We start from the raw sequence: 111,684 nt of genomic DNA, 5'->3' as shown, positions 1-111,684 counted from the left end.
CAACTTTTCAGGGTTTTTTCGGTTGATTTTTGTGATTTCTCCAGTATGTGTCTTTTCATGGTTCCTTGCAACTCTGCAATCGTCATGGTATCCATATCGTGAGACTCTAGTATCGTAGTCACCACATGGTCATACTTCATTGGCATGGTGCGGAGAATTTTTTTCACCACTTTGCTATCAGGCATATCTTCTCCATAGACTCTCATCTTATTGACAAGATTTGTAACACGAGTAAAATATTGCTCAACAGTTTCTGAGCTAAACATTTTGTACCTTTCATATTTTTTTCTAAAAGACTGTAGCTTTGTTTTTTGAGCTTTATCTACGCCTTTGTATGACACTTTCAACGTGTTCCATGCCTTTTTGCACTTTTGACATTTGCTATTTTGCCAAACACAGTATAATCTACACCTTGATGAATTTGAGATAGCGCTAATTGATCTCTCTTTTGTTGGGCAGCATTTGCTCCTTCTTGCAAACCCAGTTCAATAAAATTCCAGCCTTTAAATTGGTAGATATCAAAGTCTTCCAATAACTATAATCAAGTTTTTCATCTAATTTAGGACTGGATCACACAATATTAAAAGTGTTTACAACACTGACTCTATGAACAAACAACTATGTGATAACTCTCCCACACCTCACAAATTCTCAAATACTAGGCGCTGGATTTACCAGCTTTGAAATTAAATGAAAGTAAAATACCTACTTTATATTGACCCTCAGAATCGTTTATTTATATAAATAATGCTATCATATTTTTTATTTCTCAAACTTACTAACACTCAAAACATTAAAAAAAATAATTTTTTGAAAACAAATACTAAACATTTTTTAATTCATATGGAGAGATTAGATACCATCTATTTATAGTTATATTTGGTGATTCAAAATAAAATAATTTGTAACGAAGCTTAATAGTTAAGCTTGGATATAAAGGCGGTAACTTATTGAAAATTGTAGAAGAAACTCAACTTATCACAAGTATTACATGTTGATGCCATCAAATAATTCAGTTGTAAATCTTTGAACATATTTGATTATGATCCTTTGTAACTTTTTTAGTTGCTTTTCATAATCATTGCAATTTTACTTTCTTCTATTTTTGACCAAATTTTGACTAAACTCTTTGTATATAATGGTGATAAATAATTTTTGTAAGTTGATTTAATTATCAACATTTAAATCATGCAATTTTTTTTATAAGCAGTCAAAATATATTACGTAAATGTACTAATCAATATAAAGAATCAAAATAGTAAATTAATTAGTTTTTGTTAGAAATATAGTAGTTAAAATAGAGTTAGAAGTGACTCGATCAAATCAATTTGTCAATTAGTTAAACAATAGTTTGATAAGATGAACTTATAAATTTGCAAGTCAAACTTAAGTCTAAGTATGAATTCATATATTAAATAAATAATTTGTTAGGTAAACAACAGAGATTATATACGATGTGAATAATGGGTTGTATTCTCAACTTACAGAAGGTGAAAAAAATTATCGTCTATCACAAATTATCTTCCCAAAAACTTTACTTTCACCTTTTACACTTTAACCATTCACTTTCTAACTCTTTTACTGTCGCATACTCTCTTCCCAAACCTTCATTATGCCGCCGGCCCTCTCTCACCAACCAACCTCAGTACCGCCGAGCTTCTTCTTCATCAAGTCGTCGGTTTAGAATGAAAATAACCATTTATATATGTTCTGTCGATTTTCAGCAAATCGATGGTGGTTCGATTCTAATGGTCTGGGAGCGAAACCAACTCCTCTATGCGAGTATCAATTTTCTAGAAGTGCATCAAAGCGTCTTTGATTAGACAAGTTTTAACAATAAGAAATAGAATAAATTTGTAAAATTAATAAGTGCATTTTAGAAATTGAAGTTCTTGAAAAATTAACTAAATTATGAAAAAGAAGAATTGCTTAAAACTTAAAAGAAAGCAATAACAATGATTAAAATTCAATTGAAAGGCTAATTAAACAGAATGAAGTGCAGAAAGATTAAATAGACAAAAAATACCAAATATTAGAAAAATAAACTTGATTGAAATGTTAAATTTTATAGAAAAAGAAAAAGAATTGAAAAAGAAAGTGGAAGGAACCCTACAGAAAGTGTAACTCGATCGCAAACTCAGGAAATCGCTGAGATGTGAGAACGCTTAGAATGTTTTTATGAGTGAAAATTCCAACCCTTATTCCTTAATGCTTCACAGTATTTATAGACTATCTTACATAACAGTTAACTTAATTACAATTAATTACAATTAAATGGAAAAATTATAAATTTGAAATGCAATCACTCTTGGTAACCGTTTCCATCGTGTGATTGTAGATATTTCCAATATTTTCCTCGTGTGATAAAAGCCATAAACTTTCCCGCTTCCATCAATATTCGAACGGCTCTTTCGAAAACTCCTCCTAATTTCTTCGAATCGAGGCTCTTACTCGATTTGGCTTTTTCGATCGACATCTCAATCGAAACCTAAAATAGAGTCTATTACCTTCAAACTTCATCTTAAACCTATACCTTCTAAAAAAGACCACAGAAGTTGTTTTCGATTCATCTTATTTATATCGAAAAATATTTTTTATCAACAATATATCTAGTAAAATGAACATCCAACAAATTTCACTGTATCTATTTAAATCCAATCCAAATTAAATAAACATCCACTTTAGAATAAAAATAACCATCTGCATACCTAATAAAATGAACAACAATTCACCTAGTTAAACTAAAGAATAAAAGTCACACCCGGAAAAAGGGAGGAGGAGGAGGAGGAGGAGGAGGAGGAGGAGGAGAACCACGACGACAGAAAGAGGATGGCAATGAGACAGCAGCAGCGCCGCTCAAGAATCGCGAGACAGCAGCAGTGGCACCCGTGGAATGTGAGACAACTGCAGTGGCGCATGAAGAACGCGCGCGATGGCGTCACTCGCGTGGCAGCATCCAGTAGCACCAACTTAGATGACGAGATGAATGGATTGATGGCTCCATCGATGGTTCACTCTCCAGCAAATTTTTACTGGGAATTACAGCGCCTCGGAATGACAAACCGACACGACGCAACAGCAACTCCACGAGAGGGTGACGCGACACCGCAGCAATGCCGTCAGAAAAGAGTGGCGTGAAAACAACAGCAGCGGCATAAGAAAGCAGCAACAGCGCGATATAGCTTCAACAATTGGCGAGAGCGCACTGCCGGGAGGAGGGGGTGTCGAGCTGAACGGTGATGTGAGTGGCAGAAGAGGAAAAGGGTTGAGATTGAATAGAAACGTGGTATGACGGTATGTTGAGAAGAAGTTACGTTGCCAAATCCTAATAATTCAAAGATAAAGCCTTTGGGACTAGCAGTTTTATTAAAATCTGGCCAGCACTTAACCAGTAAAAGGAAAGTAAACAATCCTATACTATTAGATATAAGAGTTAAGTACTATTTTTGTCCCTAAAGTCTGGGTGAAAATCAAATTCGTCCTCGACCTTTTTTGTTATTAAAATCATTTCCAACGTTACAAAACATTATAAAATCATTCTTTTGTCCACAAATAAAATTTTCGGACAATTTTTCCCTTAAACAAAAATAAAAAAATCCTCCCCCATTATCACCACTATTCCCTGCATCATCAGTCATCACTCTACCATCACCACACCATTCTTCATTCATCCATTAACCTTAAACCCATCACAACACCAACAATAACAACAGCAACTCAATTTTAAAGTAAAAAAAGAGAAAAAAAAACTTGGCAGCAACAACTCTATTAAACTAAAAATTAAGCTAAAAAAATTTGACAAAACAATATCATATAATCATTAAGCTAAAAATTAGATCCAAGACAAGTAATTAGATCCAAGACAGTAATGGAAAAATAATAATGTTGATGAACAAACAAACAATAATAATGTTAATGAACACAAAGGGAAAATCAAACAAAACTAACACAGAATCAACAACAACAATATACTCACAACAATATACTCAGATTCAAAAATTCATCAACAATAACAACAATCCTTCAAAATTCAAGACAGAAAATTTCAAATTCCAATCCTTCAAACTCAAGAGAGAGAACGCAGAAAAGAGAGAAGACAGAAGAGAGAAAAAAGAGAGAAGAGGAAAACTCAGAGAAGAGGGGTAGTGTTGCTGCCGTCCGTCGCCGTAGCAGTTGAAGGAAAGAGGAGGAAGAAGCGACGGCACGGAAGCTACTGCCGTCGTCGTCGCCGTCATCGTCGTAGTTGTGGCTGAGGAGATGACAGATCGAGCGAGGAGGAAGAGCAGAGCCCCTCACCACCAAAAGCTCGACGACGGTGATGGAGCCCGACACCGATAGAGCAGCTCTCCACCGTCACCTCCTCCTTCTTCCTTTCTTTTCTTCTCCCTATGTTCCTCTCTTCTCTCGTTCTCTCTCTCATCTCCTCGTTTTGTCTCTTTCTCTAGTTACGACACAATGGCAACAACAACGGCGGCGGCCGCACTCTTCCCTACCGTCACCTTCCTTTTCTTCCTTTCCTTTTCTTTCTTATTCCTCTTTGTTTCTCTCTTCTTTCGTTTGTCTTTTGCTTTCTTTTTTTTTTTTCTGTTTTAGGTAGTGATAAGGGGTGGGGTGGAGGTGGGGTGGGATGGGGTAATTTTTTTAAATATTTTTTATTTTTATTTTTATTTTTATTTGAAGGGTAAAATTATTTAAAAAATTGTTTATGAATAAAAGAATGATTTTATAATGTTTTGTAACGTTAATGATGATTTTAATAACAAAAAAAAGTCGGAGACGAATTTGATTTTCACCCCAGACTTTAGGGACGAAAACAGTACTTAACCCTAGATATAATCTCACATAATTAAAAACACTAATAATAACTAATTAATGGCTACAAATTACAAAACTTGCTAGTCCCTAACACTCCTCTAATTCAAATTCAAGAATTAATTGTTCTAATTAATTGAAAATCTGATTTTACAACTAATTTAAAATTAATTAATTTTTTAGGTGGTTATTTATGTTATTTAGTTTTTCTATTGTCTCTTTGTAATTTCTCTTAAACAAATTGAATTTAAGCTAAAATAAATTTAACTCATCATTAGCTCTTGAATTTATTTGATTATATATTTTTTTAAAATTTATAGTAATAATATATAATTTACAAATATACGTATAATTTTATATATAATTTTAACGAAAGATATAAATTATAATTGATAGAAAAATAAATATATAATTGATAATTTTTTATCTATAAATTGTAATTTATTTATATAAAGTTGTAGATTATTTTAATGTAATCTAAATTGATTCGTGACTTTTTAGTGAACTGAACTTTATCTTTACAAATGGACTCAGAATTTGAATTTATTTTAACTTAACTCGTCTCGACTCATTTTTAACACTAAGTCAAAATTATAATATATTATTAGATAACCGTACAAATATTTTTTAATTATTGAGTCCTAGTAAAATTAAATATTTTAAGTTTAATAATTAATAAGTGTTGAATAATAATTTAAACACAAAAAACGAATAATAACTTCCTTATAAATAAGTCAACGAGCTATAACTTAAATGACATAATATTTTTATTCTCATTTAAAAGTTTCATATTCAAGTCTCACTCCTAAGTCCTCACTTTTAAAAAAGAAAATTCTTTCATAAAAAATAAATATATTCTACCTTAGTTAAAATAAATAAATAAATAAATAAAAGAAAATAAAATTGTTTCCACCCATAAGCGAAACAGAATTGGAAGCATTTTATTACACGACAATGATTTTATAGTTCCTTAGATGAAAATAACTTCTATTAGATTATAATTATAATTTTTACTTTTAGAATTGTCTATAAATAAAAATTTTAGGATTAGAAAAATAGGTTGAAACTATTTGATAAATAATTTTTTTTTTGGGTGACTATTTGATAAATAATTTAAATATTCTAATACTATACTAACAAAAACAGATACACAGAAAAAACTAAATATTCATTCAACTTATATTTTCCTTTTTACTTTGATTTTAATCTCTAATTTCAAAATATAGTTAAATGTATATATTTATATTTCAATTTTTTTTTTCAAACGCTCCTTCTTCTATTTCTTATTCTTGAATTTCTATTGATATATCCATCCACAATATGTGATAGTCAATCATTGTCATGACAAATTAAAAAAAAAAATAGCAAAACACATGGAATTACTTGTCTTGAATTGTTTCTTGTATATACTTCTTATGCTTAAAAATAATTATTTCTTATGTCGATTATGTGATGAATAATAATTTAAATAATAAAATTAATTAAATATATAGTTGCAAAATATTTTATAAATTTATCAAAATTAGACTCAACATTTTTGAGATGGATAATTTTAGAGAGAAACAAATCCTATAAATGGATGCACATTTGCACAGTTTGTTGACCAAAATGGTGAAGAGAAAGAATTTAATGGGTCTTTGATGAAACCCCAACAAATTGGGCTCAATTGTGAATTAAACCCAAAAAGACTTACAAATCCAAGTCCCAAAAAAAGGATGCAAATGAAGCATTTCGCTCCAAAAGAAAATCCAAGGCAAAATTTCTTAAATGTATAGCCATTTCCGCAAAAAAAAAAAAAAAAAAAAAACTGATAAGTACATTAATACCCAAAAAAAAAAAAAACTGATAGTACACAACTAGGATTATAGGCTTGGTTTGTTAAAATTTTTAAAAAAGTGATTTTACTTTTTAAAAGCACAAATAATATAAATTTTTTTGTTAAATGAAAAATATCATGTATTTATGTTTGAAGTTTAAAAAACTTAGAAATGCTTTTGAAAGTATTTAAAAAAGTATTTTTCACTGTAAATATATATTTATAAAATTAAAATATCTAATATAATCTCATTCTCATATATTAACAAATATTTAAATTTATCCTTTTATTTATGTCTATTGTAATCTTTTCAAATTTTAAAAATGATTTTACTAAATACATTTGTTACTGTTTATGTTTATTGAAAGTCATTTTTTATTTGATTTACCAAATATAAGTAGTACTATTTTTAAAAAAAATAACTTATAAATATCAGCTTTGATAAATTATTTTTCGGAAAATAAAAAATTTAACGAACCAACTCTAAATTTATATAAAACCACTTATCAGTTTCAGTATCTCTTTTTAACTATGAGTATCTTATGTTCTAAGGAGTATGCTTTTAGATATCAGTAAAATGTTAGAAATGAACAAAAATATTCAAATATTAGTTTTGTTTATGACTAAATTTATAAATATTTAGATTTTTTTATAGATATAAATAATAACTTATTCATAGTATAAAATTAATTTAACTCATTCAATAAGGAGACTAGGAGCTTGAAAAGCTACCAATCTTGTATGCTAATGTTGCGAGGATAAATCAATTAATATGAATTTTAAATGTGTAATTTTTTAATTTTTTTAATGTGCCAATTCTTGCTGCCAACCACTTTAAAATTTGTTATTTTGACGGATGCAATATACAATATAAGTATATAACTCATTTGGAACTCCTCCTATTAAAATTCTTTGAAACCAAATTAATTTGCCCATCTCCTAATAAAATTACTAACATTTGTAACGAACTAGTATACGGGTGGTTTTCATATTACACAGTAACTCGGTAAGAAAGTACATAGGATATATAATATGTAGAAAAAGAAAAGAAAAAGAGAAAAGAAAGGAAATCCATATATAAAACATGTTTTTATTTTTTTCTTTTGTATCTCTGCATATTTTGAAATTTGAATAAGTAGGAGAGTAATCACCTAGAATAAATGCTTATGGTTTTGGTCTTTTGGATATCTAGAACCTTTAAAGCTGATGGGCGATGGCATGTGGCAACTAGGGGTGTTCGCGGTGCGGTTTGGTTCGGTTTTTGAAGGAAAAGCCATCCGATCCGATCGTTTAATTAAGCTGCGGTTCGATTTGGTTCGGTTTTTTTTCAAGGTCATCCGAACCAAACTAAACTAATTAAAATCGGTTTGGTTTGGTTCGGTTTTTTCAATCAAATAAAAAATTTCTACCATACTATTATGCAATGTCATAAGATTGAAATCAACAAGCCAAAATACACAATAGCTAACAAAGTCTTGATCTAATGAAATATAACGACAATAGAATTCAAATACGACAATTAAAGAAGTTAATAGCTCAACAGTCAATACAACTGAAAATAAAAATAAATTGTCATTAAACTGATAGCAATTAGCAAAGTTATGGTGTCTTCTCCAATAAAATAGCTAAAACTTCATAATGCAAACCAACCTGAAATAAAAAAAAAAACAATTACATAATAAGAACAACAAGAACAACAACAACAATAATTATAATAATAATAATAATATAAGGAGAACAATTCATACCATAAAACTTAACAAGATGTACTTTAATCAGACTCAACACCAGAATCTTCTTCATTGGGATCACGAGTGGGTGCAACTTCTACAAAATATATAAAACAAGAAACAATCATAACAAAATAATATATATTAATAAAAACTAGATTAAAATAAAGAAAATTATAAGTAGAAACTTAACCATACCTAATTCTAACTTCTCCAATTCCTCGATGAGTTCCTCAAGGACAAGTTTTGGAGAGTTTCAAGAGCCAATTTTGGGTACAAATTAACGCTTCAGCTGTCATCGGAGTTAGAGAACTCCTATAATTATTCAACACCCTTCCTCCAGTACTAAATGCCGATTCTGAAGCAACTGTGGAAACTGGCATGGCTAAGACGTCTCTTGCAATCCCCCCAAGAATTGAAAATTTAGTGGAATTCACTTTCTACCAATTTAGAATGTCAAATTGCACGCCACTCTTCTCTAATGCCTCCATAAGATATAACTCCACCTCATTCTTGTTAACACTCTCATTGAATTGCATTTCCTTCTCAAATTCCATAGCAAAAGAAGTTTCATGTGCCTCAAGCTCTTGTGTGCTAATTTCAGGAGGATCTTGCCGAGTAGACCTTTGATAGTTACCACCAAACAGCTTGTAGCTATCAAACACCTTGAAAAGTGTCTCCTTCACCTTTGAAGTTAAAAATTCAGCATCTTCTTTTTCATACAACTTTTCAAAACTCCACTTAATCAATTGAAGCTTATACCTAGGATCAAGAACAACTGCAATGAAAATCATCATGTTTGTGTTCTTTATATTTCCCCAATACTTATCATACTTGGACTTCATTTTCTCAGCCATACTTGAAAGTACTGTATCTAAGCTTCCCATCCAATGCTTAAGTGTAGACAATATTTTACAAAAGTCATTAAAGTGTTGAGAAGATGTCACAAACGTTGAACCAGAAACTTTGTTAGTAACCTCATAAAATATTTTTAAAAACTTGACAAAATGCCTTGCATTCTCCTAATCCTCAGACTTAGGAATCCCACCAGCCATCATAGCAAACTCAGAATCTCTCTCCCCCAAACGTTTAAATGCCTTTTGAAACTTTAAAGCACTTTCAAGCATTAAAAAGGTAGAGTTCCATCTGGTAGGAACATCTAAATGGACAGTGCCTTTTTCCAAAATTCTAGCTTCCTTAATCATAGTTTTAAACCTCTCAGTACGACCAGGTGATGCACGCACATGTCGAACCGCATTTCTAATCTTTAAAATTGACTCATGCATTTCTCTCAACCCATCATTCACAACAAGATTTAAAATATGAACACAACATCTAACATGTAAAAACTCTCCCCTTAATGGATGTGAGTTCCAATCCTCCATTCTATTTTTCAAGTAAGAAAGTGCAACATCATTTGAACTAGCATTATCAACAGTGATAGAAAAAATCCGGGATATCCCCCAGCTCAACAAACATCTCTCAATCTTCCTACCAATTGTTTCTCCCTTGTGATTCTTGATAGCACAAAAATTCAAGATTCTTTTTTGCAAACAAACAATAAACAAATTAAACCATCAATGAACAAATTAAACCAGCAAGGCAGCAATAAACCAGCCCTAAACCAGCTATAAACCAAACAGAATTTGCACTTGATATTACATACGATCTTATAAAGTTGTATGTCACTTTCACTAGAGATTCATTTTGCTTATCTGCTTGTTGAACTGGTAAACTAACCCAACAATTTAATTAATACATATATATAATATACTTATATAGGAAGATTAAATCAATGCAATAATACTTGTTTGTAGTAATATAATAATATGTTAAAACAAATAGAAAAGGTACAAATCTTAGTTTCCATATTACCAAATAAGTAAATAAAACGTAGACACAGAAGGAAAATATATATAGTTAGCGGAATAGTGAAAATTAATTGATGTTTTTTTTTTGGTTTCAATGAAAATGAATTGATTAAGAGGGAATTGAAGGAACGTTATAAAGGGTTCATAGGAAAAATGGAAAGTCAATAAAGTGTAGCTGAATTCAACAAAATTCAGAACCTTCTAAAATGTTCACATCCACGCCCACAAAACCTTCTGTTTATACAATGCATGCTAGCTAACTGCATAATTAAATCATGGCTTCCACAATATTTAACCAAACATGGCCTATTGATGATGGTCTAAGATAATTTTTAATAATTTCAGAATACCAAATTGGCACTTGATAATGTGAACAATAAACAAAAACAAGCTATAAACCAAGCAGAATTGGCACTTGATAATGTGAACAAGCAATGAACAAGCAAGGCAGCAATAAACAGCAAGGATTGGCACTTGATAATGTGAACAAGCAATGAACAAAAAACCAGCCCTGAACCAGCTATAAACCAAACAGAATTGGCACTTGATAATGTGAACAAGCAATGAACAAATTAAACCAGCAAGGCAGCAATAAACACTAAACAGAATTTGCAAATTGAACTTGGCAATGAACAAATTGAACTTGGCAAATTAAACACTAAATAGAACAAGACTTGATAATCTCAAATTAAACCAGCAATGAACCAAACAAGCAATGAACAAGCAATAAACCTTTATACCAACAAATTGAACTTGGCAATAAACAGCAATAAACCAAACAATAAACAAGCAAGGAACCAGAAACTGAAAGTCTCTATTTTAGAAGCCAAATTCAAAACTTTGATCCTACAAATAAATTGAAAAAAAAAAAACAACTCCAATCATTCACCTATATCTGAAGCAAAAGGCAAACTATTTACTATTTTCCCATTGTTTTGCCCGTTTCTGTATTCATGTGAACAAACTGAACATTGAACAAAGTCACAAACTGAACAAACTGAACAAACTGAACATTGAACAATAACCATTAACCAGCAAGCACCAAGCAGCAATACCAACAACAAGGCAAGAATGCATCAGTAAAGTTTACCTGAATAGATGGCTCGGGCTCCATATGCACTTGAATCGGTGGCTGTGTGGGAGGCTTTCTGGGTGGAGGCGGCGAGGTCGGAGGTGGTGAGGTGACCCTACAGAACCCAGAAACGCTGCTGGGTGGAGGCTTTCTGGGTGGAGGCGGTGACGTTCGGAGGTGGTGAGGTCGGAGGTCCTGTGGGTGGGTGGGTGGGTGACTGGGTATTTGTGTTCGCGGTGGGTGGGTGACTACTGCCTTCGACTTCGAGTATCAAGGACAAGGAGTGAAGAAGGTGGGTGACTGCTGGCCGTTTGGGTGCGTGGGTGCGTGGGTGGTGGCTCCGATCTGGGGTTTGGGCGGCGCGGTTAGGTTTCCATAGGGGGAGGGGAGGGACTCGCGCAGCCTGTAAGTGTAACGCGTTTGGGGGGGTGGGGTTGGGGTAGTTTTAATTTTAGGGTTTTCTGAAGAACCGGTTCGGTTCGGTTCGGTTAGGGTTTTGGTGGCAAGAACCGAAAACCAAACCGAACCGCAGAAAAACCGCAAAACATCACTTTTTTCGGTTTTTTTGGTTTTCGGTTAATTCGGTTTTCGGTTTTTTCGGTTCGGTCCATCGGTTTAGTTCGGTCCGGATCGGTTTTGAACACCCCTAGTGGCAACCTATCTAAAGTTTGAAGATACATATGCTTCCAGGTCCATATATGTCTTTTCTCCATTGTCTTTTTCTTGCTTTGGTAATTGGTATTATGCTTTTTCTTTTTATGTTTTGGATTTTTGGTCGTGGTTTCTTTTTTTTTTCTATTTTTGGTTTTTCACATAAAAATCTCCCAATCCGATAAACTAAGGATTAATTCATTGTAGATTGGAGCTGAGCTCTATTTAAAGATTTGCTGCGAAACAATAGATTGTTACATGCATAAAGTAGAATTCAAATTTTTGACATTTTTTTTGTCAGATTCTGACACTTGTTTAAATAGATTAATAAGCTAATTACTAGACCAACTCAACTTTTTTTTTCTTGTTAGTAACAATTATTAATAAAAGAATGTTGGATCTGGGGCTTGATAAGCCCAAATTTTTTCCCGGTTTAACCTAATTGACAAGAATGTTTTGTGCACTTTTTTGTTTTGGACTAAAAATAAGTGGATCATAGCGGGAGATTTTACCTTATAAACAATACTTTTTAGAAACAATATTTTTTTTCTCTCCGTACAACATTGTTGCATCGGTTCGGGAGACGTCCTCCACCGCAATGAGAGGTAGGTATATCCATGGTGGACACTCAAAATCTCATGAACCAAAATAGAAACAAACGATGGAGTTTGAGAGCACAAGAAGACAAAGAAAGAAAATAAGAAGGGTCGGAGAAGAGGAGGAGTTCACTAAAAGTCTGTCTCTAGTATCACAGGAGGAAAACTAGATGATAGAGGAGACAAAGAGACAAGTAGTCTCAGCACCAGCAATCCAAACCTTCAGTGAAGTGGTTAAAGGAGGTTTAAAGCCGGTTAAGGAATTGGAAATGAAAGATGATGAGTTCTCCTCAACTGAAGAAGAAGGGAATAGCTTGGAGGAAGAGGAAGAGGAACCTAAAAAAGGTCACAACCGAAGAACACTGCAGAAGAGCCAACAGCCGGATATTAGGATAGAAAAAGTGGATAGAATTGTTAATTTCATCCTCAATGAAGCTGCTTTGAAGGCATTAAGACACCCCTTATGGGATACTTTAATCGTGAAATTATTAGGGAGGAAAATCTCATTACCAGTCTTCAGTAGAAGATTGGAAACAATGTGAAAAAAGCAAAAAAAAAACATAGGTAATGATTTCATCATTATCAAGTTCTTTTCACAAGAAGATTTAGACTTTGCACTAACAGAAGGCTCCTGTAAAATTTTCGATCACTATCTAGCCATTAGGTCATGGAAACCAAACTTCAACCCAATCGAAGCCACAATAGATACTATTGCAGCATGGATGCGATTACTCGCTCTGGCGATTGAATATAATAATGAAGAGATACTCAAGAAGATTGGAAATGTGATTGATCAGACTATGAAAGTGGATGTAAATACAGCAGATAAATCAAGGAGAAATTTTGCGAGGCTGTGTGTGCAACTGGATCTCACAGCTCCCTTGGTGGCGCAATACTCAACTAATGGAGTGAAGTATGGAGTGGAATATGAAGGATTATAGAACACTTGCTTTGCCTGTGGTATGGTGGGACATGAGCAAAACAACTGTCCAAAAAAAATCACAACTGAAGTAACCCAAAAAGGTCCACAGCAAGCGACCATGGAGGAGGGGACGAGAGTAGAAACGACAGGAAGTGGAAACGATGGACAAGACAAGGACAATACTGGAATTGGCACAAAAGAAAAGGGTAAAAATGTAATAGAAGAAGGAAACAGTGCTTATGGACCCTGAATGATGGTCCAACAAATAACACGTGGTAAGAGAGCAGCAAAACAAAATATTGATGCAGGTAGTGGAGGCAAGGGTAAAACGAGTAGCAAGATCATGAATGGCGAAAATGGTATGAATGGTACGAGGTATCATATTTTAGGGAATATGGAGGGGACCAGCTCTGATGAATACAACCCAGATCATGCTAATCATGTGGGTAAAGAGAATGTCTCCCACAAGAGAAAGAATGATAATGCTGAAAAAACAAAAAGTACTAAGGAGCAAAACTAAGCCAAGTCCCTTAACAAAAAAAAATCCCAAGCCAACAAAAAACAACAAGTCACCATAAAAGCCCAACCCAAAGAACACAAAAATAAAGAAACACCAACCATAGACCCAAAACAGAAAAACTAAAATACTACCCAAAAGACTCCACCTAAAAACTCAACAGAACCCCAACAAAGAAGGACCATCACCCAAGAACAGAATAACCTGATCCTTGTAAGCCTTGATTCGGAAAACACACCAGAAAATCACTCAAGCTACAAAACCTGCGAAACCCACCCAGAGACCACCCATGTGACAACCATGAATATAACACAAGACTCACATTTAGAGGAGGAGATCGTTCCACAAACAATCCAGGGTGATGAAGTAATGGAGGAAGCTATGGAACTAGACCCAAAGCCTCCAGACCTTAACTCCATTGAAACAGAGGTAATGCTGGAAGCCATCAAACAATATGAGGAACAGCAGCAACCGTTCCGCAATATGGTGGAAGATGAACTACAAGATGAAGTGCAAGAGGAAGGCATGCAACTTGCAGATGACGAAGGAGATCAGGAAAGGGAAGTCATGCCCTTGAACGATTAAGCTGGTAAACACTTTTCCTATTATAATCTCCCAATGATTATTATGTCTTGGAACTGCAGAGGGGCGGCAAACAGTGCTTTTTGTCGCACCTTAAAGAAATTTGTTGGTATGCATAAGCCCATTGTAGTAATCTTGCTAGAAACTTGGTGCAGTGGCGAAACAGTAGAGAGAACCATAAGAAAGTGTGGCTTTGATCACTGGCATATTGAGGAAGTAATAGGGTATATATAGTGAAGGAATTTGGGTTATGTGGAAAGATCCTGATCTGGTGATCAATGTCATTGAGTCAAAATTTCAGTACATCCATATGAGAGTCCATAGTGGAGATGAGAAAGAGTGGCTCTTAACTGCAGTATATGCCAACCCACAAGAAAATAAAAGAATGGAGCTGTGGAATGAATTGAAGGGCGTTGGAGGGAGAGTGAAAGAGGACTGGTTCATGGTAGGAAATTTCAATGAAATTTTAGAACCGTCAGAAAAGAAATGGGGAGGAAGTCAGACAATTTAAGAACTGGATAAATGATTGCGCCATGATTGAACTTGGGGTAGCGAAAAATTGTTTTACCTGGAGAGGTCCAAAGTGGGAGAATCTAGACAGAATTTTCAAAAAGTTAGATCGTGCAATTGCAAATGCATATTGGAGGTTAAGGTTCCCGGAGGCGAGAGTCGATGTTCTAACTAGGATGAAATTAGACCACCACCCACTTCTTATAACCACTAATCCAGGGGCTGAAAGAAGGGAAAAAGCCTTTCAGATACGAGGCTATGTGGAGTTGGCACCCAGAATTCCAGGATTTTGTAAAGCAAAACTGAAACTATAATTATCAGGACAACAGATCACTGAAGACATTCTCCAATGAGCTCCTAAGATGGAACAAAGATATTTTTGGGCATGTGGCAAACAAAAAAGAAGAATAATGAACAAAATAGCTGGAATCTAGAAAGCTGTTGATTACGGAAATAACTCTTTTCTGGAAGAGCTGGAGGAGAAACTAAGAAAGGAGTTAGAGGAGCTGTTAGATAGAGATGAAGAAATGTGGAATCAGAAATCGCGGGACCAGTAGATGATAGATGGTGACCAGAACACAAAATATTATCACACCAAAACTATTGTTAGAATAAGAAGGAATAGAATTTTGGCTCTAAAAACAATGATGGGGTTTGGATCACGAACAAGCAGCAACTGAAGCTCAAGGTCGTGAAATTCTTCCAAACTCTATATGAAGATGACAACCCTGAAATAATCAATTCAGAGGAGAATCATCAGTACCCTCTTATAGAGGAAGATCTAAGGACATTGATAGAAGCGATGCCAATAATTAGGGAGATAAAAGATGCCATCTTTAATATCGGAAACTACAAAGCGCCGGGGCCAAATGGCTTCCCTTTAATCTTCTTTAAAGAAAATTGGAAAGTGGTGTATAGGAACATGATAAAGCTTATGCAACAATGCTAGTGTAAACTAGAGCAGGTCAAAGATTTAAATGTGACTTATATAACCCTAATTCTGAAAGTCAAGCAGCCAAAGACTATCAACTAATTTCGGCCCATCTTCCTATGCAATGCGAGTTACAAGTGCATTGCAAAAATTTTAGTGGAAAGACTGAAACCAACAACTAGAGATAGAATTTGACCCTTCCAGTCTAGCTTTGTTCCGGGGAGACAAATACAAGATAATATCCTGATTGCTAAAGAGCTAGCTCACATGATGAAGAAGACTAAAGGCAAGAGGACATTCATGGCCGTCAAGTTCGATTTTGAGAAAGCATACAACAGGCTAAAGTGGAGCTTCTTGAGGAAATGCCTTTCTGATTTTGGTTTGAGTGAAGGGATAATAAACTTAATCATGAACTGTCTAAGTTCAGTGTCTTATAGCATCTTATGGAATGGGGAGAAGACAACCAGCTTTAATCCATCTCGGGGGTTAAGGCAAGGAGATCCTATCTCCCCATATTTATTTGTGATAGCAATGGACAAGTTGTCACAAATGATTGAAAAGGAGGTCACGGAGGAAAGGTGGAGTCCAATGAGGGTGAGCAGAGAAGGGCTGGAGATATCCCATCTTCTATTTGCAGACAACCTGTTGGTTTTTGTGGAAGTGGAGATGGAGCAAATACAAAACATTCAAGACTGTTTCAACCATTTTTGCACTCAATCAAGTTTGAAAATTAGTGTGGAGAAAACATCCATAGTCTTTTCCAACAACACAAGGAGAAAGAAAACAAATCAGATTACTAACATATGCCAATACCAGGAAAAAGCCAATCTAAAAAGGTATTTTGGAGCCATGATCAGTAACTATAAAAAAGGTAAAGACCACTTAAAAAATGTGCTAGAGAAAGTTCAAAGCAAACTCAAAGGATGGAAAGCCAACTGCCTATCTCTTGCGGGGTGGATAACCCTGGCCAAATCAATCCTCAACCCAATAGCAAATTTTGAAATGCAACACTCTTGTCTACCAAAGATTATATGCAATCAGCTTGAGAGGATACAAAGAGGTTTCATATGGGAGAAATCGCAACAGCAAAAACGAATTCATCACATTAGTTGGAACACCTTACGTCTCCCGAAGGCCGAAGGGGGGGGTTGGGCTTAGACATATGAAGAAGATCAATGATGCATTTTTAATGAAACTCCTATGAAAACTGATCACTGACAGAGATGCTTTGGTCGCCAAAGTCTTCTACCAGAGGTACATTCACGACCAGAATACTACAGTGGGTTTGTGCAGTAAATAGGCAGATTCACTCTTGTGGAAAGAACTTGTAAAGCTCTGACCTTTACTAATAGAGAACTGCAGCTGCAACATAGGTGATGGGAGGAGAACCCTGTTCTGGCTTAATAGATGGGTGCAAGATGAAGAATGCTTGATCACAAAGAATCTCCTACATATCGAAGACATTGATATTAAGACAAAAGTGGCAGATTGGACGGATGACAGTGAATAATGGAACTTCCATGAATTGAGAAGGGTGCTCCCGCAAGCAATCTTGGAGAAGATTCAAACTATACCCCACCAAAACAAGGGATGGAAGACACCATCAAGTGGAATCATAACTCGAATGGTGAAGTTACGATTTCGTCAGTGTACAAACTGCTAACAAGAAATAATTATCAGGAAGACCTACCGATGTGAAAATATATTTGGAAGTTGAAAGGAATAGAGAGAATTAAAGTCCTAATGTGGAGGCTAGCCCATGGAAGAATCCTAACGGCTGAAAGAAAAGCAAAAATTATGGAAACAAATCCAAACTGTCATCACTCCCCTAATCAGCCCGAGACCGTGCTTCATGTCTTTCGGGTTTGCCCACAAACAGCGAAAATTTGGAGCCAAATGATACAACCAACTGCAGCAACCGTCTTCTTTGGAACGGATCTAACAAATTAGTTAAAACTAAATATGAAAAATAGTTTTGGAATAACATCTTAACACACTTGGAAAGATGAGTTTTTTGTGACTTATTGGTGGATGTGGAAATAGAAAAATCAAGAAGTGCTTTCTCCCTTTTCAAAAGACTCAAGAATGCAGTCAAAGTAATAAAATCTAATATCAACAACTACAAAGAAGCACTATTAAAGAAAATAGACGAAAGAATTAATAACCCCTCTAATAGGAAGCAAGCAATTTGGTACCCACCTCCCCAAGAGTGGGTGAAACTGAACACAGATGGTGCCTATAGGGAGAAAACTAAAGAAGCAGGGAGTGGTGGCTTACTAAGAACGCAGGAATAATAAGAGTGGATAGGAGATTTCACGGTAAGATTAGGAAATTGTCAAACTATGCAGGCGGAACTGTGGGATGTTATTCATGGACTGAGGATGGCATAGGACCTGGGTATGAGAAAAGTAGTTGTAGAAGTTTATTCAATAGAAGTGTATGAGAAGATAAATCTCAAGTATAATACATAACGTTTTAATCCCTTCTAAAAGAAATTGAGGAGTTTCAAAAAAGATTCTGAAAACTTATCTTTCAACACACCCTAAGAGAAGGAAACATGTGCGTTGATTGGTTTGCAAAAGAAAATTTTAAAAGATATACTAAATTTAACTTTATTAAAAGTATGCAAGAATGGAATCTCTATATGTAAATAATAAAAAAAGAATAATTATTTCACACAGTTAGCTTTTGTTTCTTTTTTTTTTTTGGGCCTTGGCCCTGATGGTTTATTAAAAAAAAAGATAATATCAAATTAAATTATTTATATTTTTTTTTACAAAAAATAATAAATTACATATCTAATAATTCAGTCTAATTACAAATTTATATTATTCTAAAAAAATGTTTATATGAATTACCGCATAAACGAATAGTACGCAAATAATGTCTTATAATATTACTAATAATATTGAAAAATTCAAGTATTATCTTTGGTAAAAACATAAAATAAAATAAAATTCAAAACAACAAATAGCAAACCTTATGCAATGTAATAGGCAGCATAAGAATCATCTTCTGGTCCAAAAATAATTATTTTCACAAAACTAACGACCAAGTATTATGTGTGACTATACTATACTCTAATATTTATTTATTTATTTATTTTAATTTTTACTCTCTATTTTTTTTTTCCAATGCCAAAAGAATAATGGTGGTCAAGTGGGTCAATTATTTTAATTTCTACCCATCACATCCATTTACATAATATCTTGGTTTGGAATTGGCTGCTTTTTGGGTTGGATTTTAGGGATCTCTCTCTTTTGTCTTATTGCATTCTGCTTTATTTACATCTAAGGGTTTAGGGTTAAAGATTCTTGTGCCAAAGAACCACCTCCTCCCCTCCTCCTCCTCCATTTTCTTCCTTTGGGATATTCTATATGCACCAACTTTAATTTCTTATCTCTTATTCTTTATGATTGAAAAAATTCTTCTTTTCTCTTCCAGTAACCACAACACTTTACACCCCTCCACACAAAAAAAAAAAAAAAAAAACTTTTCTTCTCTATATATATCTATAGGCTAGGTCATGCATATCACCACATATCCTAAGTTGGTGTTTCTTTATTGAATTCCTTTTTCGAATCATCTTCCATCTTCAAGGTCTCCCATTATATTATATTATTATTATTATTATATTATTATTATTATTATTATTATTATTATTATTATTATTATTATTATTGAGAGCTAATTATTTGGTTTTCTTTACTTGATATATGGAAAATAATGTGTTGCATTGGATTAATGTTAATTTCATTAGATAAAAGTATATGATTTATTTATTTATTTTTCATTCCCTTGTTGTTCTCAGATGAAACAAAAGTAAGTAATAATTAATTTTTTATTAAGAATGTCAAAACAGAAGATGGAGATAAAGAAGATAGAGAAGAATGCATCAAGGCAAGCCACCTTTAGTAAGAGGAAGAGAGGGATTTTCAAGAAGGCTAAGGAGCTTTCAACTCTTTGTGATGCTGACTTGGCTCTCATTGTCTTTTCTCCTTCTGGCAAGCTCTTCGATTTCGCTTCCTCAAGGTATTTATTTATAATTTTATATATTATATCATTATCATTCATCATTAATATAATGTTTATCATAATAATGTTTACTCTTTGCTTGTGATTATGATACTTTATATACACCATTACTAAGAGCTTCTAATTAACAAGAGTGATACGCTTTTTAAATGTTTCTTGAGTGTGATTTTGATCAGTTCTGTATTTGAAGGAGGTGCGTGTGTTAAAATTTAAAATATGAGTATGAAAACTCATTGTCATACTTTGAATGAAGTGAAATAAGAGGCTTGCTACACATACAAGTCTTTTTGACTTACAAGTTTTACAAGTTGCTACACATTAGAGTCTTTTAATGCGTTATTTAATTTCCAAAGCGCTACACTCACCGTGAATTATGAACGACTCCTCTTTCCTCTTCCTTCCTCTTCTTCAATCACGTGAATTATGAACACTCATCTTATTGTTTTTACTTGCATTTATTACTGGTATTCTTGCTTCTTTTTTTTTCGATTTTCATGATTTCTGAATCAAACTTTGAAATCGTTTTGAAAATAATAGAACTTCAGAAATACACCCAAACGATTATAGAAAATACACCCAACGATTATAGAAAATACAACCAAACGATATTTCTTCGTTATTCTCTTGCCTTTTCATTAGTTGTTTTACTCGTTTATTACTGGTTTCTTACTTCTTTTTTTTTCGATTTTCATGGTTTCTGAAATCAAGCTTTGAAATCGTTTGAAAATAATGAAACTTCAGAAATACACCCAAACACGATTACAGAAAATACCCAAACGATTATAGAAAATACACCCAAAGGACACTTTATGCATAATTCAGAACTTTCTCTTTCTCCTCCTCATATTCTGCTGCTTCTTCTTCTTCAAAAATGATTTCAGAGCTTGATATCAAAATAATGGAAATCAGAATAATGAAAAAGAAAACAAAGAGAAAAGCACGTAAATGAAGAAGGAGAAAGAGAAGGCAAAAAAACGAAAGAAAAGAAGAAGAAGAAGAGGAAGAGGAAGAAGAATGGCAGCAAGAAGAAGAAGACGATGCAGTGAAATTGTGCAGTAACGGTTGAAGAAGGAGAAAGAGAAAGTAAGAAACGAAAGAAAAAAAGAAGAAGAGGAAGAGGAAGAAGAACTGCAGTAACGTTCAAGCGCGTTAATATAATAACTTGTAAAGACTTGTATAAAAAAATGCTTGTATATGGAGAATTTCTCGTGAAATAATCAAATAACAATAATAATAATAAAGTTTAATTTATTAGGATAAAGGATTTTATACAGTCAGCCTAGTTAAATTTATACGTTTAAATGGTCTTTTAAATAATTGGTTTAAAAATTATCTTTTTTAACATGTTGTTAGTATAAAACTCCAAACACATAGATATCCTCTATGTATGGTAATGGAAATATAGATTACACACATTCATTTTAACTTTTTTATTTGCTATTTCATAACTCAATACGTCAATCAGTGCAGTGAACATGCACAAATAATATCAAGTGACAAGCATCGATGATGAACATTGATTTTTCTCGGTTAATAAGTACCTCACATGGTAGTATTTGTTTTCAGGTATTAGAACATACATAAAAAGAATATTATGTTTGTTGGTTCAGAAATTAATATTAAAATTTTAGTTTTTATTTTTAAAATTTGAATATTTTAATATTTTTAAAAAATAGAGACATAAAAAATTAAAAATTTTTAAAAATAAATACTAAAATTTTAGCAATAATTTATATTTTAAATACTTTTATTTTAGTTAATTAATTCAAATTTTATTTTTGTATAAATTAAATTAAAATTTTATTTTTATTGCAGTCTTTATTTTTTATTTTATGCTAAACACAATATTAAAACTGAGTCTATCTCTTAATTTTTAACTCTCAATCTTAATCTCTTAATCTCTCTTCCAAATCCTACCATAAATAATAGACTTGGATTTAATTTACATATGTAAGGCTAGGAGGCTTAGTTAATGAATATATATAATAATCCTTTAATTTAAACGTGAAATTAATTGATATGTATACCCTATATTATGTATTTAATTCCTAACCGCAGTGGGTTGAGAAACAAATTATATAAGGAGTTGCGGAATGAATGCCTTTTGATGAGTTCAGACGAATCTTCAAACGTGAATCTGATACAAATAGTAGTAAGACTATCATATATAAAACGAACCATGGAAGCTCTTGATTATTAATTGATTATATACATGCATGGTTGGTTTAATTTGTGTGTGATAAAATTATTGGTACTAGGTGTCAAAATTAAATAATACGTGTAAATTGTAGAACCATGCTAGTGCTAGTTGTATAATTCAATTGAGGATTGCATGTTCTTTGACAAGTGTCAACTCTCATGCATAATGCATTACTCATTCACTCCCTCTTCTCTCTCGTCATTGGTGGTGGGTAGTAGTGGGTAGGATTGGCAATATATATCTTGTTCGCAGTATCTAATTCGAACCAACTAGTATGAATAAGGTTGTTTATTTAATTCGCTGCGAGTAAAATAGGATACGATGTAAATTTGTTTGCAGATAGAGTAAATAAAGTACGGGTTCAGAGTATACTCTATCTTATCCTATCTGTATTTTTAATATATTATATAACATATATAAAAGTTATGTATGTAGTAAATAAAGTAAGTATTGAATTTTTTTTTATAAAAAATTAAAATAACTACTAAACTAGTTGATAATTATATATATTATTTGTAATTTTATGTAAATTTTTTTAAAGATTTTATTATTTTTAATTTTAATTTGAACTTAGTTTTTTATTTTATTAATATCTATAAAATTTAGAATTATTGAATTTTATATATTTTTTTTAAAATTTTTTATTTTTCTTTGGATAGAATCAGGTAGGATATGGTTTAGAATTGTAAAGTGCGGGTAGGATTAGGGTCGAGAGATTCTCAATCCGCAAGTATGGTAGGATATAATTTTAAAAAAATTTTCAATCCGTAGATAAGACTAAAGTAGAATCCAAACCCTACCCTATTCTGTTTATTGTCAGCCCTAATAATAGGTGGGTCCCAACATTTCCATACATGCATGGTCTAGTTGTATATTATGACAATTTAACTGATATTATAATACTTTTATGAAATTTATTTATTAAAAATTAAAGAGTTTTTTTTTATATTTTCATAATAAGTTTAGTTATACACATATATACTTAATACATGTTGAATTCAGATAGAGATTTTATTTGAATATAAAATATCATATGTTTCAACCAAAGTTTAGGTAAGTACTGCATCTATCATTTTAATTCTTATAAAATTATAAAATTTGGGAAATACTTATATAATTTTAAAATATAATATATTTATTAAATTGTCTTTACAAGTTTGTTTTTATTTAAACTTTAACAATCATTAAATTAGTTAAATATATAATTATTTCATATTGCATCGAGGAGTTAATATATCAAAGAATTTTAGGGGTAAGCATATTTTTTATTAATTTTGACTAGTATTTAATTAGCATAAATATTAAATTATTTTTAATAAATAAATTATATTATGTTGTGTGTAAATTTTGGTGTATATATGTATATGAAAAAGCAAATTAAGCGTATGCTCATTGTAGTGTGCAGGAAGTAACTGAAAGATATCATATGCAAACAAGCATTTACAGATCACAAGACCAACAGTCTCATGAGTTTCAAGTAAGTAGGAGCATTTTTAATAGAATATTTTTAGAGTATTATTTTTTGATATTGTAAGAAATAAATTAATTTAGAATTAATTTATGAAATGATGTTAGTATCATTTTAGAGATATGATATTATTTTGACGAAGAATTAATAAAATTTTACTATTTATATAATTATATTGATAAAATAATATAAAATTTTAACTAAATTAATACTAAATATTAGAGAAGTTAATTTTATTTTTAATTTTAAATTATTATTTATGATATATAATTTTACAAATATTTTTATAAAATTTAAAATAAAATAAAATTAGAACTAGCATTAGAGATGTTTTGAAATTCTCTTTTTATCCACTTTTCTCAAATGAAGAGATGTTCTGAGATTCTCATTTTATCCACTTTTCTCAAATGAAAACAACAGAACAAACTACAAAGGATTGGATTCCTATATGAAATGATAAGGTGGATCAAATGAAAAACGAGATTTAATTATTTTAAATTTAGTAGTATACTTTATACATAATGAAAGTTATAACTTATAACTGTTGTTATGATTATTATTAGTGTTTTATTTGAGAATAAGATAAATTAAGTTTCTAATATTCTAACTCGAAGACAAATAAAATTTTTACTAATAAAAAAATAAAAATGTCATTTATTTATTTTTTAAAATGTAAAATATTTAAGTTTTTCTTAAAGAATTTATTTGTCTTTATGTATTTTAAACAGAAAGACTTAAATGTTTCGTATTTTAAAATATAAAAAATATTTTTGTATTTTTAATTAGTTAAGAATGTATTTATTTTTAAATTAAAAAGTTAGAGATCTATTTATTATTTTCTCGTTTTATTTTCATATGTTATAAATATTTTCATTTTGAAGAAATTAAAACTAAAAAGAACAATTTTTTTCTTATTTTGGTCATGTGTAATTAAATTTAAATCTTTAAGATGTGTAATTTAATTCATTTTGAAAATTTTTTACTCAATTATTTTATATCTTGTTAGAGAATGCATGCCTCACCAAATATTATATGCATATATATTTAGCTTGAGAAGGACACCTACTACCTGAAGTGCAAGGAACTCGCAGATAAGACTATTGGACTCAGGTACAAACACATTGTGGCCACATCATTTATAATAGTTCAATTATTGAATTAATTATTTTTTAGTCAATATTAATTAATTTTTTAAAATTATATTTTTATTTAAATTTTAAATTCTAAGAACTGTGATTAGATAAAAGGAAAGACAATTGGCTATGATTGCATTCTCCAAAATGAGGCCAAAAATGATAAAATACAATGTTGTACAAGACTAATTAATGCCTCGTTTCACCTTAAATTTTTGCACTTTATTATATTTTTCAAATGTACTCCAATTATTATGTGCTCTATTGTAGCTCTTGTACCTTAATCTTTTTTATTTGAGCTTAACACTTCTTTATTGTTTTTTTTTTTGTCAATTATAAATTATTGACAGGCACTTGAATGGAGAGGAGCTGCAAGGATTGAAAATTCATGAACTACAGAAACTAGAGAGAGTGTTAGAAAAGGGTTTAGCTCGTGTTTCAAAAGAAAAGGTTATTTCTCTGATCAATTTTGGTTATGCATTTTTGGTTTAGATTTGGATTATATGCTATATGTTACGTAACATTTAATCTTCATATTTTTTTTTTCCAGGATGAAAGAAATCTTAAAGATATTAATGAGATGAAGAAAAGGGTAAGGGTATATGTGTCTGAGTTTAATTATTGACTTAACTTTTATCGTTAATTAATATCAATCAATATATTTTCAATATTTTTATTTTAAATTTTAAATTATAAATAAAAGATCTTATTATTTTAAATTTTATATCCTAACTCTAAATTCTCTAAAAAATATGATTAAATAAATAATTTTATAATAAAAATTTGGTTAATATTATCCAAATAAAAATTGGTTCTCTATATTTATTCATAAAAAAATATGAGATTTAAAGCAAATGCTTCTATATATAGGTTAATTCTGCATTAGATATTTATATGTATTTGTCTTTACGTGAAGTTAATAATTAAAAATTATTATTAGTTAACAATTTAATTAAACCTATCAAATTATTTAATAATTCTCTGTTATCAACTTACCGTAATTACAATTACATGTGAGTGTTCGGTCCAATTCTACATATAAATTATAGCAAAGCATCACTCACCCTCGTAATTGATTCCATCACCACTCTTATTATGATATCCAAAATTATTGTTCATGCAGGGACTTCAAATGGTGCAAGACAACCATCGACTGAAACAGGTAACTGGTTTAAAAAATGTTGGTATTATTTTGAAAATTTGTAAAATAAAAGGGCGTATGAAACACGTTGAAGAGGATAAAAGTGTTTTAAATGTTTTGAACAGTGTTCTTTGATTTTTCACAACTTTTTTTCTACGAGGATTTTTAGATAAATAAATATTAAGGAATCAATCAGAATGTGTGTTTTCTTTTAGATGAGAAGTCAAGCAAACAGCCAAGGGCAATCATCAAAGTCAAACTCTGTTGAAGAGTCAGATAACCGTGATCATGATGCTCCTAATCTCAACTTGGGGTTAGTTATGTCCAATAATTGGTTTACTTATTTTACAGTAATTTATTAAGGAAAAGTCTAAGGGCTAACAGATTTATTAAAATTTGATCGGTACTTAACCAGCAAAAGGAAAATAAATGATTCTCTATCATTAGATGAAATCTCACACCATTAAATATATTATTGATAGTTAATTGATGGCTACAACTTATAAAATCTACTAGTCTCTAACACTCCTCATTTATTAATTTATTTAGTATTAATTTGGACTGTTTTTTTTTAGTAAAAAAGTACTTTTTTTTTATAAAATATTTTTATTTAATTTAAAATTTATTTCGATATGACTTTAAAAAAAATATTTTTATTAAAAAATCATTAATTTTTTTAAAAGCTAGCAATATCTTATTAAAAAAAATAATAAAATACGTTTCAATATTTAAATTTTTTTAAATATAAAATATTTTTTATCTCTTAAAAAATATTTTTTTTAAAAAATAAAAAAATATTTTTTTTTTAAAAGTCAATTCAAACTGAACCTTAATTCTATCTTTATTTGAAGGTGGAAACTCAGTCGTCTTCATGTGAAGTTGATAACTGAGAGTCGTTAGATGATATGACTGATTTGACTAAATTTTTATATAATAATTCTCAGCTATCAATTTCACGCGAGATCGACTGCACATGAATTTTTACCTTGTTTGAAAAGCAAAAATAACTTCTTATTGTCATTGTTAGTTATTCTGTTGGAGTGTAGCTAAGCACGTGTATTTCACTTCACACTTAGTAAGTAGTTAGTTAGATAACAGTTTAGCACGTATATATTATTGGAAGCATTTCAAGTGTACTGGGAGTACCGGTGTATCAGTTGTTTTAACCGTTGATCTGAATTATAAAAAATATATATAATATATATTAATTAAAATCAACGGTTAAAATAACTAGTACATCGATGTTCTCTGGTGCACTTAAAATGTTTCCTATATTATTATACAGTTAGTTTAATCAATTAGTGATGAATCGTTTTTCTTTTTCATTGTTCACTTCAGTAGTATATAAAATAGATAAGCTTACGGAGACAATAATTTAAAATTATTTTATTTAATTTAATATTTATATAATTTTGTTTATGAAATACTCATAATTATACATTTATTATACCTAATATTAGGTATTTATTTTTGCGAGTTAAAAGAAGCTCATCCATAATTTCAATTATAATTTGTTGCAGGCTTCCAATGTTCGAATGAAATGAAACCGTAAAAAGTTGATTTGGGAGAAGCGCAGTTGTGTTCTCTTTCATTATTATCTCAAATAATATCCTTATTAGTAGTAAGTAGTAGTATCTATAATTGTAAGTATATAATAATGGTGAATGATGATAGATACATATGGTTCTGATGATATTATCGATGATCACCAAAGATACTATTACGTAGCATAACAGGTTAATAATAAATTAATAACCATCTGATATGAGATGTCGACGCCAAAACAATACAATCTAATATTATTTAGATTCCTGTATTTATAAGCTTCTGTAATAATTGATATTTTGCGTAATAAATGGTGCATATAATTATCATGTCACACTTGCATTAACCTTGATTCCTTTGGTGCAATTTCCTCTGTTTTTGCTTCGTAATATATATTCTTAGCACTTGAATATTTTACATAGAATGATATAAGAATTGTAAAGGACATGCAACATGCAAGGTTATAGGCTTATAGCCAAAAGGTAACGATAAACCATTACAAGGTGCGTTATCCACTTCATAATACACCGTAACTAATATTTTTATTGTTCTATAAATTAATTTATTCAACCTTAAATTGTATTTAATGTGTTCTCTCAAGTCTCAACCTACTCTCCCTTAGCCTAAATGATTCTACATGCATTATACACCATTTAAAATAATAACGGTGAATAATGTTATACATCTAAATTTTCTTATTAATTGTGTAAAAGCCAAAAGGTTTAATCTTATTATTAGTTACCAAGATAATTTTAGATTTTTTGATTCGTTGATATTTAAAATAAGAGATATCATGTATTGGAATTGAGTGTTGACTTTTGTTTGATTATGAAATATTTAAACATGGTAGTAAATTAAATATCATGACAAAGATAATCTCATCATGTAGAGCTTTCTTTTCTTTGTGAGTAATTTAAGAGTAGGCTTAAACAGTACAATTCTTCTATTCAAACAGTTCTTTTGTTTTTTTTATTTTTTTATTTATTTATTTAAGTCACCAAAAAAATTCTTCTTATTAATAAAATCTAATCAAGTCGGTCTATAATAACAAAAATTAGTTATAAATAATATTATTTTAAGTCTTATTATTTATTTTGGTTGGATTTAATTTATACAAAGACTTAAAAATATATTATTACTCAATAATGGTCAGTACTAATTACTAGTCCAAAATGTTAGTACTATTTTCTTGTGCTATAGCAAAAAATGGCACACCAGTATTTACAGTGTACATGATCTTGGTTCGAATATTGGGACATATTAGTTTGGACTCGAAGTGGTCTAAGTCTAATCCGAGAAAGGAGAATACTTGGAAGAATACTTAAATAAGACTGGCCCATAGTTTGGGTCACCTAGATCCCGCTCTGTGAGCATGCATTTTTCAAAATTAGGGTATATATTAGTGCCGTAATCTCTGTTCCGTTTTTTTTTGTCGTCTTCTTCTCTTCTCTAATTATTTTGTTTTTTGATTTTTGACAGTATCTTTCAATTCGACAAATTAAGAACTAATTCATTGCGGTAATTCCAAACACTTATTTAAGCAGACTAATGAGTTAACTATTAGACCAATTCAATTTGGTTAGGTTATTAAGTTTTTACCTGTTATAATTGTGGTCCAAATATGTATAAGTTTTATTGGATTTATAGTCGGATTAAGATTTAAAAAATATATCCAGTATATATTTAGGACAAGATTTAGACTAAGACGAACTAAGTTCCACTTGACTCATGTACACCCTTACCAAAATTTTTGAATAAAAATATTATTTATACGTCAAAATTAGTCATATTTATATATGAATATATGTGTTGTTTAATTATTTTTTTTGTATTTTAATATATATTTTATATTAAAAAGTAATAATTATTTTAGTGTACATCTAATATAATTGATAGTTGACAAATAATTAACCATAAGTGACAAAATAGATAATAATTAAATTTTATTAAATTAAAAAGAATTTTCTTTTATTTATAAAAACCAATAACTCATAATTTGACTTGCGAAATTTTAACTATCACTGTCACTATTATCACGGATTTTTATTTTATTTTCCATTTTTTTTAATTTCTTTAGTTTTTACCTAAAATTTGAATTCAACACCATAAGAAAAATGACAGAAAAGAAAATGACTTTTTAAGTTTTAAATAAAAGGAAAAGAAAAGAAAAGAAAAGAAGAAGAAGGAAAGAAGGCTTTCAGGGGAAGGAGAAAAGAAAAAAGGGAAAAGAAAAGAAAAAAAAATGGAAAAATTAAAAAAGACAAATGACTGAAATGAGAAATGCTTCCCCAAATTCAAACACAGCGCAAAACCCTCCTTTAGTTTTGATTTTCTCTCTCCTCGACTCGGTCCCACTCAGTGAACTCGCTCCATGACTCGTCGCACGCGATCATCGTCTTCTTCCGCAGCTTCAAGCAGCAAATTCGATGTGTTCGAGTTCGGCGGAGATGACGAGCACATCGAGAATGCTTCTAGCCGCATCCTCAGAAAGTTCTCGAACCCTAGAGATACTCGTTCTGGCGATCGCACTTCCCCCGTTACCAAATACAATTTCCTCCAAGCCTGTGAGTCTCACTCACTCTTCCTCGTTTCACTGTCCAGTTTTATTCTTAACCTTCTTGTTCTATGATTTCCGGTTCCATGCAGTTGCGCGTGGTTCCGAATTTCCGCCATCCAGAGACGTCGCCGTTGATCCCATTGTGTTGTCTGAATCCGACGATGAAGCCAAATTCTCCACGGAGAAGCCTCTCCTCAAGCCGTTACAGGAGGTTGATGATGATCGACGCACGTGCGCTAATTCGTGTTCAAGCGACGTGGCGCTGCGAGACTCTGCAGATGATGAAGTTATCCCTGGCTTTGCTAGCGTTGTGGATTGCTGCACTGACTCGAAAGTAATCACTTAAATTGTTCGTATCTCTTTTCATGAGAATCGTTTATGTGTGTTTTGTGATCGTTTATTTGATCGTGTTTCAGAATCATTCACTTGGCGTCAATTTAGAGGAGGAGGATGATGACGGCAGTCAAATAAGTTCTTCTTCTTCAAGTGGAAATTCTTCAGAAGATGAGGGTAACTTTTGCTTTCTTAGGGTCACTGGTTGTCGCAATTTTGGTTCTGGTTTGCTCCGTTTTCTGATTATTTGACTTTATTCTTGTGATTTCAGTTTCCTTAGAGGACAAGGTAGTGGGGTATGGTGCTGCCGATTGTGAAATTGTAAGTGTGTTCTTCATTTTTGTGTAATTGATTGCTTCATTAATCAAAATGTCAGGTTCAGAAGGAGAAATAAAGATTAAAATTTGCTCTCATTTCTTCACCTCTCTTCCTTTAGAGGATAAAAATGAAACAATGGGAGTATGTTAGTAACTAGTAGTCTTAAGCCTTAAACAATAGGAGTTGGGAAAACAACACTTTAGTTTTCTAGAAGAATTGAAGGGTAAAAAAAAAAAGGATATGGGATTGATGTTAGGAATGATATCGTTGGTCTTAATATTAATGGAAGTGAATTCTCTCAATTGCAAAATCCTCTGGACCTTGTCAAGTATGGATTATTACCCTTGAAGATAGTATTTCCTGAAATTATATTGAAAGCCAGAATCTCTTGGTTTTTACCCTTTAGGAGCGCTAACACTACAATACCTATGGTTAGCTTACTTATGCTAATTTAGCCAACTCAGTCTTCCTGGCAAAAGAAATGTATCCTGAACTGGAAATATTTTTTATTTAATTGTATCTGCTTCAAAGTGAAATATTATATGCTTAATCTTGTTCTTCATGGTATTTTATGTTGATTTCTTTGTTTTTTTTTTGTTTAGTGTTTGTTAGAATTAGGTATCTCGGGTTAATGGTTGCATTTTATGTGCAGGATGGCATCAAAGAGGTGGTTAATGTCTCTCCTGATTTTATTCTTTATGAAGATTTATACTCCACCGGTTCCCAGATAATATTCTCGAGTAGCTACATAAAACTTAGATGCTCTACAATCAATGGAACTGGGGGAACTTTTAAAATGGAGTGGGCAACAGAAGATATTATGAAAATTGAATCATGTTGGGTTGGAAAGGTAAGTTACATACTTAGATTGATTATTTTTCGCTTAATCTCTGGCAAATTGATCATGTTGTATTCTGTGTAGGTTGAAACAGTCATGATCAAGCTTCTCCTTAAATCGAAAAATTCTAGTGAAGCTGGAAACACAGATCAAAATCCAGGTATCACTATTTTGTAATCAGTTATTTGACTATTATTTGCAATAATGTCAACAAAAAATTGATGAACAGTATTTTCTGTATTCTTTAGTGAATACTGCTTTTTCTTAGGTTAAATCTTTGCTGATCTAACCTTCAAGCAAGTTATTAGATGATTTTTTAGTCTTTGGTTCCAGGTTTTTCAAGGCCATAGTGCACACAGATGTTTCTTGGATACAAGCTTTTAGAGGTTAAATTCCTTGAGGTTGGATGATATTGTCGTCCAAAAATAGTCTACCCAGTTTTTGTTTTAAACTCCATCTTTTAAAAATGGCTGTAGTAGCTTGCTCCTACCAACCATATCATGGGGTGGTTTGAAGCACTTGTCATTTAAAGTAATTTTTACGAGAAGGCGGGAAAACAAATAATGAGGACATGGGAGGGGAAGAAGCCACATGGAAAAAACAAATTGTATAATGTTTCACATTACACATGTACCACAACCCTCAAGAAATCCATGAAGGGAAACAAGAGATAGATCTGTTTTATTTGGTTATGTAAGCCATAAAGCATCCTTATTTGAAAAGAATATTGACTTAATGACTTCAAAACCTTAAGCTGCTAATTGCAATTGCCTTGGTGACTAATGAGCAAAATATATGACCAGTCTCAGTGGATGCTTATTGTATTTGATGTTTTATTTTCTACTAGAACCTTTCATATTCAGGAAAAGAAAATTGACAGAATATTTGCTGATTTTAGGGGGTTTTTTTTGACATAATTATCTTTTTATAATGCAGACAGTCATACCTATATATATTGTTCTTAACGTCCATGATCTTCCCTACAATTCATGCAGGGGTCAAACTGTTGAAATTTGCTGTTTATGATCCATCTTGGGCCATGATAGAACAGTCTATCAAATTACTAGATACAAGATATATGGATTTATGGAGTACTACTTTTGAGTAAGTTTGTTGCGTTACCCTTGAGGAGAAGTTTGCTGTTCATTAGTGCAGTGTTGTTTGCTTTTACAGTCCTATCTATATATTTGTCTGGATAGAAGAAAGTATGCAAATTCTCCTGTTATCTCTAACGAAGGAAATGAAAATAAAATCTGCAAGTGTTGCTACATCATACTTTCTTCCCGTACCAATGTATGATTAAACAGGACAGTCATTTTCAAGTGAGGTGGATTTCATGTGTCTCATACCATGGAGTTTTAATTTTTTGCCATGACAAGATGAATTTAGTTTTAGCTTTAGTTTTTTCTGTGTTTATGCTCTGAACCCCCCCCCCCCCCCCCCCCCCTTCTCTCTTTCTTAACCTCTCCTCAACACACACACACCCACACACAACACATTCTTCTTTGAAAAATATTATTATTTTTGTTTGTTTTGCCTTGATACACAAGTTTGTATTATATTTTGTTTCCATGCAGCAATGATATAGATAACAATGAAAATACTTCATTGGAGCAGGATAGCTTTTTCCCCCAGAAGCATTATTTTCCCAAGTAAGTCAAATAGACATTTGCCCTACATCTTGTGATTTCAGTTGACGTATGCTTGATAGTATTTGAGTCTCTTCATTCACGTCTAAAGAGTTCAATCCTTGTTGCCATGTGCATGACCCCAATTATTTCCTTGAATGGGATTTGAGAGATATAGGCATATGGCTATTATGGAGCATGCATTAATTGTTAATCACTTTTAGGTTGCGTTCTAAGCCTGATTTAGCATATCACTGCATGAAGCATGGTCTGAGATTCAAAATCTTGACTTGCATTTATTTTTGTTTGCTTTTTTCGGCAACGGTGATGATTTTCTAGAGCAATGACTTGACTTTTACTGTAATATCACTGCAGTTTTGAAGAGGCTTTTGATGAAGTTATTTTTCCAAAGGGGGAACCTGATGCTGTTTCTATTAGTAAGAGAGATGTCGAGCTTTTACAGCCAGAGACATTCATTAATGATACTATCATTGACTTTTATATTAAGTAAGCATGATAACAGATATTGTAACTGTTGCTATAATTTTAATGACTATGTACTGCTTGTATTATTCAGAAATTGGTTCTCTCCCTCTCTCTGTCATATGTACATGCATATGTGTTATCTCTGTATCTCATCAGTTACCCAGGGAAGTAAGGAGGCCAAATCTTTGTAAGAGTGAGCAATATGTATGCCCATGTTGTAATTCTTGCACCTTCAATAATAGATTTTCAGACAAGCAAAGTATGGTTTGATAGGTTAAGACATTTGGCCTCTATTTCATGTGAAACTCATGTATAGTGACTCCTCTGTTTTACCACCTTGAATAATGATTTTTACATCTTATTATGAACAGTATTTCATCATAATTACCTGATGAACTGGCATTTGTTTAATATTCTTAGGTATTTGAAAAATAAAATGCCTCCCGATGAACAAGACAGGTTTCACTTTTTCAATAGCTTCTTCTTTCGGAAGCTTGCTGATTTAGACAGAGATCCATCAAGTGCTTGTGATGGTAAAGCAGCATTTCAACGCGTTCGCAAATGGACAAGGAAACTGAACCTTTTTGAGAAGGATTATATCTTTATTCCTGTTAACTATAGGTGAGAGGCTTATAGATGTGCCTTGCTTGCCCTTTTGGAATTTGCTGCATCCTAATAAGAATTACTCGTGTCTTGATGACAGTCTTCACTGGAGTTTGATTGTCATTTGTCATCCTGGTGAAGTGATAAGCTTCAAAGGCAAGATATCTTATCTTTGAGTGTTTGTTCTTTGTTTTCTTTGGATATCATTCATTTTATTTACTTTCTTGCAGATGAAGATATAAAAGAATCTTCCAAAGTACCTTGTATTTTGCACATGGATTCCCTGAAAGGAAGTCATAAGGGTCTGAAGAATGTTTTCCAAAGGTAACATGTTGAGAACGGAATCAATGCATACTTCTGTTTTCTAATTTTTGGCTGCTTTCTGAAGTTGCTTTTAAAATTTTTCAAATTTCTGGTAGAAATCAATATATTGGGGGATGTGGTCAAGGAATGGATGCTCTTTTTTTTGGGATAAATCATGTAATGGACCCTTAAATATCAGTCAAAAATATACTTCTATGGAAATCAGACTGCTCTAGGAATTAGGATAGCTTCAAGGTGAGTTACACCTTGTATAAATCATTTCCAATATATTTACACCAACTGTATGACAAAATTGTGGAAGACCTATAGAGAAATTTCCATTAGTGGAAAGGAAACTAAATCAGTTCCTATTTTATTTTATTTTATTTCACAGAAAGAGAAAAAAATGCATAGGTGGGGTCTGTATCAAACAATCAACAAATAGATTTAGTTGAAAGGAAATCAAGTGAAAATTTGCATAGTAGATATCTCAATCTTCTATTGCATCCTAAATCCCTAACTCTGGCAGTGTTTTATTTGTTGTGCAATGGCAGTTACCTTGGTGAAGAATGGAAAGAAAGGCACCATAATGTGGAGGATGAAGTTTTCTCAAAATTTTTGCAGATGCGATTTGTCTCACTAGAGGTATTCTCTCTTCCTATCACTTATATATGGAGTACAATGCAGCTCCAGTTTGACTTATGTTTTTCTTTTCAATTTAATTTCAGTTGCCTCAGCAGGAAAATTGTTATGATTGTGGTATCTTTCTCCTCCATTATGTGGAATGTTTTCTCTCAGAGGCTCCGGTCAACTTCAACCCATTTAAGACTACAAAGATCTCCAACTTTGTGAGTTACTTCCCATTTATGAGTTGCTAATTTTTAATGGTTTGGACATTCTGACTTGTACTCACTTAAATTCTGCTTTCCATTTTCAGTTGACGAGTAATTGGTTCCCTGCAATGGAGGCATCTCTGAAACGATCTTATATACATAATTTGATTCATGATATTTTTTATGATAATTTGTTGAAATTGCCTCCTGATGATTGCCTTGACAAAGCTCTGCCTGAAGTTCCTGGCATTGCCGACCACAAAGAAGCAGGTTCCCCCCTGGGGAACTGTTTTCTCCCAATTTGGAATGCAAGAAGTCCTTCAGTTTCCCGTCCCGGACATGTGACTGATATTCAGTCCCCAGAACCTGGACTTGGACTTGCTTTCGAGGACTCACGGGGGCCAGTTCTGAATTCAAATTTTCCTAGTTGTCTGCAGATGTCACCTTGTTGTCGGGGAGGCTTCTTGTCACCAATAGAGGTAAAATATTATTTTTTGCTGAGTTGATTACAGCGATTATTTTATAGGCCAAATCTGTGGGCCTGCCTTAAATGCATATCTGGGATCTTGGTCTTGTTTAATATTTCTATATGCTTTCACATCGACAAAGGCAAGTGGATAACTGGAAATCAAACTGCATCCTACAATTATCTCACATTTCTTCTAATCAATCTCGAAAAGTGTCAGGAAACAAAAATTGCATTTTGTGTTACAAAGCTTTTAACTTTAGGAATTGCATTTATATGAAGATTTATATGAAGCTGTAGATGTTCATTAAATACCTTGATCATTTCCATACTGATAAATCCTTGAATTGTGTTATTCGCATAAAGAATTCAACAATACTTTTCAAAACATCCTTCTGTAGAAAGTTACTATTGGATTGGTTAGTCCAACTGCCTAGCATGAAACTGAAGAAAATAAAATACTAAATTAGGTGATAAAGAATTATAGATATAAAATAATCTGCTTGGGGTGGTAAAGTTATGAGGAAATCAATAAGCCACTTAAAGCAACTAGTGATGAGGCTTTCCAGTGTCACGTTTCTGGGCCAAATAAAGAACGTTACATGTCTTTCCTTGATGCAGGAAACTGGAGAATCTGTGGAGGAAACTACTACATTAGACGGAGAAGATTCTGTGGCTGCCATATTGACACCTGATCTCCCATCCACGTCATACATCAGCAAAGATAATAAAGTACCAGGAACAACATTGCAGGGGCTCTCTGTGGATTTGGTGGAAGATGTTGGAGGTCATACATCTCATGCATTCTGCTGTAACACATTGGAGACCGGATCGTATGAAGACCAGCCTCGGAGGAAAACTGAAGGGCATAATGTTCCATACAACACCGATGCAATCGAGTACTTATCGACCTCTAGTGAGGAAATGGAAGATCTTTTTGTCCAGGATTCTCAAGAAGAAAATGAAGGGGATGATGCCGATGAGAGAGTGAAATATAGTACAAAATTACGGGGGAATATGAATTCAGTAATTCGTCAAATTTTACTTCCAGGGAAGAGTACGAGTCTTGCAGATGATACTCTGGGTAGTGAAAAATTGGTGCTTGACGCTGATTCCGATGAACAAGATGCCAAAAGGCAGAAGGTAGTCATGAATGTGCGTGATCAAAGACGAAGGTTCACAAGAAGCATGTCAAAAAAAGCACGTGTGATATCTTGTGAATAGTGATAGTAGCATCAGGATGGTTATGGGCAAGCATTCATATTTGAAAGCAGTAGAGAAATGGGGTAGAGCTTTTGTCGTATATAAATTACATTATGGAAAAGTAAGTTTATTTCCATAAACTCCCCCAGGTCGCCTCATGTTTTCGTGCAGGTTGCTTCTCTATTTTGGGAGGGTTAGCTTTGAGTCTCTGACAGTCCAGCCACTCAGAAGAAACTGTAAATAATAGTAGTATTGTTGTTTTTGGGTGACTAATAATAGTATTCTGTGTAAATATCGATCTCCTTATATAGAACATAAAAATAACTTTGGGAAAGTCTTGATTTAAGGCTAAGTAATTAGAGTTTCAAGTGTTCTGATACATTTTTTTTTTCAACAAGCGAGCTCAACACAATAAAGGGAAACAACAGTCTTAAACAAAGTCTGAAACGCCAATATCCAACGAAATAAAACCTGAAAACAAACCTTAGTGTTATCTCTGGTATTGTTATTAACAACAAAAGAGATTCAAATTATACTATTCTCTATAATTGGTCAAAGATTTATGAAACACTTCTTCCACTCTGGCCTCGTTATTATTAAAGATATGCCTGTTTTTTTCTAGCAAAATATTCCAAATAACTTGCAAAGAAACATATGAATCCGGAATAGACCAGAGCCTCCCAAAGTCGGATAGCCATTTACACCACACCTGTCAAGTAAACTACGACCAAGAAACAAGTGGAAGATATGTTCAATATCTTTTTTACACAATACACGTTATCACCGTGGCTAATAATTCCTAACCTATGCAATCTTTCTTTAGTATTTACTCTTCCTATCAAAACAAACCAGACAAATAACTCCACATTAGGCGGAACCAAACCTTTCCATAATGTTTTGGTGAAACTATAGCTGGTAATATCCTCTGGAAGTATTTCTGACTGCATCACCTGCACAAAAGAGTTAGTTGAAAAAATATCTTTCTTGTCAAACTTTCATATAACTCTATCTTACATATCACATGCTATCTTTACAGGCCTTAAAGTCTCATGCAATTGATCGACTAATTCCAACTCCTAGTGGAATAAATCCTGTCTCTACTGGAAGTTCCAAATCCACTCTAACCCGTCCCAAAATCCACAATCCTCTATGACAGATCCTCTTTGGTTTGAAATAGAGAAGAGCCTTGGAAAACTCATCTTTAGCGAACCACTTTGTAGCCAAATGTCTTCCCAGAACCGGGTCCTCCTTCCATCGCCCACCTCCAGAGACAATCCAGCAATCATTTTATCTTTCACATTATGATCTTTGAACTGTAACTGGCATATATCCTTCCATTGACCACCTCTATTAGGCAATGTCTGAGATGATAGCATCACATTGGGGTTCAAGTTATGACAAGAGCATACAACCTTCTTTCATAATAGATACTCCTCTTTTGAGAAACGCCACCACCTAACTTTTTAGGAGGCTAAACCACTTTCCACTTAACCAACGCCAAACCATTCCTACCTTCTTCCTTGCTCCATAGGAATTTTCTTTGCAATGAAATCAACTTTTCTGCCACTGCCTTCGCCATCTTATACAGGCTCAAATAGTATACCAGCAAGCTATTCAGTATAGATTTAATAAGGACTAACTTACCCGTTTTATTGAGTACTTTTGCCTTCCACAAGCTAAACTTCTCCTCCACTTTATCAATTATCGGTCTCCAAGTGCTGACCCGCTTTAGGTTTGCTCCTAAAGAAATGCCAAGATATCTGACTGGAAGGTTAGCCTCCTTACATCCCAATAAGCTGCACATACTGTAGGTTCACGGCTGTTCACAATTGATTGGGATCAAACTAGACTGATCGAAGTTGATACTTAACCCCGACATCACCTCAAAATGCCTTAGCAACCTGGCATAGTTTCTAATGGTCTCCTCCTCCGGTGGGCAGAACAATATAGTGTCATCTGGAAACTCGAGATGTGATAACTCTATATTATCCTTACCAACCAGCAAAGGTAAAATTCGTCTGTTTCTGACTTCCTCCCCTACCATCCCAAACCACCTCTCTAACCTTCTCCATTGTCGGCATTCTCTCCAATGCTGCAGACTCTTCTTCATCAATCTGATTTACCAATTCATTCCTAAACCCCACAACCGGCACTCTCTTCTGACGATACAAATTCTTATAGAACTCTCTGATAGCAATCTTGACCCAAGCTTATTTCTTATCAACCTACCATTAATTACCAATGCATCAATTCTATTATTCCTCCTTCTTGCCGACGCCAAGTTATGGAAGTATCTAGTGTTTTTATCTATATCTTTCGCATGCCTGGACCGCGACATTTGTTTCCAGTGTATTTCTTTTCTCACATACCACCGCTTGCAACAGCTTACCAGAGCCTTTTTTCTAGTCTCCAGTGTACCATCATAAACTCCATTGCCAGCCATCTCATCTAACTTTTTTATCTCCTCCTCAAAGCATTGGATTTTCTTGTCCATGTCACCAAAATTATCTTTATGCCATCTTCCCAAAGGCAACGTTAAAGCCTTCAGTTTCTTTGTGAGCTGCAACTTGCCAAGATTCCTCCATTCGTCCCTAATCATTCTTAAAAAATCCTCATGTATAAACCAAGAATCTAAACTCCGAAAAAGTCGTGGACCACCTATGAATTTGGAATCCTTAACTATAATCGGGCAGTGATCTGACAAATCTCTCGGTCCACATTTTAATCAAATTTCCGAAAACTCCTCAAGCCACTATACACTCAATAGAACTCTATCAATACGACTGCAAGAACGGCCTCTGAACCATGTAAATTTTCGATCATTCAACGGTAAGTCCACTAACTGCATATCTTGAATCCAATCCTTGAACTCTTTTGCCGACATTGTTAACCTGTCCTAACCTTTCCTCTCTTCAACCTGTATAACCTCATTAAAGTCCCCCATGTAGCATATCGGACTTTGACATAACCCAGCTATAGAGTTCAGTTCTTCCCACACAGTCAGCTTCTTTATCCTAGTATGAGCACCATATACTAAACAGAACACACAATTGAACTCGTTTTTTAAAAGCACTCCTTCAACATATAATCATCTCTCCCCTTTGTAACAATTATTTATTTTAAACAGTATGTCATTCCACATTAACAATAGTCCCCTGGATGTGCCTTTCGACCCTACAAACTCCCACCCTATAGCATCGTTCTCCCAAATACGTATTATATCAAACTTAGTTATAACTTGCATCTTAGTTTCAACCAAACCTAGCATATTCACTTTTTGTTTTTTTAGTTCTTTCACCATACTCAATTTTCCAACACCCTGTAACTCCCTAATATTCCAAGAGTTAAAAATTATTTTAAAACTTTTTTACACACCTTTTTGAAATTTTTGGGTCTGCATCTCCGTGCCTTTTCTTTCTACTTCGCTAATCTCCTCTTTTGAGCTAGTGCTTCATTCTATTCAAGAAGAATTGCCATTATATCATCTTCATCGTTGTATTGCACGACTCCTGATTCAACGGCCAACTCCCACGCCCTCCTATTTTCCAGCATCTGCTCCTCCCGTTCCAAAGCCTTTTCATCACTGTTTTTAGGAATTCCAACACAAAATGTCCACGGCAAACCCAGTTCCGACACTGCCTCTATCAATCACCGCACCATTCAAGGTTAAACAATCTTCAATAGCGTCTTTTCCATCTCTAACCAGACCAACTTGCAAGCTCGCAACATTTTTCCCAGACACTAAACAACTCACCACCGCATCCTTGTCGAACCTACCGTCCATGGAGGAACGCAGCCCCGCCATCGCCGGCCTTGAGCGGTACCCAACGATGACACAGACTCCATAGCAGGGTGTCCCATCGGTTGCAGCTCGTGCCCAGCATCCACCGCTGCAGGCCCGACGGCCCCCTCACCTCCACCAACCCATCTCTATTCGCCGGCTTGTCACACCCGATAACTTCTCCCCATTGGCTTTCTATTATTTTGAATGTCTCTGCTGACCACGTATGCAAAGGAACACCAAATCATTCTAACCATACCCTTCGAATTTTACTATGCACCTCCTCATCCCATCTCCATATGCTATGAAAAAGTTGCAACAGGTTGTTCATTTTGAACGTGTAAGCTTCTTCTGCACTCAAGACACTATCAAAAGTCAGGAGTGTTTTGTACGTTCGTAGTTTTCATACTTGCACAACTTGAGGAAAATTCTTTCCAATCATGGACTTCAAAAAAATAAAGTTAATAGCCTTTGTCGTCCCGCCTATTAGACTCCTCTGTAATCAGTCTAGATTTTCTTTTGTCACCGGAATTTTCATCTTCTTTATCCACCCATTGCCATGTGGATCTTTTTTTTCCATCCTTCCTCATCTCTTTTACATTCTTCTATGGAAACCTTCGGCTTTCCTCATGTTGTGGTTGAATTTTAACAATATTCTGGACATCACCCGCCTCATTAGGTCTCTTCCTATTCTCCACTTCATTCATACGTCGATACCTAACTTCTCCTAATGAAACAACCTTTCCTTGTAATCTCATTCTATTCATCTTCGTAATAGCCTTTATAGCACCACCCTTCATTGTATACCAGATGAATGTAAAAACGTATATATTATCATTTTTTATTTTCGTGAGAGATAGATATCATTTATACGTCCAGTCGAATTGAACAAGTGGTACAACTCCCTCTTTAATATATCTTTAAGAAGATGATCTACAAAAATAGAGAAAAATTCATTTTTCAAACGACATTACTCTTTTCGATTCTAAATTCTCAAATCTCTACTAAACCCTCAGTATTTTCCACCCATCTCGCTTTCTCTCATAGTAACACTCTCAAACTAAAATAACATGATTAAATGTTCTAGATTTTAATTTTTTTTCCGTATTTTTTTTTGTTTCAACAAGCAACCATAGGGGTATTTTTTTGAGATAGAATATCAGTGGCAAGGTGGTGTGTTTTTTTTATGGATGCTATTTTTTTTAGTTAAGAAATCTCACATTTGGATTTGAGAGATTATAAAATTAATAAAGGAATCTAATTCTGAAATTGTGTGAATTTTGTAATTACACCAATTAAACTTTTTATTTTGGGTTGAAATTTAGTAGAATACAATTTTGAGAATCAGATCTACATATTTAAAAAATAAAATAAAAACACCAACTTTCCACATTATTGCGACCATCCACACAAAGAAAAAACACATTAACTCTCCGCATTATTTAAAAATACCATCACAATCTCAATAATAAAAATAAGAAAAAAAGGACAAAAATACATCTGAAAGTTCACATGCTGGACACGATTACACTTCAATCATTTAATGAGTCACGCGTGCACATTATTTATACATTTTGATGGACACATTTACCCTTCTGACCATCGGTATGTGGCAGCATTAAATGATTGAAGTATAATTGTGTCCAACTTGTGAACTTTCAAGTGTATTTTTATCTCTTCTTCCTAAACAAAATAAACACGAAAAATACTATGGTCCACATTGGATAAATAACTTAAATAAGTTCTTGAACTTAAAGCGTAAAGACTTTTATTAATAGCAGTTTATAAATAAGTTATTTTATATTTGGATTTTTAGTAATAAAAGTACTTATTTTAAAGTTGTAGCGTTTGGATAAATAACAAAAAAAAAACAATTTTTTTAACAAGAGAATGAATATTAAAATAACGACGATAACATATACTTTCCAATATTGAATGTTGATTTTACATAACCTAATCACTAATATTGTGTATGATATGGTAGGTGAAAATAAAACATAAATATAAAATATGTGTCAATGTATATTTTGTTGCTGTTTTTTATTTTGTTTACTCCTATTAGAACTCCCTTCTTCTTTATTAAGGTCAAGAACTTGTTATAATTAACTATGAAAATAATAGCAAGCTATATAAAAATAAAATCACATGTAAAAAAATAAAATTAAAACTGAAATTTCATACCACAGTTAAATACAAATTTAATAATAAAAATAGAGTGATAAAATGATAAAAAAAATACCTAGAAGGAATATATGCAGTAGGTTGTTTAGATGGAACATTGTCTGAAAATGGTGGTGGAGGATCAATACTTCTAGCAGATGAATCATTATGTGAAAATGGTGATGGAGGGCCCGTACTTCCAGCAGATGAAATATTGCATGAGAATGATGGTGGAAGGTCAATGTTTCTAGTAGACCTTGCAGAAAAATAGTGGTGAAGGGTCAATATTTGCAGCAAAAACAGAAAATATATTTCACATAGCCAAGGAAAGTATTTTTTTGTTTTGAAGTTAAATTTTTTTTAAGGAAGTGGTAGAATGACTTGTCGAGAAGCAGAGAAGTCATATACTTTTACTTCTTCAAAAAGCTGTGAATTAACTTTTTCGAAAAGTTAAAAGCTTTTTTTAAAATTGTGTCAAATGTTGTGATAAGTATGAAGTGGATATAAGGTGGATTACCATTTCTCTATGTTATTGAGAATATCAAGAGAGATTGTGTAATTAATTGAGTTTGAAAAGGTGACCCCTTATATGTATATAAATAGGGGTTTGCTCTGAAAGAAGATACACACAAAAGTAATAAACAATTCTCTCTCTTTATGTTGCAATACTTCTTCTCTCTCTTTATATTTCTTTATTTTATATTTGTTACCTCTTCTTTATTTATTTAGTTATTTTATAACACGTTATCAGCACGAGACTCTGATCAAATTTTAGGAAGACTCCAGGTAACAAATTTTTATTATGTCGAAACTCTTTCATCTTGAATATAATGCTCTTGATATATTTGAAAATAATTATTTATCATGGATATAGATGTTGAAATCCATCTTGATTCAATGGATCTTGAAGATACCATTGAGGCTGAAAATAATACATCCCAGAAGGATAAAAGTCAAGGCCATAATTTTCCTTCATCGTCATCTTGACGAATGATTGAAAAATGAATATCCCACATTAAAAGATCTTGCAGATCTGTGGAAAGACTTTGAAGAAAGGTACAATCATGTGATACTTCCTCAAACCCGATATGTTAGGAAAAACTTTCTTGACCTTCCATGTCTCGAATGTACTCCTGCAGCAGCAGTATTGAGAAAAAGAATTTAAAAATATTCTGAGTTAATTTCTTGCTTTTTTGTTGCTGAACGCAACAATGAGTTACTTTTGAGAAATCATGAAGCGCGCCCAGCTGGTGCCTCCCCATTTCCTGAAGTAAATGTGGCAAATCATTACCCCAGAAGAGGTAAATGGCAAAGTTTTAGAAACGAGAAAAATTATGGAAGGAAAAGAAATTATGTTCACGAGAAAGAATCTCACTAGAAGTGTGATAAAGAAAGAAATAATGGGCAAAGTATATCAATTGAGAATAAATGCTTCTGTTATGGTGGAAAGGGTCATTGGTCACGTACCTGTCGTACCCTAAGGCACCTAGTTGATCTTTATCAAGTATCCTTGAAAAATGATGACAAAGAAAAGGAAACAAATTTTGTTTTAAATTATGAAAATTCCACCACTCATTATGATGTATCTAATTTCTTTAAGGATCTTGAAGGAAATATTGACTATTTGATCAATGATGGAATAGTTTGATATGTGTATGTGTTTGTTAAGTATTCATGTGAATAATTTTACTGTGCATGTACTTCTATTATTATTATTATTATTATTATTATTATTATTATTATTATCATCATCATCATCATCATTTGTCTTTGAAGAAAAATGGCAAGGACATATTCTGAAGATATTTGTCTTGCGGATAGTGCAAGTTCGCACACTATTCTTAAAAGTGATATATATTTTGCCCATCTTGTGCCAAAAGAAGAATATGTTAATACTATTATTGGCTCACGCAATGTGATTAAAGGCTCTGGAAGAGTTATAATTTTGTTTTCCAGAGGAACAAAATTCATAATAAATAATGCACTATTGTCTACCAAGTCTCGAAGAAACTTGTTGAGCTTTAAAGATATTCGCCGAAATGGATATCATATTGAGACTATGAATGAGGGAAATCATGAGTACTTATGTATCACAACTCATGATTCAAATAAGAAAGTTATATTAGAAAAGTTGCCATCACTTTCATTTGGGTTATATTATACCAAGATTAGTGCAATTGAATCACATGCCATTGTAAACCAGAAGTTTATTACCTCAAATAAATTCATAACTTGGCATGATAGATTGGGTCATCCGAGAATAACCATGATGAGGAGAATTATTGAAAACTCTCATGGATATTCACTAAAGAACCAGAAGATTCTTAAAACTAGTAAATTTTATTTTGTTGCATGTTCTCAGGAAAAGTTAATTTTAAGGCCATCACTAGTAAAGATTGGATTTGAGTCCCCTGAATTCCTAGAAAAGATTCAAGGTGATATATGTGGACCTATTCATCCACCATGTGGATCTTTCAGATATTTTATGGTCCTAATAGACGCATCTTCGAGATGGTCATATGTGTGCTTTTTGTCTTCTCGCAACCAGGCGTTTGCGAGATTACTGGCTCAAATTATTCGATTAAAAGCACAATTTCCAGAAAATCCAATCAAAGTAATTCGCCTTGATAATGCTGGTGAATTTACATTCCAAACTTTTGATGCTTATTGTATGGCTAATGGAATAAGTGTTGAACATCCAGTAGCTTATGTTCACACACAAAATGGGTAGAATCACTTATTAAACGCCTCCAATTGATTGCTAGACCCTTGATTATGAGAACAAATCTCCCAATCTCGGTTTGGGGGCATGCTTTAAGGCCAACGAGTTACCATCAGTTCTCTCCTATGCAATTAGCTTTTGGCCAGCAGCCAAATATCTCACATTTAAGAATATTTGGGTGTGCGATATATGTTCTAATTACATTACCTAATCGCACCAAAATGGGACCCCAAAGAAAATTGGGGATATATGTTGGATATGACTCTCCCTCTATAGTGAGGTATCTTGGGATACAAACGGGAGATGTATTTAGAGCCCGGTTTGTGGATTGTCATTTTGATGAATCAAAATTTTCAACATTAGGGGGAGAGAATAAGCTTCCTGAAAAGGAACTTAATTGGAATGCATCATCGTTGATGCATTTAGATCCTCGATCAGGGTAATATGAACTAGAAATTCAAAAGATTATACATTTATAAAAAATAGCAAATGAATTGTCTGATGCATTTTCCGATACAAAGAGGATAACCAAATCTTATATACCAGCGGAAAATGCCCCAATTCGAATTGATGTCCCAATAAGGACAAGTAGCCACTGAAGCAAATTCATGCCAGAAGTGTGGCAGCGCGGAAAATGCCCCAATTTGAATTGATGTCCCAGTAGGACAAATAGCCACTGAAGCAAATACACGTCAGAAGCGTGGCAAGCCTGTCGGTTCCAAAGATAAAAATCCACGAAAGAGAAAAGAGGTAAATACTATTCCTGTTGAAAAAGACATAGTAAAGATACCTGCAGTTGTCTAAAATTATGATATAATTTTAACACCAGAAGACGTTCAGGTACTTGAAAATTATGAAAATGATGAGATCTCGATAAATTATGTCTTTACAGGAGAGAAATGGGACCGAAATAAGACAATTGTCAATGAAATATTTGCATATAATGTGGCATTAAATATCATGCATGAAAGTAAGGATCTTGAGCCAAGATCAGTCGAAGAATGTCGACAAAGAAATGATTAGAAAAAATGGAAAGAAGTCATGAAGGCTGAGTTAGACTCACTTGCAAAACGTGAAGTCTTTGGACCCGTAGTCCGTACACCAGAAGATGTAAAACATGTTGGATACCGATGGGTATTTGTGAGAAAACAAAATGAGAAAAATGAAGTTGTGCGCTACAAAGCCCGTCTTGTGGCACAAGGTTTTTCACAAAGGTCTGGTATAGATTATGAAGAAACATATTCCCTTGTAGTGGATGCGATAACATTGCGTTATTTACACATTATAAACTGCATTGCATTTAATGGATGTGGTAACAGCCTATTTGTACGGCTCATTAGATCGGGATATCTATATGAAAGTCCCTGAAGGACTAAAGATATCTAAACCATCCAGTGAATTTTCGCAAGGGTTATACTCAGTTAAATTGCAAAGATCTTTATATGGTCTAAAGCAATCTGGACGAATGTGGTATAATCGTCTTACTGAGTATCTGGCCAAAAACGAATTCAATAATGATGATATATGTCCATGCGTTTTCATAAAGAAATCAGCATCTAGATTCATTATAATTGTTGTGTATGTTGATGATTTAAATATCATTGGGACTCTGAAAGAAGAGTTTGAGATGAAAGATCTTGGAAGGACTAAATTTTGTCTCGACCTGCAGATCGAGCATACAAAAAAAGCGATCTTTATTCATCAAGCGACATACACAGAGAAGATCTTGAAAAGATTTATATGGATAAGTCACATCCTTTGAGTACCCCAATGATCGTAAGTTCTTTGGATATGGAAAAGGATCAATTCCGTCCTAAAGGAGAGAATGAAGATATCCTTGGTCTTGAAGTGCCATATCTTAGTGCCATTGGAACGCTAATGTATCTTGCTAATAATATACGACCTGATATATCATTCGCTATGAATTTACTAGCAAGATATAGTTCCTCTCCAACCAGAAGACATTGGAGTGGAATCAAACAGATCTTTTGATATCTTCATGGAACGGTTGATATGGGATTATTTTATCCCTATGGATCCAAGTCACAATTAGTTGGCTATGTAGATGCTGGATATTTGTCTGATCCACATAAAGGGAGATCTCAAACAGGATACCTATTCACATATGGTGGTACAGCTATATCATGGAGGTCCACGAAACAGATAATAGCAACAACCTCCTCTAATCATGCTGAAATACTAGCGATACATGAAGCAAGTCGCGAGTGTTTTTGGCTCAGGAGTGTGATCCAATATATTTAGTCATTATGTGGACTGATTAATCAGAAGATAGCTCTAACTGACCTGTTTGAAGATAATACAGCATGTATTAATCAACTTAAAGGCGGATATATCAAAGGTGATAGAACAAATTATATTTCTCCCAAATTCTTCTTCACTCATGATCTTCAAAATCAAGGGACAATTGATATCCAACAGATCCGCTCAAGTGGTGGCAGATTTATTTACAAAGTCACTCCCAAAATCCTCCTTTGAAAGATTGGTACATGAGATTGGGATGCGCCGATTTCGAGACATCAACTAATGTTGACAAGAGGGGGAGACTTTACTCTTTTTTCCTTGGTCAGGTTTTTTTCCACTGGGTTTTTCTTGACAAGGTTTTTAATGAGGCAGTCCCCATCACTAAAGGATATTGTACTCTTTTTTCTTCACTAAAATTTTTTTTCACTGGGTTTTTCTTTAATAAAATTTTAACGAGGCAATAATACTAAATGGTTATCCAAGGAGGAGTGTTGTGATAAGTATAAAGTGGATATGAGGTGGATGACCATTTTTCTATGTTATTGAGAATATCAAGAGAGATTGTATAATTAATTGAGTTTGAAAATGTGACTCTTTATATATATATAAATAGGAGTTTGCTCTGAAAGAAGATACACACAAAGGTAATAAACAATTCTCTCTCTTTATATTACAATACTTCTTCTCTCTTTTTATATTTTTTATTTTATATTTGTTATGTCTTCTTTATTTATTTAGTTATTTTATAATACCAAACATGCCTATTATGACTTTTTCATGATTAAAAAAAAATAATTTTTGTTACTCTCCAAACGGATTAAAAAAATGTCAAATACGGGTATTGTAACTTTTTCATGATCCAAAAAAACAATAACTTTTGCTACTTTACAAACAGACTCTATATCCACGAGAGCGTATAAAGGATGTACACGCATAACTTTTCAGGTATACTTTTGCCCTCTTCTGCCTAAAAATAAAAAGTTCGTGGTAAACATTTGTAGCTTCCGGTTGGCGGGGGAGAGAGAGAGATGGGGGATGTGGAGAAGGTGAAGGAGGAGGCTGTGCAGATATTGGGAGCGTCAGAGGTTTTACCTAAACTGGTGGTTTTCGATCTCGATTACACTCTCTGGCCTTTCTACTGGTACCTACCTACTCACTGCGCCCACCCTAATTCCCATCATTGATTGATTTTTCATTTTCAGTGAGTGCCGGTCGAAGCGCGAGATGCCTTCTCTGTATCCTCATGCCACTGGCATCTTGCTCGCTCTCAAACAAAAAGGCATCCATCTTGCCATTGCTTCTAGATCCCCCACTCCTCACATCGCTTCTTCTTTCCTTAACAAACTCAACCTTAATTCCATCTTTGTTGCCCAGGTCCCTTCTCTCTCTTTCTCTCTCTTTTCCATTCATTTCATGCGTCCTTCTATTCAATTCTTGTTATCTTCTTTTTTTATTGTTCAGGAGATATTTTCAAGTTGGACACACAAAACAGATCATTTCCAGAAAATTCATTCCACAACTGGGGTTCCCTTCAACTCTATGCTCTTTTTTGATGATGAGAATAGGAACATCCAAGCGGTAATCAAATAAAAACCATGTTATTATTGTTTCTGAAAATTTTCCAGCTGAGTTGTAAGAGTGGTATGATTGGGATCATAGGTATCAAAGATGGGAGTGACAAGCATCTTGGTTGGGAATGGGGTCAACCTTGGAGCACTAAGAGAAGGGCTTACAAGATTCTCTCAAAACTGGAATGCATCTCAGAAGAACAAGCAGAGATGGTTGGACAAGTACTCTAAGAAGCCAGATACTTCCAACAGTTGAAATCTCCCAGAATTCATAAAACCCAAATATGTTGTATCAATCACTCCCAATCTAGGAAGTACTTTTAATGGTGAAATCTAGATTTTAGTATCTGCAAACAGAAATGTCCTATATTGTTGATGAAATAGAATAGTAAACTGAACTTGTGTGGATTGAACCCCTTCTATGAAAAAAGGGTGAAATATTTTCAGCAGTGCAATTAAATTCATGAAAATGCAGGTGATTTGTGTTAGCTAACATTGGATATAATGCAACTTATGCTTAAATTCTCAATAAAAATTGATAATATCTTTAATATAATAAGTACAACAGAAGGTTTTATCCACATGCACAGCTTTCACCACTTAGCTGATATAAAACATCCCTGAACGCTACATCTGGAAAATAATGAAACAGCCGCAAACATGTGAACTAATCAAAAGAAAATCATATGCAGCTCAGAACATGTGTTATAACTTGTGAGCTTCATGCACCATAGCTACTTGACTACACCTATTGCATCTTTCAGCAAAAGAGTTTTGTTTTGCAGATCATTTGACTACATGTGCACTTGAAGCCAATATAGAACTAAACATGCAAAATGTGAAGAGGAAGTTAGTCCTGATCAAGTATACCTTATGGCATGTCTTCAGCAAGAAAACAAGTTACTTTTCTGGTTACACATGCCAACTGTTAACCTCTCTCAGTGGCGATCGTCCATCTAAATTTTCTTCAGCTCTTTTAGTTCTGAGAGGAAAATAAAAACCATTTGCTTTATCAGAATCGTGCAGCTTTTCGCACAGTACCGAGTCCATGCCTGTTTCATTTTCATCTATGGAGGTGTTCAGTATATTTCCCAACTTCTCCATCAAGTGCATATCCTCACTAGACATCTCTCCAATCCTATCACAGACATCTTCAATATATAGCAACATACTGTCCCTTTCTGTTGTTAATTTCATGATTTCTTGGAGCAAATTTTCTCTCTCAAACTTGAGCTTTGTAATTATACCTTCCATGCTGTGCTGTTTATCAGACAATCTTTCAGTTTCCAACTTCATGGCTTCGAGAGACGCTTGAAGCTGCTTTGAATCTTGCTTTAAACATAAGAATGATTGTTCAGTGCGCACAGAGTTCTCGAGCAAATTGGTCATTTCCAACTCTGATTTTACTATTTTCAAGTTCCTCTCTTCAATTTCCTGTTTTGCCAGGGATTCTGCTTCCTTTAAGGCCTCATGAAGCACACTGACCTCAACCGAATTTTCCACCTGTTCCGAGAAAGCCAAGCATGCTGCACTTAACAAATCTTGCTCCATTGCTGAAGCTAGTTCCTGAAAGTGGTTGATAGTTTGATCCTTCTTGGCTATAATGTTCAAAAGTATCTTTTTCTCTTGCTCTAGGGCATTTTCAGCAGCTAGTTGTGCAACAATTGCATCTTCTATTTCTTTTCTCATTGATTCTTGCTTCAAGCAAGCAAAGGCTATATCTTTTTGAAGATTATTTATGCAACAATCTCTCTCTTCTGAAATTTGGACTAGTTCCTTCTTCTCTTGCTTACATCTTTCTGCTTCCTCCGTTATCTCTGCATATTGCTTTTCCAATAAAGCTATCTGTTGCTGAAGATCTTCAGTTTTCCTCTCCTGATCCTTGACAATGCGGATAAGGTTTCCATTTTCATGCTTAAGGAGTTCTTCATTCTCAGCTTGTGAAAGAAGGGAAGGTTCCATCTTTTCACAAGTTGCCTGAATTTCTTTGAAAGAAATGTCAAGGGCTTCGGCAGTTGACTTCCAATTCTGTAATTCACAATCTAATCGGGAGATCTCATCATTTTTATTGGCCACTTCAAGTTTCAGCATTTCTAGAGCCTCAAATGCGACACCCTTTTCATATTTTAGGGTGTTTTCCACCAGCAAGAGTTGCTCTTTCAAAACAAGCTGGCCTTCAGATGATTCGTCTAGCATTTTCTTCAGTCGTTCAAGCTCTTCCTCCAACGCTAAACATTCTCTTGCCATAGCCTTCTGTGAATCATCTTTCAATCTCATATGCTCTGTACTGAGACAAAGCAAATCTTCATTCTCACTGATACAAACTGCTTTATCAGTTTCTGCCAAAAATGATTTGGAGTCAGCCTCTGCAAGTTGTGATTTAAAGATCAAGAGTTCCATATGTTTCTCTTCAATTGCACAAAAACACTTTTCAAGTTCTGTTTGAAGCTCCCTTATTTCTTGTTCTTTGGTGTTCAGTGTAGACTTGAAAGTACTGATATCTGCTTCCATCTTTTCCGCTTGACAACTCCATTCTGATTCCTTAGACTTGAGCATCAAGGAACAGTTTTTATGCACCTCTTCCAACTTTTTGAGCTTGTTGCGGAGCTTAGATACCAAAGAATTTGCACCAGCATTATGGATTTGAGCTTCTCTAAGTTCTTTGAGTAATTCTCCCAGTTCCTTATTATCTTGTTCAAGGCGAACAATTTTATGTTCCATTTCCCTCACCAGCATCTCCTTGTCCCCTAATGAACTTCTGAGCTGCACTATCTCTTCATTTCTCAGTATGTTCAATTGTTGTATCTCTGACTTTTTCTCTTCACACTGGGTAAAAACATTCTCGAAGTGAGACTTGAATTCGGAAATTTCAGCCTCCAGGAGTTTCCTCTTGCTTTCTTCACGAGCTAATGCATGATTGCACATCTCTAAACGGGATTGGAGCCCCTCAGCAATTCTTGTTTGAGAATCCAAACTAATCTGCAAGGAAGATAACTGATCAATCAGTAGAGCTCTCTCCTTCTCCCACTCTTCTCTGCTTGATTGGAACTGAACTCGCAGCTGTTCGTGTGCTTCTTCGAGGTGTTTGAACTGTTCATTCCTCCACTTAATTTTGTCATGTGTGCTTATATTTTCTTCCTCCAATTGCAGAATCACATCATCTCTCCTCCTCAAAATTTTAGCTTCTCTAGCCTTCTCTTCTGCCTCCAAACACTTCTTCTCTGTAGCCGAAAGAAGTGTCTTGAGGCCCGAGATTTCCTTACTGCTGGCACAAGCATTATGTTCCAGAAAAGTGTTTCTAGCATTTACTTCATCTAAATCCAATACCAGCTTTCTGTTATTTTCTTCCAATTGCACCATTCTCTCATTACAATCAGCTTGGATCTTCTTATTCTCTGCACTCAAATACACAATGTGTGTTTCTTTCTCGCGCAAACTAGACTTGAGATCTTCTTGAATCTTGTTCAGTTCAAATATCTCCTCGGAATTAAGAACGAGTCGGCTAGCCTGTTTCTCACCCTGCTGCTTAGCTTCTTGAAGTTTACGAGAAGCTTCAAAGCAATCTTTCTTCAAACTCTCAACCAGCTGTGTTTTGATTCGGCATTCTTCCTTAAGCTTCTCCACCTGTTCTTTTGCTTCCTCTAACTCTCTCTGGACACCATCCATTCTCTTATCTTCCCTGATACAGTTAAACATTTAAACCTGGGAATTTCACAACAGCTTCATAGATAGGATAGGAAGATAGTAATAGATCTACAAGCTACAGAATCACCTGCAGCAGTATTTGTATTACTTCTGAGGTAGTTATTATTATAAGAGTCAGAAACTTTATAGACGACTACGCTACCGTCGCTACGTACACACCAAAATCAGCCACCAAAATCGGCCATCAGTATTTTTACATGTTAGAATATAAATACACATTAAAAATAAATTAAACTACATGTATTTATACACAAATATATTGATAACTAATTTTAGTGGTTGATTTTAGTGTGCAAATAATATTTTTGCTTTACGAAACATGATATTTTTATGAAATTTGAACAACATCATTTGTATACCAACATATGAAACAGACACGGAGAAAACAAAACAAAACGACTAGAATTTTGGTTGGAGAGGTTACCTTAGCTTAGATTTATTATTGAGAAAGAGCGAAGGGATTCTGTGGAGTTAATGGAACTGAAACTCACTGAGTTAAAATGCTGGATCTCAATCTGAAGCTGGTGAATGAAGATCTCTCACTTTGAAGTCACAGAGCGCGCACCAACGCTGCGTTCTTTAATTTTTGAATCTTGCTCTGTATCTACCCATTCCGGGCCAGGCCCACCTAATATAGATAGATTGGGCTGTCCGGCTTTTGGTTTCTTCTGATTTTGGACATTGCGTACAACAGACATCAGCCCAAATAAATGAAAGTTCAAATTGACTGTTACCCACACATTTCAATTGAATTATAAAGAAAAACTACCATTTGTACCCATAAATTTTGTGAACGTTGACAAAAGTACCCATTAAACAAGAAAATTAACGTTGTATCCATGAAAGATGGGTTTCATGTGACAATAGTACCCAAACCGTGATTTTTCGTTGACTTTTTAATAAAATTCTCAAATTACCCCTTTTATCTTCTTTCCCAAATTCTAAATTTCACAACCCTCATCCTTTGTCTTCCTTTGCCACCGCCAGTCACCATTCCCTCAAGACTAAGCACTTGATGTCTTCCTCCAACTTTTATCCTCAACCTCCATCTCTCTTTATTCCAATCCTAATTTGTTCTCCAAATCTAAATCTAAATCAACTTTAACATCATTATCCTTGTTGTTTCTTTCTTCTTCGGATGCAACAACAATACTAAGAAAGCACACCCTTTTCAAACTCTTCAACCTCTTCAACCTGAATATTGTTGTTCTTTTTATTCCAAAGCTATAAATAGCAGAATTCAGCAACCATAACCAACAAGAGGCCAGTGGCCATGGACAGTCCCTTACCAATGGTGACTCCAAACACTGCTCAGCCGTCGATATGTAGAAAAAGGAGCTGCTGTTAGAGTATCTTCATGCTATTTGGTGGACTGATATTCGCATTGCAGCCGCCGTTGCTGCTCAGGCTAGGCTTCTGAGGTCACCGCAGAACCCTCTAGAAGGTTGTGGTGGTAGTAACGTTATTGTTGAAGGGTGAGAGTGGTGAATGTTTGAAATTTGGGGAAGAAGATAAAAGGGGTAATTTATGAATTTTATTAAAAAGTCAACAAAAAATTACGGTTTGGGTACTATTGTCACACAGAACCTATCTTTCATAGATACAACGTTAGTTTTCTTGTTTGATGGGTACTTTTGTCAGCGTTTGCAAAATTCATGGGTACAAATGGTAGTTTTTCCAATTAGAAAAGTGGCGAGACTTTGTACCGATGACCTATTTGTTGGCTTTATATAGTCACATGGCCAGGTTTGATTCGCAGCTGTTGCGGGTGTGATAGAATCTGAATTGTGTGTGTAAGTGTAGTATACGTGAGTGGATAATACTTAAGATTGAGAGTTGTCTAATCCATCGACTAAAAAAAATTATAAAAAAATTATTTATTTTCTGTCACAAAAATATTTTATTCATTAATGTACATAGTAATCTAATATTTTATTAATTAAACATAAAAAATCTTATAATTTTTCTAAACAATTATTAATTTTGAGTTCAAATTTTAAGAAAAAGAAAAGTTCTCATAATAAAAACACATTCTAATTCTTCAACATTATAAAACTATTTAAATTTAAGACTATCTGAATTTCGTTAGAGAGACAATGGAGCATTTCTACAATATTTATAATGGGCTGTTTATTTGACCCAATATAAATTAAAAATAAAAATTAACCCACTTTTTACCCTATTTCAAAAATCCCATTCAGTTTTATTTTAATTATAACCATCTAATTCCTAATTAAAATTTCTTCCCATCCTTTATTTGTGCACCGACAGCAACCCTCCAACCCAACCCTCACGACCATCCGACCACCGTACCTCCATCGCCGCTGACCAGACCCCCACGGCTCACCCTCCAGCGTGCGCCTCTTTGGTCGCCGGTAGCAGCCAGTGCGGTCGCCCCTTGTTTCCATCACGGGTCACGCGTGTGTTTCACTGGAGGGCCTCATCGTCGACGGAGTTGCACATCGCAGGAGGCTGGATCGCAGCTCGCCTCAACGCCAGTACCGAGACCGTTGTATGCACCCCCTGCGTCCTGCAGCCACCGTTCTGCGTCAGTCCCTCGAACCCATGACAGTTGAACGGGTCGAGCTCGTTGCTGTTACAGACCCCAAACACCTAATGTGGTCGACGATCTAGCGGAGGCTACTGGGTTGATTTTTTAATGTGATGATAATTATTTTTCTTGCTACTAGTTTTACATGCAACATAAACTAATAAACAAGTAAACAATACATACAGAATCAAAACATTCCTCAAATGTAATACATTGAATTGGATTTTTTGTTGTGTACTTTCATCACCTGTGCTGCATAAGAAGCCAATGTACTCACTTTTCCCACTTTATCCATCTATGGTTCTCAATTATTGCCTTTGATTCCCACTCTTTTCTTGACTTGTATTCACTTTTTTTTTTTAACTCCACATTTGTATTCTGGAATAAACCTTGTCTTGTTTCTTAAAAATCTCAATTCCCAATTTGTATCCATATTTCCATGTAGCCACTTTACAATGTATTTATTATCAATCATCATTTTTACATCTTCTTCTTTTACACTTACCTCTTCGAGAACAAATTGCAAGGACATTTGCAGCCCAACAGTAATGCATCTCCCATTGACTCGTGACTCACCAAATTGTCCATATAACATTGTATTTCTTCATTTGGTTCCTGTAAATATCCACCAACACAAAATATATTTCTATCTAGTTTATACCAAATACAGTTCCACCATATCCATTTTCTATCTTCTTCAGATTGCACTTCTCTCCTGTATACATGACTTCTCACTTTTTTCACCTCATACCATTGGTTTACTATTGTTTTTACTTTTTCCCACTCACTTTTTCATAAAATAACTTTATTCTCAAAGATTTTACTATTCCTACAATTCCAAACAATCCACAAAATAGCAAAGAATAACATAATCCATTTTTTTTTGACATATTGCACACATCACAATTGATCCAACCCTCAAATCAAGTTCTAACATCATTTACTTCTACCCAACATACACAACCCGCATTCAAGGCCATAGACCACAATTTTGAGCAAAAAGAGCAATGAAGAAAAAGGTGATTTACCGACTCCTGCGCCTTCTCACACAAAACACAAGTCCCTTCACCTTGGCTTATGATTCCCTTCCTTATTAGTTTGTCCTTTGTATTTAGCCCATCTGTTATCACAAACCATATGAGCATCTCAATTCTAGGTGGTACCAATCCTTTCCATAGATCATCAAAGACATGCTTCATAGTTGGCTCCCCATATATTTTTTCTTAGGCTACATTGATGAATGATTTCACATTGTATCTTCCATCCGAGCTAAATCTCCATGAGGCATTATCCCTGTTACCTGCACATACGAACACACTATCTAAAATGTTATTTAATTCTTCTATTTGTACTCTCTCCCTCTCAAAAAAATTCCTTCGCCATTGGAGACTCCACACCCATGATGAACCGATCCACACCCCACACTCATATATAGTGCTATTCTTCTGATTTAAAACCGCAAATAGCCTTGGAAATTTATCTTGTAGTGATACATTCCCAATCCATATATCTTTCCACAATCTTGTTTCTTTACCATTTCTAATACATTTTCTCTATGCCTCCTTGCAAATTTCTCTGTACAACTCATTATTCTTTGCAATGTTCACAATCTCCTTCCATGGACCATTGGATCCTTTATCATTGTGTTCTTCAACCGGCATGTTCTTGTCTATATCATAACAAGATCCAATTACTCTCTTCCACAGTAGTTCATTTTCATCCGAGTACCTCTACTATCACTTAAATAACATGGCTGCATTTTTCATTTCTATGTCCCCAACTCCAAGTCCTCCGTGCTCTCTAGGCTTTTGAATAGTGCTCTATTTGATTGTTGGCATAAATTTTTTTTCTTTTTTGTTTTCCCAGAAGAATCTCCTTTTTACCTGTATAATTTTCTTTGCAATTTCTTTTGGCATCTTAAAGATGCCAAGAAAATACATAGGCAAGCTATTTATCACTGATTTTATAATTACCAATCTCTCCACCTTTGTTAACAAACTCGACTTCCAGCTACTTAGCTTCCATTCTATCTTATCCAAGATCGGTTGCCATGTTGCAGCTCTTCTTGGACTTGCTCCCAATGGAATGCTAAGGTATGTAATAGGTAGTGTTCTTACCTCACAACTCATTGCCTCATTCAATCCTCTTATGTCCTCTTGTTTGCAATTCACCGGGATGATGATTGACTTTTGAAAGTTGATATTTAGCCCTGACATTAAGCCAAACCATTTCAGAATTCTTTTATAATTTCTCAGGACCCTAGGTTTAGGAGGACAGAAGAGAATAGTATCGTTGCAAACTAAAGGTGCGAAAGTGATACCCCTCTTTTACCCACCACTAAACCATCTATCATCTGTACACTTAATGCTCGTTTCACCAGTTTATTTAGGACCTCAGCCACCAGGACAAATAAGAACGGTGATATCGGATCACCCTGTCTGAGTCCTCTTTCTATGCGGAACGGTTTAGTCGGGGAGCCATTTACCATGACTGACATGGTTGCTGTCTCCAACATTCCTTGTATCCATGCCCTCCACGTAACCCCAAATCCCATTCTCTGAAGCACATGATCAAGAAAATTCCACCTAACGGAATCATATACCGTTTTGAAATCTAATTTTACCACAACTCCTGCTTTATTTATTTTTTTCAACCAAGACACTGTTTCACATGCTATAAGTGTCCCATTTAAACTCTGGCGACTCTGCACAAATACTGTTTGAGCCTCCCCAATTAACTCTTGCATGAGCGGTCTCAGTCTTGCTACCATCAATTTTGATATCACCTTATAAACGCACCCGACCATGTTTATTGGTCGAAGGTCATTTATCTCTTTTTTGCCTCTCGATTTTGTAGCCAATACCACCCATGTTACATTGATTTCTTCCGGCATCTTTCTTTCAACAAAGAAACCCTTCACCATACCTGAGAACTCCTTTCCCAATGTACCCCACGTTTTCTTTATAAATCCAAGGTTGTACCCATCCGGACTCGGCGCTCTTGTTGACTCGCATGACCATACCGCATTCTGTATTTCTTCATCAATTGGGATTATTTCTAGCTTCTCCTCCTGCTCAGTTGTAATTCTTGGTAGGAGGCCATCTTCAATGTAAACTTCTGGCACCTCTTCTTGTGTATATAGCTCTTTAAAGAATCTCCGGGCAACATATCTCGTTTGAATCCGGTGTTGTTTGACGCATTTCTTGTTTGTAAGCAACCAAGCTCTGTATCTGAGTCCTTTTAAAGATTTGTTGAAGTAATTTAAATGCATATATAATCCTCAAGTCGAGCGATGTACTCAATAAGTCTATCAATTAAATATCAGTTTGCTTTTGTCTTTGGAGATAATTCAATATAACCATGTTGCCTTAATATTAGATGTATGGTTGCTTTTGTCTTTGCTAATAATTCATGTTAAACATGATGTGATACGGTACAAATCAAATGGTTATTTTAATATGCATTTGGATGGTTGGTTTTCATCATAGTAACTCCTATGTAGATTTTACTTTATTAATAGCTTGTTTGAATCAAGTGATGTTTGAGGGGTATCTTATTTTCTAAGTAACCAAATGTATATTTGATGTTTAAAACAAGCTCTGGACTCGAATATTCATTTCTAAATTGACATAAAATGAATTGTTATTTTAATATCTATCTGGATGGTTGATTTTCACTGTAGATATTGCTGTTTGGGCGTGCTAGAGTTTATGGAAAAAAGAAAATTCTTGCAACTAAACTTAGGGAACTTAAATCTCGTCTGCTCGATTTGTCTGAAAAAAGGGATAAGTCTCTTGCAATTCTTTAATAAGGTTGTTTACAATTTAACTTGTTTTGTTGAAGATGTCGGAGGATTGTTCTTACAATTTTCAAAAGTTAAAGCAGAAGCTGAAGTTGACGGAAAAGAAGATGACAAAATTAAAAAATGATGATCACAAGGATCTTGTTAATGATGAGTGGGATATTTTTGAGTGGTAGCTATGCTAAGTATTTTGCTTATATCTTCTATTTCAAATATGCGTAGCAGTAGTAGATAGTAACAAATAGTTATTAATTTGAAAAGTTCATCGCTTTAATCTTTCTACAATTTTGTATAGAAAATATAATAAGGTGGATTTTTCTTGTACCCGATTTCTTTCTTTTGGTTATCAAATGTGCAATCAATTTATATTTTTTGTTTATTATCTTATTTAACATATATTGCAGGAATAAAAAATTTTTTAACTATCGAATTACTACTAATTAAAAAGGAAAAAAATGATGTGGTTAATTTTTCCAAAACATTGTGAAATATAATTGGTCAATAACAATATATTTCCTGATAAATAAAGATTAGAACATCATTGATTTGAAGAAAAAATCATTAGTGCATATGATAAATTGTGTAATAATGAGATTGTAGTGACATATATTTTATAATTTATTAATTTATATTTTTAAAAAATAACTAACTTAAATAGGATCAAGCGTGTTAGTAAAATTTTAGTTTATAATAGGCACCATATTCATAATATTTTTTAACAAAGTCTTTTAATCTAGAAAAATTATATTAAATCTAATCCAAATCAAACAAACAACCAAATTACAAGCAAATAACCATCGTCTTACCTAGTGAAATGAATATCCGACCTATTTTAGTTTCTCTTTTAATTTTTTTATATCAAGAGAACAAGGTAATAAATTAAAGGGTTAAGTGTTTTTTTTGTCCCTAAGGTCTTAGGTCAAAATCAAAATCGTCCCCGACCTTTTTTCGTATTAAAATCATCCTCAACATTACAAAACGTTATAAAATTGTCCTTTTGTCTATAAACGATATTTTTTGGACAATTTTACCCTTAAACAAAAATAAAAAAACCCTTCTTACCTCACCACTAAGATTTCTGTATCATCATCGCTACGCATCTCTCTTCATCTTCCTCTCTCTTTTCTCTTCGTCATCACCATTGTCACAATAACCATCACACCTTCTTTCTTTCTAAATCACTATCAGTCAACCACAAACTAAATTCAGCAACAGTAATAACCAAATTCAGCAATTTCAGTAAATTCAGCAACAGCAACAACAACATCCACAAAATAAATGAACAAAAATTTTAAATTTAACAACAATTTTAGCAATCATCAATCGCAATTTCAGATTCAAAATCAACAATAGAAATTAAAAAAAATGATGGTTATTTTTTCAAAAATAAAAAAAGGAAGAACGAATAGAGAAGGAAGAAAGTGATGGTGCGGGAACCTACTGCCATCAACCTCTGGCCACCGCCGCCTTCAGTGCACTGGTTCTACCCTCCTTCTTCCTCCATTTCTTTTCTTCTTTCTCTTCCTTCCAACTACCACCCACCATCGCTGTTCATCGAAAGCCAGCAGCCACTACAAGCGCCACCTCTCCCTTTTTCAGAACTCGATCCCAAACCCGCACCTTCCGATCTCCCGAAACTGCCGCCCACCACCTTTGATTTCTGGACAAGGATGAATTTGAAGGCTTCCCCATTGAACACCCCTCCTCCTATCATAATGCTTCCCACTCCAATTCCACTTCCTCTCTCACCCATCCCGACGCCATCTCGAATCAGACGGTGATAATCGCTCTGATGCAGAACTGCTGTGGTGCTTTGTCATCTCCCCTAGAAACAAAAACATTCTTCTCAGTCCTTTCTCTCACTTACCCAAGTTTCAGAGGAAAAAAAGAACAAAAATAAAAATTTTCCCATAATCGTGCTCGAATTCAGACCCATATCGAATTTCTTCAGCTGCTAAATCCTATTCCATCAAAGTTATAATCTTTTATGTGCTTTTGAATCATGGAGAGTAAAGGGAAGGAAAAGTTTGGTTTTTGATGATTTGGTGAGGGAGAGCAGGAGCCTGGAGAAAGAAAGAGAGAAATAGGCTTGGTGAGGATGATGAAAGGGGTTGGGGGTTAGTGGGGAGGAAAAGGGATTTTTTTAAGGGCAAAATTGTCTGAAAAAAATTGTTTATGGACAAAAGGACGATTTTATAATATTTTGTAACGTTGAGGATGGTTTTAATACGAAAAAAGATTGGGGACAATTTTGATTTTGACCTAAAACCTTAGAGACGAAGAAAGTACTTAACCCTAAATTATACTACAAATGGTATACCCAAAATAATTATCCACTTTAAAATGAAAAGAACCATCTACAATCATAGTAAAATGAACATTCCACTAGTTTAAATGGTTTAAAGTATAGTACATGATGCAATTTAATCATTGATGTGGAAAAAAAATAATGAATAAGAGCAATATAAACAGCAATAATTCTTATTGTATTAATCAATTACATGAATAAAAAGACATTACAGAACTATGCGAGTCTATTTGTAGCAATACATAAGTAAATTATTCATTGTATATTATCCTGCATTATTAATCAAAAATAGCACTATTCTAAAACTAATACAATAAAGTCATATTCAATTTGTAGTTCGGTAATGAGAGCACATTCCCTTGTTAATAAGAATTCCTTGTCTACTCAAGAGCATAATTTAGAGATGATTAATACTTGCATTGGTGAATTCGGTTGTCTTTGCTTTGCCTCCAAGATCAGCAGTTCGGTACTTTTCTTCTACAATTGTATTAAAGATGGCATTTTGAATTTGGTCCGCTTTATTATGGAAATTCAAATGGCGCAATATTGAAACACCACTCAACATTAAAGCAGTTGGATTTGCCATATTCTACACAAGCACAAAGTTTTATAGATTAGAACATGTTTATAACCACTACCACAAAAATAAATTGACAACAATTATTATTCACAATTTTGTTTTTCAAAAAAAGAGAAGATCAAATTAGTTTTATGAAATCACAAGGGCAAACTGATCTTGAGCACCTTCATGAAACATGCATTCAAATCTCATATTCTATAATAAGTTGATGATAATACCTCCTTTACCAATCTTGCAGCAGAAACATGTATGAAATGATGTCAGATGATAAGATTGTAACTTCTAGAATTTATTGATCAAAGTGCAAAATTTATCTTGCTGTCAAACCCAAATTCCAACCCAAATTCCCTAAGCCAGCACAAAGGTCACTAATAATATTACCATAGAAGTTTGACATCACTAGATAGCAAAAAGAGTAGAATTTTTTACAAGTTGTAGATTATAAAAATAAATGAGAGTAATTCCATTTTCAATAATCAAAATAAATTTTCAAATACAATTACACTCTAAATCCAAATTCACAAATATACCATCATGCAGCCATTTTCAATGATAACTTCCTCATACTTTATCTCAGAGTACTCCTCTGCAACCTCACGACTGTCCTAAAACAAAATTCAAAAATAGAAGGTTATTATTAGATTCACAAATAAAATAAGATAGATATTTATAAGTAATTGGAAGATAATGATAGATCTTGAGGAAAAGACCTTTAGTCTTCTGTATAACATTGGGCTTGTGAATAGCAGATACCTGCGAGGATGACGCAAGCGCCTTTCTCGTTGTGGCTGCAGGGACGTTGCAAGTGTTCGTGAACGGTGGTGGCGGTGGCTGTGGTTGATTCCGTCACAGAGAAAGGGCGAGTCGGGAGGGAGAAACATGCCGGCTGCGAGGGAATGGCTGCACGTCTGGGGAGTTGCGGGACGGCGGGAACGACGCACACAAACGGAGGGTGCTGCTGGGCGGTCGCCTTTGTAGATGTTGGCGTCAGCCGAATCTGTGTCGGACGGCGGCTGGTGTGTGCTTTAGAGCGGCACCGGTGAATTAGGAGGAGACCGGCTGAAAAGGAGGTAACAACAAATAGAGAGAGGAAGGCAATTTTTAGGAGGGTTTAGATAACTGACGGAAATCCTTATTTCTTTTAGAGTAATATCCCAAATAGGTCTCCAAGAAATTTACCATCCGACAGTTTTGTCCCCAACAAAATTTAAGTAAGATTTCGACCCTGAGGTTCTCAGATATCCCCCAAATACGTCCCCAAAACCGTTTGATCCGGTTAAAGTGGTGACGTGTCAGGTTAACTGTGACATGTCACCTTTAGGACATTTTGGTCCCCATCCACACTGGACAAAACGACGTTGTATTGGAACCAAGGGTAAAGCGACGTCGTTTCGAGAAGGACAAATTCGTCCCCACTTAGACAGAGAATGCAAACGGCACCGTTTTCATATTGGGGACCTATTTGTCTTATAATAGTATCTTAGGGGACCTATTTGACCTATAATTTGTGATGTTAAAAGAAGCTATATTTACTTCAACGCAATCTTTAAAAACACATTGACATTGGTCTGCTCATTTATCAAAATGGTAACATAAACCTAAAAATCCAAACATGTTAACCACACAAATATTTGGCTTCAATAGCAACACAAACCAAATCAAGTCAAAAGAAGGTTTATTTTCTTCAACATAAACTAAATGAAACCATTCTAAACAACATAACGTCTTCTTCCTCCAACATAACAAAAGGTGTTATCACCATGTTTCAGCAATATTGAAATTTTGTGTGAAACATGGTGATAATAATACTGTTTATTCCAAGCTCACCTTTCTTTTAGACGTCCAAAAGAGACAGTAATTAGGGTAAAGAATTCGAGGAGTGTTAGTGTTGAGACAATATCAGTTGCAACCAGTGGCACAGTATCTAAGTTGTTCAAATTCATTCAAACACGAGGGTTGAACCAGTCTTTCAAGAAATGATGCTTCTAAGAATTAATGTGAAAGTTGTTGTCTTAGTTATGTTACCACATTTTGTTATGTTGGAGGAAGAAGACGTTATGTTGTTTAGAATGGTTTCGTTTAGTTTATGTTGAAGAAAATAAACCTTCCTTTGACTTGATTTGGTTTGTGTTGCTATTGAAGCCAAATATTTGTGTGGTTAACATATTTGGGATTTCAGGTTTATGTTACCATTTTGATAAATGAACAGACCAATGTCAATGTGTTTTTAAGGTTTGCGTTGAAGTAAATATAGCTTCTTTTAACATCATGAATTATAGGTCGAATAGGTCCCCTAAGATACTATTATAAGGCAAATAGGTCCACCACATGAAAACGGCGCCGTTTGCATTATTTGTCTAAGTGGGGACGAATTTGTCCTCCCCAAAACAACATCGTTTTGCCCCTGGTTCCAATACGACGTCGTTTTGTCCAACGTGGATGGGGACCAAAATGTCCTAAAGGTGACATGTCACAGTTAACCTGACACGTCACCACTTTAACCGGATCAAACGATTTTAGAGACGTATCTGGGGATATCTGAGAACCTCAGAGTCAAAATCTTAGTTAAATTTTGTGGATGACAAAACTGTCGGATAGTAAATTTTTTGGAGACTTATTTAGGGTATTACTCTTTCTTTTAAATTTCAAATTAAAAACTATTAGAAATTAATTAATTGATTATAATTTGATTTTAATTTCAATTTAACTCTCGTTATACACATTATACGCTACATACATTGACTCTTTATATTTTCTCTATTTAAAATAGGTCTTCAAAAGAAATTTCATTGAACACGTTTGTTTTCAATAAAATGTTTAATATGTATTATATAAATAAATTTTTAATCAATTTTATTATAAATTAATTAAGTTTTAAAAATAATTATAAGATAAATTAGTATTTTTAAATCTGTGCCATTTTACCATAATTTTTAGGAATTTATCTATGTCATTAAAATATAGCACTACGTTAAATTTCTTTATTAGTCGTTAAGTTAAAGTGATAAAATATTTTATTTATCTTACGACACAAAAATTAAAGATCGCAAAACATAATCAAATTTTGTCAAATATGATAAATTAAATAAATTTTTGTTGAGAATGTAAAACATAATATTTTGTTATTAGTTTATTTTATATTTAAATTATTTTTTAATTAACAAAATAAATAAAATATGTATTTGATTATTAAAAGAATAATGATATTATAGGCAAAACAAACTTAGTGGGATGATTCTAAATTTATTTAATACAATGTAATCTGTAGACTAATTTTTTTAGAGTATATATCCATTTTAGTTCTCAAAGAATTTTAAATCAGACATTTTAGTCTCCAACTAAAATTAATTACTCGATTGGTCCCTAACAATTAATTTCCTCAGTCACTTAGGTCATTGACTCCATCAACTTTAACGGAAGACAAAATGGTCCCTGAAAACTCTAACATGAGAAAAAATGATCCCTGACAACTCTAACGAGGGACAAAATGATCTCTGACCATTTTATTCGAAAACGACACTGTTCTTCCCCAATTTTTATCATATCTCACATACCCCTAACATTCATACTCTCCTTCTTCACCTTCACAGTCTTCTTTTCCATCTTTTTCTTCCTCCTCTTTAACACCAAGATTAAACCATGGTGTAATTGTTATACGTATCGCACCTATCTCAACATGTCATGAACCACACACTTCCTAAATCTTTGTGACTGGTACATCCACCTCCTCTGCACTTCACCCACTAAAAGCATCCACTTCCACGTCTTTGATAACATTACCTCCAATTCTGACAACGTCCACGACATCCTCAAGACCAAGTCCCACAACTACTCTAAGGGCACGCCTTTCTCCACTCTCTGAATATAAATTGTTGGACATTAGGACATCATGAGAAGATTCTTCTTCGACATCATATGCAAATTCTCATTTGAAATAGACACCGAGTGCTTCATTCCTTCTTTCCTGGAGTCCAAGTTGGCAGACAGCTTCAACCTCGCATCCAAGCTATTACAATTAGCAATGTCGCTGTTGCCGCTCATATGGAAACTGAAACGATTATTGAACATTGGTTCGGAGAAGAAGCTGAAAGAAGCGATTGGAGTGGTGGACAATGTGGTCATAGAGATGTTAGGGCAGAGGAGGAGGGAGATGGCAACGACGATAACGAGTCTTAACAAATCAGACTTGCTGTCTAGATTCATGGGATCCATCGAAGACGACAACTAGTTAAGAGACATAGGCATTAGTTTCCTGAGTATAAATTGGTTGAGAACAAGTTGAGGATTTTTTTTCTTGTGAATATTAAATTTATAGAGTGTGCATTATGTAATTTGAAGTTATAGTGTTAGACTGTTAGTGTTATGCGAGATATGATGGAAATTGAGAGAGAACAGTGTCGTTTCCGAACAGAGGAGATCAGGGACCATTTTGTCCCCTGTTAGAGTTATCAGGGACTATTTTGTCCTCCGTTAGAATTAACAGAGTAAAGGACCTAAGGTTGCGTTTGGTTACAGAGACAGGGACACAGAGATACAGAATCATGTTTGGCAGAAGAGACATGGACAGAGACAATGTGTCCAGAGACACTGAGTTAGTGTATTTTGTGTCCATCCTGACAGAAAGAAAACAGAGACACTAACAAATGACACAACTTATTTTTTATTTTTTCTTTTATTATTCTTGTTAATTTTTTATAATTATATTTTTTATTATTATATTTTTCATCTCAAATTTTTTGATTAAAAAAATAAGAATAAATTAGATTTTCATAATTTGTTCTAATTTATCACCAAACAAAATACAAGAACACAAAATTTTGTGTCTCTGTCCATCAATGTCTTGTCCTGTCCTGTCCTATTCTCCGTGTCTTGTCCTATCCTATTCTCGAAAACAAACGTAACCTAAGTGGCTGACAGAGTTGATTTTTAGGAATCAATCGAGTAATTAATTTTAGTTGGGGGACTAAAGTGTCCAGTTTGAAATTCTTTGAGAACCAAAATGGGTATATACTTTTTTTTATATGAAAATATTTTTTTTTGTTAGAAATGAGATTATTTGGTATAATTATAGGAAAAGAATTTTCTCAATTTTTTTAATAATTCAGAGAGTAAAGTGTGATTTTTCACCATCAATTTTATAAATGGGACCAAAAATAAATACGAGAGAGGAAGCAATGAAGGGTTAGAGATCACACTTTACACTCTCAATTTTTTTTTTAACAATTGAGAGGATCTATTCCCATAATTATTAAAAAAATTAAAAGTGTAAAGTATAATCTTTAACTATTTATTGATCTCTCTCATATTTATTCTTGATCTTATTTATAAAACTAACGATAAAAGATACATTTTACTTCCTCAATTGTTAAAAAAATTGAGAAAATTAAATAAATTTTGTAGATAAAAAATCTCTACATACTGTAACACATAAAGACGTGTTTAATAAGTGACTATATTCTAACCAATATTTGAGAACATATTGAATATTTTCATAATATTATAATATACTTTAAATATTAATATTTAACTAAAATACTATCTCTATTTTCATGTTAAAAATAATTTCTGGTAATCTGTATATTAATAAAATAAAATAAATTAGCATCTTCCGACGGCTCACGTAGAGAGCTGAGTTTGTCACTTGCAGGCAACCCAAAATCTCAATTGTCAACCTGCGCACTGCGCACTCCTTCTCCTTCCCCGCGCATTTTAGCATCCGAACTTCTTCTTCTGACACTTGCGCCCTTTCTCTGCGAACTCTTCTTCTGTGCCAGCGAGGGGAGAGAGGGAAATTGAATTATGGATAAAACCTTTCTCTCTCCTTCATCGAAGCGCTCCGTACCTGCTCTACCCGACTCGAACTCGTTTCCGCCAAACGGATCCTCCAAGCGCGCCAGGTCTTCGTCTAAGACTCAGCCACCGCCGCTCTCCGTGCCTCAGGGCCACGTCGCATTTCGCCTCCTCTGCCAGGCCTCCCGAATCGGCGGCGTCATCGGAAAGTCCGGTTCCGTCATCAAGAGCCTCCAGCAGTCCACTGGCACCAAGATCCGCATCGAGGACGCGCCGGCGGAGGTGCAGGACAGGCTCATAGTGGTCGTCGGCGAGGGGACAATTTCCGGGAGGGTTTCTCTAAGCGGCGGCGAGGCCGTCGAGGTTTCAAAGGCACAGGAAGCGCTCTTGAAGGTGTTTGATAGGATTCTAGAGGTTGCGGCGGAGACTGAGGGGATTGAGGTTGGGGATAGGGTTGTTTGCAGCCGGCTGGTGGCTGACGCGGCGCAGGTTGGTTCGGTGATTGGGAAGGGCGGGAAGATTGTGGATAAGATCAGGAAGGACACTGGGTGTAGAATAAGGGCTTTCACCGACAATTCGGCACCTTCCACTTCCTCTTCCGACGAAGTGATTGAGGTATGGATGTAACTTATTGAATGTCCAGTTTCTAGTTGCAAGTCACGAATTAGTGTAGCATTTTCAGGAGTAGGAATCTCAAAACTAGTCTTGTTGAATGTCCTAGCATCTTATCTGTTTTCGATAGGATGGTGACTTTTGAATTCTGAAGGATTTGAATGTTACTTGGTTGCTAGTGTCTTGAGGGGGCTAGGGAGAGTGGATTTTAGTTTCATGGCTTAGGAGTTGGTAACATCTTCCAACTGACCAAGCAAAGGGTATTTGAACATGGCAGATGAGATTTGGTTTGTTTATGTATTGCAAAGGGTTTGCTTTTAACAAATGCGGTGCTGTACAAACTGCAACTCATGAAATGACACATGAATCGAGAATGTTATGTCGTGTTGTGTGTTTGCATACCCATGAGTTTTTATTAATTGCTTAAATTTCTTTTTCTATTATCGGGGAACAACATCAATGCTGTTACTTCATTCCATTGTTGCGTAGTGAACAGTTCTGCTGTTTCCCTTTTATTCTGAGAAAACATTCTGATCTGTGGTAGATAGAAGGCAATGTGTCATCCGTTAAGAAGGCACTTCTTGCGGTTTCTCGCCGTCTTCAAGATTTTCCTCCTCCTGATAGAACAAAGATGATGGGAAGCAAACCATATGAAGTGGTTCAGGATGAAACTTTGGTTTCAGTTCCGCATCATGAGACTTTAGCCGCAGTTCAACGTGAGAGTTTTACCGCAGTTCCGCATGAGACTTTCACCACAGCTCCTCGTGAGACTTTAAATGATCTTCATGTGGACCGTCTTCTGCAGAGAAGCTCTTTGCTTTCTTCTTTCTCCAGCAGCTCTAACAGCTATGCCACTGGAATTCATTCATTATCAGTTGAAGATAATATAGGGTCATCCTTGGAGCCAAAGGCGGTTCAGCTGGAAGTCTGCTTTAGAATTCTTTGTTCAAATGATCGGGTTGGCGGTGTTATTGGAAAAGGTGGTGCTATTGTGAAAGCTCTTCAAAATGAGACAGGGGCAACTATAAGTATCGGTCCTTTGGTAGGCGAGTGTGAGGATCGAGTAATTACTGTCACTGCTTCAGAGGTATGTTAACTATTTTTTTTTGTCTTGTAGTTGTATGCGTGTCATTATTATTATTTGGTGATTAACTTTTTTAGTTGGTGGTTGGTGGCTTAATTTTTTTTTTAACAGAATTCTGAGTCAAAATATTCCCCAGCACAGAAGGCTGTTGTGCTTGTTTACTCAAGGTCCATTGAAGCTGGTATTGAGAAGGGGCTAGACTCTGGATTCAAGGGGTCATCTGTTACTGCACGACTTTTGGTTCCATCGAACCAAGTTGGTTGTTTGTTGGGAAAAGGCGGTGTAATTGTTTCAGAAATGCGGAAGGCAACGGGGGCTTCCATTAGAATGATTGGTTCTGATCAGGCTCCAAAATGTTCATCAGATAATGATCAAGTCGTACAGGTCTGGACATGATTCTTTCCTTTATTTCATTTATAATTAAAATATGCTGAGGAATACCTTCTTCTCTGATAAATGTTATTTTCTGCATCTACAAACTCAAGCAAGTCTTTCCCTCTTAATCTTGTGAAATTTGAAGACCTCAAGAACACTATTGTGGAATACATGCTTCAAAATATTTATTATTCATAGTTTAAACATGTAATTTCTTCTTGCTTGTTTGCTTCTTGATTCTGAAATCCTCCAAAAATATAACATGTTTTGCACTGCTTGAAAGCAAGCACCTAAGCCTATTTCACAGAACTTGCATTCTAATTCTATTCTTGTTACAAGAATTTTGCTCCAACGGCATACCCCAAGACAGTACTTCATAATTACTTCAGTGCAATGACAATGTAATACTGCTTCTGAATTCACCATTTCACCCTGCATAATTATTAGCATTTTATGTAAAATGATATATGAAAAGTAATTTATGAACAAATTATTCCATATTTGGATAAGTGGTAACAAAAATATTGTTCTATGTTTGCACTTGTTCCTAGAAAATTTGGTTGGAGACTTTTTCTTTTTGGTTTGTAGAATCTTGATTTTCAATTTCTCAAGAGTACGAAAAATGGCTTTTTGCGAAGTGTCAAGTTGTACAACCAATTTGATTAAAAGTTTAAAACTGTTGTAATGACTTTTGATTACTGAAAATCCAAAAAACATCACAAGTAAAGCTATCAAAACAACCTTCAGAGGTGTTTTTGAAATAAAAAAGCAGACCCCTAGAATTGAGTAGATATCAGCTTATATCTTAGATGTTTGAGTATTAATTAGTTACTGTATTTATATACTTCTTTTCTTTTCCCTAGATATCAGGAGAGTTTTCAAGTGTGCAAGATGCGTTGTACAATGCAACTGGTAGACTGAGAGATAATCTTATTATCAGTTCACAGAACAGTGCTGGAACAAGGAGTCAAAACTCTGTGCGAGCGGACTCCAGTCTTTCCTCTGCAAGAGCTGACACCAGCCTATCCTCTGCACGAGCTGATACCAGTCCCTATGGGCGATTAAGAGATACGGTTCCTCTTAGTGGCCAACCAGCTTTTGGCGTTTCTCCTTGTTTGACTAGACATACATTGTCTCAAAGTATTGATCATCATGCTCTTGCACTTAATTTGGATCATAGTCTGGGTAGACATTCTTTGTCACAAAGCTTTGATCATCATGCTCTTCCATATAATTTAGATCATAGTATGGGTAGACATGTGTCACAAAGCCTCGATCGGCATGCTCTTGTGCAGAATTTAGATCATAGTCTGAGTAGACATAGTTTGTCACAAAGCCTTGATGATCATGCTTTTGCACAAAATTTAGATCATAGTCTGGGTAGACATAATTTGTCACAAAGCATTGATCATCATGCTCTAGCACAGAATTTAGATTATAGTCTAGGTAGGCATGGTTTGTCGCAAGGCAATGATCATCATGCTCTTTCGTGGAATGTAGACCATCCTTCTTCCCCAGGGTTATGGGCACCATCGGTATATCTCTTTCTCTTGGCTAGTTGGCTTACCTTCACAAGTTATTAGTTATTTATATTAAATTTGGCTGCAGACAGTGGCTGGCATAAATTCAAGGGGAATTAATGATCTTAGTTGGGGAATGACATCTCGAAAAGGAGGCTTGGAACTTGTCAGGTAGTTTGTTCACATTCATGACAAATTAAGCTGGTTTCAAAGCAAATGTATAATTTATTAAAACAAACTGCAGTTCTTCTTAGCATCACAAGTTCTAATATTTCAATAACATAAAGTGCTATTTATGGTGTCATATGATGGGTTATGGATGTCTGTGGTGTAAACCTTCTTAAACTTTGTCAAATCATGGACTTGAATGAAATTACTTCTTTGCACTAAAGAGTTTGTTATTTAGTATGAATTCTGCTGCACTATCTGTGCCATGTTTATGTAGCTGTGTGTTACCTCTCTTGCAACTCTACTTATACCTGCAGTTTTAGAATTCAATAATATTCAGTAGTTCTGTGTCGTGCATAATACTATTTGATTTGATGTTACTCCTTAGTTCGTCGTTGGTTTGCTCTTTCATTTCAAATCCTGCTTTGGAGTGAATTTATAACTTAACTAGAACTTGGTTTCTGATTGTGGTGGACACAGTTGAGCTAGAAGATGCCACAAAACTTATATTTTACTTTTTTTTTTGTCCTCAGTGGAAGTAAATCTGCTATTGTGACTAGTACAACTGTGGAAATTGTGGTTCCTGATGATACTATTGACTCTGTTTATGGGGAAAATGGTAGCAATTTGGCTCGTCTAAGACAGGTACGTAATTGGTCATGTTCGTATACACATTCGATAATTTGATGCTGAACTTAGTGTTAGGTTTTTCACAAAAGAACATTTAAACAATTATTCTGAAACCTATGTATTTATATTTTAAGCCTTGCTCCTGCAACAAAGGCCTTGTCAAAGTAATTATTTTCAGCAATTTCATTGCTGCAAGATGATTGATTCCATAGTTTCCAATCCATAATATATACTTAAGCTTTCACCAACACACAAATCTTCATATATGAACCTATACATTAAACAATATTCATTAATATATACTTGCATGGCACTTTTTCAATTCTCATATAAACTGGGGAAGTTGGACATGCCACTCATGCTACATTATATAATAAAAAGAACCTACATATGCTGAATCAGATCTCACATTCATGTTAAAAGGTCTCTAGAATATAGTAGAACACTATGGAAAAAGTATGCAAAAAGAAGGTACTCTTTCAGACTATCACAACTAAAATTGTTAAATATAATTTATATATAAAAAAATATCATAACCAAAAATAACATAGAAATGTATTGCAAAGCTCTGGCTAAAAGATTTGATATTGGGAAGCATTAATTCGTTTTGCCCTAGAGTAAAGTTTGACCAAACAGTAAGATTGTTGCCATGTGCCCTTGTATCAGAGGGTGATATTGGAAATAGCCTGATTTGGTACAACTACCTTTCTCAAGCCTCATAGGTGGAGCATTGAACATTGGACCAACCCTTCCTAATTTGTCTTCCCTCCTGTGTCTTTTCTACTTTCATTTGGATATATGGAATTGCTATAATAAAAGATTGAACTGCTAACAAAGATATTATGAAGCCTTAATTTTTCCTGTGTCTTTCAAAACATAAAAGTTATTGCCATCAACAGATTTCTGGCGCTAAGGTTGTCATACATGAACCTCGTCCTGGAACAAGTGACAGGACTATTGTAATATCCGGTACTCCTGATGAAACCCAAGCGGCACAGAGCCTTCTCCAAGCATTCATTCTCAGTGGATCATCATGACAATATCCTCTCACTCATGTCCCAATGTTCTCCTCGTAGATACTTTTTTTAGTAGTTTTAATTCCTTTCTTTTTCTTTTTTAAAGAAAATATATTTTGTATTTTAACTTACAGTTTTCCCCTAACCTGAAATCATGTAATATGCCGGTTTCCTGGCATTGTATCATTCATTCCTTATCATTCTCATCCTTGCTGAATTAATTCAGCCTAGGCTGTCTATTGAACTGTCAGTGTAGTTATTTTTCGTCAATTACTTGATTCTTTCTTTGGTGCGTACCTTAGTAACAGCGAGGTTTTTTGAATTCAGTTTGGTCTGCCTTACACCATTTCCGGACTCAATTATTGATCTATATTTTTGGCCACTACTATTGAAACTATGTTTCTCCAATTCACTCTATGCAATGAACGTTTCTTATTTTCCAGGGAATTGTTCATAATTTGCATCCTTCTTGATTATCTCACAGTAAAAGTATATATTTATTAAAGTTCTGCATAAAGCTTTTGGCAATTAAAAAACAAAACAACAATTTCGAGGATTGGGAAAATGAAACCATTTCTTTAACTCAATAGTAAAATCGAATGCTACACGGTAAAGGTAGCCGTAGCATTTCATACATACATACATTGATACCTCATAATTTCTGAAGTCCACAAACCTTCATAAATTGGTATATTACACAAATCATGTACCAAGAAGACATTATTACTCTCAAGTCCCCGACTCTAGGGAAAATGAGTTCATTGAATTGAAGAAGCAAACAAACAAGTGGATCAGTTGGCAGCAGCAGGGGTTGGATTAAGAGTGATTTCGACATTATCATGCACTCCTTGAAGCAGTAGTTCACCGTCGTATGTGAGCACTTTTCGCTTTTTAGCTGCTCTCAGTGTCCCGACAAGCGCCTCAAATATATTTGCACATTGGTCATCGTTAAATAGTGTCCCAAATGTAACCTTCACATCAACACAATGGAAGATGGAACAAAAAAACACAACAGAGTGAAAGAAAAAGCCATCAGTGAAGTGTCTGCATCCTAATTACAATGATCTAATGATATAGATCCTATGAAACAAATCAGGATACATGGATCTTTTTATTATTATCTGAATCTTCTCTGTTATTTTCATTTCCAGATACTAGGCTTAGATCCACAAAGATAGATTCGAAGTTCACATAATAGAGATTGAAACTAAAAAGGAGCATAATGAATAGTGAAGGTGGGAAGGAAAAGAGAGAATAAAAGTTTCATACCTTGTAAGAACCATCTGATTGGAGTGTGCCAAGCCTCTTGATCTCTTCCCTGAGGCGCCCAACCTCCTCTTCTACATTCATCCTTCAATGATTTATGGTTCCAACTTCCACTCTCTCTCCTCTTCTCTTCTCCTCAGATCACACCCACCTCAAGTTCTCAACAATACAAAATATCTTTCCCCTCAATCCATTTTATATAATAATTATAATATGCACGTTGTATTACACTTTTATTTATTTATTTACTTATTTTACATTAGCAAAAATGAAGTTTTATAACTAACGTTGTATTACGATCAAAGTTCATTCAAACAACTTTTACATTATCATTATTAAAAGAAAGGACTTTATATATCCCATGGCATAATTAGGATGAATTTTAGAGAGGAAATAAAAATTATTTTGCAATTAAAGGTGTATTAGAATAAAAATTTTAGGAGAGACTAAACTGAAATTTATATAATTATATAAGAAAAAAAAATTAAAGTTAGAGGCATTGTCCCCTTTTGCTTAATTAAGCTCCGCTTTATGTCATAATACTATAGAAATTTAAGTTAAAATTGTTATATTATCTTGGAGAATTTCACAAATTTAATCTTAAAAATATAGTATGACAAGTTGGTTAGAATATTACTTAGGTTTAATTATTCTGTTAATTCTTATAGTTTTACAAAATTTTCAATTAGGTTCTTATACTTTTTTTTTTAATTGGGTCTCTGTACTAAATTATTTTTTTAATTAGGTCCCTCTTAGTAGTAATTGACTTCATTATATAGAGACTCAACTAAAAAAAAATTAGTGCAGAGACTCAAATAAAAGAAAAAAAGTGTAGGGATTTAATTGAAAAAAAAAACTTGGTGCAGGAACCCAATTAAAAAGAAAAAAAATATAAGACCTAATTAAAATTTTCGCGAAACTATAGTAATCACCAAAAGATAAAATTGTTTTAAATTTAATATTATCTGCCTATAAATAATTTTACGTTTTTATACTACGAACTATAGTATAATCTCTCTATACCTATCTAAAAATTTTAAATTTGAGTTTCACTTTCTCTATACTCATTTAAAAGTTTTATATTCGAATTTTACTCCTAACTTAAAAAAAAATTATTTAGTATTTCTTTTTTTACGATATACGCGTTTTCTAATTGTGTGATAGTATATATATAGGTTCGAAAACTTGGAAATTAATTTATATTTGATATCTAGATTTAATAAGCTTTTTCTCCACCTTAATATCAGAGTCAATAAGATTCCATCTAAAATTAAAGTACCAATACCAGGATAAAAATGTGATCGTCAAAAATTTCAATTTCATTTAAAAAAAGAAAAAGAAAAAACCAGGTTGTGCCACAGTGGAAGTGCAATATTTTGATTTTAAATTAAATAATTAAATAGCAATTCAATTTTTTTGCTTTATTTGATTTGACTTAGAAATTTTATGTTACTTGTTTGCTGCTGTGTCTAGTTTCAGTGTTTTCCGAGAACGAAAGTGTTTGTAGGGAAAGCTTTCAATGTTTCCCATTTCTATTCTTTTTCCTTTCCTACACCCACTCTTCATCAATTCTTCATTAGGGTTACCCAAAAGCTTCTAACTTTCTGTTTGGAAGCAGAGAAAATTTCACGACTTGGGGGAGAAACAAAAGAGAGAGCAGCTGCTGTTAGTGATGCTTGAGTAATGGACACTGCGAATCAGCAGAGGCTGCAAGCAAGAACCTTTGATGATGATGATGATGATGAAGCCCAACAGCAGCAACAACAGCAACAAAAAACTGTGCTTGTTCCCATGCAGGTGAATGGTGCGTTGAACCCTTTTGATGGAGGTTCTCACGAGGTGGAAAAAGCTTTCGTGAGTTCTGGGTTGTCTTCTACTGCTACTTCTGTTCAGCCAAGAACCAGTGAGCTCACCATTGCATTTGAAGGCGAGGTTTATGTTTTCCCAGCGGTTACCCCAGAAAAGGTCCATTTTTTTATTTTTGTTGTTAAGTGATCGGTGCTCTTTTAATTTTATTCTCTCCCCATTGGTTGTTCAATGTTTGATTAGAAATTTTTGCTTGAGAATTGTTTCCCATAGATTAGGTGCCCTTGTTTTGAATTTGTGATGATAAACTTTTTTGTTTTTTGGGAAGAAAGAACTCTTATTATATATGGTTCAGGTTGTGATTGCTGGGATACTTACATGCTATCATTAGTTTACATTGGATGCATCATGAAATTAATTTCGTTTCTTCAATAAAATTTCACTGCTTTTGTATTTTTTATTTTTAATTTTTGTTTTCCTGAAACAAATAGGTGCAGGCTGTATTGTTACTCTTGGGAGCCCAAGAGATGCCCAGGATTGCTGCCAGCTCTGATTCTTCGTTGCAGCAGAATTGTCAGCAGATTATGGTGCTCTGTTTGAAAATTAATTGTCTTTCTTGGTGATTCCATCGTTTCTTGTCTCTTAACATTTGTTGGGTTTTCTACTTTTCTTATATGTGCAGGGAATAAATGATGCTTCCCGAGGTTCAAAGGTTTCACGAAGAATTGAATCACTTGTAAGGTTCCGTGAAAAGCGAAAAGACCGATGCTTTGAGAAAAAAATCCGGTACACTTGCCGTAAAGAGGTTGCCCAGAGGTAGGGTGTGGGCTTTGGGAAATTGGATTAGATGGTTGGCATGTCTCTTCCCCCCATCCCCACTGCTTGTCTTGTAATCAAATGGGTTTATTCCACTGCACTCTTTGACCTCTGGATATTGATGCTGTTGTTCTTCTTGAGATTGATTATATTTGAATCTCTAACAGGATGCATCGTAAGAATGGACAGTTTGCGTCACTGAAGGAAGGCTACAAATCTCCCGCTGAAAATTTCGATTCAAGCAATGGTGGAGGTGATACTTATTCACAGTCTATGTGAGTTGCAAGCTAAATCTCTGTGTTTTATTTTTAAAATTCACAATTTACATGTTGGAACTAATATGTTCTATTATTCTGTTCAACCTCTTCCATGATTTAGTGAACGTAGATGTCAGCATTGTGGAACTGGTGAGAAGTCAACTCCAGCTATGCGTCGAGGACCCTCTGGTCCAAGATCTCTGTGCAACGCCTGTGGTCTTATGTGGGCAAATAAGGTGAATAATATCCGTATATTAAGCTTGATCTGGATTTATGTTTCTTATTATTGATTGTAGCTAGTGCTGCCCTCCATAATCAGGTTTTGCATGCAATTAAGTATCTAATTTGTTGTTTTTTTGTTTTTATGGTTACAGTAACTAGATGCCATGTCTGAAGAGTAGTACTTTTGTGTACAATTATTTAGAAAAAGGTCTTTTTTATGCATATTTTACCTCTGAAAGCTTGTCATGTTGCCACGAAGACTGTTAACTTATAGTTGTCTATTTGATGTAACCATGGTTGAGGAGTTTATGAGGGAAACAAACAACTTTTCCGTAAGTGCTTTCAAGTTTAATTGGTGAATCCTTGATAGATGACAATAATGTGTATCCTCAGTAATTTTATCTTTTTACTTTTGGTGTAAAATTGATGAAAATTCTTTATACTACCCACTGTCCTGATTTTAACCTGGACATGAAAATGTTTCTTCCATCCAACATTTATGCCTGTTGTTGTTGTTATAAACTCATAACATGGAATTGCAATTGTTTGAAAGGTGTTTATTTTGCTTTTATGGATTGTCATGAGCGCGCATGGATAATTTAATTGCATTTTCCCATGTTGCCGAATGCGATTACAGTAATCTTATCTATATCATGCTATTACTTATCATTAATTACATGCTTAATTGATTTGAAGGGAACTCTGAGAGATCTCAGCAAAACATCAAGAATCACCTTTGAACAAAATGGACAGGTTCGTACTGGTGTTTTTATAATATTGCTACCTAACAATGTCTTGTCTTCCTGGTTTAGAAGATACTGCTGTAGCCTGTATAATGTTACAAATGATTCGAGTATATATTAGTTATAAATGAGTTTAGTCTACGTGTTGAACCTATAATTTTGCTCCTAGTGATCACCTAATTCAGATTTTCTTATTATAATTAATTCTCAACAGAAGATTTCGGATTTTCAATTCTAATCATTTGTCTTTATCAACAGGATACATCAGCTGATATAAAACCTTCACCAACAGAACCAGAGAACTCTTCTCCTGACCAGAACGAGGATGTATGTTTCCATGGGATGGAACTAAACAAATTAATAAAGCATTTCCTAATGTGGAAAATGCTACTCATTATTTATCAAATCTGCTCATATAGATTGAGTTCTTTTGCTTGCATGAGTGGAACATAGATAGTTGATTCTGTTCTATTGAACTGTCATTCATTATATTTACTCAATTTTATTTCTATCAGATCTGCCTAGAGGAAGCCAAACCTGTGCCAATAGATTCGAGACAGTCACCTGAGAGGAACAATGATCAGGTTCTAGAAGTTTTTCATCCCTCTATTACTCAGTGGAAGCTATGATTGTCTTATATGGTCATATGAGAAATTCCATTGACCAGATACCCGAAGGATGTGATACGAAGCTAAATTGGAGTATTTTGTGATCAAATTTAATTTTATGCTGTAGTCTTGAATATACTGAAAAATGTCAACTTTGGAATATTTGTCATCAAGTCGAATTCTCTGATTTACAGTATACAGTTGATACTGCGGAAGCAGTTACCAACGATTCATCTATCCAAATGGAGAATAATGCTCTCAGCATACATCAAGAGGTATTCTTTTGTTTGGAAAGAGTTTTGCGGTAATATTAGCTCCTAACATTTGGAAATTGGCAGTTTGTATGTAATACTTTTGATGGTTGCAGGATAATAAGCTTGAAGATTTTGCCGACGCTTCTGGGACAGAATTTGATATTCCTGCCTGTTTTGATGAGCAGGTACCTTTTTTTCGTTTTTGATGACTTATCATGAATCATAATTCTTAGAACATGATGAGACCCTTGAAGGCTTGAATTGAAAGCCTGTGTGTGTGGATCAGTTAATTGTGTGAGCACACTTACAGGTTGACATTGACATTGATGATTCCAACATGAGGACTTACTGGCTATGAGAGTTGCCAATTATCCACACATGCATTTTCTGTGATACAACCTAATACGCTATGCTGCTTCAACTAACATACGACTTCTGGGGATGGTTTGTGTTTTATAGACAAATTATTTCTGGAAGCAATGTGAATTATGACTGTAGAATTAGATTTTTAGGTTCACTCTCTCTTTCTCTCTCATTTCTGTATATCCTATCAATACTGGATTCGATTTATATATTGTGAATAGTTCCGTTTTTGCCCTTAACTCTTCAAAATATAAGTGAATTTATTTTCTTTACCGTTTTATGAGGGAATAAAAATATCGTATTAGACATCTACGTAGTTTGGATTTTGCATTATTAGATATTGGGAAGTTTGAATTACTATACTATATTCGGGCCGAACAGAATAGGGGTACACATTTATAAAGCTCTTTCGTCAAAGCTGGTTGGTGTTAACAAACAAATAATGGTGAATTTACCATTTGTTATGTCTCTTTTGTTGTCTACAATGATGAGTTTTTAAAAATGAGTAGAGATAAATTTTTTCGGTCTATAAGGCATCGTTTGTTTCTAAAAGACTGGAACTGAGATTGATAGGCTGTAATTTAGTATTGTGTTCGGTGCTTAGAAATTAGAATTAAAATTTTAGTTCCAAGACATAAAATTTCAGTTCCTTTAATACCTTCAAAAAGTGGAGACAAAGGAAATTAAAATTTCTAGGATTCAGTACTTCAGACAATGGAGACAGAAGAGACTAAAATATCTATAGACGAAAACTTTAATAACATTTTTTTAAAATATTTTTATTTAATTTTTCAAATTTTAAATCTACTTTTCAATTCTCATATTTATTTTAAACCAAACATGATACTTAGATATAACATAGTCTAATATATTTTATACCAAACATAATAAAGTGATTTAATTTTGTCTCTTAATATCAGTCTTCCTTCTAAACGCAACTTAAGAGTTTGTGATGATTTGAATTTGATTTGGACAAAGGACTCAAAGTATGGCCATAGTACATCGTCCATAGTTCATACTTTTATACTCCAATCGTAGGACTAAATTTCTATATTGGTCATTGAGATTTATGACTTTTATCATTTTAGTCTCTCACATTTAAAATTTAATATACTATTTCTTGAAATCTAGTTCTAGGCACCATATTGGTTCTTGGACCCTTTCTGCCATTGGATCAATAAATGGAGTACTGAACTAGTTTTGACTTGCCACCTTAGACATATGGTTAAATAATATTGTAGTTTTGACACACAATGAAAGAAGAAGAACCAAATCTCATTTTTTTTTTTTTGTTAGAGCTAAAATTAGATGCTTCAGAAATGTCTTATTTGCCACGAACCATGTATTTTGGCTGAAAAAGATTATGGGAGTACTCTCCCTAACATGGATTCCAAGCTCAACACCAGCATCTCTTGTTTCACAATTAACAGTCACCGACTTCTATCACCAAATATCTTTTATCTCTGCAGGGTTTGGGGGGTTTCGTGCAGACATATACATTTGTTATTTTACTGAGAAGACTGCCTTCCTAATACTCATTTTACACACAAATTCTCTAAGTGGTCAAACATGTTTCACTTTGAGGATACAGCTTGCGGTGGGGATTCACAGGTTGGGGTCACATCGTACTGTTAATCGTATGTACAAATAAAACTCCTTGCTTCAGATATCATTGTCTGAGTTTCTTCTTAAAAGTACCTAGTGAGATGGCGGCGTAGCCAGAGTTCATACATGACCATATGAAACGCATCTAGTCTAACTGGAGGTGTATTCCACTGGAAATGCTTCTGGACCTGAACCATAAACAGAAAATTAAAACTAGTGTGTTATCATCTTACAAGAAGCCATGATTTATTTCAACGTATGAAATTTTTGTCTTAAATCACAAACATAAGTAGCTTCATGACGGATATGATTCCATAATTGCACCAACTATCAGCTAACTGATATTTTTAAAAACCAGAAACTGAAACTTATTACCTTTACTAAGTTCTGATTCAATGTCACAAAATCTTTCTCAGATATATTTCTCAGAATGTCTTTGAGCTGATAAAGGTCACTTTCCTTCACTACTACAGAAAACTTCCTCCAATCCAGAATCTCATTAAAAGGCAAGTCATAATAGTTTGACATGATTACTGCAGATAGAGGACAAGAATTTCTGTTAGAACTTAGAAGATTGAATTCACAGAAGAGATGGGTAATCAGTGAGCAACAAAAGTCATGCAGATGTAGTTTACCCGGAACACAGCCATAATGGATTGAGTCCGCGATACGGCTGCTACCAACAGGACCGTGAGGGCACAAACAAAACTTGGATCTATAAAGTTTCTCCAAATAAACAATAGATCCAGTAGCATGACGGTCAATTCTGTTATTCTGAATGTCAAGTTCAGTATCATTGTCCCACACAGCTGCTAGTTCATCTTTCAATTTAGAATCAGAGCGACCAGCCCAGAAAGCAAGTATTTTCCTGCAGTATTTTCCGGATAGGAATTGGTATTAAAATTCATAAAGATGGCACAGTTTCAGGTGACTTAACTGAAAATTGTGTTTCTAACAAGCAAAAGAATTCAATTTTATGGTACGAAAACAATTTCCACCTTCTCTTTATGTCATTTCCACCTGCAGGGTGAAGAAATGGCAGCTGGACTTGGGGGAGGGTAACATCTTTGTGTGGAATAAACAAACCGTCATAACTGGATGAACAAACCACCCGAATGGAATTTTTGACAAGATATGGAACCCCATTCGTAGCCTTGGCACCGATATCATGGCAAGTCACAAAAAAGTGATCAGCACCCAATGTTCTGTTCCAATAAGGATACTTGAACTTTAGGCTCTCCACATACTTCCCAACTTCATAAATCATAAGCTCATAAGTCAACCCCTGCATACTTCACATGCGCGCATTAGACTCTTATATTGAGAACTATGCTAGACACTAGGTTGTTGAATTCATGCGTAGTGCTATCTGCTAAGCATATTCCATATTCTATTATCTGTTGATAGTATTTGAATAATTTTATTCAGGCTTAGATATGTACAAATTAACCGTTCTCCTCAATGATTACGTGTGATTTGAGAATCAATTATGAGAATTGTGAAAACAAGTGGCACCCAAAATCTTTCCACAAATGCACAATTGGCTTTATATGTATTTAGCAATTTCAACCTAAAAGTTGTGATTTGTGAACATTTGACATTTCAGCTATTTGCTATACAAGAATAACTAACTAAACATTGATTTGAATAAATAAAAACAGAAAATATATTGCACAATTGAACAGGTTTCTTGTTGCGAGATGTGAGTTAACCCCTGAGAATTATGCAAATCATTCTTGGAGGTGAAACTAGGGCATGCATACCTTGCCTCGCATTTTGTGGCAAGAAATAGGAATGAAGAAGAGGTGAGCTTGAAGAGGATCGGCAGTGAAGAAACGGCTTTCTTTGATGTTCTTGAAGAAATAACCTTCGCTGGAATATTTCCCGGTGAGCTTCCTCGGCGTGTGGAAATAGGTCTCAGGATCACCATCAGGGTACACGAACACCTTCAACTCCTTCTCCATCTTCTCGTAGTCCAATTCGAATGCCTCCGGCGAGTGGAACACTCTAGAAGAATGCAACGTTACTCTGCGCGGCGCATCGAAATCGCGCTGTGCATCACAGAAAGAAGAGACAAAAAGGTCAAAAAATCAAAACGGTGAGCGAGAATTTGAGAGAGAGAGAGAGACAGAGAGACTTGGAGCTCGAGGTTGAAGAGTAGCTGCGCGGAGATGAAGACGCTCGTGAGGGTGTAAAGGAGGTAGAGGAGGATGCATGCGGTGGAGACGCAGAGGTATCGACAGCGAGGGTGGTTGCGGAATATTCCGGGAAAATTTGGGAAGGAAAATGAGTTTTCTTGGGAAAGTGGAGGTGGCGCCATGGAATTGGCGGGAAAATCAGGATTCTCGGAAGGTAGTTGAAACAGATTTCTTTTTCTCATGTCTTCTGCTTACTGATTTCGTAACTAACTACTAACGATAAAGTAAACAAAACTTGTTTGGTGGGATGATAGTAAACAAAACTAGTCAACGTCTCAACTGGCTCCTCTTTTAAAAATTTTTCTAACTACCTCCTAACGATAAAATAAACAAAACCAGTCAACGTCTCAACTAGCTCTTAGCAAGTCAGCACTCAGCAGTGTGATGTGACTGTGAATGCCATGCATCAAGGTCCCGTGGCCCAATTCGTGACCCAAATTTAATGTCAATAAGGCCCGATCAGATAGATCATAGCCAGAAAGCCTAACAAGGCAACACATATGTCATGACTCATGACATGGTTGCAATATTGACTCCAAAAGAAAATAACAAGAAAAAATACTAGAAAAGAATATTAATGATCCCCACATTAATAGAATGAGGTTTTGTTTTCTTTCTTATTAGAATCCTAAGCTCATAATATATCTCACACAAATATAAAAAAAAATAATTCTATTATGTTTATACTTGTTTAATGATTACTTAAAATTTGATTGCTTTAGGTTTGAACATGAGGTTCAAATGTCTATGGATAATTTGTCCAACGTCTTTTCTGACGAGGATGAATCCATCTAAGTTAATAAACAAAAGATTAGACAATTTTATTGTGGTATCTTCGAGTTTTATCCGAGTTGTATTTTTTTTATTCTTTTTCTTTGTCTTGAAGCAGATATTGATTATGTTATCTCGGAGCAGGATCTCTCAACCGAGCAGTTTCTTCCATGTTAATGTATTTTTTAGTCCACCGTTTTACTTCTACAAGGAGGTCGAGTGCCTTTTCGATATAGACTGGGAGAATTGGTCTTCTTTAAGGCCATTGACTAATCCCATTATAATCGTTTCTGTAGGTAAATTTTGGATTTTTAAGCAGACTTTCTTAAATTTTTTTATGTAAGCTCGGAGAATTTCTTTGACATTTTGTTTGACTCCTAGGAGACTTGAAGTGTGTTTGACCTTATTTTTTTGGATAGAGAATCGGGTAAGAAAACTCCTTGCAAAGTTGTCGAAACAAATTACTGACTGGGGTGGCAAACTATCAAACCACTTCATTGCTGTCTTGGTTAACATTGTTGAAAAAAATTTATAATGGGTTGCATCAAACGCATTAGCCAAGTAGATTCGGCTTTTAAAGTTATTTAGATGGTGTCTCGAGTCGGTCGTTCCATCATAGACGTTCATATATGGGTTTTTAAAGTTCTTGGGGACGTTAACCCACATGATCTTTTTCGTGAATGGATCTTCACCTCCAAACGGAGTTTCTTTCCCTTCGGGCGGGTTCTCCGACCTCGAAGGTCGGTCTTTAGTTTCCCGAGTTTTTCTTCCAGATCGCTTCGTCGTCGTACCTCCCTTTTTAGAGCTTGTTCAAATTCTTGTTGTCGCTCTAATTCTATCTCGAGCTGATCTAACTGCCCATAGTGTCCGTATACCAAACCCATGAGTTCTACCGGATTTTGGTTCACCATGTCCTCAAGTGGGAGAATTTATGAGTTTATCTTTCTGGGTTGAGGGTTTCGTGAAGTCTCTTCCCATTAGAATCGTCCGCTCTATCTTGCCGTGGATTTATTACTATTGCATGATCATCGTTGTGATGTTCTAGTCCATACTCAAATGCCGTATATCCGTCTTCAGGTCAATTGTTCGCCATGATTGGGTGTAGACTTCCAGATTCTCGGCAACGGTACTAATATTTTGAGAGTTATCTGAAACTGGGTTGCTTTGAATTTGAACGTGAGGTCCAAACGTCTTTGGATGATTTGTCCGATGTCTTTTCCAACGAGGATGAATCCATTTGATTTGTAAGCAAAGGTGAAGGTGGTACCTGTAAGGGACTCCGATACTTAAATTAGCATGGATTTTAGGCAGATTTTCAGTAGATTGAGTCTGAATTATACCTGAAAATGTCAGGGTATTTATAAGTGTAAGTATAGATTCAATAACTGTCTTTTAAAGTCGTTCCACCTTTGATGGTGGACAGTCGTTCACTTTTGTTAGAAAAGTTGTTAAAATTTATGAGTACTTGAGTAGGAGAAATTAGAAGGATTGGTTACTTATTCAACTAAGTAATTCCAAGTCTGACGTCATTACGACTGTTCTTTATGAGGTATGATTGGTGTTGACCTAACTAATGTTTGTAAATTAGGCTTTATTAACTTTGGATCTAGTTATATATTGGTCAGAATATGAACAATACATTTATAATAAATATTACTTTAATATTACTATTTTTTAACAATTAAATACATATTTTTTATTTTTTTAATTAAAAAGTATTTTAAATATAAAATTAATTAATGATGATTATATTTTTATACAGATATTAAGTGAGTATTTGATTAATTGGTTTATAAATAGTAATTTTGAAAAAAAAAAAAAAAAACTGACTTTAAGACTTCTTCTTGAAATGATTATTACGGAGTCTGAGTTACCCATTTGGCCCCCGTGTCTGGTTCCGTTGGCGTATAATTGGAAAACAACCACTGCAGCAATTCCAGCAAGTAGTTGAAAGCCCCACACAGCTCACAAGGACCAATCACATCTTTACTTTACTCTTTGTTATTTGATCACCTCTTTCATTTCAACTTCAATTTTTTGAAACACAAGAAGAGGAGAAGAGTAAGAGAGAAGAGAGGCACATTCACCAAGCCCTTCTTCTCCCCCATCTGCCTCTAAATCACAAAAACCCTAGCTAGGGTTCCTTCCTCTGCCCTTGCTGCTGCTTCTCTTCTCATTTACTGATCCAATCCAATCATGGCGGACGATGCCACCACAGCTCCTCCTCCATCATCTTCCGCCGCCACCGCGCCGCTCGGCTCCTCCGTGATCTCGCTCGTGAACCGCCTCCAGGACATCTTCTCCCGCGTCGGCAGTCAGTCCACCATCGACCTCCCTCAGGTGGCGGTGGTCGGCAGCCAGAGCAGTGGCAAGTCCAGCGTCCTGGAGGCTCTTGTCGGCCGCGACTTCCTCCCTCGCGGCAACGACATATGCACGCGCCGCCCGCTCGTTCTGCAGCTCGTTCAAACCAAGCGCAAGCCAGACGGCTCCGAGGAAGAGTACGGCGAGTTCCTACACTTGTCTGGGAAAAGGTTTTACGATTTCTCCGAGATTCGTAGGGAAATCCAGGTGAAAACTCGTATTTATTTTTTCATTTTTGCTTCATTTATAATCTCTGAGTTTTGTATTAGTAGCTGAAAGTGACAATTTGAAACGAGGTTTTAGGAGCGTAGCTTGAGATTTCTATGTTTGGATTTTTTACAGTGGCGTGGAGTTTTGATTTTCGCTTTTTCTGTCTGCAGTTTCAAATATCATGGTTTTTTAGTTTTTCAATCGGTGGTTGTGATCATTTTGTCATTGAAAGTTGTTGCTGTAGGGACTGATGATGAGGCACACTTTAAGTACACGAGCAAGAAATGAAGTTGCTGTTGAATTCTTAGGGATCACCCAAGAATAATAATATAACCTTGAAATTTTCTTCTTAATTTCTTCTTAATTCATAAAAGAGGTACAAAGTTAAATGCATTTGATGTCTTGAAAACATAGAAAGAACTCTCATACTTTCCTGGTTTTGGGATTAGGACTATGTTTACATCGATTATTTAGGATATATCATGATTGAACGATTAATCATAAGCTACATAAAATATTTTCTTAGTTTCTTACCTTAAGATTAACAGCCATTTCTCCCAAAAGATGTACCTAAAGGAGAAATCTAATTCTATTGCAAATTAATTATGTTCAATATTACAGCTATTTGGACATCTTATCGTGATGTTTATTTCGCATGTCTACATCAGAATGAATGTAGAGTTGTTAACATCACTTTCATGACTGAAAAACTGAGTGTGACATCTTTCAGTATTTGGCGATTATTTTCTCTATCCAGAGGAGAAATTTATGCTTAAACCCCCCCTCCCCCCGGGGGGCGGCGGAAAAAAAAAAAGCTCCCCTTAGGGACATGCATACTCAGTCATATTAACCATCATGGAACTAAGTTGAACCTGGATGCAAACAATTTGATAGTGATTCCCAACATTCATGTCTCTAGAGTGGATAAAATTGATGATAAACTCCTGAATAAGCCATTCTTGTTTTGAGGCTTTATCTACTGATATTAAAGAAATGCAATATAATTAAATGTGAAATGACAGAATGAATTTTGAAAGATACTGTATTCTCACTAGTTGCTGTAGATTTATTGCTACAATATTGGCATCTAGTAGCATTCTTGGTCAAAGTTCCATTCATCCTTGGAACAGGTTTTCATGTTAATAAAGCTTGGAAATAGTTAAACTTTGATTTTCCATTATTTGGATCTATATAGCATGCGATTTGCTCTTGAATCTTGATGATGTGTTGATAAGTTATACAATGTCCTAGTGTAGTCCTTTTTTCATTGTATCTCACTGTTTACCTGTATCCTTTCCCCCTTTGTCTAGGCTGAAACTGATAGGGAAGCAGGAGGGAACAAAGGTGTCTCTGACAAGCAGATTCGACTGAAGATTTTTTCACCAAATGTTCTTGATATCACGCTTGTTGATCTCCCTGGCATAACAAAGGTTCCTGTGGGTGACCAGCCTTCTGATATTGAAGCCCGAATCAGAACAATGATCATGTCATATATTAAAACCCCGACCTGTCTCATTCTGGCTGTCACTCCAGCAAATTCAGATTTGGCCAATTCAGATGCTCTTCAGATGGCGGGAGTTGCTGATCCTGAGGGTAGGCTATTACTTGCATGTGCTTAAATCAATAATCCTTTTTATGTGTCTTGGATTGGTTTTTGAATGTTTATTTCTCGGTTGCAGGTAATAGAACAATTGGCGTGATCACAAAGGTTCAGAATACTCTTATAGCTTACATTTGTATTTATGAAATGTGAATTTAGGTATGCTGTTGCCTCGTTCTGACATGTTAAGCATGCATTCTTGGAATGTAGTTGGATATCATGGACAGAGGTACTGATGCCCGGAATCTATTACTAGGAAAAGTTATTCCTCTCCGACTTGGTTATGTAGGTGTTGTAAATCGCAGTCAGGAGGTAATGTTATTTTCCTGCTGTGATGAAGGCATTGAACACTTAACATTCACATATGTTCTATTAGTTATTATGTTAGATTTGTGGTCACTAGGTACACTTATTGTGTATAAATAAATGAATACTTGTACTTATGCTACTTGATTAGCTTCAGGTCAACATTTAATGCTAAATTGTTTGTTTATTGTGTCATCAAATTAGGATATCTTAATGAACCGGAGTATAAAGGATGCTCTTATTGCTGAAGAAAAGTTTTTCCGCAGCCGTCCTGTAAGGGAGTACCTCTAAACAGTTATAAAGCATTCTTGATTATGTATTACCTACTAAGTTGTATCCATTTATGCTATTCATAGGTATACAGCGGGCTAGCTGATAGTTGTGGCGTTCCTCAACTAGCAAAAAAATTGAACCAGGTAGAGTACAATGTTGAAAACACAAGTTGTATTTTATTTTGTACTTTGCTCTGCAGAATGCCAGCTTTATTTACCATTTTCAGCCTTCTTCATGAAAACTACACGATTGTCATCCGTCTGCTACCTTCCCCTACTTTATGTGACACTTCAAACATCTGGGATTTTTCCCTCTTTTCTTTATTGTATGGGAATTATGGATGAGTGAATATTGGAAAGACATAGAGCTTAATTCTTTCAAATCCTATAAAATATCACATGGTGAATTTTTATATTACCTTTTGTTTTTGGACTGATACATGTCATTTGTGTATTTGCCTGCCCATTATTTTTCAGATTCTAGCACAACATATCAAGGCTGTGCTACCAGGCCTGAGAGCACGCATAAGCACTTCACTAGTTGCTGTTGCAAAGGAGCACGCAAGCTATGGAGAAATCACCGAGTCTAAGGTATGTGCTTATACTGTATAGCGGATCTTATTGTTTTAAAAGGCAGCATGTTTTTCTCTGTTTTGTTTCCTCTGGGTTTTTGCTTTAATTATGACTTTTCATCTCTGATAGGCTGGACAGGGTGCTCTTCTCCTGAATATTCTTTCAAAATACTCTGAAGGTATTTATTTAGATTGTTAACTCCTCTCTCTCTCTCTCTCTCTCTCTCTCTCTCTCTCTCTCTCTTCATGTGTGTTGTGTGCGCATGCACATGCTTGCAAGCTTATGTATTTACTAATTCGTTAAAATTGTTATTTGTTATTCATTATTTGTTCGATTTTTCTCTTTGTAAAAACAGCTTTCTCATCCATGGTTGAGGGAAAGAATGAGGAGATGTCTACATCTGAGCTATCTGGTGGAGCACGAATTCATTACATTTTTCAATCTATCTTTGTGAGGAGTCTAGAGGTATTTATATGTGGCAGTGTTAAACAGTATAGCTGTTCTAATGCTAACATGTTTGCCTATGTTGCAGTTGATATTAATAATAAAGAAATCAGCAGATCTATGTACGGTTTTTATATGGGGTGTTTGACCTTCCCACCTGTTTTTTATTTTTATGTTCATAGTAACTGTCTATCACTTATTGGAATTCATGGATGGATGTCGGATACTCGACCACTACTACCCCCCCCCCCCCCCCAACCAAAACAAAAACCCAACCCCTTCTTTTATTTTATGCTATGTTATCATATATTATATTACTTATACGTTATTTATTGACTAATATTATTAAATATTTGTAAGTGTATATACTGTTTGACAATTAAACTAAGCAATTTCATTTTTCATCCAAATTCCGTTTGAACCTTGGCGTTGTAGATGTTAAATGATTCTTTTGCATGTAATTTTATAGCTGGAAAAAATACTTGGGTTAGGTTTCCATGTTTCCATCCAAAGTCGGGGAAAACATTAGTTTATTGTGAGCTCATTTATGGTGAAAATTTTTAGCAATAGGCAAAAATACCAGCACCGGCATCACAGGCTAGACTGTGCTGTTCTGTTTATTCCTTTGAGCCTTGTTGTGTAACTTAATGTTTCTTGCAGGAGGTGGATCCATGTGAAGGCTTGACTGATGATGATATTCGTACTGCCATACAGAATGCAACTGGGCCTAAATCAGCATTATTTGTTCCTGAAGTAAGTCTTGTTGCCCCCCTCAGTTTTTTCCACCTACCCTTCTCTCTGAAAAATACCGAGGCAAATATATTTTATAATTTTCTCAGTTGATTTTTTCCCCCTAATCTTGTGCATCCAAGTTCTAATCAGTTTCATAAAAAAAATCCATATTCAAGAGCATATTTATATGTTATTTGTGTAAATAGGTGCCATTTGAAGTCCTTGTGCGAAGGCAAATATCTCGTCTATTGGATCCTAGTCTTCAGTGTGCCAGGTTTATATATGATGAATTAATAAAGGTAGGGGGTTAAAGTTTCACCATCTTTGCTGTCTCATTTACCAAGTATGTGCCTAAACAAATCTTTCTCTTCAGATCAGCCATCGGTGTATGGTTACTGAACTGCAGCGATTCCCTTTCTTGCGGAAGCGCATGGATGAAGTAATAGGGAACTTTTTACGGGAAGGCCTTGAACCCTCAGAAAACATGATTGGACACCTCATAGAAATGGAGGTATACTGAAATTTGAGTAGTTTGAAGTACGTGAATGTATGTATATTTTGTATGATTCATTCTCAAACTAAACTTGGTTACAGTGCCAAAATTTAACCATGCAATGTTGACCTGTCTGTCTAATTCAAAATTCAAATTGATTTCAACTCCTAAGTTTGCTAAATTTATCTCATGTGAGTATGACAGAATCATACAATTATGCAAATAGATTTGGTAAGTGAATAGTGATAGCTGTTGGCAGAATGAATTCATTTTGTGGAAATCAGCCTGCAAATTTTAGTTGATGGGATCAGGGTTTCAAAAATTTCATAACTGGGATGAGTTTTACCTCCCGCTTACTAGGCTGAGCATCGCTTGGGCCTTGATTAGCTGTGTTAAAACTTTGGTTCACTGGTGTATTATATATCATGAAATTAAGTTTGAAAAATAGAAGAATCAAGTGGAAACCATTGACATGTCATGAATCAGTCAGGTCATTTGTGTTGATTGCAGTGGTGTTTCAATCAGATGGAATATGCAATTTCCTTGCCCATAATCTCTTATTATACTACACAATTTTGCAGATGGATTATATAAACACCTCCCATCCAAATTTTATTGGTGGAAGTAAGGCATTAGAAATGGCAATGCAACATGGCAAGTCTTCTAGGGTACTACCTATTTCTAAGCCAAAGGTATACATGTTCCAGGCTTGAGTTCCAAATATTTCTTTGTTTTTCTTCATTAGAGAAATGATATTAATTTATGCCACCGTTTTATTTTGGTTTAAAAATTTCATATGAATTTCCAATAGGATGGTCTGGATTCTGATAAGGGATCAGCCTCTGAAAGAAGTGTGAAGTCTCGAGGTATTCTTGCCAGACAGGCTAATGGGGTAGTTGCTGATCCGGTTTGTGATCATATCCTGTCAATTGACCAGAATTTTGTTTACGATTCTTATTTGAATGAGTATCTTATTTTGTCTTTCCAATTACAAATTTAAACCAGGGTGTTCGTGTTCCTTTGGATGCTGAAAAAGTTGTACCCTCTGGTAATTTACTTCTTGTATATATTGTTTGATATTATTAATCTTATTATATTCTTGCTCGTGCTTTCCGGTTATCCAATTTCAATAAAATATTTTTTATGCATTCATCAAGCTTCGTTTTTCTAAATTTTGAAATTTTGGAATTTATCAGGAAACCCTAGCGGATCAAGCTGGGGTATCTCATCCATTTTTGGCGGAGGTGACAGCCGTATGGCTGTGAAGGATAATACAGCCAGTAAACCACATATTGAACCAGTTAACAGCATGGAGCAATCATTTTCTATGATCTATTTGAGAGAGGTATATACATACGTGAACATTTATACTTAGTTTGACCAAAATATTCCATGGGTATTAATCTTAATTTGCTTTGCTTTTGTAGCCACCTCCTGTATTGAGGCCATCTGAGAGCAATTCAGAGACAGAAACTATTGAAATTACAGTAATAAAGTTGCTTTTGAAATCATACTATGATATTGTCAGAAAAAATGTTGAGGATCTTGTCCCCAAAGCTATTATGCACTTCTTGGTAATTCATATCCTTCTTTTAGCTTTGCATATTGTTACAGTGATACATTTTGAACAAGTAGCCTTTTGCTATCAATGCTGAACTTCCAATATGCAATATACATAAACATATTGCCATATTAAGTCCGTTTTGTCATCTGCTTGAAGTGACAATATGTCAGTATCTTCTATATGTGATTTATATCCTCTTACCAGTGGAAAATGTTTGGAGTGCTCTCAGTAAGTTTAATCCAGGAGGTGTTTTGCGCTCCTAACTTGTAGCTAGCTTTATTCTTGCATAGTTAAAAGAGATATGAATAGTTTTTCATGAGTATTGAATTTAGGTATCTGAATGGTGTTGTTGACTAGTTGGAAGATTTTTTTGGTGCCTGGAAGTTCTATTGGCATTTTTCAAAATAGTTGACAAAATACTCCATGCTATTTATGTTGGAATGGTTGAGAATGAGTGATTTTTCACGCTGAATAATGCCAGGTGAACAACACCAAGAAAGAGCTGCACAATGTCTTCATTAAAAAGCTATACAGGTAAAGTAGTGGAAGAGTTGCTGCTTGCAGATTCATTCTAAACTTGCATAAAATTCTTATACGTTGATTTTTTATTGTGCTTTGTATTTTACATTTGAAACAGAGACAACCTATTTGAAGAGATGTTGCAAGAACCTGATGAGATAGCCACGAAAAGGAAGCGCTGTCGAGACCTTCTCCGCGCTTATCAGCAAGCTTTTAAGGTGGGTCCTCTGAATGCTATATTCAGCATTTTGTTACCCCCACCCCCACAAACAGGCACACGCACCGCGTGCACACAAAAAATAAACACACACATACAAAATTACTTCTTGATACATATTCTCCTATATTTATATTATTTAGCATTTCTACCATTATAACAATGGTTGAAAAGTATAATCCTTGCCTGATGACTGTATTTAATCTTGGTAGGACTTGGAAGAACTGCCTCTGGAAGCTGAAACAGTTGAAAGAGGATTCAGTTTGCCTGACACAACTGGTTTGCCTAAAATTCATGGGTTACCAACTTCATCAATGTATTCTACAAGCAGTTCTGGAGACTACTATGCGTCTCCTAAGAACCCCAAGTCTAAGAGGTCCTCCCATTCTGGGGAACTTCAATCACCGTTGCATGCTAATTCAGATTCCAATGGAAATGGAAGGCCATTCCCATCCGGGTTCTATCCTGCGGTTGATGCGTGAGCTATATCTAACCTTGCTCATTGGTCCAATTAGTTAACCCAAAAGGCATTTTATTCATTTGATTACACTGCAACATTCGGGAAATAGGAATTCTGCTCCCTTAGCAGGAATGCGTGATATTTTAGATTTTACTATTACTAAACTGAAGTGGTCTTGAATGTTGGTCACTGTTTTCGTTGCTTAAGTTCACTTTTGCCGCATAGCTTTGCGTCGTCACTATTTATTAGGCTCCAAAGAGAATAACACAGGAGCACGAGGTTCTTCACATTTTTGAAGAGTTGATTGCGTAGTAATATTGTATATTTTTTTTTTTCCCTGCGGTTGGCCAGTCATCGTACCTAGCTATTTCGCAGTTCCGCAGTTTGTTTGGTAGTAATAGTAGGAAATATTAACTATGCGAATTGTCCACCGATATTGAGTTTATTTATTTTTTTCATTAGATGCAGGGATTTCCGTTGTGAATTTTGTTACATTGATCGCCAAAAGGTTTGAACCTATATTTTTAATTTTTTATACGTAATGTTTAATTTAAACCTCTCTCTATCTGCTAAACTTTTTATGGCTTTGATTTCCCGGTCATTGTGATCGTTACGGAAATTATTTAGATTACTTTTGTTAATTTAGTCGCTTTGTTGAATTTTTATTGTTGACTTGCTTTTAATTCACATTGTTCCAAGTAATGAAGTAAACAGAACTCTGGTAAGAAAATGTGCAGTAAAAATTTAGTAGGAATGGTCCTCCCTCCAGTTATTATGTGCCACAGTGCCACTCCCGCCATGCTGATATCAAAATTCCGGCTGAACATATGGGTTGTTATCTTACTTGTCTCACCCTATGATTTTACACCAAAATATAAATTTATTTTGTATATAAATAATTTTAAAATGATTCAAAAATATAATAAAAAAGTCAAGTTTTTTTTAAAGGTGTTGAGTAAAAAGATGGAATTCAAAAGAACATTTTGAGGAGTTGAATTTTTCTTTAGTAAGAACTAAATTGATAAAAATGAATTTGGTTGAATTTGGAGTGTAAAGAGTGTCATTTAGTTAAAAAGAAATTAAATTACATGTTCTTTCACTAATGTTACATATCACGAGTATTTTTTTATCCAAATATTTCTTTGTCATGGACACCCATAATAGAATTTTAGCTTAACTTGTGAGAATTAATTTCTTCCATTTTTAGCTAAAAAGACTTGATGTGATGAGAATATCTACAAAAATTTTTTGTCAACTACCTTATTTAGTAACAAGCTTTGGGATAAAAAGAATAGATTAAACATCACATTGTAACCATTAAACAATGGACTCCTTCTTAAAATAGCTTTACACTATAAAAGAATATCAAGCTACCTCTTTAGAGGACTTTTTTATTTTATTTTTTTCTAAAACTTGGAAGCTCATATTCACTTTGAGTGAACTACCAACCCGGCCTGTCCATTTTCAAGAATGACAATGCGACCCCTCAAAATAAAATCGATCAACTTCGATCCTTGTCCCCTAATTCCGTCACACAACGCGGTCCTTGTGCGTTATTTTCCGGCCTGATGGAAAACGCTGAACTGTCACGTTTGAAGCGTGACCTGTCACATGAGCTAGATGACGTGTTCATTCAGTGGCTAGGTGGACAAGTTCAAATGGACAGGGGTTAAATTATCCAACTCCTTCACCCTATAAACGACGTCGTTCGCGCGGGAATTAACGTTTCAGTTGCTTCTAAAACGTGGTGTTTCCATAAAACCTCATCCTCCAGCCATCACATTTACAAGAAAACTCATCAGGAAGCATGAGCGTCGAGTTCCATTGATGAGAGTGGAAAATAAGTTTTTAAAGAGGAAGGCAGAAGTGCTCTTAGCGTATCTGCAGGAAGTGTTGGTGCGCTGAAGAAGAAGAAGAAGTTCATTGCTCCACGATGCCGTTGTGGGGTGCATGCGATACTGTTTCTCTCTTCAACAGAGCTAAATCCTAACAGGTTATTTTATGAATGTTCACACTTCAAGGTAATCTGAAATTTGATTTTAAGTTTCTTTGATTTTAACTCCCTGTGACATCTGCTTAGCTGTAGGTATATTCTACAGAGTTGCAAATTTTTTGCATGGTTGGATGATTATGTTGCATTATTTGAAGAGTTACCCAAAAATTTTCCTTTTATGGAGGGTTGAAAGTTAGATCAAAGTCAGATACCCAATGCTACTGTTGTTGATGCTGAAAAACTCAAGGAACTAGAGGGTAGAGTGACTGGGTTAGAGTTGGAAGCTAAAAATTGTAATACCAATAGTGGTACTAGCTGCGTTAATGTTAAAGCTATGGTTATTGCTTTTGTATTTAGAATTGTGATATCCAAGTTTGTTTAAGGCATTTGGCTAGCAGGAAACTTTATATGATACTAGGTTTAAAGTGTATGTTGTTTTAAAAAGTGTATGTTGTTAAATTTTTAATTTGTGTTACTAACTGCAGAAGTATGTATGTTATTTCAGATGAGATAATGATTTGATTCAATGAAAATGGTCTGTTACTAATTTGATGCATTCTAGCAGCATGTAGTTACACAAATTAATCAATGAAAAATGTTGGATAAAGAAACCAAAAAGATGCTTTATATAAAACATCACAAAACAACCAATCATGTCCTTGTTCAGCATAAGAAAGGGACAACATATAATCCTTTAACAATAAAAAGAAAGCCAACATGTAGCCTTAAACCCAAAACATCTTCCAATTCAGTTTAGTAGAGTTTCAAACTGACTTAAACATGCATACATACACTTTCAAATAAAGCAAAGCTTTTCCTAAATTTATAAACACCAACATTAAAATAATAACAAAAGGAGTTCAGTTTGATATCATCTATGTCAACAGCAACGCAACAGACATCAAGTCTGTTTCGGAGGTCTAAACCCAAAGGTAGGAATGAACTTGAAAAGCCTTGCTGCAATCCCGGGACTCATTGCAGCCATGGTCTCAACAGAAATAACACTTTGTTGAAGGGGAACAGTAGCAGTTGTTGTCCTCGGATTCACATTCTGTTTGGTTGGAACATAGGGTTTGAGACCTGATGCTGCTTGAACAGGTGGTGGAGTAGATAGTCCAAATGAAGGTGGATCCGATATAGGAGCAGTCGGGGGCCTAACAATAAGGTGTTTTCTTCTCTGGGCATGATTAAGGTTGGGGGTGGAGTTGGGTTGAGGGGGTGACTGATTCAGTTTGATAGTTTCTCTTGGAACCTGTAACAAAAAATTAATGAGTTAAAAGTAACAAACAGGTTAAACAACAGTGACAAATCATTATACCTCTTCTGCTTGGGATGCATTTTGTAAAAATGGAATTTCGTCTCTCTGTTCCTGAGGGTCAGAATTACCCTTCCTGGGTAATGTCTTTGGAATTTTCTTCTTGTTCTTCTTTGCTTTTGTTTATCACAGTAACATAAACATGTTAGTATAGAGAGATTCAAATGTGTAACTTAGACAACAATAAGATATTACCAATGGATCCATAGGTGGTGCGGGTTGTACATTATCATTGTTCAGATTAACATTAGAACTTCCATCCTATTCATATAAACAAGCTATGATGAGTGGTATTTAAAAATGAGACACATAAACCCTTCACAATTTTCAGATGTGACTCTTAAACCCCTAACAATTTATAAAGTGATCCAATTCGAATTCCAATTACCTGACATCTGTTCTGGTTTGGGTCAAAGGGTACAATTTGCAACCGCTTTCTTTTAGCAGCTCTTCTCTCCTTCTTTGTCAATGGTTGCCAGTTTGAATCTTTTGGGTCATTCTTATAAGTCTTGTAGTAATGGCCAAGTTGTCCACACTTACTGCACGTCACTTCAAAAGTTTTCCTTGCTTTAGTTGCGTGCATCTCAGGTTTTACAGGATCTACCTTCCTCTTCATTTTGGAGCGATGAGCTGGTTTCTTAATGTTGGGTGGTTCCGTCTTTGGAGCATCACAAAGGGTCCAGTACTCCGCTGAATTAACTGTTTGATGCAATGCATGTTTGTTGCATTAATTGATTGCATGGTGAGCCATTTATGCACATGATCCTCTGGTTTAAGACCAATTTTATACATTGCTGCAACAGCATGACAACAAGGCATTCCTAAAAACAAACACAATCCAGACATGCAATCCACAACATATAAGTATGAATTACATATCAATGTCACAGTAAGACAATAAATCAAAGTATAAATAAGGATGGATCAATAATCAAAATTACCAGTAAGTTGCCAAACATTACAAGTGCAGGTCCTCATCAGTACTCTTATCTTCAGTTTCATACCCAGCAACCTCATTACTCATCTTCTTCTTTGCTAAAACTCCCTTTTTTGGAACCTTTTTCTTTTGTTTTTTTTTTCTTCCTCACTACTGCTATCATCTGTCTCAAATCCAGGAGGAGACTTGTAAGGCTCATCCTCTGTTGTCTCATATCCATCATCAGATGATGATGATGACGATGAATCCAGCACAACAGTCTCCCCAACCATATCTTCTTCAACTACTTCAGCCTTGTCCACATCGTGTTCAAAATAGATGTATAGCTCATCAGTTTCCTTGTATCTCATCTTACCCTCCCTCATCTGATTAATTTCTATATCTCCTATAATTGCATGAAGTCCATCTTTCATATTAGGTTCTTCCATATCAAGCCAAAACATCTGTTTATACTCCCGGTAACCCAATTCTTTAAATAATTCAACGAAGTCAAAGAAATTTACGTAATCCAAATCTAAAGGGGGAAACCTCTTCACTTTACCATCCAAGTAGCATAGAACACCCTCAGAGTTTCTGACAAAATTTTCTCTATGGTGAAACACAAGAATGACTATATATTCAGACATCTGCAATCAGATTTATTCAAGCCTTAATAAACTCTCCCTAACAATAAAAATGTTTACACGGGAATGACCATCACTACATTATTTAGTTTTTACGAAAATGCACAAAGTTTAGGGTTATTTAAACTTTTTCATAACCAGGACCACAAAGGGTTGCAGACAACAATGGTGCGTTGTTAGAAGGAGAATCAAAATGTTGGACCACACAAAGTACAAGAGACAAATGCTATATAGAAAATCACTAACCTGAACTATGTGAAGCGTCATTACAGGATTCCGTCCAGCTCCGTCAACAACACCACCAAACTACTGTCAACTATGACGTCGTCAGCATCCTTGTAAGCAGCAATATCAGCTCTTCCCTCTACCAACCCAACATCCACAGTGGTCTCGAGAAGTGAGGAAGCTTTAATCATAGGGTTTTCTTGTAAATGTGAAGGCTGGAGGATGAGGTTTTATGGAAACACAACATTTCAGAAGCAAGTGAAACGTTAATTCCCACACGAACGACATTGTTTATAGGGTGAAGGAGTTGGACAATTTAGCCCCTGTCCATTTGAACTTGTTCACCTAGCCACTGAATGAACACGTCATCCAGCTCATGTGACATGTCACGCTTCAAATGTGACAGCTCAGCGTTTTTCGTCAAGTCTCGCCAGAGAATAACGTACAGGTACTGCGTTGTGTGACGAAATTAGAGGACAAGCCCGAAGTGGATCAATTTTATTTTGAGAGGTCACGTTGTCATTCTTGAAAATGGACAGAGATCGGTTGGTAGTTCTCTCTATTCATCTTCTCCTCTCTCCAAATCCTTCTCATTGTTCATCATTTTGTTCATCAACTTCATACATAAAATTAGCATTCATGTGTTCTGCCAGAATATCCGACAGCAAGATTAATTAACCCTTGTCCATTCTAGAAGAGCTCATTCATCCTCATGTGACATTAATGAAGGTCTCAACACTTATTCTCCACCTCTATTTTCCATCATTAGTTCTTGTGTTGTTTTTTTGCCATTAATAAAAATGTTTTTCTCATAAGTATATTTACTCTAAATCTCTCATCTTAATCTATCTTTCACAAAACTCACTCGAATCACAATACTTGCACAATCCACTTGGTTATTACCATTAAAGTACCCTGTTTGGATGATTTTGATGTCAACTTTATAGTAATATTTTATATTTTAAGAGCAATTAATATGTATACACATTTTACTAGTTGATCTCTTTTTTTTTACGAAAATTAAATTACTTTTGCATTTTGATATTTAAAATTAAGTGAAAAGATATTTCAGATTTAAAAAACTTTAAGTCAGAATAATCTAAATGAAACAATCAATTTTATAATGCATTAAACATAAAAATATACCTATTCCTGAGTAGGATTGTACATTTTAAGTCCAAAATATGGTTAATTAGTTAAAAATTTATAATCACATTTTGGATAATCAATTTTTTAAAATAGCTTTAAAAATCATAACCATATTTAGTTGAATTTTAATTAACAACTCAAATTCTAAAAATCGGTTTTTAACAAACCAAATAATATTGTATAAAAGGTTAAAAACCAAAACCATACCTATTATTTTTGTAACACCCATAATGTCATTATACTCTTAATTCATCAATAAAATAGTACTATATAAATTAAAATTAAATTTTTAAAATATTCAAAATTAATTTTTGTTTCGAAGTTTACCTAGAACCAAGATGATTTAGGTCTTAACGTGAGGTCCAGATACTTTTAAGTGAAAGATCTGACATCTTGTCCTGCAGGGGTAAAGTCGTCCGACTTATTCGTAAGAAGGTGGGGGATGGTACTTATAAGGGACTCTGATACTTAAGTTAGTAAATGTTTTAGACATATTTTTTAGTAGATTAGAGAGGTTGTTGATGTCTCATTTCTAGAGAATAAGAGAGATTACAAGAGTTAGTTACTTATTTACATAAGTAGATTAGGCCATGTCGCAGCGTCCGACCTCTTATGAGGTCGGATTGATCGTAATATAGAATTGAGCATTATTCATAAAGTATTGATTGAGCTATATTCTTTTTGAGTTTGGCTAAATTGTAGGTTAAGATATGAGGATTTTTTATTTGAATAATAAATAAAATAAATGTAATAATTAATGAAATAAATAATTTCAAAAGTAATTACCGATTTAAATTCTCCTAACTTATCTCGTTTACATTGTAAACGAAATGACATTTCATGTATCTCGTTTACACTGTAAACGAGATGACATTTCATGCCTAAATCCTAAACCCTACACTGTAAACGAGATAAGACCTGCCCGTGCCTATAAGAAGAAGTCATTCACAGCATCATTCCGGGTCCCAGTTTGACTTTGTCAACCATTTTTTCTTCTCTTTTAACCATTTCTCACCCTATTTTAGACTCATATTGTGATGGCGCATCAGGCGAAAATGACGGAGACATCAACAGGATGAACGAGACGTCGCATTATGCTGGGGCGGCCGACTTTGAGGTTAGTTTTATTTTATTTGTTCAATCTAAGTATGCGGCCATGGTTAGGGTAGTCGCGAAGAACCAGAACGTAGTTTGCAGCTTTAGTAGTGGGTCTCTAAGAGGAACTTAGAGCTCTATTTTCTTGTGGTTATTAGTTTCGAATTGTGTTTTTCTTGTGTTAGGTTGTTACCATTTATAACGTTCCAATTAGGGTTTGGTTAGTATGCAATATGTAATCTAGAAACGTGTGTAAGTTAGAAACATAGAAATATGTTCTTAAGTAGAAGTAGATGTAAGTTACAAAGGAATATTTATTTAACTGTAATTTTTGGTATATAATAGTAAATTGACATATTTACGACACTAGAAGAAATTGTCAGAAATAAATAAATAAAAAATTTTTATGGTTATTTGTTTATAAGACTGAACTTTTTTTTTATTCTTCAGAGTCTAGGGCTGGCAATACATACACTATCCATGAGTACCCAACTTGGTCCAATCCGTAGGGTAGAGTGTAGTCCGGATAAGCCTGCGGGTAGGGTAGGATACGGGTTTAGGGTGTATCCTACCCTACTTGTACCCCCCTATATATAACATATTTTATAAAAATTATATGCATAGTTAAGGAGGTGAGAATTGAACCCTTAACCTCTTTCATGTGCAGCAAGTAAGCAACCACTAAGCTAGCTACTTACTTTGGTAATATATTGCATTTGTATATTTATGAAGTTAACATAAAATAAAAATTAAACAAAAATAAAAATCATATATAATTCATCATTTAGAAATCAGAAACCCTAAGAATCAGTGGGAGCGCTGTTTCTTCCCAAAGTCGCAAGCCTCAGTGCCTCACTGCAAGCCCCAACTCTCTTTGGGTCCTTCCTCGTTCCTCCATTACCGCAACTCTTCTTCCTCCTCTGTGCTCTCCTCGCAATGCCGCTGCTTCGTGCCCTTCTCTCCTCTCTATGCTGCTATTCCATGCTCTTCTTGGTATTTTTCAGCATGCTTATTTGTTCTTCATGTAATGTTTAGTTCTTCTAAATTTCGTGTTCATCATGTTGATTTGTTTAGTTGGTTGGACATGAAAATTGGGGCTTTACTTTGCGTTTGAATCTGTGACTTTGTTTTCCTACTAATTTATCCTTTTTAGCACACTTTTGGTCTTGATTGAAAATTTTCTCAAAGTGATCTTTGACTTGCAATATTTTAGGTTCTTTTTATACTTTATTTATTTATTAGGGATTTTGCTCCTTCTCTGTATTCAAAAGATTATAATTCTAGTTCTAGGGTTCATGCTTTTTTTGTTTCTGTTGGTATTTTTTTGGCTAGTTGGTTCCTCTTTCAACTCTATGCCCATGAGGCCATGATTGATTTTTCTTCATTTTTTTAAATGAACTATGATGAATGTAACCGGCTCCTTCGTTGATCTTTTTTTTTTCGTTTGAATATATTCATATTAAATTGGATTTTCGTATATTGCATTTGCTTGTTTATTGGTCCTTATCCATCTCAATCTGACTTGTTTTAAGACAATAATTCTTGCAGTTTTTGTGCTTGTTCTGAATCTTAATGAGTTTTCATAATGCTTGAATTTTAATGTTAATTATTTATTTTTTTACTGTTGTGTAGGAAATAATGGATAGTACCAACATGAATGTAGTAGTAGCTCAAGAACAACAAAAAGAAATTCTTGTTGAAGAAACTGCTAATTTTGTTCCGGACGAGTCTGCCTCGGGTGAAAATAGAAATAAATTTTTATTGAAAAGTGTTTATTGGCAATACTTTGATAGATATGAAGAGGGGGAATAGTAGAAGGTAAAGTGCAACCATTGTAAGTCTATTCTTGGTGCCAATCCAAGGAATGAGACTACAAATTTGAAGAAATATTTGCTCCATTATTGTAAGAGAATAAAATTAGCAAATTTAAGACAATCAACAATTGCTGAATCTCTTCAAAGACATGGAAAGAATAGTTCAGATGCTTTTATATTTGATGCATCTCACACGAGAAAATTAATTGCCAAGTCCATTTTTATGCATGAGTATCCTTTGTCATATGTGGATCATGTTGCAACAAAGAAAGTGTTTGTTTCAATGCAACCAACGTTTAAGATGTCAAGGCGAAACACAATCAAGAAGGATATCTTCGAAATGTACGAAGTGGAGAAGCTTAACATAAACAAGATGATGGATGCAAATGATAGTCGAGTAGCTATTACAACTGACATGTGGACTTCCAACCAGGAAAAAGGATACATGGTTGTTACAGTACACTACATTGATAGTTCATAAAATTTGCAAATGCGAGTATTGAGGTAATACCTTAAACTTATATTCCTGCTCCTCATTCAAGTGAAGTTCTCTCTAATGCATTAATGAAAGTTTTGTTGGAGTGGAACTTAGATAGAAAATTATCAACTATTATATTGGATAATTGTTCTACAAATGATGCTATGATTGATGTGTTGTTGGGACGTCTAGACTCAAATTATTTGTTGCTAGTGGATAAGTTATTGCATATGCGTTGCCGTGCTCATATTTTAAACCTAATCGTGAAGGATGGTTTCAATTTAGTTAAAGAAAGTGTGGAGAAAATTCGTAATAGTGTGGTGTATTGGACTTCAACTAGTAAAAGACATGAAACCTTTGTGAGTTGGTGTAGTAAGTCAGGTGTTCCCTTTACAAAAAAATTATCTCTTGATTGTATGACTAGATGGAATTTCACTTATGTGATGTTAGAAACTGCATTGTTGTATAAAGATGTCTTTAAAGACTCCAATTATAAAAGTGTGCCAAGTAATGAGGAATGGAAACTTGCAAAAGAAATTTGTGGTAAATTAAATTTTTTTTATGATGTGACTCAGTTGTTTTCTGGAACTTAAGTTCCAACTGCCAACATTTACTTTAATAAAGTATGTGATATACATGTTAGATTAGAAAAATGGGCTATTTCTCTTAACCCAATTATTAGTAGCATGGCATGTATGATTAAGAGAAAGTTTAATAAGTATTGGGAAGAAATTCATGGAATTATGGGTGTTGCTGCAATTCTAGATCCTAGGTATAAGCTTGATGGGCTTGAATATAAGTTTGCTAGGGTATGTGAAAATCCTAATGAATGCACAAGGAAAGTTGAGAGAATCAAACAGGCATGTTATGAGTTACTTCATGAATATCAAAAGAATACATCTAATTTAAGCAATATGTTAGTAAAATCTACACAAGAATTTAGGGTTAATGCAGATGAAGATGATGATGTTGGTTATCAATTGTATATTAGACAAAAGAAGAAGGAAAAAAGTTCATTTGTGAAGACGGAATTTGATCATTATGTAGAGGAAGATGTTCATCCTCTAACTCCTGATTTTGATATATTAGCTTGGTGGAAGATAAATGGAGTTAGGTTTCCAACTCTTCAAAAAATTGCATGAGACATATTTGTCATTCTTGTGTCTACTGTTGCTTCTGAGTCTTCTTTTAGCACAAGTGGCCACATAATTGCTAATCATCGTGGTAGTCTTCATGAAGATACGGTAGAAGCTCTTATGTGCAATCAAAATTGGTTGTGGGCAGAATATTATAAAAGAAGTTATTTATATTTTCAATTTTTTAATTTGTTTAGAAATTATAATTGTGTTAAAATTATATATAATAAAATTGTTATATTTGATTTTTAGGTAAAAAATCTGATTATCAAACTGCAAATAAAGATGATGATGCATTTTCTGAACTGACGGAAGAATAACATTGTAAGAACTTGGAATTAGAAGAAATGTTTAAAGATATTTATCTTTGTTTATATTATTTTAATTTTATTAAGAACTTAATAATTATGCTATTTGTAATTTTATGTTGGATTTGTTTAGGACTTTATTATTTTTAATTTTAATTTAAACTTAGTTTTTTATTTTGTTAATATAACAATATGTATGCTTGTAATTTTATGTTGGATTTTTTAAAGATTTTATTGTTTTTAATTTTAATTTGAATTTAGTTGTTTATTTTTTATTTTATTAATATGTATGAAATTTGAAATGATTGAGTTTTATATTTATTTTAAAAAAAATTAATATTTCTGCGGGTAGGATAGGGTAGGGTAGGGTTTAGAACTTTAGGGTACGGGTAGGGTTAGGGTTGAGAGATTCTCAACCCGCGGGTAGGATATGGTAGAGTTATAATGAGATTTTTAACTCACAGGTAGGGTTAGAGTAGGGTCCAAACCCTACCATACCCCTACCCTACCTATTGTCAGTCCTAGATGAGACAGCTGTCTAACTGACGATGGTCTTGAAATATGGTGGGTGCTAGACAACTGTGCACTCCACCAACCCTCCGAACCTCCCTGAACATAACAAAACAGTATTGCTTCAGCTATATCTCAAACCCACTTAATATATCATACAAAAGTACTCAAAAGCACAATTAAAGTCGAACTTACCAGTATCTGAGGTTCTGCCGAAGGGCCACACGAAGCCTCCATTGACACCCATTTTCAGCTTGACGGCAATGGTACTTTAACCGGTTTGATTCGATAACCTGGTACTCAACACTCCTGCAAATACTGTAGTTCTTCACACCCTGAAGCACTGGTTCTCGGCTTTTGAACCTGTGGCCGACCCGAAACTCTAGCCCGCTGTCTAGGTTGTAATCCTCTTCACCGGTGTCAGAAAACGGAGTCCTCTCATGTATGGCGCTCAAATCTAGACTGTGATAGTGACTTGGCACCGTCAATAGCGCCGAAATTGGGTGAGGTAAAGGTAGTACATGGCACGCCATAGTTTGGGCAGGCATCTCCAGCACAAACTCATCCTCATTGCTATCTTCGGAAGAATCACTGTCTGTGCTATTCACCACGTAATCTTTGCCCGACTCCTCCTCGCCCTACTCTGCCTCATCCACTGGAATGGCGACACGAATGGGTGGTGGTGTGAGAGGTCGGTCGTCTTGTACATAGGTCGAGTGTACAGAACCACCACGACCACTATCTCCCACCTCGGCGGAAAGCTCCATTACCCGTTCCGTCATGATCCTCCCATGGATGTCGAACATCAGTCGCACATGTTCATCCCCTTGAAGTCGGAATAGTCGAAACCGGAATACTCCTACCCATGGGTGCCGCAACCTGTACCCCACCCTTCCGATCTCCCTCACTGTTGTACCACCGAGCTTGCTCAATATCAAACTCTTCAAATCCGACAACGTATTCACACACTGAATTCGAAACAATATCGGATCCTCGTACTCAAATGTCATCCCGTTGTCGCCATTTCTCATACGACAATTGGGATAAACAAGCATAACTATGTATACACTGTTACTGGCCACTGTACACTTGTTTTCGTGTGAAAAACGAGACCGAAAAAAGGATAGTGAATGTTTGTGAAAAATACCAAAGATTACACATTCTTTTATAGCCACAGCGAATTTGTCTTCTTTTATCTCGTTTACAGTGTAAACGAGATAGTCTTTTCATGTATCTCTGTCATGCTGATGTGTCTAAACGAGATAAGTTAGAAAAATTTAAATCCATAATTAATTTTAAAATTATTTATTTCGGTAATTATTATATTTATTTTATTTATTAAAATAAAAAATACCAAGATATGAACATTAAAATTAACATAGTATAAAATTGATTTTTTTTAAATAAGTAAAAAAAAAAACAATTTAGAAATAAACAAATTTTTAAAAATAACCATTTTTGTGTGAAAAAACGGTTTTTACATGCAAAAATTGGATATTAGACCATTAAAAACTAATTTTTAGAATTTTTTTTGTTAACTAAAATTCAAATAAATATGATTATGATTTTTAAAGCCATTTTAAAAAATTAACTACCCAAAACGTGGTTATAAATTTTTAACTAGTTAATAATATTTTGAATTTAAAATGTAGAGCCTTACTTTTTGCGTGTTCAGGAAGGTAAATTGAGGTTCTTTTTGCGTTGTGATTGGTTAGAGTAAGAGTAGGACATATTTCTTCTCCTCCAGGAAACAAATTGATTTAAAGACCTCTTCTCTTCACATTTGGCAACAAATCCATTCAATTCTCTTTTAATGGTTTGCAAACGTAACACCATGAGTAGTGACTGTTTCATTAGAGGTACGCATTCTTCATATTCTTCTGCGCATGTTAGTGACTGTTTAGCTAATTTAGTTTATTTACATCATCGGTAAGCAAAGGTTGGGTGTCTAGAAACTTGAATCCAGATTAGTGCTTGAAACTCCCTTGCGATTGCTTAGCTTTATGCATTCAAATTGAGCATCTCGGCGGAGGACATCGTGGTGGTGGCTTGAGATCTGCCACTGGGAAGCACTCGTAGGTCTTGCGAGGGAGGAGTGTGTGTTAGGTTCCGGAAAGGCCGGTGGACGTCGCGGATCACTTAGCAGCGGCGCGGGCAAGAGGAACAGAATCGGCGTGTTGGCTCGAGTAAGAAGGGAGGTCTCGCTGCATAGCATCCGGGTCGGGTGGGTCTTTGGTAATTTCCGGGTCGGACTGGTCTATCAGCCTTGATGCGCGACCGAAGGAAAACAAATTTGAGCAAATCAAATTATTCTTCATTTCGCTACTCACAATCTCACATGAAACCAACCATTTATTTATTGGTGATAAGCCCAATAATTTATTGGATATTTGTTATATATATATTTAATAGATGTGATTTGTGTATAGGACTGGTATTTGGAGCTGGATTTGCATTGGCAAACTGGGTTTTAGGTCCCAAACCTCCTACCGTTAATGTCACTGCACCACCACCTCCTGCCGATAATGTCACTGCAGCACCAGCATTGCAGCAGGTTGATGGCGATCCGTGCTCTCTTCGAGCTATCACCAAACTCTTAGATGTGTGTACAGCTTTCACTCTCCTTTTATGCAGCAACAACAACAACAACAACAACAACAATGATAAAATTGTGAAAGAATAGGAAAAGAAAAGAATGCGAACTTTTATTGATTGTTGATTGATTGAATTGGATTGAAGTGTGTGTTAACTATGAGGGTAAAACTAAATATATATAGAGCATTGTCCTATGAAAGATAAAAGTAAAGATAAAATAAGAAGAGAAGATAACATAAAGATAAGATAAGATAAACTAATAAAGACTAAAATTAGAACTGAATTTATGTATTCTGTTGGGCTGAATTTGTGGGCCACAAGACTTCTTTATTGTTGTCATGGGCTAATATAGAAGAGTAGTTTAATATGCCCCCGCAAGCTGGTGGATGGAAGATGTCAATAATCCACAGCTTGGATAAGTTCCAATGAAATTGTTGAGGAAGATGTGTCTGACGTAGTCACGCGGAGGAAGATGCGTGCGGCGGAGCTTGAGCTGCCGGCGGCAAAAAAAGGAGATGCTGTACCTGAGCAGCGATTTTCAAAAAATGCGCGCAGCGGAGCTTGAGCTGCCGGCGGCAAAAATATAAAAGGAGATGCTGCACTTGAGCAGCGATCTTCAAAAAATGCGCGCAGCGGAGCTTGAGCTGCCGGCGGCAAAAATATAAAAGGAGATGCTGTGCTTGAGCAGCGATCTTAAAAAAAAATGCGTACGTATGACGCAATAACTTCAAATGGCGCATAGAGCGCGATAAAAAAAGAGGGCGCGTGGAGCGCAATAAGAGTGCAGATGAAACTACTAAAACATATGCAGATTAAACTGCTGAAACAAAATGCAGATATGACTGCTGAAACAGAATGCAGACGAAATTGTCGAAAGAAAGGAGGCGCAGACGGAATTGCTGGTAAAGAACCGGGGTAACCAAACTGGGTAGGATTTTCACTTGGATGCCTTTAACAAAGATTGGTTGCATCTTGAACTGAATTGGAAGATTGATTATTCATTGTGAGAGGAGGTTGAAAAAGATGTAGGGTGATTTCTCACCGAAAGATGATAGCTTATGTATCCTCTTCAAGGAGGATACCAAGGCTCTGATACCATGATAAAATTGTGAAAGAATAGGAAAAGAAAAGAATGCGAACTTTTATTGATTGTTGATTGATTGAATTGGATTGAAGTGTGTGTTAACTATGAGGGTAAAACTAAATATATATAGAGCATTGTCCTATGAAAGATAAAAGTAAAGATAAAATAAGAAGAGAAGATAACATAAAGATAAGATAAGATAAACTAATAAAGACTAAAATTAGAACTGAATTTATGTATTCTGTTGGGCTGAATTTGTGGGCCACAAGACTTCTTTATTGTTGTCATGGGCTAATATAGAAGAGTAGTTTAATAAACAACAACAATAATAGTAATAATAATAGTAATGATGTTGATTTGGAATGTTACAGTGCATAAACAGCTCTAAGAATGAGAAGGCGATTAACAAGTGCCAGGTTTACATGGACAGGCTTGTAGCATGCAGAAAAGATCATCTTAGTAAGTTCATTAGAGCAGAGCCTTTGAGATCACAAATAACAATTAGGTGTTCATTATTCTTGTCTATTACTTTTTCTAAGGTTTCGGAAAATTCAATTTGATTTTCCTACATTTCTAAGACCATGTGTACACCTTCTCTAAAATTTGTTGTCATAATATGCTTAGCGTCAATTTGGTTAAATAATTTAGTTAAATTTTCTTGAAAAAAGAATTTAATATATAAAGACATATATTAAAAGCGGTTAATAATTAAGTTTTGTGTTTACATTTTTATTATAAAAGTAATTATCTTAAAATTATTTTAATAAATAGAGGATAAAATAACCTTTAAAAAGAAAAGTCAAATTTTTTTATTTTTTTAAAAGTTTTTGAATTCTTTTTTAAAAAATTAAAATATATTTAAAAAATTGTACCAAACATCATTAATATAATTTTTATAAGTTTAAAAAAATAATTTTTAAAATTTTTCAAATAAGTTCTAAGTATTCTTGTATAATATTTTGTAAACTGCTTAACAATAATAAGATAATTTGATTATATAACATTCATATTCTCACAATTACTAGATATAAATAAACCTTTTATGTGAATGATATTGAGTTATTGATTATATCTGCAGGCAGATCTGCTGGCCCAGCTCCACGTCCTGCTCCAGGTATGGATGAATGTGATATAGTAATAGGCTAGGCGAAGCTCGAGTTTCAATAGTCTTAAAATATGAAATCTGTTCTGTATCTTCTTATGAAAGTACATGTAGTGAATATTGATGAAATTTATGTCTTCTGCAAGAAATTAATATCGAATTTATTCTGCTGACTTGCCTTCCATTGCTGTTTTCTTGCAGTTCACCAAGCTCCTGCTCAGAGCGGTGATGGATCTATGCATGATGATGCTGCTGCTGCCGCCCCTGTACCTACCGCTAATAGTATGGATGCATGCAACATTCACTCAAAGGCATTCCAGGATGTATGTGTACATTTGTTTTATACCTAGTTGCGTCGTCTTCTGTTTGAAAACATTCATTAATATTTCTTCAAGGCTAAAACCAGTCATAAAAATAGCATGATTTTCAGCACTATGCCGCCCAAATGGATCTAAAAAGCAAAATTGTGTTTTTTGCTTATGCTGTTTTTTACTTGCAAGTTTAGATGTGTCGTGTGAAATGTGATAATATTACTTGACGCTAAATGTTATTGATTTCCTTGCAGTGCATCAACAGCTATGGAAGCGATATTAGCAAGTGCCAGTTTTACATGGACAGGCTTGCAGAATGCAGAAAGAACAATGGTGCCCCAATGAGTGCTTGAACGTGCTCTTCATATGCTTTTCCCTACAATGGAGAAATAGCTTTGAGTTTGCATAAGTGCTCTAATATGTTTCGTTTTTCGAACTGCATGTGGTTTATTAAGTATATTCTTCATCAAATAATCCTAGTTGAAATACTTTACATATAGCTACATCTTGGTCGGAAATTTTACCTGGACTGCAATTTTTATGGTTTTATTGATGATTGGTTCATGCTGCCCATGTTTCTTGAGAGACGGATCCTTGTTATGGGGCTGCCATAAT

The 111,684-nt window shown here is 34.6% G+C and overlaps 11 protein-coding genes across 14 annotated transcripts; 8 read left to right on the top strand and 3 right to left on the bottom strand.

Annotated features, from left to right (window-relative positions):
• The first annotated feature begins 12,718 nt into the window (after positions 1–12,718).
• Positions 12,719–13,489, top strand: LOC130956639 (uncharacterized). Its single transcript, XM_057883663.1, has 2 exons — positions 12,719–13,067; positions 13,152–13,489. The coding sequence occupies exons 1-2, from the start codon at positions 12,719–12,721 to the stop codon at positions 13,487–13,489; spliced, it is 687 nt and encodes a 228-aa protein (XP_057739646.1).
• Positions 13,490–19,548: 6,059 nt separating this feature from the next.
• LOC130958078 (MADS-box protein SVP-like) lies at positions 19,549–27,843 on the top strand. 2 transcript variants are annotated; one of them, XM_057884970.1, is made up of 9 exons: positions 19,549–19,610; positions 19,860–20,042; positions 23,644–23,722; positions 24,762–24,823; positions 25,197–25,296; positions 25,397–25,438; positions 25,970–26,008; positions 26,203–26,300; positions 27,508–27,843. In XM_057884970.1, the coding sequence occupies exons 2-9, from the start codon at positions 19,861–19,863 to the stop codon at positions 27,524–27,526; spliced, it is 621 nt and encodes a 206-aa protein (XP_057740953.1). In that variant the 5' UTR covers positions 19,549–19,610; position 19,860; the 3' UTR covers positions 27,527–27,843. The 2 variants fall into 2 exon arrangements, with proteins under 2 accessions (XP_057740953.1, XP_057740954.1); XM_057884971.1 differs by lacking the exon at positions 26,203–26,300.
• A 1,974-nt stretch (positions 27,844–29,817) lies between these two features.
• Positions 29,818–37,479, top strand: LOC130956458 (probable ubiquitin-like-specific protease 2A). The gene is made up of 16 exons (XM_057883506.1): positions 29,818–30,096; positions 30,179–30,423; positions 30,506–30,599; positions 30,694–30,743; positions 31,393–31,590; positions 31,663–31,738; positions 32,574–32,682; positions 33,156–33,230; positions 33,582–33,713; positions 34,113–34,313; positions 34,396–34,451; positions 34,526–34,619; positions 35,153–35,243; positions 35,327–35,446; positions 35,536–35,910; positions 36,519–37,479. Exons 1-16 carry the CDS (start codon positions 29,904–29,906, stop codon positions 37,119–37,121), a joined length of 2,712 nt encoding a protein of 903 aa, XP_057739489.1. The 5' UTR covers positions 29,818–29,903; the 3' UTR covers positions 37,122–37,479.
• Positions 37,480–48,981: 11,502 nt separating this feature from the next.
• LOC130954165 (uncharacterized) lies at positions 48,982–50,063 on the top strand. The gene is made up of 4 exons (XM_057880901.1): positions 48,982–49,166; positions 49,228–49,399; positions 49,487–49,603; positions 49,685–50,063. The coding sequence occupies exons 1-4, from the start codon at positions 49,054–49,056 to the stop codon at positions 49,847–49,849; spliced, it is 567 nt and encodes a 188-aa protein (XP_057736884.1). The 5' UTR covers positions 48,982–49,053; the 3' UTR covers positions 49,850–50,063.
• A 95-nt stretch (positions 50,064–50,158) lies between these two features.
• LOC130954164 (uncharacterized protein At4g38062-like) lies at positions 50,159–53,822 on the bottom strand. The gene is made up of 2 exons (XM_057880900.1): positions 53,723–53,822; positions 50,159–53,272 (listed from the first exon to the last, which is right to left on the bottom strand). The coding sequence occupies exon 2, from the start codon at positions 53,257–53,259 to the stop codon at positions 50,506–50,508; it is 2,754 nt and encodes a 917-aa protein (XP_057736883.1). The 5' UTR covers positions 53,260–53,272; positions 53,723–53,822; the 3' UTR covers positions 50,159–50,505.
• Positions 53,823–68,160: 14,338 nt separating this feature from the next.
• Positions 68,161–74,181, top strand: LOC130954221 (KH domain-containing protein HEN4-like). The gene is made up of 7 exons (XM_057880948.1): positions 68,161–68,944; positions 69,486–70,028; positions 70,137–70,409; positions 71,264–71,935; positions 72,009–72,091; positions 72,622–72,733; positions 73,618–74,181. Exons 1-7 carry the CDS (start codon positions 68,339–68,341, stop codon positions 73,753–73,755), a joined length of 2,427 nt encoding a protein of 808 aa, XP_057736931.1. The 5' UTR covers positions 68,161–68,338; the 3' UTR covers positions 73,756–74,181.
• A 109-nt stretch (positions 74,182–74,290) lies between these two features.
• On the bottom strand, positions 74,291–75,237 carry LOC130954223 (costars family protein-like). The gene is made up of 2 exons (XM_057880951.1): positions 75,004–75,237; positions 74,291–74,705 (listed from the first exon to the last, which is right to left on the bottom strand). The coding sequence occupies exons 1-2, from the start codon at positions 75,082–75,084 to the stop codon at positions 74,526–74,528; spliced, it is 261 nt and encodes an 86-aa protein (XP_057736934.1). The 5' UTR covers positions 75,085–75,237; the 3' UTR covers positions 74,291–74,525.
• Positions 75,238–76,395: 1,158 nt separating this feature from the next.
• On the top strand, positions 76,396–80,345 carry LOC130954222 (GATA transcription factor 24-like). 2 transcript variants are annotated; one of them, XM_057880950.1, is made up of 11 exons: positions 76,396–76,965; positions 77,304–77,393; positions 77,489–77,622; positions 77,790–77,897; positions 78,001–78,115; positions 78,798–78,854; positions 79,103–79,171; positions 79,360–79,428; positions 79,647–79,727; positions 79,820–79,891; positions 80,017–80,345. In XM_057880950.1, exons 1-11 carry the CDS (start codon positions 76,684–76,686, stop codon positions 80,062–80,064), a joined length of 1,125 nt encoding a protein of 374 aa, XP_057736933.1. In that variant the 5' UTR covers positions 76,396–76,683; the 3' UTR covers positions 80,065–80,345. The 2 variants fall into 2 exon arrangements, with proteins under 2 accessions (XP_057736933.1, XP_057736932.1); XM_057880949.1 differs by having other exon boundaries at positions 77,298–77,393.
• A 1,028-nt stretch (positions 80,346–81,373) lies between these two features.
• LOC130954952 (probable glycosyltransferase At5g03795) lies at positions 81,374–84,073 on the bottom strand. Of its 2 annotated transcripts, none has more exons than XM_057881725.1 (6): positions 83,812–84,073; positions 83,438–83,725; positions 82,673–82,959; positions 82,310–82,542; positions 82,050–82,207; positions 81,374–81,862 (listed from the first exon to the last, which is right to left on the bottom strand). In XM_057881725.1, the coding sequence occupies exons 1-6, from the start codon at positions 84,052–84,054 to the stop codon at positions 81,758–81,760; spliced, it is 1,314 nt and encodes a 437-aa protein (XP_057737708.1). In that variant the 5' UTR covers positions 84,055–84,073; the 3' UTR covers positions 81,374–81,757. The 2 variants fall into 2 exon arrangements, with proteins under 2 accessions (XP_057737708.1, XP_057737709.1); XM_057881726.1 differs by having other exon boundaries at positions 83,804–84,071.
• Positions 84,074–86,543: 2,470 nt separating this feature from the next.
• On the top strand, positions 86,544–94,855 carry LOC130954951 (dynamin-related protein 3A-like). The gene is made up of 20 exons (XM_057881724.1): positions 86,544–87,211; positions 88,525–88,807; positions 88,894–88,922; positions 89,025–89,126; positions 89,325–89,393; positions 89,477–89,536; positions 89,870–89,983; positions 90,095–90,143; positions 90,321–90,430; positions 91,070–91,162; positions 91,348–91,440; positions 91,515–91,652; positions 92,216–92,326; positions 92,446–92,541; positions 92,640–92,682; positions 92,831–92,979; positions 93,062–93,208; positions 93,680–93,732; positions 93,836–93,935; positions 94,147–94,855. The coding sequence occupies exons 1-20, from the start codon at positions 86,840–86,842 to the stop codon at positions 94,414–94,416; spliced, it is 2,481 nt and encodes an 826-aa protein (XP_057737707.1). The 5' UTR covers positions 86,544–86,839; the 3' UTR covers positions 94,417–94,855.
• Positions 94,856–107,706: 12,851 nt separating this feature from the next.
• LOC130954214 (uncharacterized) lies at positions 107,707–111,507 on the top strand. Its single transcript, XM_057880942.1, has 4 exons — positions 107,707–107,836; positions 110,735–110,770; positions 110,960–111,081; positions 111,324–111,507. The coding sequence occupies exons 1-4, from the start codon at positions 107,791–107,793 to the stop codon at positions 111,420–111,422; spliced, it is 303 nt and encodes a 100-aa protein (XP_057736925.1). The 5' UTR covers positions 107,707–107,790; the 3' UTR covers positions 111,423–111,507.
• Positions 111,508–111,684: the final 177 nt, after the last annotated feature.

Source organism: Arachis stenosperma, chromosome 10 (genome assembly GCF_014773155.1).
Source record: "Arachis stenosperma cultivar V10309 chromosome 10, arast.V10309.gnm1.PFL2, whole genome shotgun sequence".
Taxonomy (NCBI): Eukaryota; Viridiplantae; Streptophyta; class Magnoliopsida; order Fabales; family Fabaceae; genus Arachis; species Arachis stenosperma.
Note: the sequence above shows the minus strand (reverse complement) of the source record. Positions and strands in the feature narration are given on the sequence as shown.

Excerpts from the sequence above, each read along its gene's own strand:
- LOC130954221 (XM_057880948.1), top strand. The coding sequence starts at position 68,339 with ATGGATAAAACCTTTCTCTCTCCTTCATCGAAGCGCTCCGTACCTGCT. Across the intron at positions 70,410-71,263 it reads ATAATGATCAAGTCGTACAG|ATATCAGGAGAGTTTTCAAG; the intron begins GTCTGGACATGA and ends TCTTTTCCCTAG. Across the intron at positions 72,734-73,617 it reads ATTTGGCTCGTCTAAGACAG|ATTTCTGGCGCTAAGGTTGT; the intron begins GTACGTAATTGG and ends TGCCATCAACAG.
- LOC130954222 (XM_057880949.1), top strand. The coding sequence starts at position 76,684 with ATGGACACTGCGAATCAGCAGAGGCTGCAAGCAAGAACCTTTGATGAT. Across the intron at positions 79,728-79,819 it reads CTCTCAGCATACATCAAGAG|GATAATAAGCTTGAAGATTT; the intron begins GTATTCTTTTGT and ends TGATGGTTGCAG. Across the intron at positions 79,892-80,016 it reads CTGCCTGTTTTGATGAGCAG|GTTGACATTGACATTGATGA; the intron begins GTACCTTTTTTT and ends GCACACTTACAG.
- LOC130954952 (XM_057881725.1), bottom strand. The coding sequence starts at position 84,054 with ATGAGAAAAAGAAATCTGTTTCAACTACCTTCCGAGAATCCTGATTTT. Across the intron at positions 83,726-83,811 it reads TCTTCAACCTCGAGCTCCAA|CGCGATTTCGATGCGCCGCG; the intron begins GTCTCTCTGTCT and ends TGTGATGCACAG. Across the intron at positions 82,960-83,437 it reads GCCACAAAATGCGAGGCAAG|GGGTTGACTTATGAGCTTAT; the intron begins GTATGCATGCCC and ends TGAAGTATGCAG.
- LOC130954951 (XM_057881724.1), top strand. The coding sequence starts at position 86,840 with ATGGCGGACGATGCCACCACAGCTCCTCCTCCATCATCTTCCGCCGCC. Across the intron at positions 89,984-90,094 it reads GAGAAATCACCGAGTCTAAG|GCTGGACAGGGTGCTCTTCT; the intron begins GTATGTGCTTAT and ends CATCTCTGATAG. Across the intron at positions 93,209-93,679 it reads AAGCTATTATGCACTTCTTG|GTGAACAACACCAAGAAAGA; the intron begins GTAATTCATATC and ends GAATAATGCCAG.
- LOC130956458 (XM_057883506.1), top strand. The coding sequence starts at position 29,904 with ATGACTCGTCGCACGCGATCATCGTCTTCTTCCGCAGCTTCAAGCAGC. Across the intron at positions 30,097-30,178 it reads ATACAATTTCCTCCAAGCCT|TTGCGCGTGGTTCCGAATTT; the intron begins GTGAGTCTCACT and ends GGTTCCATGCAG. Across the intron at positions 30,744-31,392 it reads GTGCTGCCGATTGTGAAATT|GATGGCATCAAAGAGGTGGT; the intron begins GTAAGTGTGTTC and ends TTTTATGTGCAG.
- LOC130954223 (XM_057880951.1), bottom strand. The coding sequence starts at position 75,084 with ATGAATGTAGAAGAGGAGGTTGGGCGCCTCAGGGAAGAGATCAAGAGG. Across the intron at positions 74,706-75,003 it reads AATCAGATGGTTCTTACAAG|GTTACATTTGGGACACTATT; the intron begins GTATGAAACTTT and ends GTTGATGTGAAG.
- LOC130956639 (XM_057883663.1), top strand. The coding sequence starts at position 12,719 with ATGATAGAGGAGACAAAGAGACAAGTAGTCTCAGCACCAGCAATCCAA. Across the intron at positions 13,068-13,151 it reads AATCTCATTACCAGTCTTCA|ATTTAGACTTTGCACTAACA; the intron begins GTAGAAGATTGG and ends TTTCACAAGAAG.
- LOC130954164 (XM_057880900.1), bottom strand. The coding sequence starts at position 53,259 with ATGGATGGTGTCCAGAGAGAGTTAGAGGAAGCAAAAGAACAGGTGGAG.
- LOC130958078 (XM_057884970.1), top strand. The coding sequence starts at position 19,861 with ATGTCAAAACAGAAGATGGAGATAAAGAAGATAGAGAAGAATGCATCA. Across the intron at positions 23,723-24,761 it reads AACAGTCTCATGAGTTTCAA|CTTGAGAAGGACACCTACTA; the intron begins GTAAGTAGGAGC and ends ATATATATTTAG. Across the intron at positions 25,439-25,969 it reads TTAATGAGATGAAGAAAAGG|GGACTTCAAATGGTGCAAGA; the intron begins GTAAGGGTATAT and ends TTGTTCATGCAG.
- LOC130954214 (XM_057880942.1), top strand. The coding sequence starts at position 107,791 with ATGGTTTGCAAACGTAACACCATGAGTAGTGACTGTTTCATTAGAG. Across the intron at positions 107,837-110,734 it reads TAGTGACTGTTTCATTAGAG|GCAGATCTGCTGGCCCAGCT; the intron begins GTACGCATTCTT and ends TTATATCTGCAG. Across the intron at positions 111,082-111,323 it reads ACTCAAAGGCATTCCAGGAT|TGCATCAACAGCTATGGAAG; the intron begins GTATGTGTACAT and ends ATTTCCTTGCAG.
- LOC130954165 (XM_057880901.1), top strand. The coding sequence starts at position 49,054 with ATGGGGGATGTGGAGAAGGTGAAGGAGGAGGCTGTGCAGATATTGGGA. Across the intron at positions 49,167-49,227 it reads ACTCTCTGGCCTTTCTACTG|TGAGTGCCGGTCGAAGCGCG; the intron begins GTACCTACCTAC and ends TTTCATTTTCAG. Across the intron at positions 49,400-49,486 it reads ATTCCATCTTTGTTGCCCAG|GAGATATTTTCAAGTTGGAC; the intron begins GTCCCTTCTCTC and ends TTTATTGTTCAG.